General features: G+C 40.4%; 4 protein-coding genes across 6 annotated transcripts; 1 reads left to right on the top strand and 3 right to left on the bottom strand.

Moving 5' to 3' along the window:
• Nucleotides 1-4,747: 4,747 nt before the first annotated feature.
• pola1 (polymerase (DNA directed), alpha 1) lies at nt 4,748-63,230 on the bottom strand. Its single transcript, XM_044339921.1, has 37 exons — nt 63,079-63,230; nt 62,382-62,509; nt 61,640-61,736; nt 61,486-61,563; nt 61,249-61,364; nt 61,022-61,084; nt 60,544-60,645; nt 60,272-60,425; nt 60,002-60,164; nt 59,583-59,752; nt 59,363-59,475; nt 58,824-58,937; nt 58,652-58,726; nt 58,407-58,545; nt 57,924-58,078; nt 57,752-57,836; nt 57,426-57,487; nt 56,969-57,058; nt 56,260-56,376; nt 56,001-56,176; nt 55,677-55,806; nt 54,914-55,033; nt 54,717-54,807; nt 54,497-54,621; nt 54,187-54,336; nt 53,386-53,508; nt 38,667-38,699; nt 38,448-38,540; nt 37,960-38,165; nt 37,658-37,790; nt 37,322-37,453; nt 37,004-37,178; nt 36,583-36,764; nt 32,001-32,132; nt 24,052-24,168; nt 17,125-17,221; nt 4,748-5,862 (listed from the first exon to the last, which is right to left on the bottom strand). Exons 1-37 carry the CDS (start codon nt 63,116-63,118, stop codon nt 5,726-5,728), a joined length of 4,413 nt encoding a protein of 1,470 aa, XP_044195856.1. The 5' UTR covers nt 63,119-63,230; the 3' UTR covers nt 4,748-5,725.
• A 1,351-nt stretch (nt 63,231-64,581) lies between these two features.
• On the top strand, nt 64,582-77,923 carry LOC122972409 (choline-phosphate cytidylyltransferase B-like). Of its 2 annotated transcripts, none has more exons than XM_044339493.1 (8): nt 64,582-65,153; nt 70,127-70,226; nt 71,494-71,610; nt 71,744-71,895; nt 72,146-72,224; nt 72,338-72,480; nt 73,263-73,451; nt 73,735-77,923. In XM_044339493.1, the coding sequence occupies exons 1-8, from the start codon at nt 65,073-65,075 to the stop codon at nt 73,957-73,959; spliced, it is 1,086 nt and encodes a 361-aa protein (XP_044195428.1). In that variant the 5' UTR covers nt 64,582-65,072; the 3' UTR covers nt 73,960-77,923. The 2 variants fall into 2 exon arrangements, with proteins under 2 accessions (XP_044195428.1, XP_044195429.1); XM_044339494.1 differs by lacking the exon at nt 64,582-65,153 and adding an exon at nt 66,836-66,971.
• pdk3a (pyruvate dehydrogenase kinase, isozyme 3a) lies at nt 75,841-88,360 on the bottom strand. Of its 2 annotated transcripts, none has more exons than XM_044339490.1 (12): nt 87,988-88,360; nt 83,710-83,851; nt 83,517-83,588; nt 82,317-82,501; nt 82,127-82,216; nt 81,644-81,721; nt 81,326-81,402; nt 81,091-81,192; nt 79,261-79,368; nt 79,014-79,127; nt 78,607-78,727; nt 75,841-76,478 (listed from the first exon to the last, which is right to left on the bottom strand). In XM_044339490.1, the coding sequence occupies exons 1-12, from the start codon at nt 88,091-88,093 to the stop codon at nt 76,432-76,434; spliced, it is 1,242 nt and encodes a 413-aa protein (XP_044195425.1). In that variant the 5' UTR covers nt 88,094-88,360; the 3' UTR covers nt 75,841-76,431. The 2 variants fall into 2 exon arrangements, with proteins under 2 accessions (XP_044195425.1, XP_044195426.1); XM_044339491.1 differs by having other exon boundaries at nt 76,404-76,478; nt 78,541-78,727; nt 87,988-88,343.
• A 2,675-nt stretch (nt 88,361-91,035) lies between these two features.
• On the bottom strand, nt 91,036-100,148 carry slc51a (solute carrier family 51 subunit alpha). The gene is made up of 8 exons (XM_044340473.1): nt 99,885-100,148; nt 96,070-96,221; nt 95,844-95,917; nt 95,385-95,543; nt 93,724-93,835; nt 92,301-92,447; nt 91,960-92,065; nt 91,036-91,768 (listed from the first exon to the last, which is right to left on the bottom strand). Exons 1-8 carry the CDS (start codon nt 99,955-99,957, stop codon nt 91,620-91,622), a joined length of 972 nt encoding a protein of 323 aa, XP_044196408.1. The 5' UTR covers nt 99,958-100,148; the 3' UTR covers nt 91,036-91,619.
• Nucleotides 100,149-101,054: the final 906 nt, after the last annotated feature.

The following is a 101,054-nucleotide window of genomic DNA, read 5'->3' as shown; positions in this document are numbered from 1 at the left end:
GGAGGAGGTCCCCACCCCCCCCCCACCCCCCTCCCCTCCCAGAACCAAAGGAAAACTGTCCATAGACCTTCCATAGCCTTCTCTACAAGCCTGACTCCTCTCCACCGCTCACCTGTCCTCCAGTCACACTCTGCCAAACCACTGTATGAATATATATTATTTTAAAACCTCCTAATTAAACCAGAGTCATTTGAGGTCATTTCCATCCATGTCAACCGCGCAGATCTCTGTAAACACCTCCCTCCCTCCCTCTCTTTTATCATCACAGCAGTGGTTTTCCGAGTCTGACTGCAGGACATGCGAGCAAAAGCTGAGATCTGACATGTGTCTCTAATGACCTGACTGTGTGAAAGAAAACTGTACATATTGTGTAAAGAGAAAAAAAAAGATGATTCAACAAGAAAAAAAAAGGATGATTTTCAAAACAAGGTCGTGTATATTTCAAGAGGCCGTGTTTTGATAATTTGCACTCGGTGTAGTGTGTAATGAATGTCGCCCTGTGTAGAATTTCACCTGTGTTTATGAATTATTAGATTTTTAGATAATTATTTATGTCAAAACATTTTTTTTCCCTGAGTAACTGAGTGAAGGACAGTTTTTTTTCTTATTAAGTGATTGTAAGTTTCCTGGTTTAAAATGCTAATTTGAATAAATTACATTGTTAAAATGAGTTATCTTTTATTATTTCAAATTCCTTTAGGACTGACATATAGGCCAAAACCAGGAAAAAATAAACAATGTGAAATAGAATATTATAGAACTATTAATAAAAGGTGTTATGAAGAGATTTTGCTTTCTGTCTTACATTGAAGAATAATCTTGCTTTTTTTTTTACGCACAAAATGTAAGAAAACGTCTCCATTTCTGGGACTGCTTTTAAATTTATCATTAAAAAAAGTATTGCCTAGTCTACTGGAATGTGAAATAAATAGTTATCCAACTTCAGTAACAAGTTGTTTCTTGTTCAAAGTGTCGTGCAGGCCAGCTGAGAGGGATGAAAACTGTTTTTTTTTTCCAGAGAGGAATGTGTCGCTGCAGAGGGCAGAGATGGAGGCGCACTGCTCCACCTTGAATAAGAGAAAATGTATTAGGTGCGTAATTCGGCGCGCTGCGTGCGTCTCTCCTCTTCGGCGGAGTTGACAAAATACTGGCCATATATTCATGAGCTTAATCCCCCAACATGTGAAACGTGCGACAAAGGCGAGGGGTTTTCAATTAGATCGCCCACTTTATCTTGGGAGGGGTGGGGGGGAAGGAGGGGGCTAGTCACAAAACTTCCTTTAAAACGCTTTAAAGGCGCTAAATTGGTCTTAACATCTGTAATGCCGTGTCGATGGAAGCGAGTTCCCCTTTGTCATTAATGAAGTAACAAACCACTTCATCAAACGGCTTTCACACACACACACACACACACACACACACACCTCGTAGAGTTAATACCCCCTAAATCCCCCCTCCATTGGATCTCACTACTGATGCGGGACTATTACAGCAATCAATGGTTATTCTCCTCCGTTTGACCCATCTATGGTGTCCGACCAAATCGCGTGAAATTACCCCGCGGATTAATTTAGTCCCTTCTTTTTTTATTGTCTACTTCAGTGAAAACCCCTCTCCTTATTCCCTCAGCGGTCTTGTTTTACAGGTCTGCAGGTCCTACACCTGTTAATCACTCAATTTACTCCAAACAAGCAAGAATTAGATCCGATCAGAGTCTGGTGGAGAGAGAGAGAGAGGGAGACAGAGAGAGAGAGGATGTGATGAAGAGGAGATAACATAGGCTTAGATGTGCATAGTTGTCTTTACATAAGCTTCAGAAACACACATGATTCATACAAAGTCATCCAGCTGCTCCTTGGAGAATAATGCAAAAAAAAAAAGGAAAGAGGAGGGGAAAAAAAGGGAAAAGATAAAAACCAATTTTCTCCTGTGCGCTCAAACCACCACCATCCACGATGTGTGAGCTCCATGTTTTTTTTTTTGGTTTTTTTTAAAATTCCATATTCTTTTGCTCAAGCCCAGTGGAGCGTGTGTGTTTCCCCCCCCCCCCCCCCCCCCCCCCTCTATAGGGTTTTGATGAGATTGTCCGGGGAGTTTTAATCTTATTGTGAATATAACTAATGAATGGCAAACCAATTTGTCCCTAATATCTGGGGGAATGCCGGGAGGCGGGTGACCTGCTGGGAGCGAGGATTTAAACTTTCTTTGCAGCGCAAAGAGGCGAGAAAATTGAAATGCTGTCGCAGGGGCAATGGGGCTCTGGATTTATAAAGTCACACTTGTTGGATGTGTGCTCTTTCATACAAACAAGGCCTGCGCATGGGATAAACCCACGAGGCTTTTTATTGCCTTATTGCATGAATGATCATCATAATGAATGTTTGTATATATATATATATATATATATATATAAAAATGAAGCATACAGTCCAATCATGCGGTATTTTCCTGCATTTTGGCTGTAAAAAAAGAAGACATGATTTGGTGGTGGATTGTGTCAGTGCACTAATGCTCCTGGCCGCCTCTCACAGGTTAATCCAGGTGTCCACTCCCACTGGCTCCGGCGCTCATTTTCATCACCCGGCTCTCTCTCCTTTTTCCCCCAGCTGTTGGATTTGATTTGGCCCGTGATTTGGATTCTCCCGGGCCTCGTTTCTCCCGCCACGTCCCTTTCCTGAGAGAATAGGCCCAATCACTCCAGAGCCTCAGCCGGATCAGTCCTCACTCAGTCCCCGGGAGAGGAGCTCTGAAAGGCGCTTTGATGAACACCATCAGCCCCCCCCCCCCCCCCACCACCACACCACACCCCCCCACACCCCACCTCCCTTCCTCCTCCTCCTCCTCCTCCCCCCAGGCGGAGACCGGCCCCGATGAAAGACCTGAATAGCAGGGCCATGGCACTCCGCTCCCCTCTCGGTTCGCCCCTTAATTCCCCGTCTCTCTTGCTCTCATCCAATTAGCTCAGTGTATTAAGCGGTTTATCGTCTCATAACCGCCCTTTCAGCTCCAACAAGGGAGACACTTTGCAATAGGACCAGCTCTCCCTTTGACACCCTCTCTGGTGCTTGTATGTTCCACCGCGCTATGAATAACAGGGACAGAATAGAGGACTAATTCCCTCATCAAAGCCTACCTTGTCCATCGCTGGTCAAAACGACAAGCAATAAAGCTTAACACGACAATACAAAGAGACTTGTTCGACCTTATTAGCTTAGCAGGGTCGAATTAATGCAGGGACTCAATTTGACTGGGTTTACTCCAAACTAGGAGGACAAAACGGGGCCCTCACTTAAAAACCTGCACCACACATCCTGGGACTGGGAATAGCCGGCCTGTGCACCTCTACTGTGAGATGTAGTTGATTAAATCCAAAGGGGGAGGAAGAAAAAAAAAAGACAGCAAAAACAGGCTAAGCAGCTGGGGGAGACATAGTGGAGCTGATATGATTTAATAAATATGTAAAGTTATGAGCAATAGGCTGAAAATGCAGCCAGACACTTTTCTCTCACACACAGCATGTCTATCCATTGCATAGTGAATCATGGTTTAAGTGTTCAGCCCACTTAAGGTTGCCTTCACAAGTCACAGTGGTTTGAAGTGATTTTTGAGGCGTGCAGTGTTTATGGAAATGCACACGGCAGGATGGAGTAAAAAATCCCTCGACTGTATTAACACAATGGAGAATTCTTGGGAGGAAAACGGTGAAACACTTCATGTACGGAGTTGCGCTGAACTTTGATTACAGCAGGGAAATACATACAGTACTTAGAAAATACCATGATGATACAATTTGTGCTGTGAAATGAGAATATATGATTATAACAAAGAGTTAATGTTTGTATGAGGACTTCTCAATGGTATTACATAATTTTGGCATAAATGTAAAGAAGCACCTTGAGTTTATTTCACAGGAGTAGCCAAAAGAAGACATTCCTGCCTAGAGCTAATTTATTCATAAGTATTTCTCCAGAAAAAGTAATATAGATACTGCGAAAACAATGAAATTCACCTTTTACAGAGGATTTCATCTGTATCACCCACTCCAGCTTAGAAATAACTGGAATCCGGAAGTGATCAAGAGCCGTCGATTAACCTGAAATGAAATTTTAAAAAGCAAAATCCAACAGATAAATTCAAAGGAAACACCTGGTGATATTCTACATTTCTGTTATTGTCAACAAATCAAAAGAAAAGAAGCAACAAAGTGTTAGTCCATTTTACAATACTTTGACTTCCCCAACTTGTCTCTGGCACATTCACCCCTTCTGAAGATGTATAATTCTTAAAAACAGATGAAAAAAAATGCTTTTTTATTTTCTTACAAAAGACTAAATGATTGCTTAAAGGTGCTGGACATTGTAGTTTTTTTACAAACCATGCTGACAGCGGAGGAGATCGTGGTTTGTTGGGGACTATTTTCAGCTGCAGATCAGAGCATTAGTGAGTATTTATAGCACGTTCATGTTCATCATAATGAAAGAAACCGGCTCATTCATGTTTTTAATAGTTTTGGGAAAACAATGTTGGTCTACTAGCTATAAGGTTGAGGCTACAGAGGTAATACTTGTTAGCAGGAGCAATTTATCAATGTTTTTTACGTTAAAGATAAGGAAAATACAGATTTTGATTTTAATAAAGTGCACTTGCATGATTTGTAGTGTTACAGTGTGCAGCACAAGCAGGAAACATGGAGACACTACAGGATATCCCCCCCCCCATTGCAAAATAACACAAGATTAACATCTTATCCATTTAGCTTTTTATTGAGGTTTCAGTATCAAAAAGGTTCTCATCAACATCAAAATGACCAATACGAAATATTCTAGTTATTACAGAAAAAAAAAAAAAAAAACATTACATAAACCCTCCTGAGCAATACAAGTCGAATACATAGAAAATTACAAGCATTAAAACACAATACCACCAGAGGAGGGAGGAGGGAAAAAAAAAAAAAAAAAAAAAAAAAAAGGAGTGAAAGGGATGAAATGACATCAGTTAAACAGAGGCAGTGGAGGAGAAGGAGATCAGCTGTTCGATACGGAGACAAAAGAGCGAGGGAGCAGCGCGTGTGGCCTCCCTCACCCCGTCACTCCCTGCATCCTCCTTACTCCTTTCTTTCATCCTCCGTTCTGACACACACACACACACACACACACACACACACACACACACACACACACACCCTCGGGATGAATGGTGGTAATCAGAACAAGTGTCCGATCGCTGCAGGCATCCAGTGGTCTTAGTGGCCGAGGTCACTATCATTGGCTAATTAGCAGCTTTTGGAGAATACTGGCTGCTCTGCGGATAAGTCATTTTTTGCACACACACACATACACACACACATACACACACACACACACACACACACACACACACACACACACACACACACACACACACAATAGACTATCATTTAGGTATGATTGCTACTCCCCTTTTACCATACAGAGTCAGGATGATGGGGTCAAGACATGAGTGTGTGTGCGTATGTGAAGGAACTGACGGAGGGGGAGAACTGTGATTGGGTTTGAAGCCGTATAACGGGCCCATTATGTACAGAGATATAGAAGTTAGGAGGTCAAAGCTTAAAATCACCAACTTTGCGATATTCATAAACCAAAAACAGATGTCAAATGTACAAATTGTATACAGACGCCCTGGACCGGAGTCGGATGTTGGAGCCTCTCAGTGGGTTTTTCTTTACAGATGTGTGTGTGTTGTTTTACTTGAGGGAGGAGAAGGCCTGGAAGAGTTTGGCCAGGTTAATTTCCGAGTAGCCACTGGCGGCCAGGGCTTTGTCTGGCACTTCTTTCAGCCTCCGATACGCATCCTTTTCATTTCTCATCCGGGAAACTAGAGCTGGAGAACAAGGAGGGCAAGAAAAAGAAGAGGAGTTATCATTGGCAGTGCTCAATAGAAGATCATTCAGTTCCTAAACTGCATCAAAGTCGATACTACAGGCTACTGTGACTTGATATTACAGTGTGCATTTCAAACTAGTGAGAGATTCACTCCTGGATGACTCTCACTCCCCCTCCCAAACCCCCACCCCCCCCACCCCTATGATTAGGTTCTGCAGAGTCCCACTGTAAGAGGAGCTGAGCACGCACGCCGGCTGTGTCTCGTTACTAATAAACACCGAGGAGCGTTTCACCCTTAACTGGAGAGCTAACAGATCCAATGCTATCACTTCGAGGGCTGGGGAGGAGGGGGGGGGGGGGGATCACAGAATTGGACTGATGGGTCGATGGCAGCGCGTGCACACACACACAAGATCATAAGATCGATAGAAAAGCCCAACGAGAGCGTGAAGTCATTATCTTGTCTCTGTTATCCCTTCAGGTGGGCTGCAATGACGCCAGAGAGAAGACTGATACTATCTCGGGCAGGGTGGCCACCGAAACCAAATCTTTACGATATTATACTGAGCATCAAATGTAGACCAAGTATCATGAAACCAAGTAATAACACACTATCAGACCAAGGAGTCGGGAATGACTGCAGCAGTCGCCGGCGAAGAAGGAATGGAAATGAGGAGGAGAAAGTTTTGTTTGGTCCAACACTGATCTGATTACAGTATTATGATTCAGTCTTGTTCATATCAAACATAAACTGGGTTGCACAAGTTGGTGTGGGAATCACATATTGTTCTACCTTTTTACTTCAAATTAAAAATATGTATATTTCTTTAAACGATTAAAAAACTGAGATTACAGCTCTTTTTTTTTTTTTTTTTTTTTTTAAACAAATGCATGAAAAGACAAGTTACATCCAAAAATGACTGGAAGCACAGCATTTATATAGCACTGTTATCTATGGAGATGGCAACAGGCTACTATCTGAGATGCTGCCTGAAACATCGGTAGCAATCAGGGTTCAGCGTCTTGCTCAAGGACACTTTGACATGTGGACGGGAGAAGCCGGGGATCAAACAGCAATGGAGGTAATCAGAATCAAAGCTTGGATGGCAACTGATGACTACTGTCATTATTTATCTATTAACCTGTTGATTATTTTTTCAAGTAATTCATTAACGCTTTAATTCAGTGCTTTCCAAACTTTTTACCCTATCAGAGCCGCTCTGGTGCTCCTTCATCGACACCACTTGTCATGCTCCGAATGTATTCACTTTAAATGGGATGTTATTAATTAGACACAAGTGGATATTGTCAAGTTTGCATTTGCACTTTTACCATTTGGACGAGCAAAAGCTGAACATTTCAAAACATTTATCAATAAGTTTCTTTGCTCGATTGCTGACTAGATTTTAATGGACTCTCGCTTGCAGAATGTGGTGTTCAGGAGTGTAACGTAGCTGGTAGTTTATTAGCTAATGTGATATATACAACTAAAGATCAGCTTCACACAAATATGTGAACCTATGGGTCTTAATTTTCCCCCTAAACTAATATGTGTTTTAACCAACTCATAATATCAGTTACTTTTAAAGTTAGCTGAGGTACTTCATAATCTTTCCATGTACCCTGTGGCAACTGGAGAACTACCTCTAGTTGGAAATCCCAGGTTTAGTCTGTATTATGTGCTATATGTTAAAAAATGTCTATCACAAGTTCCCAGAGCCCCCAGTCCAAAACTCAATGATATTAAACCAGTAGAGAAAGCAGCAAATCAACAGATTTCAGAAGCTTGAACCAATGGATGTATCAACATGTTATTCATTTTTGATTATCAGTTAACCAACTAATAGTTTTTTGGCATTACTCCCAATCCTGACCAAAACACTTCTAGCAAACAGTTTTTAAAAAAAATATTGACTCATTTTTGTGTGGGTTTGTGTTAACTATCTAGATCTCTCTCTCTCTCTCTCACACACACACACACACACACACACAGTCATCCATATGGTCGGTTGTCATGTCCTCGCCATCTCCACAGCCCTATCTCCTGTCTTGTCCTTCCTGCCTGCTACATTAGTGGCTGCTGGATAAATACCAGCCCACTGACTGACCAAGGGAACAAAGGTTAGATACACAGAGATCAACAGTGAGACACACACACACACACACACACACACACTCTCATACACACTGAAAGAACATACACACAGACGATTGATGGTAGTTAAACACTTAAAAAGCACACTAACTCACAGTCATGGTGACTAAAAAAACATCCATGTGACAAACAGCAATCACACACGCACACACACACTGAAGATGGTGTGGTTGACTTAAAAGCAACTATTACCAGATAATCCACATGTTAGCAAAGACAGGGATGGAGGGAGAAAGGGGAGAAGAGAGGCAGGGAGAGACAAACTAGTCTATTTATCCGCGGAATAGAAGGGGGGGGTGATGATGCATGATCAAGCGAAAGCAATCATGTCATCATTTCTGAAAGGTAGGAAAAAATAATTCTCCCCCCACCCTCCTCCTCTCCTCTCTTCTCCTCTCTTCTTCCCTTCCTCACTCCTTTCTCTTTTCCGCCTCAATCACTGTGTGGCGAACAGATAAAAGAATGATTTAAGAGTCACAGAGAGGAAAAGAAAGAGGGGGAGACCTTGCAGCAAGTCGGAGCACAGTGGGGAGCGTAGTTCAAATAAATAGCCTCCCTTAAAGAGCGAGAGTGAAGCGGAAGGAGAGGAGAGACGGCGTTGTTGGGAAGGCCGAGGCGAAAAAGGGAAAAAAGGAGAGAAGGAAATAACAAGAAAGACAGATGAAATGGAAAAAAAAGGGAAAATGACGTATGGATAGAAAGCATAAAGCAGAAACGAATGTAGCTTTAGATCGGCAAAACTTTGCCTAATTAATCGCACGGGACAGAAATTTGTCAACCCAGACGCCGTCCCCCCTCTCTCTTCCTCACATACACGTTCATGCGAACAGTGAGTGTATCAGGGGTTATCTTTGCTCTAACTAGGTGTTGTCACACACTCGCGCACACTCTGGCGGTGCTGGGCACGAGTAGATCGGGGCTCTGCACGCTCTAACTAGGTGTAAATACAATAACAAGCCTGTAATTAAGTGAGCATGATGAAGTTAATGGAGATCGGCCATTCCGTCGGCCGCCTCCATGAATATTCTATTAGGCTGGTGGCGACGGGCAGCTGGAATAGCAGTTAATTTAATCACCACTCGGAGCACAGGGAAACTTCTTTGTGTGAGTGTAATTGCACAGAATGAATAATTGATTTGACAATCGCACCCGCGGATTTTGCCACCCCGCTTTGTATTGCCGGAGAAAGGGAGGGGAGCGTGGAAGATGAAGAGAGAGAGAGACAGAGAGAGAGAGAGAGAGAAGGAGAGGGGGAAGAAAATGGAGAGGGAAGAGAGGGAGAGGAGGGAAAGGAGGAGAAGAGAAAGAAGATAAAGAGGGGAAGAGGAGTGGGAGGGTAGAAGAGGACCAAATGCAGAGCGCTGAGAGGTGGCAGGGAAGCTGCCGGTAAATGGATCATTAGAAAAGCGCAGCTCAAGGACAATTTATATTTTATCAATGCGGCAAAATTACATTATTGCTCACACACGCAATCATACTGCCCACACTCAAGATTGAGACCTGGAGGGGGGGGTGGGAGGGGGGGTGATGGAAGGAAGAGAAAAGCAACAGATAGACTGAGGAAGGGAGGGGGGGAGATAAAAAAAGGGAGAGCAGGGGAGACGGAGAGAAGAAAACTGACATGAAATGATTTGAAAGTCATTGATACGGGATGTTCCCAGCTAAGGAATGGACAGCATGTTTTTTCATAGTGTGTGTGTGCCTGCGCCTGTGTGTGTGTATAATCTATTAGAGATCTCCTGCAGCGGATGAAATTACCTCCATGTTTTACTCAGTCGCAGCAATCAGGCACAAAAATGCAATGTACATGTAGATAAGACAGGCGTACGCTTACACACACACAGACACACACACACAGACACACACACACACAGCAACACTGCAGTGTACACACATCTGAGCTGATCAAATTACATTTAGCGTTGACTCAGAGGTCTTTTATGTAAAGCCATTTTACTTTAATGTGCTTTATTGTGTATGTTCAGTACACATGTAAACACAGACATTCAAGTTTCTCTGAATGCCTCAGCAAACCATAAATACCCAGATACCATCTAAACTATATGGCAGTACAGTTACTGCAGTATACTATGATACAGTTTAGTAAACAGATAACACAAACATACATGTATTGTATGGCAATATTCTAAAGTTTTGTTATTGTCAATAAAACCAATGGAAAGACCAACAAAATGTTTGTCTGTCTCTCATCTTTTCCATTATCCTCTGCCTGTGAGGCCCATTCATTCCAACTGAAGACACAAATCTTTAAAAATATAGTAAAAAAATAAGTAAAAGTAATATACACTTGATTTTTTTAAAAAAAAGCAAAATAATTCCCTAAAACACAACTCACTACACTTACTCAAGCAGGAGTAAGTTGTACGTTGACTATGTTAAGAGACTATTTTCAGTCATAGTTTTGATGGGTTAGCAAGTATTTCCAACACCAGGGTAGTGTATGTGGGATCTTATCAAAAGTGCCCATGTTAATTGTAGAAACAAGTCAAACCCTTAAACATTGTGCCTCACTCAGTACATTTACATATAATTCAGTAACAGTGGTGCAGTCGGTGTTCTCTAGTACGTGGATTTCTTTAACACCATGTAAAAGAAACACGTTTTCTGTTAGCTGGTTAGATTTCTCGTGTACAGGTAACTGGGTTTCTAATCAGGTTTTTACTAGTACGCATGTGCATGACAAAGACTTCAGACAGAAAAAGTAACAGCGTAGCAGATGAATGAAAGGCGAGACCATTACATACATACATATATACACACGATGCAGTCTCATATCATCCAACTAAAACTTACACAAAGTAGTCTGTAGAAGTAAAAATAAGTTTTGTTTCTCCCGCTGAAAATATGACCGTAAAAGACAATTTGTGTTGCGAGTCAAGACCAACGCAGCGTCTTCAAGCACTAAGACGCCCGTGTTTCCTAAATAAATATGTATATTTGCAGATTTACAGTATCTAAGATGAGCTGCATAACCTGGTTTTTCTGAGTAACCTGGTACTCAGATAACCAGGCACCGATCGATGCGTCTGTAATTGTTTTTGGACAACAATGGAGCTCTATGACACAAAGAAATACATTATATCAGGCTTTGGCTACACAGGCAATACAGGTTAGTAGGATAAATTCATTGCTGATTTTGGTATTTTCATAAAATTTGTTGACAATAAGAAAAACACAGATCATCATGTTGTTATTTGTTTTTGGAAAACTTAGTTTATACACCGGTATTTTCTATTCTTGTATCAAAAGGCATATACCAAGACCACTGTCAACATGAATTAACCATTTGTGATCTCAAACAGAGGAATAAAAGCAAAGCTAAGTTGCATTTAAAAATTCAATCCGCCGGCACAAAAATAGAAGCTGAAGTTTAGAATACTACCACCGCCGCACAGACATACAATATAACAATATTAAATTTAGATACACAAACAGTGCTCATAAATCTGTATAGATATATGCACACACTCCCACCACATACACACACAACAGAGTAGAGTAGCGTGTATAGGATTGTATGTCTCCTCCCTGTAATCTGAGCAGTGTGGCCCCTGGGTGTGTAATGCAGTAATATGGGGTATTACTGCCCCATGACTGAAGGATAACACCTTAAACCTATATTTTATAGCAGCATGAGTGTGTCTATACATGCATCTTACTGTGTGTGTGTTGGATATTAATCATTTGGCGAAGACACAGGTTTGTCAGTGTTGCCCGACAGCATTACTGATACAGTCAGGGTGTGAAATTAAGACCCACCAAGCGCCAAATGCAGGTAGATTTTCCGTTTGGCGAGTAAATATCAGAAGGCTATCCACCACACTGGCGAGTAAATGTAACAAGATAGTCGTGCAATAAAATGTCTGGCATTTTTGTCCCTATACAGTGTAGACATGTGCACCATGTGTTTTTTTAACGCGCGTCTAAATAGTGCTGCACAACTGTAGGAGCGCTAAAGACAGTCTGAGGAGGAGCGCCAGCCAGACAGTTTCGAGTGCTCCTAGTATTGCCAAAGAGAAAATCTACCTGCATTTGGCACATAGCAATACTTTATTATCCCAACTGGTGCAGTGCCTGTTAAGTACTTAGTAATAGTGAATCTTTTCTCATTTCAAGAATAATGAGGGCTGCATTTAAAAATAAAACACATTGAAAAAATATGCATCTTAAAATAAAGTGGATCAATCATGTTGGGCTCTTAGATCATTTATTTTCTGTGGCTTCAGTTTGGATTATTTGAGTGAGTATGTTTGCTCAAAAGATTTGTGCTCATATTAGATAAACTGGTTTTGAACTGTGCATGGGAAGTAGCTAATAGTCTGTCCATTCTTGATTAAAAGCTGTGTTTTCGCTGTCTATTATTCTCTTTTTAGAGCACACCAGGTGCAAAAACTTTTCTCTGCCTCACTGTACAGCTCTGATCACCAGCTGTTCTCATACTTACAGTTTTATTATTATGGAGTACAAAAATATCAGAAACAAATATATTTTGGTGAAAGCAACTCATGCAGAGACTTGATATTTTCGGTCGTTATTTGACTATTACGCACCTCAGTTAGCCATTTCCAGTTAGGCCCTATGCAATTTCCAAATCATCAAATTTTATCCCGAGTAAGAATATCCAATCACGAATCCAAATTCATTTCCAGATTCAGAGAAATGCTCCACTCCCGCAGCGGAAAACGGTCACCACTTCAACACCTTGCTCGTTTATTCAAAGTTTAACAATAAACATGTCCATATTACTCCAAATTCGACAGTGCACTTCCTTGGGTCCTAAGCAATACACCCGGCAAGTGTGAAGTTGATCGGATGAACGGTGCTCAAGATATGCAAAGGACATACATACATACATACATACATACATACATACATACATACATACATACATACATACATACATACAGAGTCCTTCCTTTATAGTTAGATTAAATGTACTGAAACAAATGTTTATGTGACACATAAAGGAAATTTATCATGTTGGCTGGTAAAAATATGCTTGGCCGGTGGATTTTGTGAAGAAATTTTCCATATTATCCAGCTGGCCTCTCTTAGGTCAAGCTGTACCTTTCTTCCTTTCTTCTTGGTGTTATGTTTTGTCTAGCTGTCTGGGAAGCAAATCCTTATCTGAAGTATAACCATGCATGCTGACAGTTTTCCGGAGTAGCGCTCACTGTGTCAGGAATACACTTTGACTGGACCCATGTCTCCTTAATTTTCTTGCATAAGACATCTAAGGCCCCTGATATTTCTGAATTGACGAGCTCAAGATTTCCATAACAGATTTTTTCATCTACCAGTCAGTGGTCACATTAGACTTTCTCATTGTCCGTCATTTTGACAGACAGGGTCATAAAAATTCCGTCATCATCTATTATTACCTGTCATTTTAATTTTTCTATGATAATAACACATAGGCCTATTTAATAGCTTTTGTTTTCATTCATTCATTTTCATTTTTAATCATTAATTTATAGAACAAGCTTATACAGTATGCATTTATTTATTTATGGAGAGCAAAGATGAACAGACACTGACGTGCGGTCACTTCTCATGTCAACACAACATTTTTTCCCGCAGTGACAGCGAGGCCGCTAAAAACATTGTGGCCATTGAGCTTTAACAGGCAAATACGAACAATGCACATTTACAACATTAGAAAACTGCTATTAAAATATGACTTAAACTAAATTGACCTGCTGTAGACTAGACTGAGCTCAAACCTTCCTCCTGATCCACATGGATTTAAACTGGGTGCTCGCTCGTGCGTAATCAAACACATCAAGGGACACATCGCTGCAGAGGCGATTGTCATTAGATTTTGCGTCTTTGCTGCGACACTGGAGACTGGAATTACCAGCGCCGCTTCAGCCAAATTTTTAATTTCTCCCAGGGAAGTGATCAGAAGTTGGCAAGACTCTATGAATGTGGGACTTCCAGATCCTGCTAGCACTCGCTTCACCGGGAGGAAACCCTGCAGCATGCGCTTTTTGTGCACCAGTGGCGCAGCTGCACCTCTTTGTGACCCGTAGTGGTCACAGACGCGCTCCAAAGCATCCAGTCTTTAGCTCTCTAACACGCTGTCAGCACCCGGATAGCGAGAAGCGTTGAGTATGGTGTCGGGGTCAGCGGTGATGCCCAGATGCTCTGAAGGGAATCTTTTTTTGATCGATTTAGTTACCTCCGCGATGTACTCTGTGCGCAAAATTGAAAGGGTCTGCACGCCTGCCTGTGTGAGTGTGATGCCACAGAATCTGCCGTCTTGTAAGGCCTGTCTGTCTCTTAAACAGTTTTTGGGGGATGATGCATGGAAAGTCGAGGACTAGTGTTTAGAAACTAAACAAGGAAGTGCGGGAACAAAGCGCCGGAAGGAAGTTGTTGCTTCTCGACTGACGGAGCCAGTAACAAGTAAACACAGTGGTGTCTGGATGTAGTGGTTAAGACCCCCAGCTGGTGGATGATCCAACCCCTCGAAAACCTTTTTATCCTTCATTTCCCCTGATCTGTGACTTTCTACTGTTTACTGAGATACACTTCTTAACATTGCAAGAAGAAACTCATGCTGAACCACAAGCTGATGGTCAGTACACCTTCCTCTGCCATCTACTGTGGCTTAAACACAGATGTACACAGAACACATAAGTCTAAACATGGAAAGAAACCAAAGACTATTAAAAAAAAAAAAAAAAAAATGGACGTAGCCACCGTGACGTCACCCATGGTTTTGTGGACTGTTTTTGAAGGCTCGAGTTTGCATTTTGACCATCGCCATCTTGGATTTGTGGAGCCAGAAGTGACTATATTTGGACAAGAGGGTGGAACTGACCCTAACGCTAGCTGCTAGCCTGTTTAGCACAAGGTATTTACAGTCTATGGTTAACTGTGATAATACTAATGCTAATGCTAATTTTCACTTGCAAAAAACAGGCTTAAAACCATTAAAACAAAATGTCCTTACTGGAAAAACTGAACATCCGACTACTTAGAGGGTCTTTTGGTACAAGGAAACACTGAACAAAACTTTTTTAGGCGACCAAATGTTACAATGAACTAAAATACACTGAAATAGCGATGGCTATGGCTACGCCTACACTCTGTGAATCTGGAGTTATGCTTTGGTCATGTTACCTAACTAATACTGTCGTTGTGGCAGTGACTTGTCAATCACAACGTAGACACGCTGTAAGACATACCCTGCTTTATTGTCTATTTTACTCTAAATTGGACCATAATTTACAAAATGAATATCATGCTGTGTTGAAGAAGACTTGAAACTAGCAATTGAGACCATAAACTCATTATGAAAGTGTTTACTGAGGTAATAAATCAAATGAGAAGTAGGGTCATTTCCTCATAGACTTCCACACAATCGGACTTCTTTTGGGAGCCACTGGAGTCGCCCCCTAATGGCAATTAGAGAGAATGCAGGTTTCAGTCCTTTCCGCATTGGCTTCACTTTTCAGAGCTACCCACTTGAAAGAAACAAATAGTAATGATAAACCTGCTTTCTAATGTTTGTCAAATGTCCATACTGTTTATAAGGTCCTGTACTGAGATGCTGAGTTCCCAACATGCTAATTGTTTCAAACTTCTCTTTGTTTTATTCTTGTGAAATACAGTTTTTACCTCCGTAGGCCTCAAACAATTACTCAAATCAAACAAAGAAGCTAAAATGACTCTTTTAGTTGAACTGCTCACAGCATTTTAAGGGCTCATGAGCGAAAAAGATTGCGAATCACTGATCTACAGCAATAACTGAAATGTTATTGCGCTTGGCTGTATTGTGTTGTACAAAATAAGACAGAAACTCAGGAAGAGAAAGCCCGGAGCAGATCAAAAACACTGCAAAGAGCAGGAACATAAAGAAAAGAGGAGAGTCAAGAATTGATTGGCGATGATTTCTTGCATCTGGGCAAAGACAGAAATAAAAGAAAGCAAAAATGGAGGCTATAATCATGTTAGTACCCCCCCACCCCCTCCCTCTTCTACACTGGTCCAATCCCTCTATTTCAGCTCCCTCCATCTTCTGAGTGGTCATCTGTTGATTACACGTTATATTTACCTCTGCTGTCTCACTCTTTCGCTGCCTCACTTGGGTCCTGGCTGGCACACACACTCGCAGCATTCAGGCATACATACATAAATAACATACATACATAAATATTTAATCAAATAAATAAATCACTCGGCCCAGCGGCCCTTTCTAATCAAGTGACATCAATCAGGGAGAACTATGGGTAAAGAGGCCTTGTGGCTGACGCCTACTGAGCGCGCCCAGAGCGCTGGAGTAGCGTCTATTTGAGTCCAAGGGGGGAAATATACGCTCCATGTCCCATTATAGGAGAAGGGCTATCCTTTCGTCAGCGCTCCCATTACTCCCCCTATCATTTCCCCAAATCTAAAACCTGTTTTCAATCAACACAGCCAAACGAGTGCCTGTCCAAGAGAGGGAGAGAGAGAGAGAGAGAGAGAAAGGAGAGAGAGAGCAAAGGAGAGAAAGCGATAGAGATGGACAGTGAGGGTAGGGGGAGAGCGATGGAGGGCTCTTTCCTTCTTTCTTCCAGTGATTGGAGCGTTTTGCATTCTGTATGTGTGTGTGATTGAATCCGTCTCCTAAATTAGGGCTGTCGACTCGAAGAGCTGAATGTCCTTAACCCCCCTCCCCATATCCAATGCCCATACTCCCCTACTTATGTGTGTGTGTGTGTGTGTGTGTGTGTCACATCATTGGTGAATATTGTAAGTGCAGCCTGGGTAAAAGGTTTACGTTGAGGCATTGATTGCTAATGCTATGTTGTTTGTGTATTTGTGAAGAAGCATTGTTAGGGCATCAAAATTCAAACTTCAATAGCAGTTCTAGTAACTTGATTTCACTTCCAAAAGGCGGTACGGCAGAATAATAACAAAAACCGGGAGGGAAAAAAATGAATAAAATATGATAAAAAATTTAAAAGCAAGCCTGTTTTTGCAACCAACACTGCAAAAACTTTAGAGTGAAATCCTGTAGCAAGGAGTGAGGCTTTTGAAATTTGGGTAAAAGTCCTAACAGAGCAGCAACATGCATGTGTGTGTGCATAATCTTACTTCTCTCATCACTCGGTAGTACTTTGGCAACTGCGTAGTCCCAGTCAAAGATGAACCTGTAGAAGCACAGCTGGTTGTACAGGGCCTTCTCAGAGTACTGCAGAGAGAACAAACACAGACAAACACAGATTAAACCTTCAGTACTACAACAAAAAAACACAAAACCTGCCGCACACTCTGATGAAAATTATGTTAAAAGCTTCACTGAGGTCATGTCAAGATTTTGTGTGTCCCTCATATCATGTAAAACAGCAAACCTGTACCCACTTTCTTACAGTCCCACCTTCCTATCATCTCCATTTTTTTCCTCTACTAACGTCATGTTGTACAGACCATAAATATGAGCGGCTGAGTGGGAGAAAAAGTTCACATCAGCCTCCTAGTTGTGCTAATGACTCGGATGTGCCAACGAACCAGTGCCTGCAAGGAAACCATTGTTGGCTAAAAATCTAAATAAAAACTGCTATTAAAACGATTACAATCTATTTAGGTGATCAAAAACAAGTGATAGACTTGTTGGTTTCTGATTTCACAGAAAAAAGCTCATTCAGGCTTCATTTCTATGTCTCTGGTGTGACTACCATACTCACAAAGTGGGTGACTGTCTTTGAATTGTGTGTGTAGAGCTGAAATGATTAGCTGATTGACAGAAAATTAATTGTTAGAGTCATTTTAAAAAGCAAAAAATGCCTCACTTTTGCTGGTTCCAGCTTCTGAAATGTCGTAATTTGCTTCTTTTCTTTGTCTTATTTGATAAACTGAATATCATTGGCTTTCAGGCACTTGGTCCAAGACCTTTCTGACCTTTTGACAAAAATGATGAAACAGTTGAGAAAATAATCAGATTGATAATAAAATGATCTACTTGCAGCTCTAAATGCATGAAAACTCCTAAGTTAAGATAATAGTCAGGTTCCTGTTCTGATACAGAAACACATACAGTATGTCACCACTTGTTGGATACAGTAACTCACCAACATGGCTAATTTGTTATTCCCTGTTTGCATTAGTAAGTTATTAATGTCCATATTTTAGTCTAATGAGGCTGGAGAGTCAACATCATAACAAGACAAAAAAAAACCAAACACCCAAAACAGATTAATAAACCCGGTTTACCAGTTTGTGAAACAGGTAGATCGAATGTGACTCTACAAATGTGCACCCCGCTCGTGCGACTATCCCTCCCTGAAAACATCTCCCTTCCTCTGTGTGACACAGTAGAGCAAGAAAACAAATTTGCTTGCTTTGTTAATCTCCACTGCAATTAACTGGAGCAACACGACAGCCTGCCAGAGCGAGAGAGAGAAGGAGAGGATGAGCAAGACAGAGAGGTGGGAGGGAAAAATAAAAAAAGAGAGAGAAAAGGGTAAAGATACAGAAAGAAGTGAGAGATGGGGAGAATCAGAGACAGTGAGGAAGAGAGAGAGAGAGAGAGAGAGAGAGAGAGAGAAAGAAAAGAGGGGATCAGGCCTGAAATACCCTCCCTCATAATAGTTTGTTGTGATAAGCCATTGTGAGAGAGGCATGCGAACAGCCGAGGCTGTCAATTTGATTAGCCATTATACTGCATGTTTAATTGCAGTTATTGGCTCGTCATTTCCCTGCTACGCTGGAGAGGGCACGCTAAGCCCCGACCCCACACTGCCATCAGGTGTGCGCCGAGTGCTTTATTATTACCACCAGGAAGAATCCCCTGACAATTTCTGTGTGTCAGTATTTGAGTGTGTGTGTGTGTGTGTGTGTGTGTTTGAGTGAAGCGAGCTTGTGTGTGCCCATTATACCTGCCAATCGGCAATGTGCGTAATTTTAATTTCAGTTTTTACTGCTGTGGCATAATCAAGTGGCAAGAGTATCTAATGCAACTAAATGCAAACTATGTGACGTGTGAATGTGAGCGTGTGTGTGTGTGTGTGTGTGTGTGTGTTTAATGGCTCTCTATGGCTGCCCACATGGCACGCACAGCTGTTGACCGCTGATGCACTGCCTAGTCAACAACCAAACCATGCACAACCCATAATGGAGCCTCGGTTACGGTTGCCAAGGTTGAACAAGCTCGGTCGGCACAAACACCGCACACCACTTCTTCCTCTTGAAAATAAAACACACACACACACACACACACACACACACACGCGCACACACACATGCACACACACACACACACACACACACACACACACACACACACACACACACACACGCAAGCACACATCACTCACATTCAAACAATATAACGCTGATTGTGGGCGGGCCAGTCGCTGCTTATTGATTGACTGACAGGTGTCAGAAAGGCGTGGCTAAAATGTTACAGGGTTGTTATTGAATTTAGAGCCCCTCAACCCCACCTCACTCTCTCCCTCGAACGTACACACTGCAATACACACACACACACACATACACACACACACACACACACACACACACACACGCCTACCTCGTCATTCAGCTCGGCGCTTTGTTCCTGCACTGACACCATTTCAATTTGCTCCACAAATCTGCAGCATTTTCAGCCTGACTGCCTAAGGAGCAAACCAGCTGTGAAATTGCCTCTCTCCCGGGAGCGTAGGACCCCCCCCCCCACCCCCCACCTCGTACCCCTTGCTCCTTTGCCTCCCTCTTCCCCAACTGACTCCTCTCCCCTCCTCCTCCTCCCCCTCCCACCCCCCCCCCCCCCGCACAGACACACATATACACATCCCAGCACATGTACACATGCACAAACACAGTTAAGCCAAAAGGAAATGGGGAAAGTGTATATGTGTGTGTAAGGGAAGAGAGAGAGAGAGAGAGATAATGGAGACAGGATGTATAGAATAAAGAAAAATCTAAACCATAGAAGTTGATCCAAATCACAGAGCAACAGTCTAAAATGGCTCACACAATAAAACGAGCACTCAAGACTTCCTCTGAGTCTAAAAACACCTGTCTCTATCTTTTAGGGAGACACACACATGCACAAAAACACAAAGACACACACACGCATCCGACCTCCAAAGAACTTTTGCGCACTATACTGTCGCTCAAGTACACCACTGAAGCAGGTAATGAAAAGGTAGTCAGTCAGACGATATGTCTCCGTGTGTATGTGAGGAGAGAGAGAGAGAGAGAGAGAGAGACAGTACGGTAGGCCAAACAAAAACAAAAACATGCTGGGTTTATAGTGGATGGAAAGTACGCAGGCAACTATTCAATGCCTTGACATGGATATAGCGGATGAAAATATCGCAGCGCCAGACACAAACAAGGCCCCGGCGTTGCACACTTTTCTCCTGTAACTCCTCTACGGCTTAGCTACAAACATGCGTTGTAAATACCAAACCTACAATATCCAACCCTCGCAAAACCGCAGCTGCAGAAAGAGAGAGGGAGTGAGAAAGGGAGGGAGACCAAGAGAAACAAACATACATTTTTCCTCAGCTGTGAGGCCACGAGGCTTTAAAACTCTTGAGCTTTTTAGATGCGATGAGCGTTATTGCCGGTTGTGGTAGTCACGCCGATCAGCTTCACAAGACACCATAATGAGTCAATATATGTAAATCTTTACTAGGCAAACACGGCAGGAAACAAAGGCATTTAACTGGTGCTCTCGCCCGCAAGCCTCGAACGATTCAGCACCGGTAATTTCTCCCCATTGAAAGGCATAATTGCCTGCTATTTGAAGATATTCATGCTCAATTTTTGAAATTAATTTCAATTGGGGGGAAATGTAGAAATGTCAGCTCCAGTGAAAGGGATTTGATTTCAATTATTCTCGCTCAAAGGACTGTGATTTCCAAATACACTTAAGCAAAATTATGACAAGAATTTTTGTTCGGCAAAATTCAGTGTTTAAAGAGCGATTAGGCGATAATGGGGCAGCTTTGAGCCGGCAGTGAATGCAGCCGTCTCCCTCTGAAAGGCACTCAATTATCTCTGATTGCTCCCGCTATAATGTATCAAATAGAGATACCTGCTATTGCCGTAATTTGTGTGAAAATTAACATGCTGCAATTTCCACTAGAGGGAAAAAGGGAGCTCTAATGGGCGCCTGAGCGTACATCAATAAAGCGAGGGGAGAAAAAGAGAGAGACAGAAAAGGAGGGTGAGAGGGGGAGAGAAAGAGCAAGCCAGGAGAAGAGAGAATGGGTGCGAGAGCTAAGGAGGGAGGGGAGGGAGAGAGAAAATGAAAAGAAAGGAGCAAGGGGAAGAAAGCAGTGAATAAAAAGGGGAAAGAAAAGGAAAGTCAGGACAGAGATTTCAGACAGGGTGAGAAAAAAAAAAAAATAGCCTATTTGAGTTAAGCGCTGTGGAGGGAGGGAGAGGAGAGAGAGAGGGAGAGATGAAGAGCGAGGGAGAGAGGAAGAGAAAGAAATTTAATTTAGTGAAAATATTACAAATTGCACCTGTGCATAACTCCCCCAAATTACCAACCAATCAAGGCAGAGTGCCTATTACTCTCCCATTACATGGAGATCAGATCACGCTCTGAATCTGTGTCCAGAGAGAGAGAGAGAGAGAGAGAGAGGGGAGGGAGAGAGAGGAGGGAGGGAGAAAAAAAAAAGGAAGAGGCAGAGTGAGAGAGATGGATGGAGGGAGGAGAAGAGAGCAGAGGCAGCACCCACAGAGATGGTAAATGTACCATGATGCAAGAGAGAAAAAGGGAACAGAGAGTCACAAACAAGACGCTCCTTTACAGAAGCTCTGGCACAAACAAGTGTTTTTCAGCAGGGCAGGAAAAAAAAACGAAACATTTTTAAATTTCTAGTGCGGCGTGCATAAGAAAGAAAGAAAAAAAAACACCCTGATTGTCTTTGGCTCAGTCATGAATCATATTAGCTTGATTATCTACACTGATATTGGCAGATGATATTGAAAGAGGACGTAGCCAAAGTGATCATGTGCAGAAATGAACCAAAACTTTAAAACAAAGACGACCTCTCAGTGGGGACTGGCGGCTGCCTCGTCTTCTCCTCTACTTGCTCGAGCGCAGTCTATCTACCGCCGGCTCAAAACAGCCATGAATGGCCTCTTGAGTACTTTGCATAATTGGCAGCAATTTAATATGCGAGCCGCTGGGCTATTAATCTCCATGTACTGGCTTGATTTACACAACACTGTTACCTAATACTGAAAAGTCAATGTTAGCCTCATGTGATTCATGTAATATTTAACCCGTGGAAGGAAAATCTCTGTTCATCTTTCTCCTCCCAGAGAGAGATCAGAGGTCAGTATTGGTGTTTAAATGTCTTGCTTCAGGACTCTGCAGCAGGGCAGATGCTTGCTGTATTGCTAGGTTTCAGCCCTTTCAACTAAATATATATGACTAAATATTAAAGACTGGCTCAGTTTTTACTTAATAAATACATAAAATCAATGAAAATCTGTTCTATAGAAATAATTAAATATTTTAAAAAGGCATTTAAATTTTACTTTTATTTCTTTGTCCTGTCCATTATTTCATATTTCAGTTGTCTACATATACTTGGCATTAAAGCAAAACTTTCCTGTAGATTACTCTGCAGTAAATGAAAGAAGAAAACCCTCTTTTACAACAATAGCAAGTTGAGGTTGTGGTTTAAGTTGTTCACACAAACACTCGCATCTTGTTGAGTCTGTTCCCACATGACATGAGCACGTACTGTATATGAAGCATTTTTGTCAGCTCCCCCTTTAGGTGCAGCACTGCAAAAGAATCAGGAAACCACACAAGTACTGTGTTCTGAATTCTCATCCAAGCAGCCTAAATGATGGATTTCAATTCATTCATTTCAATTTTTACTCTGTTATGGGCAACACTGCGTACAATTTAAATTCTTCCACCAGTTCAGCTTGTTCCTCTCCTTTATGAACCTCTTTAACCTTTGAGGTTACTGCAGTGAACATATCATCCTAGCCACCTGCTGGTGGATACTAGTGGATAATGACACCTCTGATTTGAGAGAAGCAAAGTATTTTCTTTTATATTTCTTACGTATTGTATTGTTCTCACATATTCATTTAAACTACTTTCTGTTATTTTATTTACTCTATTTTACATCTTCACGTAAAGCAACTTGTTAACTTTGCAGATAAAGTCTGCTGCTGTCATCGTTATCATCAGTCTTCCATAGATGTATGTAAAAATGACAGAGGAGTGAGCAGGTAAAATGAAGAAAGGCTACAGATTTTAGGGCAGAGAAAGGGTGCACGAGTGAGCACAGAGAGTTAAATGTTTTATTCAGCCCGCAGTTTAAAGTGCCACGGCCTTCAGACGCAGCAATGGCCTCCTAAGTGGCCACAGTGACAGCAGAAATAGGGCTTCTGGTTTACAACCTGTCGCCACAGAACCAGACACAGCAAAGCATCTCGGTGAAGGAGGTGGTGGTGGTGGGTGGGGGGGTGGGGGCAGATAGGAGCAGAGGACACAAGATAAAAAAAATTGACAAGGGAGAGTTAAGGCGAGGGTTGAGACAGGAATAGTAAGAATGGGGACAGAGAGAGAGAGAGAGAAAAAAAAAGAGGACAAAAAATTGATTGAGCCGTCACGCTCAAATTGAAAGGGAGAGTGTTTCTTTTAAATCCAGTGGTCAAGCTAACAAAGTGTTCATAATGCGGCTACCAGCACCTGACAGACAGATGCTTTTAATGGCTAAACTACCATCCAGCTCTTAGTGCCTTACAAACACATGAAGGCAGGCGTTTGTGTGCACTGTCTCACACACACACACACACACAAACACACACACAGAGAAGCTGGAAGGCAAAAAGAGAAGATGATCTATATCTATGCATGATGAAATGTGATACTAATGAGTAGAGATGTACAGTACATATGAGAGCGGAGACTTCAGCTCCATAGCACCATCACCTGGACAAAACATACAGAATTCATAAAATGTGCGTTGGTGTGTAGTTTCATCTCAACTTTAGCTCAGAGTGTGCGAGACGTTGCAGTTTTGTGTGCGTTACCTCGGGTCTGAGGGTCGCCCTGGTGCAGGCGGGGCAGATGGGTCCGTGGCGGGAGAAGGCGATGGGCAGACGTCTGGTCCTGTTCTGACAGGCCTGGTCCTCACACACCAACCAGCCCTGTAAGTGACACACATCGGATTCCAATTTTACCTCCAGCAGCTGTGAAGTTTGATCAAACTTTATGTCATTAAATAACAAAATATCTGCCCTTTGCGAGACTTTTGATGAGTTGGAACACATCTGTGACATCAAAAAGCTTCTCCTCAGTTTAAAGCTGTGACGTGAAGAAACAAAACACTGCAAAACCACCATTTCAAACTATAAGGTGAAAGATCAAACATCCAAGTGAAGTGAAAATAAGCAAAACATCTTTTTCTTTTTTTAAATGGAGAAGAACATTAAAAACACACAAAAGCAAGGCATATTTCAATCAGATGAATTATAGACTCCCTGAACATAGAAAAAAAAAACAATGTGTCAGAAAACATTCTTAGCAGCCTTTACTAGCCTGTGTGTGATTACCTATTTATAAACTGTGTTCAATTCGCCATTTACTTTGTCGATAGAGGTGTTCTTAAAAAATTGACAAACCCCCCCAAAAAACGTTTGTTGCCTCTACACACTTTAAAAATTGTTTTCTGGTAATGAAGAAATTTTGCTGAAAATTGTTGCTTCCATTTAGCCGCTCTAATTCTGCACAACAAAACTGAAAAGAAAAGTACTCAGAGAAAGAAATGGAGGTGTTTGTAAAATAGAAACAACTGCCAGAGACGGGCAGAAAGAGGTTTACATGTGACACCCTCCTATCTCTCTCTCTCTCTCTCTCTTTACATTTGAATGTATCTTCAGCTGCTGTGTGTCGGGGTCCTGCTCCGTAAGTACTCGTCAGACAGGCAGAGCGGTGGACAGCCAAAACATCAGTAGTTAGGACCCCCTGGGATGAGTTAGTGACCCTAGGCAGGTGCTGTGGTCTAACCCTCTCAATCTCCCCCGTATTCTTCCAGACCCCTCCACCCTCTCTGCTTCTTATGCCCTGTCATTACTAAGGGGGGTTTAAAGGGGAGGGGGTTAATGCCCAACTAATGACAGAGCATAAGACCCACCGCCATCAACGCCTTTGCTTCTTTTCCTCCATCTATCCATCCTTCCTTCCTTCCATTCACTCAAAATGAACCCCCTTAAAACCACTGCACCTGTCTTTCTATGCCCCTCTCACACATACAGGCATGTCGTGTTTCTCTGATTGATTTTCGGTTGTCTTTATCTAATCTCCTGATCAGTTGTGAGCAGCAGCAAAAAAAAATAAACAGGTGACTATGCCGTTACAAAAAAAAAAGCATTTTTCACTGCACAGGAACCAACCATGTACATGTATCCACTGCAGTTTACAAAGAGAAACATAGAAACACACACAAGCACAAAAATGAACTTAGCAATGTTGCTGAAGCTTATATGTTGTGCATTAAAAGTGCAAACGAAAAAGAGAAAAACGGTAAAACAAATCTAAACATGCTCATGTATAGTTATTTGAATATTTATAGTGTTAATCAAAACAAAAAAAAATCCTTTTCACATGAACTTATTCATGTTTTAAAACTTTAATTCAGATTGTATGTAATTAAGCTTTGGCACTGACCAACAGAAACAGACTTGATGTCAAAGTGAAGCAAAGCTCTACAAATGGATTGAAATTAACTATATTATAAAACTGAATGACCGTTTTAATCATTGCAATTATTCATCCTGTTAATGTCAATATTTATCAAAGGCACCTTTGGCAGCAATTACACCCTTGAGTCTTTGTGGATGGGTTTGTATCACCTTAACACACCTTAACATTAACATTTCCCCTAATTGTTCTGTGCAAAACTGTTCAAAGTCTGTCAACTTGCAATAGTGAGTGAACAACAGTGTTTTTTAATTCCTGCCACTAATTATTGACTAGACTGAGGTCTGGACTCTTACTTGGGCAGTCAAGAACATTATACTTGTTTGTTTTTTTTTTAATATTTCTTATTTTGTTGCATTAACGCTACCCTACCCAGTGATTAAACCCCCTCCCCCCCAAAAAAATTACTTACACCCACATCTAGAAGGTCTGACTTCTGGTATTTAACCTAAAATCACTTGTCACACCTGATTACACACAGATGACTCTCATTCAATGTTCTGTGTGACTTCTAAGAAAAAGTGGCTGCACCGGTGACAATCGATACGCGTCATGCCAAAGGGGGTGAATATCTTTATTTTGTGCAATCAATTACTTTACCTTTTTATATTTGTACTTATCAGCTGATTCACTTTATAGGTACAACGATGACAACAGATACTGAACCACCCTGTGTCAACAGCCCCAAGACAAGCTGTGACACATGGCACTGTACAGCTGGAAAAGCATAATATTACTACTTTGTTATTGTTGATTGTATTCCTTGTCCGTATATTTGAATAATAATCACTTTTCCAAAGCTTATCAGACTTTTTTTGTGAAATCAACAACCCAATCTGCAATTTTCAAGTTTTTTTCTGTAATTCCAAACTTTTTCCGCAATCCTTTAAGGTTTAACAACTAATAATGATCCAATTTATAACCGTACATGACTGATTTATTGTGTACAATATGTAAACCTGACACATATGTGATTTTAGAACAAACTGTGTGTGTTACTGTATATACTTTTACGACTTTTCTTCATTTTTCACGCAACTAAGACAGGAGATTTAGGCGTAGACAGGAAGGGGAGTGCTTCATTTAATCTACACACAGACACACACACACACAGACACAGACACAGACACACACACACCAAGCCAATCTTCTCTAAATGAAAACCAAACACACACGTTCACACAAACACACACACATATGTCCCAAATCAATTAGAAAGTCCCAGAGTTCACAGCTTTACCCACAAACCCCAGCTCCAGGACTAATTATCTAAACACCTCAGCTGCTCTTGTGCAAAGAGCTGAGCATCATGGGAAATGAGACTGCTCCACCACTGTCTCTGATAAAAACACGTGCGGGACAATGGCTCACACTGGAGCGAGATAGTGAGTATGAGAGTGTGTTTTTCCAATGGGAGACTGTTTGATCTACATCTTTTGTTTGTGTGTATTTCTTATGACACAAGCCTCGGCATACAGTGCTGTTCCCATGGGACACACACACACACACACACACACATTCAGTGCTAGCACAAACATATTAATCTTTTCCCCCATTCACGTGTATTAAAATGAATTAATACGACACACATTAAAGACTCAAATGCCTGAGACACAAACATCTGAGAAAGTTGAAAGGAGGGGGGAAAAAACTACCCACAATGCCCTTCTGCTCTGCTGCTGTGACCCAGAATCCACGCACCAAAAAAAAAATAAATAAATAAATAAATAATTAAATTGAGATTAAGTGAAGCAGACCTATGTGAGCTTCATAGAAACTAAGAAAGGACTAAAAACAAGGAGCGAGGTAGGGGGAGGGAAAAAGAAAAAAAAAAAAAAAATCTAATTGAGGCATTTCGCCGGAGCGAGGGTGGCGGGTGGGGGTGTACAGTCTGACGTGAGAGAATAAAGACTCATAATTGCATAATTATAGCAGTGGATACCTGACACACTGAATGCAGACGTCAAATGAGTTCCACATAATTTAACCAAACAGAGGCAAGACCAGGCCACGACAGGGCCCACAACGAAATATACCCTCTCTCTCCTTCTTCTTTGTCTGTGCATTTTTTTTTTTAGACGCTGTCCTCTCCTCTAAGACCTCTCTAATCTGCTACAGTCTTCCGGTTTGGGGTCAGATACTTTACCATCCTCTTATTTCTGTTCTTTATGATTGAACGGTGATCATTCTGAATTATTCGTTGGTTTGGGTGCTGACACTTTCGACCTTGGAACTCCTTACTTTTTTTGCAACCGTTTCGCAGAAATCAGTCTGAACTAGTGCTGAAACGATTAGCTGATTAATCAATTATGACATTCTGATCAACAATTACATGTTGAAGTCATTCGTCAAGCAAAACACTTCTTCTGGACCGTTGGTCAAACAGAACAAGTAATCTGAAGACGTCAGCTTTGACTCCGGGGGGATATTGCGATGAGCATTTTTCACCATTTCTTGATAAGTTAATGATTAAACGATTCATTGATCAATAACTGACAGGTCATTAGTCAGAGCCCTAGTCTGAACCTTCATACCTCCATTAATCCTTCTATCTTTGATTGCTATTTTTTTTTTTTACTTATTATTACATATTGTTAATTAGGGCTGAAACTAGCGATTATTTTCTTAACTAATAATTTTGCCAATTATTTTCTCAATTCTTCTTCTTCAATTCTTCAATTATTTTTAATTAATTGATTAATTGTTTGGTCTACAAAGTGTCAAGAAACTCCCTAAACTCAAAGTGACGTGTTCAAATTGCTTGTTTTGTGCGACCAAAATCTTCACTTTACTTTCATAATGAGACAATAAAAACCCGCAAATATTCACATCTGAGAAGTGAATTTTGGGCGTTTTTGCTTAAAAATGAGAAATAATTAACTGATTATTAAAACAGTTGCTGATTAATGTTCCTTGATCAACTAATTGACAAATTGTTTCAGCTCCATTGTTAATGTCGACACAGCGGAGAAGCATCTCTGACACGACTCCTGTACCAGTGGAATCTACCTGACGCACACACGGAAGAGCTCTTACTGGTTTTTTGTGCTTCAGCAGTCAACACTTCCAGCTCTAAAGTGAAAAGACCTAAAATCGGTCTACTTCACAAACACTCACACACACACACACACACACACACACACTTGTGCACACACACACAGTGAATAGAGCTCAAATGGTTCCACTTTGTACCTCCTCCGCTTAATCAAAGCTTCTCTATTCAACAATTTGACCTTTTGTTCAAAACAGGATTATCACCTTCTCTGGTCTTCATTCACCCTTTCTCTCTCTCCCTCCCCCTTTCTTCTCTTGCCCCTCAGCCCGTTTCCAGGGGCGACCTGCATGACGAGGGTAATTGCAATAATTTGTTAAATGCCATGGCAACGGTGGATAGATGGGAGGGGTTAAAAAAAAAGAAAGAAAGAAAGAAAGAAAGAAAAAAGAATTGGGTGGTTCGGGAAACTAGCGAATCTCTCATTTTGCCAAAGACAACGGGACGAGAGGAGGAAAGGATGACAACAGTGTGTGTGTTTATGAGTGAGAGAGAGAGAGAGAGAGAGAGAGAGAGAGAGAGAGAGAGAGAGAGAGAGAGAGAGAGAGAGAGAGAGAGAGAGAGAGAGAGAGAGAGAGAGAGAGAGAGAGAGAGAGAGAGAGAGAGGAGTGAACAAGTGTTTGCCCATTCTCAGGGTGCTGGTTTATTGATAAAGGGGGGTGGGGGGGGCAGAGGGGTGTAGGAAGGTAATTTCACTAATGATTAATGTCTCTGTGGTCCTGGCTCAGGACGCCAACACACATGTACGTGTATTCGTGTACACACACGCGGAGGTGCAGAGCTTTCACTCTATCTGGCCGGACAAACAGCTCTATTTGAACTCTCCCTCGGCCTGAAAGGAATCCTTAATTACACAATATTACCCCTCTTCATTGCCCCGCTGTGTGTGTGCTGTGTCCACTGCTGTTCAGCCTCCAGTGGTGTGTGTGTGTGTGTGTGTGAGTTGCTGTGTGAGGTGTAAGTATTCAGTGGTAGCAGCTGTTTCACACACCATGACAAAGGGGTTGAGGGGGACTCGCTCCCCACACATTCACCATACTAATTGATTTCTGTTCAGCACTGTGGGAGAGTAACCCCCACATACACACACACTTTTACAGACAGTGCATTCCACTCGCCCGAGACCAAGGTGTTAGAAGCTACCAGTGATTCGAGAGAGAGAGAGAGAGACAGAGAGAGAGAGCACCCTCTACAAAGACAACACAGGCATCCAGTTTAATTCACTCTCAGGCTGCTTGTCAAGCACTCAAAACACTGACAACTTGCCCTCTAAACTTCTGCACCAGAAAGAAATGTATCAGTCTAACGTCAGTCACTGTACTAACATTAATCAGGCCACCTTTTTTAAGGCAATAGAGATGTAAAACAAACTCTTTTCAATTAGCATTATATAATAGTTTTCCAATACTTGTATAAACCATAACAGTATACCTGTATATCAAATGTATGAAATAACAAGTTTCCAACCACCTGTTTTATTCACATTTTCAATTTGCACATAAAAAAACCTCCTTAAGTTGAAATACCCTCAAAGAATATGAGAAAAAAATACCAAAATATCACAAAAACATCTTTACGCTTGGCTGAGGTGAAAAAGTTGGTGTATCAATAAAAGCGAAATGCGACAAAGTGCAAACGAAACAGATTTCATGATCATGAGTTTCATGAATCATGTGACTTAATCGTCGACTAAAGACATAAAAAATAGCAGCGAAAATCCGATCTGTGTGGAGCAACGAGGACTGTAATGTTTATTAAATTAATACGTGACACAAATATAAATGCCATATTTCCATTACTTTTAATTATGTCATCTTGTTGTGCCCATTTCCTTCTGCAATGGCTCTCGACTTTTATCTCGATGTCCCAACTTCAAAACACTCATTAATAAGAATTTTCTTTGACCATTTATGGGGAAAATTTGGAAAATATTTGCTGTGGGGTAGAGTGAAAGAATATTTTTTTCTGTTACAATATGTCACAACAGGGTGCAGTGGTTGTCTAAAATGCTTTGTAGAGCGTTGTACGGGGCAGATGCATGATGGGTAACTCTGTGCAGTGCTGACCGTCCCATCAGCTTCAGGAACACAGTGATAATTTTTATTAAATAATGTTAATTAATTACTGCTGACATGATGAGTCAACATTAATAACTGATACTAACTAATAATAACTGATAATAACTGGTTTTGGTAATTTGTCAAAATTTTAAAAGCTAAAAAAACATTAAGAGATCAACAATGAAAACGATCCTTCAATAATTTCATTTCAAGCCAGCAGTCGTTCTGTATTGTTGAGACGAATCTGCTGGATTTTTGAAGCCAAACATGTTTGATTTGTTGTATTTTTGTTTCTTCTGATTCTCCGATGACTCAGTTTCTCCAGATGTGTCATTTAAATTTCACCTTGTCAGCCAAAAAAACAGACAGAGTGCATGTTAAACTTGCTTTTCAAAGCAAGAACGGGCCATTTAATTATTTTCATGGATTATTCTCCAACAAATCTCTCTGGTGCTCTTTTCATTTTCCAAGAATAATGTGCTCTTTGGTTGAAAATGTCAGCGCAGTGCCCTGCTGAGGTTTCCTTCATCTTTTGTCCAACATATTTTTGATGGCGTCTCTTACCATTACTGCATCTGTTGCATCCCCCATTGTGTTAAATACAGTCCAACTCTTTCACAGACACTTTCTAGAAGGTCAGTTTTCACAAGTTTTGACTATTTCATTACATCTAACTCGCTTTCTCTGACCACTTGAAGCTTGTATTTTGTCAGCTGATGCATTCATTTAATTTATTTAGGAATGTGTTGATAGATAGTGGTGCACAAACAACAGTGCATACATGTAAATGTAGCTTTTTCAGAGCAAACATATCCTGCTCTTAAATTTAGTCTATCTTTTTATCAATTGAGGCACATGTTGTGAAAAATCTGTGTTGGTGAACTAACTGCAAATTCAACTAAACTGCACCTTTGGTGAAAAAAAAAAGGAATAAACAGGAGAGGAGCTGGCCAGCTGCGGTGTTCTAGTCTAACAAGTTGCAGCATTAGACACCGAATGAAAACTAAACTAACTAGGGCCATCCATTTGTGGCCCTGCAGGTGGTAAAGAACTACATGCGTGAATGTTTGTGTGCTTGTGTTTTTGAGTGGATGTGTAAAGCGGAGGTTTATCAGGAGTATTAATCAAACGTAATCACGTGTACAGGCATACAAACAGAAATACTCACAGAGTAGTATTTTTTGATGTGCCGACGGATGTCAAGGAGCAGTTTGTTGCTGATGTTGACGGTGTAGTCGATGGGGCGGCTACTGCAGGGGATGTGACAGCATCGCATCAAGCTGGGCTCCAACTTTGATCCCTGGAATGAGAATATGCATCAAAATCAATCAATATACGTGTACGATATCATTGACTGTAGCCATCAATCATTTTTATTTCAGTTCAATTTAAGAAACATGAATAAAAAACAGGCATCAGCAAGTATATAATTTGTTTGGGTGGCTTACCCAAATACTATAGATAGTTTCATAAGTCTACACCAAAATGTGGTTTTAAGTGCTGACTTTGGTCTGCAGAATGCTGCCTTCATGTGCAGCTGAATAACTGGAAGAGGAAAAGAGATTTCCTTATTGGAAACTTGCGAGTATAACGACTACCACAAAGTCAGGAGACACTGAATCATAATATATGTATGTAATGTATACATATAATATATAATGTATTATCTTACATAACCAAACTGAGAATCAGAGTGCTGGGTATTAAACCTCAATAGTTTTTCAGCACCGACCAAATTGCATCCGTAGCATTGACTATCAAAAATAGTCAAATGTGGAAAATTGGCTTTGAATTTACTATTACACACTATTATTGGACAGTGATGCACAATTTGGGATAATAAATAAAAATCAAGTTCATATTCCACAAACTGAGGTACTGAAAAAAAGCTCAATTTAGGTAATCGTTCTAAAACTCAGGTACAGAGCTGCAGTATATTCTCAATGTTTCTCATCATAAAAAACCTCCTGAAACTCCTGAAACATTTAACAATCCTAAATGTTTGGATAATGGATGTTTAAACTCTGTTTCTAAGAAATCACATATTTTCTCATCAGTTTGGCAGGGCAGATGGGTCTCAATACAATACCCATGAGCCTTAGCCACCGTTGCTATGGAGAAAAACGCCTATCAGAGTGGTAACAAATTTCAAATGTTTCAACATTGCAGATATGAACAAAAACATTACCATAGTTGCAGAATTAACCCAACATTGACCCAGAATTCGAAACTGAATTCAATGAAGTTGTTTTCTCAGCAGTGTAATCTCTAACTTCCATCCATCGTTAGCGACACACGCAACTGAAAGCTGTGACTAAATGTTTCTTACTGAAATGCATATTGAGAGTCATAGTTAACATCTCATGTTGTGTTTTTATGTTTGTACCTTTGACTTTTCATTAAAGAACCAGATATAAAGCAGTTGTCAATCTTTTCTACCGATAATTCAACCGGAACAGTTTCATGACGATCAAAGCTGTGGAAATGTTCCAACTGTGAAACACGTAACGTTGTCTATGGAGAAAACGACCAGGTTATTTATTTCTATAAACAAGGACTCCCTCCTCTCTATTGTATTGTCACAAATATCAAACATTTTCAAATTATACCCAGCCAATACTCTCCTTGGCTTAGACCAGGAGAATTGCGCTTAATCCCATATTCTGCTCAATCTAATGTACATAAATGAAAGGCCTTTCAACACTGTGGAGTCTGTTGTGTTGGGTTTGTAGGTAAAACGGCTGTTTGAGGGGGCCATTTACTCCAATCTTACCACAATAACTGCAGCCTCACCCTCACAGTGCCTTGTGCATAAATATATGTGCACAAGGATTCATCAGAGATGCATTTTTAACCCTGTAATAAAAAAAAAAGCAGTTATGCAACATAGCACCTTGGCCATTACTGTAAAACCTTCACAAAGAACATGTCAAGCATGGAAGGTGTGAGGGCTTAAAGTACCGCTGGGTACAGTAAATTTTAACATCACTGCAGCCTGGGAAAAAAAAAACAAAAAAACTGGTCAACGTGACCCCATACCCCCAAATTGTCCACTTGACAGAAAGGCTTATAGTTAAGGCAATGAAAAAAGTAGCTACAGTACATAACAATTACATTAAATATAACAGCTTTAAACACTCGCTCCTTTAAACCCGAACTCCATTTAACTGTCGCATTGACAGCAGCAAAAAAGCTTTCTGCGGGGAAGTCAATGACAGAAGTATGCATGTGACACCCCCCCACCCAGTCGCACATTTTTTTGTTTTGTTTGCCTACATCATTCCTTTTTGGAAAAAAAATACAGTTTTTTTCTGCCAGTTAAAGTCAATCAACTCATTTGACTCCACTAATATGCAGCTACATGCATTAATCCTCTCCATCTCTCCTCCTCTTCATGTTTCTCTGGATGAAAGCAGCCTCCCTCTTCATGATCGCCTCCCCTGCTACTCTTTTATCTTACTCGTTTCATTCCGAACTTTATTTCGATAACAGAAGTCTCCCTCCCAAACAAGTTGTATCTACACAAATCACGCACCACTTACTTGCCAGTTATTTCATGACTGAGTAATTAAATGAAAACACCCAAAGTTCTGAGTGAAGCTTACGGAGACGTTCCAATAAATAACTTGTCATCCAAGGATTGTATCTTAACACTCATCCCTCCTCCGAGTGTTGCCTACAATCCAACCAACTGTCATCTTTACCACCTCACGTTAACACCCTAAATATCCCTCTGCAAAACTGTAAAGCCGTTTTGAAAGGTTTTACGATGTCAACTGTCTTGCAGGACTGTTTTCATCCGTGTCCCGGTTTGATAACGTGCAGCTTTCACAGTGTGTTGATCTAACTACCCGATGTGGGATACCTAACGCTCAATTAAAACTGAACTCAGGGAAATCCCTGTAGCTCTATCCAGCTTTTTTATCTCCCACACTTAATCTTTTCATCCCCCTCTCCCCTGCTACCCCCATCAAACAACTTTCCTCCTATGTCTGTCCTCCATCATCCATCACCGCCTCCTCCTACCATCTCTGGCTCTGTGTCAGTGGTGGAGTCAAGGCCCCATCTGTCCTCCCCTCTCACTGAGCTGTTAGACCATGTTCGCCACCCTAATTAACTTACTGTCTTATCAGTTTCTCAGTGTATGTGTGTGCATACCGGCATCTAAGACATGGTGGAAAAACAAAACGAGTAATCAGATAGTTAAGTCTATAAATTTTGGAAATGTTCTGACGATGATATACTTTCTTACAGATAACCAACCGTCACTTTAAGACTGTTTTCTACTGTTCAAAACATCAAAGTATGAAGTAGGTTGTTTCCTTGTGTGTGTGTGTGTGTGTGTGTGTGTGTGTGTGTGTGTGTGTGTGTGTGTGTGTGTGTCTGTGTTCATCTCACAAAGACCTACCAGTGCATCTGCTGTGCAAGTAATGATATCATCCTTTTTTTATAGAGTGTGTGTGTAATAATACTCCTTTTTTTAATTTAATGCAAGTTCTCTACGCCAGCAGAAGACAGGGGTTTGTCAGTTTTATTAGTGTCTTTCAGACAAGAAGAAGCTGTGTGCCCTACTCCTCATTAGAAACTGATAACGCACACACACACGCACACACACACACACGCACACACACAGATCTCCTACCATTTGTCAGACCAAGGTCGTGTGTGTGTGTGTGTGTGTGTGTGTGTGTGTGTGTGTGTACGTGTCCATAGAGCAGCAGGGGTTAAGGAACGGCTTTTCAAGTTGTGGAGTCCAAACTATGCCAATGAAAACAGAGTCCGTATTGGAGCCAGGCAGCTGTCTAAAAATACAGACACAATATAGAGGATGACTAAAGCATGAATCCTTCACAGGAAGTTTGACTGAAATGCCTTCGGAAGCACCATTCTTCCACGCTCATACTCTATATCTGTGGCTCTAGTGATTAATCCATTACACCAGTGAAACACACCATTACTGATAAAAAATCAATCTTCTCTTTTTTTTTCATTTCCATCTCTTCTCAATATCTCTGTATGGTTCTTTGTGTGTGTGTGCTGACTCCACCACTTATTCTTCTGCTGCAGCCTAAGCTACGGCTACACAGGTTCAAGTATATTTCAAGTGCAACTCTCAGATCCAAACAAGATTTTAATAGGGTTGAGCTTTTAGAAAGATGATCGTCTGATGATATTTTGGCAACATTTCCTTTGGGATGGTGTAAACTCTGGTATTAGATTGCACATATTTTTCATTCCTCTTGGAGAAAAAGTTTAGTTGTCTTTCCAGCTACCAGTATATCCTTGTACTGGTCTGGGCCTTCAGCGTTAGAGACAAATGAATGACTAAAATGATTCAAATCTTTTGAAGAACAACAATGGTTAAGCTGTAACTGAATCAACTGTAGAATCAACAGTGCTTTGGCACTTTTGGCAAATAGAAGTATTCGACTGTTCTGTGAGTAATTCATGACAGAAATGAGATGTTTCAATGATTAAGTCTTAGCTTTGACTCCCCTATCAAAACACCATCTTATGTTGGTTGGAAATGATGTTAATGTGGTTGAAATGTGTCATGAGAAAACTTCACTGAGTGGAAAAAGGGCATAATATTTCTGGTTTTGCAGAATGGTACTACTTTACCATAACTTTCTGAAGGCTAAAAACCATAATTAATGTTGCCATATTTTCTCTGTGATCAGGTGAATCCTTTAATACACAGCAGAATATTAATGGGAGACTTGTTTGCCTGCAGGCAGACGTCTACTCACAGCTCCTTCGAAGACATTGTCATAGATGTTGTCAGTGCCGCACTGAGGGCAGGTGAAAGTAAACCTCTCGCAGTCTTTGTAGCGCTCCTCGTCAGTCAGCTGGACTGGAGCTCCCAGCATGCCATCGGCCTCCTCCTCTCTCTGGTACTGCTGCTGAGTGCGGAACTGACTTGGGTCCAGACCTTGGAAGGAAGACAGGCCATTCTGGTTGATACTACTAATGGTTTGTCCTCTCTCTTGTTCACATTCATCAACAATAAGTAGAAGCAATTCTTACACATAGACGGGGATGAGCAGGGAAAATGCTTGTCACATGCTAGTTGATGACGATAACATACATTTAAAACTCTTCACCCATTTCATTTCATTACTCTCCAAGTTTTACACTCAGTGATCTACCATAACATAGTCATTAGCTTACCCAGCCACGTGGCTATGAGTACGCTGTCGATACCCTCGATGGGGTCGCAGATGCGGGACACCACAGGATGGACCTGCTGGGCCAGGTAGTACTGGGTGTCCAGACCGAGACCCTCCTGCTTCTGGAGCTGCTCTAGACTGTAGGCTCTCTGACTGGCTGCCAGTGTGGAGCCGTCCTGGGGGAAGAAAGGAGACATAATGTAGTGTGAGTGGTAAGTGGTACATTTTAAATCTTTCCTTGGATATCATTATATTAGTGTATGTAATCAATCGGTGATGTTCATGCATTTCTGGAGTTAGTATTTGAACATGCACACACCTTGCAGATAATGTAAGAGACTGTATCTCCGGCTTTGACTCGGCGTCCGCCCTGGGAGTTGATCCACAGAGCCACATGGACATGAGGGAGGCTCTTCTTATCCGGATAATCTTGAGGATCTTTAGTCAGTGCCTGGCGAAGAGGAGTAGGAGGTGAATACAGGAAAGTGACGATGAAGGTGAAAAATGTGTCGCTTTGTCACTGCATGTGTGTTTTAAGTACAGGTTCTTATGTTTTGCTACTCTTGTTCATCAGCTTTACTTTGTGCACACTAGACATGAGGGTTGAAGCTGTAGGGGGATTCACAGACTCATATGACTCAGCCTACTTACTCACCTTGTGTATCTCATACTGGTTGAGTGGTATGTCTCCGCTTGCTACCTTCTCTCCCACCTCCACCAGGTGTTTCTGGATGTTCTCCACAATGACATCACGACTCTGGTCCGACAAGATCTGACCGATGACATAGCTGCAAGAACAGATGAAAGAAGAGGGATTTTATCAGATATACTGTTCATTAAAGATCAGTGAATACCTGTAAAACCACTCGCAACCAACATTATAATTGGTCACCAACTGGGGAAGAAAAACCCAAACAGAGCTTTCAGTCACAGCTCTATTTGGTTTATCTGACGTACTTGCCGCATTCCTTGGCGAGGTCACACCAATCTCTGCGGACAATGTCCAAGCCTTTGAGCTCCTGCTTGACGCTGTAGCGGCCTTCGCCATGCTGCTCCACCACCAGGGCTGCGTATTTCTTCTTCTTCAGCAGTAAAAGTGACTTAAACACGCCGTCAATGTCGATCTCCAGTAGTTTGTACAGCTTGTTTACTTCTGCCTTCACCTGCAAATTAAAAAAAAAGCGTATAGGGTATGCAAAATATCAAATATCAATATAACAACTTTTCTACTGCTGCATGCATTGTATATATGATGAGAGAACACAAAGAAATACACAATTGACAAACACATTAGGGCTGCAATTGATCTAATATAATAATATCTTCAATTGGTTTGTTTTGTCTGACTAACACCAAAACCTTAAGATATTCAATTTATTGTCATATAGGAGAAAGAAAATCAGCAAATTGTCACATTTGAGAAGCAATCTAATATCTAAACACACCTTATTGCCCAGCTTGAAGACTTCTTCCAGGGACTTGCTGTTGGTATTGATCATAATGGAGTCAGTATCTCCATAAATGACTTCCAGATTCATCTGAGTCCAAAAAAAATACAATTTATCAGCTTCAAATCGGGGATAGACACGATTACTTGAATTACAAGATTTATATTTTATATTAAATTAAGGACCAGAATAATAAAAAGCTTGTTAATGACCCACCTTCTGGACCATGTCTTTTGTGTGCATGAGAATCTGAAGGAGAGAGCGGACAGAAAGCATTACAGCGCAGTAAACAAACACATCACTCAGGAACAAACAATGATTAAATATTAAGTTTCTATGTTATTTATTCTGTTGTGTGTGGTGTGTGTGAATGCATTTGTGTGGACATGAGAGCAGAGCAGGTGACTTGCTTTTAAATGGGGGATAATTGGCTAAGAGGGCAATTATGAGAGCGTGCTGTGACAGGCGTCTTTTCAACCCACACACACACACACATCCTAGCTGGGCGACACACACACACACACACACACACACACAAGCGCACACACACACACCTTAATGACTCGTAATGGCCTTTATCACCCGCAGAGTGAGTGACGGACAAATAAGAGAATTCTGTTAACGCAGGTTGTTCACTGTGTGTGTGTGTGTGTGTGTGTGTGTGTGTGTGTGTGTGTAAGAGAGGGAGATCTGAGCAGCAGAGGGATCCTAACAGGTGGGGGCCCAGAGGAGGGGAGGGCTCGATGGTAGGGGAGGGGGGGGCTCCGGGTCGTTAATCTGGGGGGTCGGAGGGACGGAACGCGGTGTGACCTGTCACCAGCAATCTGCTCCTCAATCAACCGCGGCCGCATATATACAGACCCCGACTCACACTGTGCTGCGTGTGGGGACAAGGACGTGGCTATTTCAGAGTGTGAAAGGGGCGGGGTCGGGCTGCGGCGGGATGGGGAGGGGCGTTCCACTCCCTGAAACCAGAGTGGGACTTAAGCATGCTTTATGGGCTGCTACATACCACTGTAGAGCGGGGGGAGTTTGAGTCACTCACAGAACAGCCTCCTCCATTAGGGACTGCAGTCAAGGTCAAGGTCTCGCCACAAACACACACAATCACACACACACACACACACACACACACACACACACACACACACACACACACACACATCTTGGCCTAAGCACGCACACACTAAATTGTGCTGCCAAGCTTTTATGCACACAAAATGACTAGCCTGTCTCCTGCTAGTTTAGGAGAAAGGGAAGTAAACAGGAAGATAGAATAAGTCTCAGGTTGAGTATACAGGTAAAGAAACCTTCAGAGCCAAACTAACTCTACTGTCATGATCTTTCACTACAAATATAATCATTTCTGAGCCATTTTCCATACCTCTAAAATCAGAGAATTATGCCATATTTATGGCCTTAAAGTCATGAATGAAAATACTTGTTTCTTCTGAGTTAAAATGGGAAACACAGTGGCTTTTTGTCAGTGTACAGCACAAACAAAAAAAGCTGTGGAAACAGTCATTGTGATGAGATACAAATTAAAGCGTAAGAACTGAGCCAAAAGCAGATGTTCATTTAATCTGCATCACATCAAAATTCCATGTTTTAAAACATGTTTGACAATGAAAAATGGAAGCTGTTGTCCTTCTATTGTATCAATTATTACATCTAAGAATGACTATAGACGCAGGCTGCGAACATAAAGGTCACAAATATGCAGTAAATGTCATGGTGGGAAAATGTGGGCACAGATAGTGAACAGGATGTTCCTCTGTCTCTAAACAACTGCTGTTTGGATTAGTTGATCGACAGGAAAATACTATTTTGGTAATAAATTAATCGTTTGAGTCATTTGTCCAAGCATAAAAACTTCTGTGGACTCAAGTCTCACAAATGTAATTTGCTGCTTTTCTTGGTTTTCTGACATTCAACAAAAAAAACCAAAACAAAAAAACAAAAACGCAACTTTTGCCTCCCCAATGCAATACGACACTGTGTTGGCCAATCAAATACATACATTCCTGTAAGATTACCTCATAACATGCAAAAGATAATTCTACAAGCAATCGTTGCAACAGAAGATAAAATCATTGTCATAACTTTTGAAAGTTGCACTACAGAACTGCTGTGCAGTGTTTTGGCATCTGATGAGCATCCAAGCCCGTAGATTTATTATTCAAACGGCCTTTCTGGATCGTATTTCAACCTCTCACTGGTACCCTAAGCAACATGTGGACACCAGTGTAGCCCTTTACACTTCATGAAGTGCTGTTTTCAATCTGATCACTACCAAGATACACTGCAGCTCCTGTGACTCAAGCTATGGATTGATGCATATGCATACGACAGGTCATTGGTGGCACAATTAGATCACAAACCTCCCTCCCTAGCTCAGTTTTGTTAAGTTGTTCCCAGTCGACTTGACAAAGAAAACTTTAAAGTCTAGTCTGTATATAAGCTCAACGTCACTGTCCTGTAACACTGTTTGCCGTGATAAAAGAGCAAAAGAGAAGCGCCGTAAGAGGACAGAGACAGAAGTGAAGGCTGGAATGAGCAGAGAATAGCCGGTAGGAAAGGGCAGAGAAGTGATGAATAGAGAGATGTGGGAAAGACAGAGATGGAGAGAGAAAGCAAAGTGAGGCGAGGGGAGGAGGCGAGCGAGGTGAGAATGCGTTGATGTAATTGATGTGTGGACTCATTTAGACAGGTTTTCCATATGCTGTCAGTTCCAGCAGGACAGACTGCTTTAAGGAATGAACTGTGTGAAAGACAAGTCGTTTGACCATGACGCTGGAATGTGTGCAACTGATGGTGTGTGTGTGTGTGTGCGTGCGCATACCGACACACACACACTATATAGACCAATGCAAACACATAGCCCCGGGGGGTACAAGAGGGTGTGTATGTCTTCTCTCTGATGACTACACTAGTCACCACCGTGCATGCCACTCATACAGGCAGAGGCAAACAACTGAAAAAGCTCAACAGAGGACTCATGTTACCTAATCTTATTCCTATAGTGTGTAATTCTCATGATAGTCCCATAAAGTGTGTAAACTGTGATGTGAATGGTTACAGGTGCGGACAGTTTAAAGGACTGTTGTGATTCCAGGTATCTCCAGACTCAAGGCGGCTAGCTGGATCTCAGAGTTATCTGTGCATCTATGAGAGGGGAGAAAAAAAGAAAGACTGCACACTGAACTCAGCTCTTGGTTTGTATTTGTTCATGAGGAACTATCTCTTGTCACCACGGCCGTCGACGGAGAAGAGTGCGGATTCTGCTTTATCCAGTCAGTCCCCGCCATGTAGCCAGTGCTACTGCTAGCTAGCCAGCGATTTGCCGATATTAGACTGAAGTCTTGTTGAAAACACAAACATAAGGAGCAGATTAATTAGTGTGTGGACTTCTCTGCTCTATGAAAATGATTTTTAAGATTATTAAGGTGCTGTAATGTTCGTGCTCTAATTAGTTGAAGCATCTCGCTTGGGGGCGGAATCTAGATTTGATTTTTTTTTGGTCATATTGCCCAGCCCAAAGTCAATTCTCCATTTTCATCTTCCCTGCTCGTCTTACTTTTTTCTACTCTGTAAATGTATACCATCTGTTAAAATGAAAAACTGAAAATGACTATTTTTCCCATTTTTCTCAGACTGGAAACCATCACCCAATTTTCTTATGTTCCTGCCTCTTTCACTTCTCTGCTCCTCTGTGTTAATACAGTGTAATTAGACTGGACAGTAATTGAGTAGCTCACTGACAAGTGCTCCCGCAGACTAAAGGATCAGGACGGGAGCTTTGTGAATAGAAAACTCTGAATTTTTCACATCATAATCCCCATCCTAACTCATCCTTCACTTTCAGGCCAAAATATAGGTGAGAGTTCAGGTGTCGGTTTGCATTCTTTCAGCTGTGAGAGGTCAAGGGAGTTCAAATGTCAAATAAGAAGGCATGCCTTGTCATATGCATGTATGCATAAAGCAGAATTTACTCTACTGTATGCACACACACACACACATTCACTGCCACCAACTACTGCTACTATCTTTAAAGCTTTAACACCATCTTTAAACTTAGACAATGTGCATATTAATACACCTGAATTTGGGAGTCTCTGCACCTACTTAAAGCCATGAGTGGCAAGTTTGAATGAAAACAGAAGGATGTTTGCTCTGATTGCTCATCCTCCAACCACACACTACTAAACTCTTGAGTTACTATGACTGGGTACAGACACTGACCAATTCTGACCAAATCAACTTTAGGTTTAACTTTAATACTTTAAATCGGCACAGAATTAGATGCAAACTGTACAGGATGTCCTCTAAATCATATAACATTAACACTTGCTGCTAAAACTGCAGTTTAAAGTTTAAAAAGTGCTGACCGCATTTTTTAAAATAAAAACTGCAATTTGTAGATGTCAATTTCTATGAAACTGCAGTCAGAAGCTGCACTTGTTCCAGACAGTTTTGGACCTGATAAAAGTAAAAGCGAGTGCTGTGGAGTACTAAAGTATTTCAAATCAGTCTTACACAGCATACAGGTGACAGTTTCCTGTTCTATTTTCTGTTTTTAAAAAAAATAAAATGAGCCTGACAACCTGCCTTGAGACCTGAGGACGCTGGCTTCAGAGCACCTGCCCCTTCCGACGTTAGCAAAAGATGTAGTTTTGTTAAAGTGGTGCTAGTGGAGTCTGTAACACTAAAGCCTGCTGTGAAGTGACTCAGGAGGACTAAAGAATCCAACCATGATGAATAACAACTAGTTCAGTTGACCACAGATTAATAAAAAACACCCAAAAATTAAACATTGATCAAAATCTTCAGAATAGATGTTAATTGGGGAAAAAGTTCAGCACATTTACAAAGCCGTTTAACATAATACCATCTACACATTTTAATACTCAGTTCTAATTTTCCACTGTAAAATCAGCACTTGTCTGACTTGACTTTTCACAGCTTGCAATTCCCTTTAATTTCATGCCTTTAAAAATGTCTTATTTTTTTTGCACGTGCACCTGTGTGCCTGCGCATGAGCTGTACCCATTAGCTGTGCGTTATTGCACCCTGTCATGCTAATTGATGAGTGGCTCAGCCTTGTTGTGATATCCGCCTTCTCCCAGCTGTTCAGTTATTTGTTGGCCCCATCTATTAGAGATTTGTGTGACTTGTTGTCATGTTGCTCTCATGTATTCTTTATTTCAATCCACTCCCCCAGCCGCTTCTCCAAAACATCTTTTGTCTTTTGCCAGGTTGTCATTTTAAATAAGAATATTGGTCTTAATTGACCTGCTTGGTTGAGTGATGAATGGATAATAGATTCAAAGGACCCCTCAATCTCCTGTTTTGAACCCCTCTACACACACACACACACACACACACACACACACACACACACACACAGAGCATACACCACTCTGCTGATCAGCAGATCAGAGGCGGCACGTTAAACCTCAGAGGGCCCTTGTAAAAAGAGCCTGGGGCACCAGTGACGATTGTTTTGAAAAGCACTCAGCTGAAAAGCATTTTGGGATGACAGTCGGCCGACTGAAATAGCACCTGTGGAGGAACACACCACTGTCAAAGCTGGGGGGTGTTGAACGTACAACACATACACAAATCGCATGTGTATGCGTGCACATAGGCGCACAAACACAAAAGACCCCCTCTTTCACTAACACAATCTCACACACAAAGATGCATAAAAGATTTATAGTCTCTCTTCAGTGTGAGCTTTCATATACACACAACTCTACACACACCCACTGAGAATGAAAATCCTTCTTTCACTAAAATGATTTCACTTGCATGCAAGAATGCATGCGCGCACACACACACACACACACACACACACACACACACACACACACACACACACACACACACACACACACACACACACACACACACACACACACACACCTGTCCTGGCAGATGCCATAGCTGTGTTCTCATGTCTGCTGCTGGGAGGGTCAATCTGTTGTAAAGCTGTGTCTGATTTAATACAACCGGCTGAGACCACAAACGCCGGCGTTCATCGAAAATAACTCGACAATGACAACAATCCTCCCGCTGTTCAGTCAATTAAAAATGAGGTACTTTAATAGCTGGAAAGGACACATCCCGGTGTGTCAGTGAATTACCTCTGGCGCGGTCAAAGTAGACACCAATGAATCTTTGAAATGTTGTCAGGCAAATAAGCAATGTTTCATGTGTGGATCATCAGTGTGGCTCGTTAAGATGTGGCATTTAACATAACAGACGTCTCATGGTTCGTAAAGATGAAATGACCTTTGTCATCAAACATCAGCTTTAGAGCTGCAACCAACAATTATTTTCATTATCAATTCATTTGTCGATTATTTTCTCAATTAATCTATTTGTTGTTTGGTCTATAGTGTCAGAAAACGGTGAAAAAATGTTGATCACTGTTTCCCAAAGCCCAAGATGACGGCCTCAAATGTTGTTTTGTCCCTACGAACTGTCCACAACCCAAAGATATTCAACTTATATTTGCTAGAAGACTAAACCAGAAAATATTTGTATTTAAGAATCTGGAATCAGACAATTTTGGCATTTTTTCTTAAAGAATGACTCAAAACAATCAATTGCCAAAATAGTTGATATAGGCGATTCATCCCTCAAGTAATCGACAAATAGTTGCAGCTTTAATCTGCACACAATCATTTACATGATTATATTTTACGCCACCTACAGTCTATTCTATTTCATTAACGGTCAATTCATTCAAGTTATGTTGTTTACAACTTTCTAACTATCCTAAAGTCAATATAGCACTTAACCAGTTGCAAAATTATTGAGAAACTGGTATGTAAAAGTACATTACATGTCATTTTGCTGATGTTTTACCATCCCAACAATGCAGTAAAGAAGATTGGAAGATTAAGTTTATTAGGTCATAAATCAAGAAAGTTTCTAAATAAAAAAGTTTTAATGGAACTGAACATATGTATCATTACTTGCCAAACCAGTTAAAACCATTTACTAATTATCCTCTCATTTACAACTCCATCAGTGACCCTGATAAAGACACCAGATGTCCGATCAATCCATTATCAATTCTAATCCCTGCCATTAACCCGGTCTCACATGGCCTCATTAGTAGATGTTACTAAAGTCACAGTTTGGATTCTGAAATCGTGTCCTGTCCACCGTCAGCCCTCACAGACGAGCTAATGCAGCCAAAATAGCAGCGCAGCTCCCATGTGACTATTTGTTAATTCCACTTCTATCAGGAGTAAAGCCAGCTCTTTAAGGGGACAAGAGGACCATGGAAACATACGGCCCTTGTTTCCCTAGACACAAGCATGCATACATGCATGTGCGGACACACACAGTCACTCACACCAGTGCAGGCAGGCTTATGTATTCTTACATCTAATTCGGGGAAATGTAAAAACGACCCCTGTGATTCCGAGACAGCAGCAGTGATTGAGACCCTGAATGAAAGAAATGGGGGCAGCAGTATTTACTCACACACCATCACAGCACATAGTCTGACAGACGCACATACAGACGAGACATGATGGGAAGGTTTAGGTATTCCTGTGTCTAATTCGGGGAAATGATTTGTGATTCTTGAGACGAGAGGAATGATACAGAACCTGAACGAGGGACACCGGGGGCAACAATATTTACTTAGACTTCATTACAAACACACACACCCTCACACACGTACATACAGAGGTTTAACCTAAACCAAACTCTGACCTCTCCACACCCTCGGCTCTGTTACCCAAGCTTGCTTCTATCCTTCGCTCCGCATGCCATCCAATAATGTCAACTACGAGCTCCTGTCAGGCTGTTTTTAAACACAAGGACAGAGACTCAATTACAGCAGAATGGCTTTCAGGAGTCATCCTCCATCCAGAGACACACACACCTGCTAATGGTTGTCAGATTTGCTGGCAAGAGGGTCAAAGGTCGAACCAATCTGCGTTCCGCAACAATCAGCGGCTTCCAACAGTCTGTGTTGTTAACATCACTCGATTAAGGAGGACATAGACATGCAAACACACACACATATTCAGTTTGTGCTCAGAGACAAGACAAGTTTTATGTGTTTCTTTTAAAAAAACCAGTGACCAAAAGTCTAAGAAACTAATGAACCAAAAGAAAACAACTGCTTACTTACATTTAAAGACACCACAGATAAAGATGAACCTCGCTCGACACAAAGCAGCTTTTGTGCCCTTGACTGTTCAGACACTTCTCTATCGGCAATGACCAGTAACATAAACACCACGATAGGAAATTAACACCAGCAACCAGCCAAATGCTGGAGAGTTTTTCCTGTAAGTGATCTCTTTATTTCTCTTTGTTTTTCAGGTAAAACTGTCAGATGAAGTCAGGGATCTACCAGCCACTGGCTGGTAGACAATAAAAGTCTTCCTGGCATGACAAATCCATTTATCGTTCTATTATAACAACATGCTGTTGTCTACATGTTGTCAATGTCTGTTTCATATATCGGTTTCTCTGCACCCAACTGTTCTCTGGCGAACATACAAAAGAACCCAAAATAACGCTGAGGGGTTGAGGGGGACATCAATCTGTGGTGGACCCTCGGCTGTGTAATCCTAAACCTTCACCTTCCTCTTAATACCCATCACCCCCCACCCCCTTAATACCCACACATACCAGGACAGAGTAGGGCCACAACAAATGGTCCCCCGACAAAGGGCAGAGTTCGGCCAGTAGCACTTGTGCACACACAGATGGGTATTAACACGCACACATACAGACACATGACGTGAACGCATACATGCAGATAGATATAAGACTCAAGACACTGACACACAAGAGTCAGGAGGGGAGCTAAGTGGGGGCTTTCCCCTCTTAACTTGGCAAATCTGATCAGAAGAGCCACAGCCAAGGGTCTGTCATCCCCTTCTAAGCCCCCCTCATCTGAACCCTCCCTGGGCTGAGAAACCACTGTGGCCCCCGGCCTGACCCGTCCTGCCGCGGGGAGGGGGGGGGGGGGGGGGGGGTTAGGCCTCAATTTAAAACGAGAGTGAGAGAAAGATGAGAGCTAAGCCAATCAATAAATACACAGAACACATGCACATTCACCCGGACACTCATCCAAACAGATGAAGGGAACGCGCCGAGGGGCGGGTGAGCGGATTTACACTGCGGACAGAGTAGTGGTCGGTGTACATGTTACAATTATAAAAATAAAAAGCCTCCTAAATCATGATATGAAAGTAGAGTGCAAATGTGACGATTAAAATGGGGGCGGGGGCGCAATCGGCAATACCCACAAATACACTAGAAACCCTTCTATAAATGCCAGCTGGCCTTTCTGGCTCACTGCAGTCGGAAACTACCAAGAACTACTTGGCTTACGGTCATTTAACTTTAGGGCTCCATACAAATTCAATAATACCGCTTCATTTTGTTCCTGAAACAAATTTCCCTCCGCTGCTTTGCCCGGGCCAGTGTGATGGCTCATACACGGGGAGCGCTGCCTGTGGTTTTATATTAACTGGCTTTACTTTGGTTTTGTCAGTCCAGCTAATCACAAAATGAGCTCAGAGCTGCGTGTAACTGCAGAACGGGGTTTGATTCTCGGTACGATCATAAGCTGTTACAGCCCTTTCACATTTAAATTTGCTGGAATGACCTATCATGTCTAAATACTGCTTTAAATAGTAGTGCGTAACTGATTTTGTTGGGTAAAAGACTAGTTTGACCAACTGGGCTACAAATATTTAGATATATTAGATAATTAACTTGATGTTTATTTAAAAATTTGAACAGTTTTTTTAACAAATGGGAGATTAAAGATTTTAGAGACCATGAAATTATCCTCAACATGTCATGTTTACGATGGGACTCCCTTGCGACGATGCCATGCTCTCCCCAACCTACAGTATAAATAGATGTGCGTCTAGGATCATAGATACAAAGTAAACAAAACACTAACATCGTGCGAAGTGGGATCTCCTGCTACCTCAGCGAGTTTGGGTCCATGCTATGTACTCAGCACGCTGCGGGATCAGATCTGACTGATGACCTTTTGATGTACGTCTCTTCAATCTGTCATATCGCTCTGCGCTGTATGCAATGTACTAATGCAGTAAAGTCCCAATAAAACACAATCCAATTTATTTACTGTCCAACCAGCACATTGGGTAACTTAAGAAGGCTGAGAAAAGCAGGAGGAGGCAAAGCACGCCTTCAGCAGGCTTCAAGAATAGCTTTATGAGAATATACGTCAACAAAATAATTGATATTTTGATAAGTACACATTTGTATATACAAACTGCAACGTTTATAATTGACTGTCCATAAAAAGAGGAATGAATTCTCCAAAGAGTCAAGGCACACTGATTCATCAAGGTCCAAAAGCTAAAAATTAAATAATAAAAACATATACAGTGGGGTCCAAAAGTCTGAAAATCTCTAATATTCTAATGTAAACCTGGAAATAATCAGAAAGTTTGATAATTCAGAAACATTTTAAAAGAACAAGAAGTTATGACATGTAAAATAAATAAGAAATATTTAATATTCTGCACTATTTTTAGGTCAGCAATAAAATTTAAGCAAATTTGTGGCATTGACCAACTTAAGTCCTTTGTAAAAAAAAGGTCAGATTTCCTTGAGTTATATCACTTCCATTGAAGTGTTCAGATGACGCTCAGGTAGGTTTGATCTATTCATCAGAGGCTTGTTGAAGTAACTCTACTTGCAGCCAGTGTTCACCTGTTATAAATCTGGCTGTGCCTCAAGTTTCCAGCAGATCATTGCTTACTAAGAAGCATTTTGATAGTGGGAAACCTGGCATCGGAACTAAGTGAAAGTGTCAGAAGCCATATTGTTATTCTAAGAAAAGAGGGGCTTTCTAAGCATCAATGGCTAGACTAAAGGTTTCTACGAGGGCAGTGCATGGAACTCTTAGAACGCTTTGCAGAAACTGGATCAGTTTTATCCAAAGCACGATCAGGCAGACCAAAAGTGACCACACCACTAGAAGATCAATGCATCAAGCTTAGTTTCCTGAGAGATAGCAAAGCAACTTCATCACAGACATAGAATTTGCTTAATAAAAGAACACAAGACTCCAATCACCACAAGTACTGTCAAAAGAAGGCTGTCTTGTAGTGGTCTCAAAGGACGTGTAGCAGTGTCTAAACCACTTTTCAGGAGGGGAAACAAGGCCAAACACTTGGGGTGGGCTGAGAAATACCAGCATTTCACAGTGGATCACTGGGAAAAATTCCTATTTACTGATGAATCCAACTTTTCAACAAGATTTATGGCAGTAACAGAAGGGTGTATGTAAGAGGACGAACAGGAGAAAGAATGATACTGCAGTGAGTCAAACCCACAGTGAAACATGGTGGTGGGAATATTCCAGTCTGGGGGTGTTTTGCCTACTCTGGAGTTGAACACCTGCACCCAACTGACTAGACCCTGATCAAGGAGAAGTACCACTCCATTGTTCAGAGACATGCTATACCCTCTGGTTTGTATGTTTGTGGAGAAGGATTAATACTGCGACAGGATAATGACCCCAAAAACATCTCAAAGCTTTGCAAGAACTACTTGAAGACCAAAGAAGACCAAGGAGTCCTGACTGTCATAGACTTCCCTCCACAGTCACTTGACCTCAACCCCACTGAACATTTATGGGGGCACTTTCTGTGAGTATTCTGTGACATCACCAGAAGCTTTTTGGAACATTGTAAAATCCTGCTGGGATAACGCGGGTCATCAGGTTTTGCACAAACTTGTGGAGTCCATGCCATTTCAATTGCATGCTGTCATTAACGCAAAAGGGGTACATACCAAATACTGTATGATATTACTATAGAAAATACTATATAGATATTCTGAAATTCATGTACATTTTTCAAAAATTAAACTTTTCATTTAAATTGTTAAGCTGATATTATCATTTGTAGAGATGGGTATCGATTCGGTAAATCCAAACCGATTTGATTCCAGTTCACAGGTCCTGATTTGATATTTATTTGGTTGGGGATATTTTGTTACAATACCACTTTTGCTTGGATATGAAAGAGATTCTCAGAGAACTAATGCTGTAAATTGTACAAGGAACCCTCAACCTGTTGCATTATTAAAAATAATAATGTTTACATTAAGAATTGATCCTGCAGCAGTTACATTAATGTGCTTTTTATTTAACATGAACATATGACAGTTGGCAACACAATATAGTGCAACTCTATGAACTCCACAGTCAGTGAGTATTGAATGACCAGATAAGTTCTTTCTTTAGTGCAGTGTATAAACAACAGCTTTAGATTTTAAAATCGAACCACAAGGCAGCCAGTGTAAATAAAGTGGCTTAAAAATATCTACTGTAATGTAAACAGCGCAACAAGATCTCATGGCAGGAGCCGCTCCACTGAAGGCACCGCCAAGCCTACAGGCAGATGTCTGGATTCATTTCAGATTTACAATTCACAGGAAAACGTATATATCAAAAGATCGATCTGGAATTTTATGAATCTATATTGTAAAATTTACATTAAGATCGATTTGAATTACAAATCAATTTTTAAAACTCAGCCTTAATCATGTGTAATGAAAAAAATAGTATTACATTAGAATACAAATCAAAATACAAATATCTTGACTAATGGTCTCAGACTTTTGGAGGATAATAAAGAAATAACTATAAATATGATATTTTTTAGTACATATTTTTTGTTACATTTATTCATTTGTTTGTTTACTTTTTTGGGGTGGATGGTATATCTGGTATTTACCATTTGTTCACTACTTTTATCTATGACACAGTCTTAATTCGTGTATTTTCTTCACTATGATCTGCGACACAGTGTTAATTTATTGAGTACAGGTGTAATGAGGAAGCCGGATGTGACTCACGTGTGTTAATAAAGCTTGATGATTGTTGCTATACATTGGTCTAGTTTTTATCATGTAGACACAAAAATAAAGGCTTTTTCACTTTTGTACCTTGATGAAGCAGTGTGCCTTGATTTTTTGGACACTGACTACTCACCCAGGCATCAGGAGCATCTTTTTTGTCAGATCCAAGATGCACTTCATTCATTTGTTTCATCATTTGTTTTTTTATCATTTGTAATTAATTGTTTTACATTTTACTACATGCAACAGTGTATACATATCAATCTTTATGTGACTGATTCAAGCTGAAGGGTCATACGGCGTAATCCTATTAGAGGCCAAACAACTGCAAATACAAAAGGGAAAAAAAAACATTTTATAGTCCCCTTGCTTTCCCTCACTGATGATGCTCTGTGTGCACCCTGCAGCAGAGTACTTTGCTTAACAGTGTATAATGTAAACAGTGCTGTCAGTTAGGGAAATAATGAGGCAAAGCTACAGTGTGATAATATGGCAACTAACATTTTGATTATGCTGCAAGGAGATATCCGAGACATTTTGTTTTTTATTTTTTTGTTGAAGCTTTAAAAAGACAGTTTCATTAAATTTGTTTTCTGAGGGAATGCTGCGAGGGCAGTTACTCACTTCCTATATGTTCGGTGATTCGTCAGATATACGGGGATTTTTGATTGACGCAGGGATGAAAAGACGTACACAGTGTGCGTAGGTGGACAGTTGTTAATGGTTTACAAAAAACAGAAAAACGTAATAAGAATTTTTTTTACAACTCTACCTACATGTGAAATCAGTGAACAGATGTTGACTAAACTTTTTAAAATTTAGTGGTGATTATTTAAAGCTCTTAAAAGTAGGAATAAAGACTTGAATTTCCCATTTTAAATATTCAGCTTAACACACCTGCACAACAAATGTAACAATGTCAAAATATCACAACGCAAATGTAGCCTACTTCTTGGCTTCCTGTATTGAATAAAGCAAGTAGGTAAAATGTAATTAACCCATCCGCCTCCGGCTGCTGACAAAGATACAAGCAGCGAGTCTGGAGGGAGAGAAACACCCACCTGTACCAGCGAATCAAATGTGCACTTTTTACAATGTAGCTCTGTCAGCTGAACAACGAGCATGACTGGAGGCACAAACGGCCTGACAAAATAACAAACACGCACACTGAGTTACTGCCCTGCCCTCTATTAGGGAACACAATGCGTGTGTAAGGGGATCTTAATGAAGGACTCCCCTGAGGCAAAGCCCGACGTCTCTGCTGAGGATGTGTACTGTTAGAGCTCATTAAATGAACATGAGTACTACCACTGACATGGTGGGAGAGAGTCTGTGTGTGGTGTTTGGTTACAATACCAGATTTAGCCGTTTATGTCACGCAGCACACATGCCTCTCTGCACCAATTTATTGAGCGTGCATGCCCATGTTGTTCCATTTGTGTGTGTTGAAAGAAGTCATTACACAATCACACTTGACATGAGGAGAGTGTGAGTTTCATGTGTGCGCCTTTGGCATTTTGTTACTAGGAAATACTTACACAAGGCTATTGATATCACAGACGCTAAAACGGCACGGTTATTCGGACAAAATGAACTTGAAGGGATAATCGTATGTATGAGAGGGTACAGGGCGAGAGAGAAAGAAATTTACAAAAAGAAAGAGTGACAAATGTGGGACATGAGATGAAGAAAAAGTGAGAAAGAAAAGAGGATAGAGGAAGGAGTGGTGTGACATGTGGAATTTGATGTAGCAGTGGCCTCTTGTGGATGAAAATGGAAGCATTTGTATTTGTACTGTACGTCTGTCAGCACAGGTAGGACAAATTAATCACAAAAGGACTGTGAGGGGAAAAACTGTTTTACTTCCGTCTTTGTATGCCTTACCTACCTGCTCTGTGTGCGTCTTTACAGATTTAGCCTTCCGACAATAAGCGCTTTTTAGTTCAGTATATTGGGATCAAAAAGTGTGACAGCTAATCCGTCTGATATCCATAAAAGCTTCAGAGTCATTAATATGTGTGTACAGTATGTGGACTGGACTCACCTCTCTACCCTTGTGTGTGACGAGGGCAGCCAGCGGTTTGGCGTAGAAGCGGCTGAAGCTGAATCCCAGGCAGCCGTACATACTGTTAGCAGTCAGCTTCAGAGCCTTCTGACGGATATCATACTGAGGAACAAACAGACTCAAATAAGGCCAAACAGATAAAAGCTTTTTATCAGTCTCAGAGTTTAAATTCCCCCTAATAAGCCAGGGTCAGGTAGATCTGATAAATCACGTATAGTCTCTGACAGATGAAAATGTTTCTGTAAGACTGCACCGATGCACCTGCTGAACAGCTTTTTGCATGATTTTATCTCTTAGCTAAGAGCAGAGGGGCAAAATAATAAACTTTCTGATGCCTAATTGCTGTCGATCTGATATGCTCATGTTCCATATAGGGCCATATTTATTGATTAATCTGTGAATGTTTAGATATTTATTTGCACAGTGAAAACCTGTCATCACTGGAATCCATTCTGACTAAAATTATGTGAGACTGACCGCAGTCACATGAGCAAGCTACCAACATTTCACAGCCTCCTTTCAAGTCTACAGGGGTGAGTGTTTGATACTCAAAAGATTTGGGGTGAAGCATCACTTATAGCTGCCTCATCATTAATAGACTCAATGTTATGATGCATTTTTGGGATCAAGGAGGAAAAAGTGAGAGATAACCATTCAATACAAACTAAAAGGCAAGTGTATACTAACTAAAATATTTTTTAAAAAACACTTGTACAGCATGTGTCACAATGTGGCTGTGGATATATGTGTGTTTCTGTATCAGCGAGTGTGTTTGCGTACCTGCAGGTAGAGGTCCGGGTTGATGTCTTGCTGTTTCATCAGCTGTTTGACTTGTCTACGTCTCTCCACCAGCTTCCTGATTTCCTTGGGCAGGATCCCCATATCCAGGTCGGAATCTGGAATCTCGGGAATCTCTTCTGACTCATCATCCTGTTACCATGGAAACAAGAGTTGGAACTTTTTTTTATGGAAACAAAAAGTCCACTTGGGTTTACGTCACACCTCTGTACCTGGGTACCAGGAGAGTGAGTGTTACCCAATAAATGTTCTATTAAAGAATCATTTTGTTGTAAACATATGCACCACACACCTCATTCTTCTTTCGTGCGTTGTGAGCCTCTCTCTGCACGGTGGTGAAGCAGATGTTGAACTCTTGGATGATAGACGGATACAGGCTGTTGAAGTCGAGCAGCAGCACGAACTTGTCGTAGAAACCTGCGGAGAGATGGAGGGAGGTTATAGAAACATGAACACATGTGAAAGAAGATAAAGATACACAGAGAAAACCTCAGACTCACAACACAACTTACCAACTTTAGGATCCAGCACCAGACCTCCAGCATAGGCTGCCTTTTTCTTACGCTTGCCTTTCCCTGCATCCAAATCTTCTTCTCCCTCAACCTGGGACAAAGCAACAAAGAGAAAGAGCAGGAGACATTTGTGACATGACTGCACATTACAAAAAAAAAAAAAGAAGAAAAAAAGAGGAAGCCGTGTGTGTGTTTACCGTCTCCAGTTGGGTCTTTTTGAAGGAGGGTTTGTCAGGGACAATGTAGTTCTTGTCATGGAAGGCGTGAAGCAACAGGAACTCATTCCTCTCAGAGCGACCGCCCATTAGAGTACGAGACTGCAGAGAAGCAGCAGAAAGACATCAGTGATGGAAGCAGAAGAGAAATAACGTTACCAAAAAGGAAACCATCATGAACCATAGGATTTAAAGAAGGCCCAGGGGTGACAGGATTTTTATGTTCTAATCCAACTAAAGTGCAAAATGTCATCTTCATCTTTTAGTTTGTACTTTGTGCTCTAAGCCTTGATAAAGACTTTTAAGATTTAAAGCTTCAAGTCTCTTCCCACTTTATTTTTCTCTTCATTCACCAGAGAACAAAGTCTTGCTTTTGTCTGCAAACTGTTTTGTTTCTGGCTTCAATTTTCAGTGAACAACAAGTGAGAAAAGGTAAAAGGCTGGAATTTAAAAACCTCAACGATTTTCCATCCCTGTGCGCTTTTGTCATGTGTTTTTGAAATAGTCTGTAGTTTTCCAAGTAATATTAGTAGTGCAAAAAAAATGTGATTTTCAGAGTCAGCTTCTCCGGAGCCCATTCCCGAATCAGTTCAGGTAGATGCATTTCAAACAATTATAATTTCAATTATTACTTGCATTTATATTTGCAGCTCAGCAACATGAGTGACGATGCTTGTGCTGTAACATTTAACGTGTATTTTTGTTGCTGTGATGGATTAATCAGTGTAAAGGTGTAGTGAGTTACCATGACATTGCCAGCGATGTTGGTGATCTGCAGGGCCAGCGGCAGCACGTTGAGCTCACACATCATCTGGAGGATAAGCTTGGCGTCTGTCCATGTCAACTCCAACAGGTAGAGCAGGTGAGGAGAGTCGCTGACACACAAACATTCAAATATTTTTTAGGATACATATACATTTATTTTCCACACTGATGTATGTAAGAGAGGAAAAAACCCCACAAAAACTCTGTGTGTATGCATAAACACACGTCTCTTTCCAGAAACACTATCGTGATTACACAATAATCTGCAGACCACATATTAAAAAAATTAAAGACATACACACACCTGTATAGATTCTTGATATTTTCTTGAGGGATGGTGACTCTTTCCGTCTTCAACACCTGTGCAGTCAGTTCAGTCAGGTGGTAACTTTTGCAGCGAATCAGCTCCTTGGCTGAGATCTCGACATCACACACCAGACGGCCACAGGTGGCGCTCTTCTCCGCAAAGGCACTACGACCCTACAAACATATGATCTTTAGTGATGAGCACTACTGTACAGCAAAACCAGAACTTCTCTTAAGGAGATTTTTGTTCTTCTTACCCCTAATTTGGGCATGTTGGACCTCCTGAGACGTCCCATCTTAGACCAGTGGGGAACTTTGCACACATTGATGCGCTGGAGAAGCACTTCCAGGTCAAAACCAAAGATGTCGTGACCCTTAAGGAACAGACAAGGACAAAGGGGTTTATTTAATGGTTTTTATCCTGATTAAACATAAATGACTTATAAGCTCATATTTTGAGCATCGAGACAGTCTATTAAGCTGGGAGAAAATCAGGCAACTTATAAGTAATATTTAAAATAGAGCTGCAACAATTAGTTGATTGATCATCTAGTTGAGCAACAGAAAATTGATTGGCAAATATTTTGATAATTGGATAATCATTTTAGTCTTTTTTTTTAAGCAAAAAACACCAAACCTCAAATGTGAGGATTGGAAGCTTTTCCGTGTCATACATGATAGTAAACTAAATATCTTTAGATTTTTGACAGTTGATCAGATAAAACAAAACACTTGAACATGTCACCATGAGCTTCAAGAAATTATAACTGTCAATTTTCACTATTTTCACAATGATTAGTCAACGAATTTATCTGACAATCAATAATCATCAGATAATAAAAATAATCATTTGTTGCAGCTCTAATTAAAAATGCACCACCATCAATGGAGAGAAAAAAAAGTCTACTAGCTTTATTTCAATATGTGAAAAGTTATGAAATAATTCTCCAAAATACTCAAACTCACCACAAGCACATCAGGATCAATCTTGTGCATCTTGGCCAAGAAGAAGCCGAGCAAAGTCCGCTCTGTAGAAGCTATCTCCACTCTTCCATTCTAACAGAGGGAAGGAGTCACATCATCAATGTTTTGGTCACATACACTGAAGAAAAGTCATGTTACAGAAATATACTCGGCATCAATACTAATAAAATCTACTATTTGTATAAATAATCCCAAACTACCAATCTGTAAAGTACTGTTGAATAAAATAAATGAAAATGTATCATTATACATGTATCATAGTCATTTGCTTTCCCTGGCTGACAGTTTCTTATCACTTCAACATTTGTCAAAATTCTGTAAATATCTAAATTACTGATCTCTCTGAAAATATCAAAACAAATGTTGATGACATGCTTCTGTGAAAAAAACAACAACAAAAGAACACACAATAAGTAGAAACAAGCTGAGGCCTACTCACTTTCTTCTTCACGACATCTTTGAAGTCGTACGGGAAGATACAGTCAGTAGGTTTACTGACCACTGAAAAAACAAAAAGAAAATAAATATTCCTACACATTTGTCATTTTTACAGTCTTTAATATTCTGTCTATTTTTCTGGTGTTAGTAGGTGTTGAGAAATATGACTAATATCCAGCCAAACCGCAATATGGCTGAAGGTTATTCAATGTTAAACTGAGGTCCTTTACATATTGATGTGTGTGAATAGAATATATTCTCATATATTTACATCCTATTTGTAGTGAATGTATGCAAAATGCGACGACATATACAGAAATAACTCACCGCAGAAATGGCTCTGGTAGGGAGGTTGAGGTGGAGCTTTATCCATATGAAACTGATAGTGGACAAGTGCAGCCAGGGAAACAATCTGCAGAGGAAAATCAAAGATTCGCTTACACACTTAAAAATGTCAAGTAGTACATTTGGTCACTTGTGCAGCTCTCAGTGTTCTGACCTCGTTTTGATGCGTCTTAGGGTTCTGGACAGTCTTGAGGCTGATGGACATGACGGTGATGGGTGGAGGTGACAAGTCTTTGACCACGGTGACCAGATCACTCCTCAGGGCCATAGCCTCCACCTTACACCAGCTGACTGGCTGGTTGATCAGCTCTAATACACACACACACACACACACACACACACACACACACACACACACACACACACACACACACACACACACACACACACACACACACACACACACACACACACACACACACACGCAGTGGGTACATTAGGTCAGGAATCTTCTCCAATATCTCAAACATGAGTTACATTTTTTATTTTTTAATTCAGAGAAAATGTTTTTCAGTATGGCAGCCTGAAATAATCTGTTCTGCTTATAAGCAGAATTGCTCCTATGAAAATATAGTAAAAGTAAATGCAGAATTATACAAACATAGCTTAAAAAAAAAAATCTAGATATCCGCCTTACGTGGTGTCTTGATGTCCAGCCAGCATGGCCCTTTAATCTTCCTGCTGAGGAGAAAGTGCTCCAGACTGGAGGTGTTGGTTCCAAAAATGTGGGAAAAGGTCGCCCCCTTAAGGTCAGAAGGCAGCGCAGGGAACTCAGCCTGCAAAAATATTATTTACCAAAGAGATGTTTTCATCAAAAAAAGAACTATAATTTCATAATTTCTTCCAGCCATCTGGAAAGGGTGTATGTGCGCGTTCACTCACAGAATATCTGACTTCCAGGTACTCGCATTGACTAGGCACATCAGGTATTTCAAAGGCATAGTTCCTCTCCACTTTCTGCAGTGAGAAGAGCAAACCAGTCACAAACTTATAAGATTTTCCACTTCCCAGAAAATTACAATGATGCTTTACGATTCATAATTAGGGTCGGTACCTTGGACTTGAACTTCATGATCTTGAACTTCTCAGAGAGCTCATTGAACTCCTGGTACACATCCATCATTCCCACAGGAGTGTCCGACACCTCCCCAGTCTTGGGGTTCACTTTCTGTTAATCGAAACACAGCAAAACACTTAAAAAGGATTTCTCAATCACGTAGAGGAGACAGGTAAAATGACTTGTAGAAATGTGGTGCCACATCTAGTCTAAGCAGATTAAAGCTGTCCTAAAGTTTATTATCAATAGATTTATATAGATAAGGCTGGGGGAATGTACTGTGTACTGTAACTTAAATGGTAATGCATGGACTTACACAAATGAATCACAATCTTACTCTTTAGATTCCAGCAAATATAAAACTGTTAAGATTTTACGTTGGAAACTTGATGATAACTGACCAAGAACCTTAATTGAGGCTGAAGTAGGCGAGTGTTCCTACACAATTAGACATGCTCATAATAGAAAGTCTGCACTAAATATAGAAACTCAATCTCTAATGCTTAAAGTGGCATATGAAGGAGCAGGGAACTTACATATTCACGAGGCAGGAAGTACATGGTCCGCTCAATGTTCTTGACGGAAACACAGCAGCTGACGTGAGACTCGGCTGACTCGATCCACACCTTTCCAAACAGGTACACCACACCTAGACCGAAGTTAGGTTAAAGCTTCAGGGAGTGCTCTACGAATCTGAACAGGTTATGACATCAAATAAAGAATATATTTCCCACTCCAGGTGTGAATCTGCCTTACCTGGTTGGTTATACGGGTCTTCAAATGCATCCAACCAATAAAATCTGAAAACCTGCTCCCCGTCAGGCCCTTCCACCAGCGGAAGTTTGCTGGAGTCGACCTGTACATCTGCTGGAGCCTCACTGACTTCGCTCTCATCTTGTCCCCAAGAGCTTCCGATCCTGCTGGATCTGGAAAAGGACAGAGACATAAAGTAACGCTAAATGTTCTCAAATCACAAAAAGAGTGTGAAGCTATAACACAAGAGCACAACTGGTTTATATTCAATAACTAATTAAGAGAAATGCTGCTTCAAACACAAGTACTTCTCTGAGGGAAAAGACAATGTAAACATAACAGTCACTCTGCTACTCCTATATAGAGCATGTAAAATTTTAGCCAAAAGTAGCATAAAACACTTGAGCAGATGAAAGACTCACAAGAGGACAGGGTCCTGAGGCTCCAATTTGGGCTCCATTTTAACTGCAGCCACTGATGCTGCTTTAACTTCAGCATCTTCTCTAACTGCAGGCTTCTCCTCCTCAAGCCCGACCTCCATCGGCTCGTCGAAGTCCACCTCATCAAACGCCAGATTATCGTTCACTGAGCAACACATTATCACAAAAGTTAAAATAAAAGTTGTGTGTTTCTAGAAGGGAGAATAGAGCAACGGGTGGCACAGATTTCAGAATTGTTTATGTCTTTATTACCTTCCTCTTCATCTATCTCCTCTGCTTTTGTTCTCTCCTTCTCCACAGGAAGAGCTGGTGTAGAGGGAGGAGGGCGGGCTGATGGCCTAGGGGTCGGGTCAGGAGGCGGCGGCCGGATCACTTTAGCCTTTAACCCCGTAGCTGAGGGTGTCTCCTGGTATGCCAGAAGTGAAGGACAGTATTTAAATAATTTATTTCAAAATGCTTAAATTGGCCCCATTTAATTGAACAATTATTCAAGACTATGGTAGGAAACTGTGATGACAAGTTACCTTTGGCATCTGAGGTTTGATGGAGAACGGATTCATGGGTGATCCAAGAGACTTCTTTTTCTTTAGAGTGACAACTGGTGGAGGAGTCAGAAGACTCGGTTTCTGGGAGGACAGAGCGAGACGCATTTCAAAAGCAAATATGATAATATATCGGATAAGGATAAAGAGAGGAGAAACAAGAAAGGACAGATCTCTATCAGAGTAAGAAATCAGCCAAAACTATCATAGAATGTGACATAACTGGATGTTCACAGGTTTAATTATTGAATCAACACTTTGTCCTTTTCTGCTCGCTCATTACACATCAGCTAAAAGCCTCAATGTAAATGTCAATGTGCAGGAACCATTTGGTTAATTGTGGGAAACAGCTAGCTCAATACTGTTATTATTGTGGCTCTACAGAGAAAGTCAAATGCATTAGTTGACACTAAATTGTCTTCAATTATGTTCTGCGTTGCCTTGATGGTATGGTACCAACCTCAGAGTGCAGGTCCTGTAAGATATCTCCTAATAGGTCGTCTTTGGACAGGTCCACGTCTTTCTGCAAGAGACAAAATTATATTTTTGGTCAATGCACAAGCAAAAAAGGAGCAAGAGTGAGAAAAAGTGTTAAGCATCTGTTGTTTCAAGTTCTGCTTTGATTTCTGTTTCCCACTTGGTGAAATGTGCAATATAAGCAGGTCAATGATGCAAACAAAAACACACCTCAGCAGGCTTCTTGACGTTACTGTTCATGAACAGGCTCTTAATGCTGTTGGGCTTTGCTACGACAGCTTTTTTCACATTTTTCTTCGAGTCATTTCCCTTAGCTCCCGCTTTTCCTGCAAACACAAATTAAAACTATTGACACAGCAGTTCAATCCTTGCAAAAAAACAAAACAAAACAAAACAAAACATTTACTGTACATCGTCCCACACTCACAATACTGCATTGGTGTTTACCTTTGTTTTTTTCTACTACATCATCATCCAAATCATCGTCAAAGATTTCTCTTCCATCCTCCACGTATCCTGTTCCATCTGAAAAAACAAAAGACATTAGGACCTCCCCGTTACACACACACTGCTACGGTGGACACATGAGACTGAAACTCACCATCATCGATAATCCAGTCATCCTCTTGTCTGTCACGCACCATCTTCGAGTACTGCTCCTCATCCACCTCCTCATAAACACTGGTAAACTCCTCCACCTGGAAAGCATGAAACATTGATTGAATATCGCCTATGAAGAGCTGGACGATATGATTAAAATGAATAACAAAATTAATTAATAAGAATATTATTTTTCAATATTGATCAATGAAGTGTGCTCCACTGTAACCTGTTACACATAAGACAAAACTCACCACACATGTAACAATTTCTTTTTTTCATTTTCAAATACTATTTACTTGGACTCAAAACCATAACACAATATCATATCATCACAACATAACATCTATAAATGATAATATTTAATTATTATTCAGCTCTACACTGCTGGATAATTATCAGACCTTTACGCACTATTACCTGCTGAGAACATCTCATAAAAGTTCAACTTGTCCTTCTTACTGGAAAACATTTGAGATGTCCAGTTGTTCAATGAAGTCTGACATAATTGTAATATACACTACTCATGTTATTGCAACAACTTTCTTCCAAGCACAGTGGCAATTAAAGAACATTTTATTGAGTAGAGCAGTTGCTTTGTGGTTCCAAAGTCCCAAATTTGCAGGTGGATACTAACAGATCACGTTATGATGCTCTGAGAGGTATAGTACGGTTATCTGTATTGTCAAGCAAGGCAAAATGTAGACATACATACACAGAAGTGACATTTAAGTCTATCTTACCTCATATTTTATCTTCTCCCCCTTCTTGGCTTTCTTGAGCTGCTCCAGAGCAGACTTCCTCCCCACCTTCTCTCTCTTCTCCCGTCTGGAGCGAGACTTGGCCAGACCACAGGCATCCCCTCCATCATCTGAGAGAGAGAGACAGACACACACATATACATCCACATGACGACGCAGTAGCAGGTGTGGGACGTGACAGCTGTTTGTCTCAGCAAACATCCACTGATGTCACATTTGCACTGACTTGTGAGGAGCGCAGGCGCAGTGCGTTGCTACTTTTCCTCTCACCTGCTACTTCTGTATTTGAACATGAAGACGTTTTTAACTAGTTTGAGATGTTTTGTTACTTATTATTTCTGATAGATACGGAGATTAGTTCATAAATATATCTTATACGGGGAAAGAAAGAAAGTTGGAGAGTTACGAAATCAAATGAGAAAAACACAGCAATAGAAGCGCAGTTTAAGTTGCTCTTAACGTGTTTTTCTCTCCCATGCTTTAAAGCTAGACTCATGAAAAACTGTTAGCTAGTAGACGCACTTACAGACACATATGATGGCTTAAAACTGCTCTCAGTTGTAGTATTATAGTGCACGCTAGCTAACGTTACTCTGTTAGCTAGCTTTCACTTATCGCTTTACTTTTGCTCTTCGGCTAAAGTCAGCTACCAAATGACACGACTCAAATACAAACTCACCGCCGTCCATGTCTTTGTCTGGGTTTGATACCGGAGCCATAACTTTTAACTTTCTGTCTTTATCGTTTGTTCCCTGACAGAAACACAACAACAGGACAGTCCGCGCCAAATCACCTTCCCGGGGAAAGTCATATGCAGGAAGTGATGTCACAAGTCTGAAAGCCAATGAAATGACGCGCTGTTTCCCGATCTGTCCGCACGTCGGCAGCGTTGTTCAACGTAACCTCTGTTTACTCTGAGGTACTTTACATATACAGTGGTGGAAAGTAACTTAGTGCATTAACTCAAGTACTAACTTCTTGTACTTTAGTGGAGTATTTCCATTTTATGCTACTTTGTACTTCTGCTCTACATTTCAGAGGGAAATATTGTACTTTTATAATTTTATAGTTACTTTTCAGGTGAAGATTTTACATAAAAATAATATTTTTCTAATATTCTAACTGTTGTTTAAATTGTTTAATTTGTTATGCACTTTGAGCTGCATTGATGTGTGAAAGATGCTATATAAATAAAATGTATTATTATTATTATTATTATTATTATCATTATAAAAACATATGGTATGCTAATATAATGCAGTAAACTGGTTCCACATTGATGAACTACAGCATTAAAAATGCTCTTGCATGTATTTTTTAGCGAAAAAAACAAACAATATCATATACTATAATAATACCCTAAAAGAAGCCAGTCTGCATAATGAGTACTTTTACTTTTAATACTTAAAGTACATTTTGCTAATAATACTTCTGTACTTTTACTTAAGTAGCATTTTGAATTCATTGTTTTTACTTGTAATGGAGTATAATGGAGTAACAGTATTTCTACTTTTACTTAAGTAAAGGATCTGAATACTTCTTCAACCACTGTGTGTGTATATATACAAATATATATATATATATATATATATATATATATATATATATATACACACACACACACACACACACACACACATATATATACATATATATGTATATATATATGTATATATATATATGTCTTACATACAGTACAGTACAATACAGTATACATCTCTTACATATAGTAAGAGATGTGCCAAATACAATAAAATTTTGAAAAAAAAAAATTAAATCTAATATGGACTAGTGTTGTATGAGCTTCCAAATTGTGACTTCATGGTGTCTGTACTTTGTTATAATCTAGGAGGAATAACATACAACCATAACCTCAAATTAGGATCCTCAGATTATAGGATTAGGCCAGTAGTCTGCCTCTTTTTCAAAGTATGCCTGTGTATCCCGATGAAACTGGTTTCCATAGCGACCAGGCGGGATTTTGGAGGGCACAATAGATCCTGTCCCAGATTGGGGCCACAGAGACACTACAGTGCATCCAATAATGAAAACACAAAGGACGTTTTGTCCTTCAACCCCACAGCCCACTTTGGCTTTTTATACCCTAAATCAGGGTGATAATTTATTATATATTTATCCTATATTGGGTTCAGCCACCATCTTGGTGACTTTAATAGCAATTTTATGCGCTTGCTGACAATAATCTAGCTAATATAGACTATTTTGTTGTAAATGAATAGACCTATTTGTTGTTGTTCTTCTAAACTGTATGTTCTATCATTCTTGTTTGGTGAGAGACACATTATTTATTAAGTTTTCTTTTTAAGATTAGACAACAATGTAGCAGATTACATCTCTGAATCAAGATATCCACAATTGCATAATAGGAGGGGTGTATATGAATGTACGGCCTAATAGCCGTCTGGTCTACTGTAAGGTCTACTATACTGTGGCCCACACTTGTCGCAGCTCATCAGCTGTGAGCAGCTGATCTGTCCTTTGCACAGACTGGACGGACAGGCGGGCAGTCATCGCACTGCTGCACTTGGCCGCTGCGCTGGAGCACAGACAGAAACTCCTGCCTGTTAGACTCAGCAGCAAGCAGAAAACCGGACAGAGAAGAAAGGGCCAAAACCGATATCCACATATTTATCCGGTGTGGTTTTGTGCGCCATGGTGAAACAGCGACGCACCAGAGCGCGTTCCTGTTGCGCAGATGTTGCTCGCCTATGTTGCAGAAAAGGACCATTGAAGGTAAGTCTGCTCACTTAAAACATTTTAGTTTCGGGGTGTCTATTCTGTCTTGTTATTCTAGTCGAGTCGGTGCGTTTCAGTGAGAGGGAAGTTTGCCAAGTAGGCTAAGATGGACAGTCTCAAAAAAGAAGGAGAAAAGTTGTGTTTATATCAATGTTTGAGTTTTAGACTATGCTCTACTCTATGCAGCTAACATATTTTATTGTGCTGAATATGTAAAATAGCCTATAATCTAATCTGTATGACGCTGCGGCTTAGTTTTACTCAAAAATACGCCAACATCTTGTCGGATACACCAAAACATGGCAAATAAAGCGCACTCACCCGTAATGGATCGATTTTTATTGTAAACTCTGAAATTAATTGTTTATAAACAGAATATTATTTCCTGATAAGGTTTCACAGAATTTTAAAGCTCCAAGAGGAAACATTGTCTATAATTATTCATGCTAAGACGCTTTTATGTCATGTTAAATCTAAACTAAAGTGTTTCCTAGTCAGTGAACAAGCAGTGATAGTCGGTGCCATCTCACTAATGGTGCTATAGTCGCCTCCACCAATCCTCGTCGTTTATACTGCTCGACTGCTGTAGCTGCTCTCTGATTGGTCCTTTCTTGGAGCTCTCTCCTCTTTTCTGTCGCCATGGCAAGCAAAGATCGTATATTATAGCGATAACTCACTCACAGCTCACAAGTCTGACGGGATAATCTTATGCAGTTAAAGGACAGGTTCACAGTTTTTCATGTTTGTCTTAAAACAACAGTCAGGTGTCCATATGAACAGTGAAAGAGGTTTCCCTCACTGCAATCATTCCTCCTGTTCATACTGGCTATTAAAAGATCCCCTTCAAATGTGCTTTCAATGTAAGTGATGGGGGCCAAAATCCACAGTGTGTCCACTCAGTCATTCTGTGTAAAAATGCAATTAAAAGTTTATCTGAAGCTTATAGTAGGTTTCAACAGTCTGAGTTAGTCATATAAAGTGGATATCTGCCACATTTACAGTCTTTTTAGCATCAAATTCCCTCTTTGTGTTTCCTTAGACAGTGTTTCCCTGTTGGGCTGTGGTAGTATAGTAACAGAAGTATAGTAACAAAAAGAGGGACTTTGGCACTAAAAAGACTGTAACATTGAAAGAGATCTACTTGATTTGACTCATTTAGACAACTGAAGCTTCATATTAGCTTCAGATAAACTTTTAAATACATTTTTGCACAGAAGGAGGCTTGTGGATTTTGGCCTCCATCACTTACATTGTAAGTACATTATGAAAGGATCTTCTAATGGTCAGTATTAAAAGGAGGAATGATTACAGCAAGAAAAACCTATTTCAAAGTACATTTGGGCACCTGAAAAAAAAAGGTGAAGTCGTCCTTTAAATAATTTCATTTCTCATGTGGCTTATTTCTGCATTGTTTTTCATAGAAAAGTGATCTTTTTCCTAAAGTTGCATGTAACTGATTGATGACTGACTCGGCCTGGTCACTTCCACTTGAAGCCCAATGTCTGGGGTGCCAAGAAACAAGTGCGGAGTGAGAGCTCTTTGCAGCCTCTTCCTCTCTGCAGCAAGGGATCAGAGTGGAGGAGGAGGAGGAGGAGGAGAGGGGAGGACAGACAGAGAGGCAGAGCAGTGAGTGGGTGGGGGAGGGGGGGAGGTGGAGGGGGGGGTGGGCAGAGGAAGGAGAAAGAGGCAGAGTGGTGAAGAGAGAGGCATCGTCTCACTGATGCTGAGTCACATAACAGAGGGACCACAGCCGCATCCCATGAGTCTTTGGGAATAATGGAGGAGCTCGAACACACCTGCCCACATCCTCGGACGGTAGGGCTTCTGTGGATGTGTGTTTTTCTTGTGCGTACATGTCTTGCGGTATGTGTGACAGGCAGAGAAAGGAAGACAAAGGGTCCTGCTTTCTCCCCTGTTACGAAACACATCCCCCTATAGCATGTGCCTGTGGGAGATGCTCAGAATGCTGAGTGGACAGTGTGTGTGTGTGTGTGTGTGTGTTCGCTCTAGTGTGTGCCAAAGGAGGAGGGGAAGACAGAAAAAAGAGGTGTTTCAATCATCCTGTGTTTGTCTCTCGTCTCTCCTTCTCTTTGCTCCTGTAGCGTGGTTCCTTCTCTTGTGCCTTCATGTTTGTCTCCATATTTGCTTTCTCCTCTCCCCTGTCTTCACTCCGGCCTCTCTCCGTTCGTGAGAGACAGTCCCCGTCTCTGGTGCCATTGTTTTGTCGTGCCCTGTGTGTCCCCGTGTTTCTGTTTTTTCAGCTTTAATCCTCCTTATGCCAGATGTTCTTTGCTTGTGCCAGAGTAGGCTTTACTGAGCGCGCTCATGCTGCTCGTCCTGATAGGCCCCTGTGTTCCTGGACAGTCAGGTTTAAGCTTTACCATCTGCTCTGCGTTAAACGTTTGTAAGCTACCTCTTAGTTCTCACTATGCCCAAGAAATAATAGGTGATGAGGATGCTCCCTCAGCCCCATCCTCCCTGCTTCTCTTCTGCTGCAGCTCCTGTTGGATTCTGACACTTCTTGGATGTAAATAGACAGGTCAGCACATGAGAGGTTGAATTGTTTAACTGTGCAAGGATGTGATGCACAAATAAGGGAAGGTAGACAAAATAAAGGTAGTCTCACATCCATGGCAGTGTTAAAAATTAATCTAACTGCACTGTACTCTGCATTTGTGTTGGCTGAGGTCATATGCTGTTACTTTTGACAGATAGTCGCATGCATGACCTTTGAAATCCACTCCTTCACTTCTAATATAGTCTTGTTCCAGACCTCTGAGTCCCTGTCTACACTGTGATTTTGTCAGAAGTGAAAACAAAATGGCAACTACAGCTAACCAAAGGGCATGCTGTGACTTAGGAATGCTTTATGTATTTTGTGTGCATATAAGTGCAACGTCGCAGCTCCTCAAAGATTTATTGAGTGATTTATAAGGAAAGTGCAAGATTGCAAACAGCCAGTCCTGACATCCAATTAAATAAAAACACAATAAGGCTAAAACCTTATTTCCATTCATTCAAAATGAAGATCTGACATAATGAGCTACTGGTTTCTCTGGCTGCAGTATCATCTGCATTGGTTACAGGATTGCATGCATGGACAACAATAATACTCAGTTTCACACTGGAGTTCTGGGATTTTATCGCTTTGGTGCCAAAATGTTCAATGACGTTCTCATTTTGGCCTTAGTGTACAAAATGAATCCTAGTCCGTTAACACTTTCTGGCCCTAAATGAAGTCACTTGTTCATGATTTTGCTGTTGTCTGACAAAAGAAACAGAGGGCAGGTACATGTTGCCAGAATTTGCGGAGAAATATGGATTATACAAGAAACTTTCCTCAATGTGGCAGGTTTCTTTCAGGGATCCCATATGCTGAAATGGTTCTGATACTGACCCTAATAAGAGGATTAGGTATCTGCCATCATGTGATTTGTCAGTGTCATTATAAAATTCAGCGTTTTATTCATGCAGTGACTACGGGCCACCAACTAAGTTTTTAGTGGCCCCATGTTTCCTTACAACTCCAGATCCAATTGCAGCGATGTATACAAATTTTGGAAAAGGAGAGCACAGGTATTGGGTTAGAGGTAAGATATCAGGGGGAAAAAAGTTGGATTGGTGCATCCCTGTTTTCTTTCTCCATGAAAAAAATTATATTATACCAATAATTTCTGAAGGATCTAGAATAAAATTTACCTCCATTATATTGTCGTAGAGGCCTAAATCTTGATGAAATCTTGAGACGAATAAAATATCTTTAAAAAAATAATGGTAAACTATCTAAATGGCTACATGCAGCTTTGGGTGATGTGAAGTTGAACATGTTTAGAATACAGATACAGCCAATACAGCCAAATCTGCTTCCCTTAACTCATTGTTGGAACTTAATTTTCATAAACAAATTACACAAATTCACCTGTAATTCAAATTCCATTTGTATTCCTTGGTCCGCCCCTCTCTTTGTTCATGGAACATGTTGTCATGCCAGACTGTGGTTTTGATGCAGTTCCTGGAGGATATGTTGACGTCAGTCGCCCATGTTGTCCATAGAGACTGAATCTGTTTCCATCTTTTTTTTTATCCTCCTCTCACACTCCCACAGCTTTCTGCTCTGCACTGACTCGGATTCTCTTTGACTGGTGTGAATGAGATTCAGTGAATATTCCCTGCAGTCAACAGATGGCACACAAAGACAATTTTTGTCAGGGAGGCTCACACTGCAACACTTTAACCTTGATGTAGTTTTAACGCCTACAAACAAGTATCACCCATTACTTGACTTGCCCTTCTTTCTTACTCTCTCTTGTCCTTTTCCCGCTGTCTTTTATTCATTCTGTCACTATCACTGTCAACCTTTTCCTTCACTTTTTTCTATCTTCTTCTCCCCCTCTCATTTAATATTTGCCATCATCTTTCCCTCCCTTCTTCTTTTGCATCAATAAGACAAAGAGGACAACCAAACCTACTGGCTCAGCAGACTTTAATTTACATTTAATTGTCTGACAAAAAATAATTGTTTTCTCCATGTCCAGTTTATGACAGAAGTCATCTGCATCTTGACCTCTTCTGTCTAATTCGTCCCTTCGTTCTTTAGTTCATTCCTGCAAGACCTTCACCAACAGATCAATAGCTCTGCCCTTGTTTTCTGCCACATAAAAATACACACATACAGTATGCTACACAAAGAAGTAAATGTTAGCTCACACGCAGAGTGATCAATAACACTGAGTGCAGCGCTGTCTGTCTCTCAATCCATTGTCCCGATATGGAGCAGGCATCAGCTGTGGTCAATAATGTAATGGAGGTTACTGTAAGTGGAATGAGCTTGGAAAGGGAGACATATTATGCACCATTGAGGGAATGTGTGGATGTTTTCCTGCGTACATTTTTTCCTCTCCCAGACTAAGATGTCTGTGCTGAATTTTACCCCTCTCTCGCTAACCCGCTGTCTTTTTTGCCTCTCTCAGACTCTGACAGAGCCTGCCATCTTTGCCAGGGAGACCAGTTGTGATTGTCGCGCCCCTCATGAGAAACTCACCATCGCCCAGGCCCGCAGAGGCACCCCAGGTAGACCTCCTCCTGCTTTTCCTCCTTCCAGCTTCATGTTCATCTTTAGTCACCTTCATCTGTTCTGTTTACAGTCTTCTACACATGCAAACATCACATTTACTACTTTTTTTTTTAACTATATCTGCTACTTATACTACTACTATTACAGCTTTTTCTAGTACAACTGGTACACTTTTACTACTACGACTACAACAACTGTTAGTGCAGCTGTTACTCCTTCAGCTATTTCTAGTGCTATACCACTTGATACCACCTGATACTCCTCTGATGATGTTACTACTGTGGCTACCACTGCTATTACTTCTTTTACTACATGTATTACTATGACTGGAGTTACTGCTACATCTACCTCTACTCATAGCCTACTGCTAATTCTGCTATATTTACCACAGCTTTTTCCTATATTACTGTGCTTCTGTGCTGCTACATTAATCATTATAATAGCAGTATTATCATTTCTACTACTAATACCAATGCACTTGCTCAGATGGTAGTATTATGTTTTTGGCAAAGTATGTGTTATAGAAGTTACACAACATGTGTTGGCCAATAGTGAAACTATCTGCTACTACTACTTCTAGTAATATCATTATGTCATCATAATGACTATGCAATACTACAGTAACTAATGAGCATTAAGTCTGGATTACCGATGGGGCAAAGTGGCTACAGCACTCTGGGTACCAAAGCTCCAGTCTTACTCCATGTTAATTAGTTTTTGCAAGTTTAATTGAACATTTGTTCAGGAATATGCACCACTAAAGCACAATAAATGGCATAATAAGGGCCTGAAGGTTCTTTCCTGCTTTATTACCTAATCTTGGCAGGACCCTCACTGCGTTGAAATCTAGTTTTAAGACTTTATTGTTCCATTTTTTTTACTTGTTTATTGCTTATTGCTATTTGAATGTGTGAAATGATATTGCGACACAACAAATCCGGGTTCAGGTAGTATTCTAGCATAAAAAACTGTACACATTGCAAAGAGAGTGGAAGGTTAGTAAGGGCCCAGCTGCTCATTTTCGTTGTAGAGCCCCCTTGCAGGTTAATATGACCATGCCTAAAAATAAATAACATGCTGTCAAAGAAAGAATGTTAATGATACATTTATTTTCATAAATATCAATGACACTGTAAAGGAGATTTTGATATTTTTATTTAAGCAAAAAACATGTGTAATGTCGCACATTACTCTCACTATAGTGCCCCTGCAGGTAGTTCTGATTATTTACGACTGTTTTGGTGTGTTTCTGTGTGTTTTCAGTGGATCGGCCAGTCAGAGTGTATGCAGATGGCATATTTGATCTGTTCCACTCCGGCCACGCTCGCGCCCTCATGCAGGCCAAGAACCTCTTCCCCAACACCTACCTCATAGTGGGAGGTAGGACAGACCAACTGATATGCACACACACCCTTGAATTCCTTCACTTAATACAGCCTATACATTCCTCTAACTGATAAGCATAATACAATCATATGTTTTGTGTGTGTGCCCTGCCATGTGCTTGCAACAGTGTGCAGTGATGAGCTAACCCATAAGTACAAGGGTTTCACGGTCATGACAGAGATCGAACGTTACGAAGCCCTGAGACACTGCCGCTATGTTGATGAGGTTTTGAGAGACGCACCTTGGACGCTCACACCTGAATTTCTTGAGAAACACAAGGTGCGTGTGTGTGTTTACAGATTGAGTGTTAAACTGTGCATGAAGCATCCAAGGCTTTTTTTTATATAAATGTGTGGAATACAACCCTTGTCATGCACTTCTTGGAGCCTGCACAACTTGTAAATCCCTATCTTGCAACCTACTTTATGTTCATGTGAGTTTTTTGTTTTGTTTTTTGTTTTAACTATGTGTGTGTCTACCAGTGCAGTGTTTTCTGCCATACAGTATGTGTCCTTTGATTGTTTCTCAGATCGATTTTGTGGCTCATGATGATATCCCATACTCCTCAGCAGGAAGTGAGGACGTGTATAAACACATCAAGGAGGCAGGTCAGTGTGTGATGCTCTAAGAAGATAAGCACATAATTATATATTTCTTATTTTATAAAAAGTATACGTGGGGGGGCTGATGTCAAAAACTGTGTTTTGTGTGCGTGTACCAGGAATGTTTGTGCCTACACAGCGGACAGAGGGAATCTCAACCTCAGACTTAATTACTAGAATTGTCAGAGACTATGACGTCTATGCCCGACGCAACCTCCAACGCGGCTACACGGCCAAGGAGCTCAACGTCAGCTACATCAATGTGAGTCCATGATCAGTTCTCCATGTTACCATAATGGTGTAATGCTGGCTGCTGTGTTGAAAATAGTGTACTAGTATTATTACAATATGGTATTTTAAAGTATGATAACTTCTCTTTTTAAATAAAATCAAATCTAATCAAGTTTATTGTCATTTTACCATACATCTCTGTGTAAGGCAGAATGAGAGAGCTGGGATCAATAATTACACTCATTTATAAACAATAACTCGTATTTTTTGAAGGATTCAGCAGTTATACACACTGTTTAATAGTTTATTTTGGCATTTGGCCAGTTAAATAAAGTCACAGATACACAAATATGTAATGCAGAATATATAGGATATGAAAGTTTGTCATGTCAAGATCATGTTAGCAGTAATTCTTAAGATACCTGAGTATCTCCATATTCAAGGAAACATTTTTTCTTCCACAACATTGACAGAAAATAGGCAGTGAGAGTCATCCAACAAGGGTCCATAGCTAAATTCATACACTGGGCATCATGTTTACTGTACATGGTATATGGCTTAATTTGTAATAGTGTAATATTTGTAGTATTTGTAATGTAACTATGGGAAACACTGTGAAAGTTGAAGTGAAAAAACATGCTCCAGTGTGGAAAATGTGTCTTTGAGGGTCACTTTTTGTTTAGTTAGGTATGACTAATTAATGAAATGCAATTTATTGTGTCTTAAAAGTGTGTCAGGGTGCAGTGACAAAATATTTGATTGAGGTTTTGATTCTTCAGCTTATTTTCTTTCTTCAACATTTGATCCCCTCAGGAGAAGAAGTACCGGCTGCAGAACCAAGTGGACCGAATGAAGGAAAGGGTTCGCACGGTCGAGGAGAAGAGCAAACATTTTGTTTACCGTGTGGAGGAGAAGAGTCACGACCTCATTCAGAAATGGGAAGAGAAATCCAGAGAGTTTATCGGCAACTTTCTAGAACTTTTCGGACCTGATGGGACTTGGGTAAGTAACTCTTTGATGATGGTAACATTGTCACTATATTTCTTTAGTGCCTTGTTGGTCTATTGTAGCTTTGTTCCTGGAAAAAAGTCAGATACTGATTGGTATTTTAAAAAAAAAAACTTTTTAAAGTGAATTTTAACTACATTTTGGCCAATTTTACACATTTTTTATAGTGTTCTTGGTGTTAAGGTGTTTAGCTTTCTTAAAATGTGATGTAGCTTATTGATACATGATCTGTTAGTACTAACATTAACTCTTTCTCTTCCTCTCTGTCCCTGAACAGAAACAGGTATTTCAAGAGCGCAGTGGACGAATGCTATCCTACGCTCTGTCTCCCAGGGAGTCTCCCTGCAACAGCCCTCCCCGCGAACTGTCTCCCCTGCGCTCTCCCTCTCCCCCGTCTCCCCCCGCTCGCTGGCACAACGCACGGCCTTCACCCCCAACCTCCCCTAAAGGAGCATCCGCCTCTATAAGCAGCATGAGTGAAGGTGATGAGGATGAGAAGTAGATGGACTGTGGAACACACACTTACAGCACACACACATACACACACACACACGCACACGCACACACACACACACACACACACACACACACATCACTCACAATACACTGCCTGGGAACTGCTCACATGTGCGCAAACACACACACACACACACACACACACACACACACACACACATATATATATATTCTCCTACAAACACTGGCTGGATACTGAAACCTCAAGGAAAGCTGCAAATATGCAAGGCAGACGGTCATCATGGGAAATGTAGTCCTGTGCTGCTGAGCTATGAAGCCATCACTGTCTCTGTTGTCTGGGCAACCAAGCAGGCAGAAAAGAGAAGAGGATGCAGGTTCATGCACACAGTGTCACACATCGTATGAAGGTCAAGAATCCTTTGCGGCATCTTTTCGAGAGGGTTTGCTCTGGATCGTCCAGTGCTGATAAGGACTGCTCATTACACCAACTCATTGTTTTTTTTGTCCTATTCTGTTTAGTTTAACATTTTCTCTTCAAGATGCCAAGATTTCTTGTATCTACTGTGACCGCTAGATGTGAACAGGCACAAAGTTACAGAAGATTGTGTGTGGAATTCAGTACTTCAGCTGTGAACTGACGGCAACTGGATTCATTCATCACTGTGTGAGGTTTGTGCTTGTTAAACTGACAGTTAGGAATTAAAGGAGAGACACTGGAAACCCTAGAGTAGTAGAGGCTATCCTGTGGACAACCTCTTGGCACTCACACACATAGTCAGTGCTAGTTTGCACCTTTTTAGCATAATTAATCGGCAAGGAACATAAGATTCAGTGATTCACAATCCTTGATTTACATGTTCCCATGCTACAGTAATGACCACCTTCAAAGACAGATTAAAACTAATCCCTAAAATGTAATGTTATTCCTAAAATGTATTTGAAACTGAGACGATCGGTGCAAAAAAAAAAAGGTGAGATCAAGCATCAGAGCTCTTGTATGAAAATTAATGTGAAATAAAATGTTTTGACATGATAGTGACTCTAAAAGGAGCCCCTAAAGATCTAATTCTTCTGCACCTTATCTATAAAATGCCTGTTAGATAATCCCGCAAACTTGATTGTGATGAGACAGAAAAAAATAGCCTTCATTTATTAGCTTCTTGAATGTAAATGTGAGTCTTTGAGACCGCACACACCTAGAGAGTAAATGTAATCACTCTAATTTGTAGTCACATGATATAAAAACACGCAGATCCCTCGTCACCAGTCATTTAGGACACACAATTATCATGCATTATGGTAACCTAATAGTAGAAAATTTTCACCAGAAAAAGCCATGCATTTTTTTTTTTTGAGATTTCCACGTTTTATCAGTCCATGTTTAGCAGACATTTTCGCTCTTTGGAAAATGATGTCAGCTGTCAATCAAACCTGGCAAACATGGAGACGCAGCCTTTCTCCAGGACTCTGATGATACTTGAACTATACCACTGTAATACTACTGTAATTGAAGCCCTCCAGGGGAACTGTCAGGTCCTCAAAAGCCGGAGCATCACCCTAACGTTTTCTTTGCTTTTATTGGAAATGTATGTAACAACTCTTTTGCTCAGGTCTGATCACCAGTGACCCATCCCAGGCCGGAGCACCACCCCCCTGACAATACAATACCCTAATGCAATGTAGAGACCTTAATGTCCTGTACGCACTACATGTTAATCTGCACTATATGTACAAACTTTGGGAATGTGTGTCTTTTTTTATTTTTTAAATTTTAATGTTCAAACGGCTTGATATGTAAATAAAACAAAAACGTATAACTGAATGTGAATTAAATATCAATACGTGTTCATTTCAACATTTTATCAGATCACAGAACACAAAAAAAAAACCAAACCAAACATTCAAGACAGATCACACACACGACAGCGATTTTCTTTATTGTCAGGTTTGACAATAGGTACTGTAAGTTGATCTCATGCTGAATCACATCATTGGACTGCTCTAGCACTCTTTTGGTGCGTGTTGATGTTGCATTAATTGCATATCTTTGCACGACTGCCTCCACAGTGAGGAGTTCATGCATACAAATACGTTTTTTTTTTTTTAAGCTGGAGGTACACTAGGATGGATAACAGAGCGATCACTCCACACTGGCTGCATACAGTATACAGCAAATACATTATTCATAGTTATATACACAGCATTTTTTTAAAAATACCATAGGTACAGAGACAGTCTTTAACAGTAGAGGTTGACAACAACTGAAGGTGGAAGATCCTCGGGCCTCTAAATCACATACAATGAATCGGGGCTTTTAAATGAGGAGGACTGTTGTCTCTAGCCTACAACACAGCACTTCCTTAACAGCAGGGTTGCCACTGAGAGTCGCTCAGTTAGACTGGCAGGTTACGAAGGCATTGGCAGTGATGAAATCTTACAGTGTGGCTAAAAGCTGAGGACCTACAGGATGAGAATTCTTTCCATACTGAAGCGTCTCTCAAACGTCTTCATTTACGCTCCTCTTTCTTTTCACATCAGGTGGCGCTGAAGGAGACGAGAAAAGGAAGTCACTTCATCTGAAATTCCCCCGTCATCTAGCCGATGCGGAACAAAGCTCTAACCTCTGGTCCAGGTTTGGGCAATGTTTCATTAAGATTTGGTCTATTTCACTCATTTCAAACACTCAATCTGTCAATCTTCTATTAATACAGAAATTCTTCATAGAGGTCTATAAACTGTTATTTGAAGGAAAAATATATGTGTACGGTTAGTAAAGTGCACTAATTTACTTCCTGAATATGATTAATGTGACAAAAATCGGATGATTTGACGAAATGTTTAAGTACCGAGACCACGTTTTCCCCTGCTGGCTTCTCCAAACACTCAACTTTTTGTATGTTGCTTGATTTCCTATCGTTTAAAGAAAGAAAAATGAAGTGGCCTGTCCACACACTTTTAAAAGTAATCAGAGAAAAATTATCAAAAGATCATATAAAGTAATCTGTTCCAAAGTCAAAAATAAACAGTAAAAGAAAACAGTACACAATGCTGAAAAAGTAGTTCATTAATGGCGCCTTTGTTTCTGGATAAAATAAATTACAATGTGTCCGCTATCAATTTCTTCTGGATTTTAGCTGTATCCTCTAATTCTGTTGTTTCAACTCATGATTATAAAACAAAAGCACATTGTTAAAATACACAAGCATTGTTCAAACTCATTCAGAAGACTGTTAGGATTAATAATACTATAAGCAAGACGCACGGCTGACTGGAAACGGCATTGTTAGGAGTCCAAGCGACATGTGAGCATGCTCTGTGTCCACCGTGGCTGGTCTACACTTGTTTGCAGGATGACGTATGGAACGACGAAAGTGTGATGATGTAAATCCTGCTTTCATTGTCCTCGTTAGATGCAACAGGTCCGTACCCCTCTTTGAGAGCTTGTACAATACATGATGCTGGTGTGGTAGATGCTACATGCCAAAGCTGGCATGGTGGCGTTACATAAGCATCCTGAAGACGCTACTTTGGTCTTTAGTGTTTGCTAAATTACGTTGCAGAGCTGGGTTAATGTGTGAGCCGAGTTGTGGCTTGCAAGCGGAACTGTCTGATGTGGGTTAGAATCGCTGAAGGTGGAAGGTTGCATAACCAAAAATGAACAAAAACCCTTCCTTTTTAACGTTTTCCCTTTATAAATGATCCTAATGTTCCAGAGGAGCCTTCAAGGCAGACTTTTTAAAACATAATGTCATAAGTATCCAGAAGTAAGGCTTTCTCTCACTGACATAAAATTTAAATCCTGACTTCCTCTCTTTAAAAATAAGGTTACTTCTGATGCATTGCTTTCTGTTATTTTCCCAACAAAGCTATAATTTTCTCTCCTTTACATTGCAGCACACTAGATGATCACTCCGTTCCCCCCCCCCCAGGCTTAAATAGAGTGCAACAAAAACAAGTCTTTACTATGCCAATGACACACTGGCCTACTTGTGCGTTCAGTCAAAAGTGTCTCCCAAAGGAAGGAAATGAAACCTCCTCCTCTCCCCAGTCACACTGAAACTCAAACCCCTCTGACTCTGCTTGTGTGTGAGAGTGAGAAACAGAATACAAGCCTTCACTGGTGATGAGAAAGACACTCAATCAGCAGTGCAAGGCTTATTCAGCCACAGGGAGCCGCAGAAGACTCAGCAAAGCCAAGACAGGCTAAACTGTGCGTGAGACGGAGGAAGAGATAACTGTGATGAAATGAATTTAGCTTGAAATAATGGATATATAGAGGAGAAAATGGAGTTCACATTAGTAATGATTCATGGGAGTCAACTGGCTAAATGGCCAGATACTGAATGGGTTTAGGCAAAGGGGATCTATAATTTGGAAGAGGTTCATTTTAAACTGTCTTGGGAGAACCAGTGGTAATGCCACGACAATGAAAGCTAGCATGATGAAGGTCATTGCCATTGGGTACAGATATAAGTCAAGGTCATCCATTTTTCCAAAGGTTCAACCACTGGAATGTAAAAGCTAGTCTGATCCTAAACCAAGAGTTTTTACCCAAGGGCAACATTTCATCGAACATGCTCCAGGCAGAGTGCGGACATTTAGGCACCCAGACTAGGGCCAGGCTAGCAGGCCAGGCTAGCGAGTTATCTGTTGGCTTTGTATTTGGACTTGCTGGCATCACGCGGCTCTTTGCTGGGGTTGCTCCAATCGTCTGCCTCGGGACTGGTCTTGTAATGCCGCCACGCTGACTTGTTGAAGACAGGCAGGCGTTCGAAGGACTCGCTGGACAGGGCCTTTAAATAGAGGAAGAAAAACACAGGAGCCAATGAAAAATCAAGGTGATTAGTAGGAATAGTTCAACATTTGGGTAGCACATTTATTCACTTTCAGGCTGAGAGTTAGATGAGAAGATTAATACCATTTTCATATCTGTGCGTCGAGTACAATGTATTGTATGTAATGTAATGTACTGATCTTCTTATCTAAAACTGGGCAATAGTTCCCTAATGTTGAACTATTCCTTTAAACTCTGAGCAAGTATCATAATAACATGCTTCATATTTAGCTAGATCACTTTACCTTCAGATAGATGACAGCATCCGTGCCCACGCCCTCCATAGAGTAGAGCTTCAGATCCCCCTGGAAGTATCGGGCATAGAGCCTAGAAATTGGTAAACCGTAGCCAAAACCAGCCTGGATGCAGGAGGGGAGGGGGAGAATTTAATAACCAAGATGCAATGCCTTATATATCAAATACACGGGCTAAAATGATCACCAAGGTCAATACTGATTTGATTTTCATGTGTGTGTGTGTGTGTGTGTGTACCAGTGGGACAGCGCCTGGCTCCAGGCTTGGTGTAGGAGCGGTGGAGTACATGTAGTTAAACAGACGGTCTATCTTCCTCAGAGGAACTCCTCCTCCTCTGTCACTGATCTGGAGGAAGGGCATGGGAAAGATGAAGAGAAAGAGTCAGGCAGACGGACAAAGAAAAAGTTCAAACACCACAAAATATTAGTATAAGATTGAGATGTGTTTGTGCAGGGTGCGATCTGTGACAAAATCAGAGGGGGGGGGGCGTTGTTTTTGAAAAGTTCTTATTCAGGAAAATAAATCAGAACTACAGAGGGCCAATAGAGAGTATGCAGCCTATTAGTCTATTTCTTGCAGCTGTTACAGTAACATTTATAAAATAATTATGTACTTTAATAAAACAATTACAGAACTTGAACTGGACCACTGCATTTGTGGACACATAGGAGATGTGATCATATATAACAAAATAAAAGGTTACATACTAATTTAACATGCCAGAATAAATCCCCAAACACTCCTTTTAGTGCTGTGGATGGCGCAACTCAGCCAGACATGCCAATATACTTAATGTCATTCTTGCAAGTCACTGTTTAATTCAGCTCTACTGTTATGACCTTGAGAACGTCAGAGCATTTCCTGATGTATTTATTGTATGTACTTTAATTCTCTGCATGCACTGTGGATCTCTCTCTCCCTGTCTCTGGTGATCCTGCATCGGTGCCTGTGCGTGAAGGGCTGCAGGTGAGCTCGGCTAATCGAGTGATTGTGACTGTGTGAGTGTGTAGGTTGTTTCAGGGAACGGAGTGGTTCCAGCCTTTGAGCTTGCAGTTTTAAATGTGCATTGTGTAGAATTTAGTGGCATCTAGCGGAACAGACTTGGAAATGGAATATAGTATTCATAGGTATGTTTGATTAGTGTATAATCACCTAAAACTAAGAATTGTTGTGTTTTTGTTACCTTAGAATGAGCCCTTTATATCTACATAGGGAGCAGGTCTATATTGTACATAGATTTGCCAGATTGATAACCTAGGTTCAGTAGGGGTTTAATCCTTTTTTCTCCTGTCTTTATTAAGTTAGGAGTTAGGTTAACGACTTGTCTTTTTGTTCCTTTTTGTTCAAGTAGGTAATTTTAGGTTGCTCAGCTTGAGTTCCCTTTGGTTTATTGTTTTGCTGTCAGCCCACCCTGAAGCTAAAAGATTTGAAAATAAAACTTTAAAGAGCTGCAAATCCTTGCTGTTGCTGGTGGTTCTTGGGAGCTGGGAAGAGGGGAGTCTCGTCTTTAATGTTGCGCCAGGGTCTCCCCTAGGCCAGGTTGTAACACTATACGCAGCGCACAGCAAACTTCACTATTGAATAGTCTGCTTTGATGATGGACTTCTGTCTTCTTTTTATGCCTTTCCTGTGGAGGGGTCATCTGCGGAGTGTTGACCCTCTTTTACCCACATCTCTGCAAATCTCCGAGCAGAGAAGGAGGCTGATCCATTTACTGTGTCCTCACATAGCCTGGACGCAGTGTCATCTCTATTATCAGACAAGCATGAGTGCTGACAGTGAAAGTCCGTTTCTGATGTTATTTTTGTTTGCACTAATGACTGTTCTCACATTGCAGCCCTTCACTTAGATTTTTTTTTTTAATAGCCCATTTTTATTGAGATATTTTATATGGTCTATGGGCGAGGCAGCATAAGAAGCATCACTATGAGGGGGATACATTTTTGTCCCCATCGCAGATAAAAATAACTGAGCAGGGGTGGGGATATATAGACCAGAGAGGGGGGGGAATCCCAACCACCCCCCACCCCCCCGGTCTATCACACCCTGTGTGTGTGTCAGATTTACCTTTACGGAGAGATCCTCTTTACCCAGAGTGACTTTAGCTTTCACCGGTGGTAATCCCTCCTTACTGTTCTCATGAAGCTCCACGGTGGCTCTCATTGAATTCTACAAACACCCGCAGAGGTAATTAACTCAGCTCAGCACGAGCCCTTATAGAATTATGGTCGTATTACAGTTTAATTACATTTGGAGAGAGCTGGACAAGTAAGATAACAGCGATAGATGTTGCAATGCTCACCTTGAAGAGCTCAAACAACATGTGGAACAGATGAGAGGGCACATACACTGCCTGGATGGGCTTTTTAGGGGCCTTCACTGGAGGACAAATAAACAGAGGGTGTGAGAAGATGATATACACACACACTACACACACATACAAAGCTGGTTCTTTTGAAGTTAATGAGCTGGTAGACATTATAATCATTGTAGGACTAAATTTGGACTCCCATGCTGCACTCTAAAGTTAGTAAGTACACTGTTTCACCACAGCTGTGCGACAGAGATTACAGAGAGAAACAGTTAAATGCATGGACGGATGGAATATTGCAATTCTTACTGTTGAACTCTTCAATCTTGAGCTCAGGAGCAGCCAAATAGTACTTCTCACACAGCATCTTGGCCGTGTCATACGCATCTGATGGAAGTAAGCACAGAAAAAACAAGTCAGAGTAGAAAAATCTGAATAAATTGGTTGTTTATTCTGGATTCCTGCTACTGCTGATGACTGATGTTGCTTCTATTCCTCGCTAGGTCACTGAGAGTGCAGCTTTGTATCTGCGCTCCAGGAATTCCTTAAAAACTGTGATTAAGTAAATATGCATGGCTGAACTTGGTTTTGTTTGATTTGTGTCACTGCTGAGAGTGGCTGGTGTGATGTAGAACATAGTTGACTCAATTTTGCATAAGAACTGTGCAAATATTTGCAGCAATGTAAAAAAAAATCTAACCCATAGATAATAAAATACTCCCAACAGACAAAATATACACATACTGGCTGCTGCTCAGACTCAGATACAGATTATAGCCTCCTTTAACTCACCACTGACAACTTCAGCCACACTGCAGGTAGGATCAATACTGCCGATGTGTTTTGGATGAGCTGGATTGGTGTCATTACCAAACAGGAGTGCTGGGTAGAAACACATGTAAATAAAAGTTAGTCTTTCACAAAAAAATCAATCAGCCACTAGGATAGATACTTGTGATCCAAACAGATTATTGAGACTCACTGTGCTGATTGATGAGCATGCGGAACGAGATGCGGTTGGTGTAGAAGCGGTCGAGGAAATACTGGATGTTACTGCTGATGAAGGGGTCAAAGCCAAACCTCTCCTTGTACTCTATGACTCCCTGAGCCATGGTGGGAACCACATCGTTGTGACGGTTGCGGATCTCAATCAAGAGTTCAAGGAAGCTGATACAAAACGGTAACAACAAATTAAAATCAATTGACTTGCTAAAGGATAAAGCTGGTAATATTCTGCATTTTTCTAATTGTCAACAAATCCCATTACAGGACCAAAACAAACAATGAATTGATCCTACTAACAAGTATTAACTGTGTATGCCCGTTGCTGTGAATACTCACTTGAGCACCAAATGTGTATCAATCAGCAACTGAAAATAGTTCCCAACAAATGCACAATTTACTCCTGTTTGAGTAGCGTTTGCTAAAAACTACAGTGCCCAGCTGTTTTAGGAAATGACTGACTCGTTTTAAAAAATGAAATTATATCATACATTTGCCAGTCATTTTTTTAGATTTATTTCTGCAGTTGGAAGCAAAGAGCTTGCGGGTAAGAGACACAGGATAAAGAAGTCAGAGAGTAGAGAGACGGAGGAACACATGGATGATATAAGTCTTTTAATGGGATTTGTTGACAGTAAGACAGATATAGAATAACACCAGACTTATCCTTTAAAAAACATTTTGAAGTGGTCAATGGCGTTAGTAATACTGTAATTCATCAGAAATACAGTCTTTTTTTTTGGCTCCAACTCTTTAATTCGTTGTCTTCTTCATGAAGGTTTTTTTTATTTAATTTGAAGACCAACACAATTCACATTCAGGACGAGTACAAGCTTATCTTTACCGTTTCTTTCCTTTTCATTTCAAATGAACTGAACAATTCTTGGTGACAGGTACTCTAAACACACTCCCTTATCAAAATTCCTGCTTGTGTTTATCAGCCATGCGTGGTTGTTTATCTCACGGGCATTGTTATAGTATAAATACATATCATTAGCTGTACAGTCAGCAGAGATCTACTGTATGTGCACTAAGGGGATTAGCTGCAGTGGAGGAAGAACTCTAGACATAAAGACATAGGGCCGGTGCACAATAACTGGGTGTTTGATAAAGCTGTATTTACTGTACATTCTAGTTGCAATTATGAATCATTAACAGTATTCGGTGACTCATCACTCACTCATTCAGAGCGTGTGGGTCCTCTGGCTTTCTGTTCTCATAATCCAGCAGCTCCACAAAGCTCTGCATGTACCTAATAAAACAAACAGAGGTCAAAAGGCAACTTTTACACACTCTTCATAACACTACTATTACTGTAAACCTTATCGTCTGGCAGCGATATATACAGTTTATTTATGGCTGAAGTGTCTCACCATTTCTGGACCAGTCGGACAGAGGGCTGGCTGAGCAGGTTATCGGGTAGCAGGTTGACCTCTCTCATGGTGTTGGCAAGCCGCACCGGCAGCTCCTTACGCAGGAACATGAACGATGTTTTCTCACACGCATTGTCCCTGCCTGAAAGTGTAAAAATGATTAGTATTTGTGAAAGATACACCATTCTAAGTGATTGGAAATATCTGTAGCTTGGTATACACTTTCCAGTTGGGGGAATGAACTTTTGCCTCTTCAGAAATATTTGATCTTGCTGCTACAAGTCATATTGGTACACGGATTACATAATTCATGAGTTCAAAAGCTTGTTTTGTGTTTCTGTTATCATGTGAAAACCACGGCAACATTTATGAAAACCGCTAGGCCTCCTGGGCATGTGAAATGCTTCCAAAACTGATAAATCACCTGAAATACAAGCAGCAGTTGTCCAATCCTCAGAAGTTACATTTTTTCCACATACTAACAATTATTTGCCAAGTAAAACAACCTTTAATATAATAAGTTACCTACTAAAGAGGCTGGCAGAGAAGGTAAACTGATCAGCCACAGCTAAGTATGTGATTGGGAGCTGTAGCCTTTAATATGATACCTAAAACACTATTAGCTACTTGGCTGGAACTGTATTTACTGTCGGCCAACATTAGTTTGAACAGTCTATGCTGAACTGTACAAGGAAATTATAAATCTTGTTACCCGGTTGAGCAGGGAAGTCATGGAAAGGTTAGTGGGATTTATGTTTTTTTTGGTCTGAACAGGAAAAGCTGAATCTCTCCAAAAAGGATTACGTGTAAACATCCTTGAATTCTTAACCAAAATGTAATGTACACAGCCTCCTCTTATGATGTGTGCATGCAGCATGGAAGCATACGAACGCTGTTAAAGCTCAGTAGAGAAAACCTATTCACACAGTGAAAATGCTTTCTGGTTCTCCCAGCTATTAAAAAAAAAAAGGAAGAATGGTCAATCAAACAGAACAGAAACGTTTTGCAGCTTGTGTTACGGGAAACCTGTTGAAAGCAGGAATTAGTGCAGATACTGTGTTTCCCTCCTGTGCAGAAGAGAAGATGTGCTGTTATATTAGTATCTTAAAAACATCAACGATTTGGTAGAATAAAAAGGAAGTGTCCCATCATCTCAGCCAGGCTTCCCCTGATTCAGCAGTATACAGGGAAGGCTGGGGCTCGTAAAATTGCAGAACGAGGCAGTGGAACCACCGAACACTGATTCAGCCCTGGTATGACACACACATTCTGCTAATTTGTCAGCCGCTGACGATCCTTGGATGATGCCTCACTTGTTCCCTTTTCGAAACATCCTAATACCCTTCGCACTGCTAGTCTCTCTCAAGTGAATAGCATTACTGCTGACAATCTCCTCCATGCTAACAAGTGTGTGTACGACACACATCCAAGCCACAGCTGTGAGAACAAATTACGTAACGGAGATGACTGTGTTTAATCAGAGATGGATTAAGAAAAGCTTTGAGTGCAGCCAGAAAACACACAATTAATAACTGTCATCTTGCCTTTCAAGTCTCATGCCAGAGTCTAGCACACTTATTGACACCACAATGCACAAAAGGTTCCATTTTAAGCATTTGTTTACCTCAAAAGACCCATCATATTACTTTCATTTGTGTAATACTACACTAGAATGATGCACAATCTAAATTACCTCATAAAGACTGCAATAAAACCACAAAGATAAGTAAACCTTGTTAAGAAATAAGAAAAACACAGGGTTAACTCAAGTGGGTGGAGGTGTTTCATCGTCCGATGCAGACAGTGAGGGGGGGGGGGGGGGGGGGGTGGATACATATATGCAATAAAGCAGACTGTCCCATGTTGACATGGTAAACAAAGCTATCATGCAAAGCCATCAGATTGCACCACTTGTTCAGTTACGGGGTGTGTCACTGAACACCAAATTCAAATGTCACATCTGATCATAACAAAGTATAACGTTTCATGACAGCTTGTAGCAGACTTCTACTATTAATAAACTTGTGGAAGCTACTTTCCTGTCTATAATTGATTATGGTGACTTACTGTATATGAATGCAGCCTCCTCCATCTTATGGGGCCTTCATTCAGTGTATCATACATCTCTATGTTTCATAACAAATGCAATGTCCCTTAGTCACCATTGCATTCTTAATGATTTGGTGGGGTTGGACATCATTGACCCCTCACGGACAACAGCACTGGTATATTTTTATCTATAAAGCGATACTGGGTAAAACTTCCAGCTTACGTCTGTACCCTTCTCTGTTTCAGCTCTGCTACCAGCTACGCTCCTCCAAGTGGTTGTTTTTTTAATGTACCCGGGTTTTGATAGATCTGGGGAAAACTGCATTTTCTTACTATGTACTTTGGGTATGGAATAATCTGCAAAAAAATCTAAAATTAGAAACTTTTATATCCATTGATGAATTAAGTCCATCATAAAGAATGTGGTGATGGAGGCATGTGGTTGTTTTTCTTGAGAGGTCACTGTGTTTGAATAGCTGTTCTTCTGTTTCATTGTGAATTTTTATAGGCTATATCATGTTGTTGCATTTTAATATGTTGTTATTTTATATGGCTGCTACCTTGGCCAGGTCTCTCTTGTAAAGGAGATTTTTTTTTTTTATCTCAGTGGGACTTCCTGGTAAGATAAAGGTAAAATAAATAAAATAAAAATAACAACCCAGAGTTAACCTGTGACACCATCAAATACATAAAAACAATAACAAAATACAAGGTAATAAGCAAGTCATTCCTTAAAAGGGTCATTCAATGGAAACTGTTCAGATTGGGAATTGGAATTTTAAGATTTTTGATCATAGCTAAACGTAGAATTTTATGTTTCATAGCATGAAGAATACCTGCAATAAAACATATTTTGCAAGCTAAGGCACTATTTTCTTAAATTTAATTTTGAACTAAAGCCTGTGATGGGGTGGAAAGATTCAAAGTAATATGGCTGAAATTCTCTCTGTGGTCAAAGCTAACGGTAAATGCTAGACTGGATGGGCTGGAGGGACAAACTCTCGCAAGTGCAGTTAGAATTAGGATTAGGCTTAAAGTTAGGGTTCAGGTTAAGATAAGGGTTAGGGTTAGGGTTCAGGTTCAGGTTAAGTTTACGGTTAAGATTAAGGTTAAGGTTAAGGTTCAGGTTCAAGTTCAGGTTCAGGTTAAGTTTAAGGTTAAGGTTAGTGTTAGCTTAAGGTTAAGGTTAGCGTACAAATCTCGCGAGAGTTTCACAAATCGTCACATGCAGTCTAAACGCTTCTCTTGTAGAGACTGAGGACAATCTCCCAGGTTTTGTTGTTAAAACTGGGTGGAAACAATTAGAGAGTTTAAAAAAGAACCCTGCACTCCAGAACCAATCCAAAGTCCTTGGGGGTCTTTAGGAAATGCAGTTCACTATGGAGGAGAATGGGGTGGAGAGCATCATTTCTGGTAAGGCGTGTCCTTGACAAAACATAAGACGGCGTAGGTTTGTTAGCGGCTGCTCTTGCCACCATTCAAGCAACTACTTTGCATTTAGAAATCCCCAGACTTCAGTAGATGGAGATCTAAGATTGCCTGGTATTGCAAGACTAATCTAGCACTGACCAAAGCTAACACTACACTTAGCATGCAGCTAAATTAAAAAAAATTATGTTCATAGAAATACATTTTGAAAATTTCATTAAATAATTGTTTTCCCCATGTTTTTTTGAGTGATGGGGTGAATATGTTATGCTTGACAGAGAAGGTTTTAAAGAAAAAATGTACCAAAAAAAAAAGAGAAACTCAAAACTCTTCAAACTCTGATGATGTAATTTCCTTTTAGTGATGTCACTTAAATGAACAGTACATATTTTGGCGCAGGTGTGATGGGGTGGAAAATTAACTATATGGACACACATAAATCATGCTATTTTAACCAAAATGTTTTTTTTCTTAATTTGATTAACACATTTCCCATGAAGAGGGAAGCACCGATGCTCCTAAACACAACAAAGTCTGAGATTGATGCAATATTTATTGAGTTTTACTTCACACGAATGTGAGAAAAGGTCAGAACAGACATGAGAACATGACTATAGTTTAACAGAAAACAGTTAAAAATATAAAAACTGTTATTATTATTTTACTCCATGCTAGTAAACACACTTGAATGAGTGTGTTCAGCCACTGAAAACAATATTGACAGTTTATACTGCCTCGTTTGGGGGCCCCAAACTGAACAGGTTTCATGGACCCACTTAAGAGATGACAGCCAAAACTCACCAAAATCCAAAAACTGCTTGATGGAGAGCGGGGACGGTGAAAACCTGGAGTAATACTCGATTTTGGGGTTGGTGTTTTTCAGCAGAGACGAAATGAAAATCCTCATTTTGAAAGTTTAATGGTGAAGCCTGGCTCTGACCGTGAGAATGAGACTCTGAGGAAACAACACGACCATCTCATCGGCCGCAGTGTTGACAGCAGCACACATGTGTCCCAGCAGCAAAACGAAGCGATCAATTAATGTCCATAAGGATACATGATAGGGACACACAGACAATATGCTCTCCAGAGGGCTTCCTGGATCTACATTGTTGCTAATTCAGAGCAGCTCGGCACATCAAGCTTGTCAGAGTCAAAGATGACTTCCGCTTACATCTTTCTAAATAAATCTACAGTAGGGTGACAATTTCAAGTGCTTGAAAGAAACTGTGGTATAATGGCTTTATTAATTAATAATAATATACTGATTATTTATTGACTGAGCCGTTATTAGGAACATCTCTTGGGTTTGGTAACACTGTCTTTTTTATTATTTATTCTTTCAAACTTTTATTTACAAATTTACAGTAGGTTATTCATGTTAGAAATATATTTGAAAAAATAAACCAACTAACAGTAAAAATAGTAAAATAAACCAATAAAAATGAACCAATAAAAAATAAACTTATTAACCTTACAATAATTTAGAAAAACAGATTTAGGCCTATAAACTGGACCAGTCCATTTATTAACAATTTATCAGTATTTACAACTGCAAACTTGGTTGATTAATATAAGAATCCTTTATTGATGACTCATTAACATTTATATTTGCAGATGACTTACTCATTTTTGCTGATTGCTCATTAAAAGTGAAAAATCTTCAGCCATTTATTAATGAGTTAATTCACATTTGAAACTGCAAACTTCATCTTCTATTTTAGAACATGTCCTAATAAATCCATATAAGGGTGCCTTACTAAGAAGTGACGGCATATGTTTAATGGAAAATGTATAGGAGGTCTTTGCTTGATGAGAGTTAGGCTTACTGATGATTTATATGTATTATCTGAATACCATTCTTTTTTAGGATCACTCTCATAGACTATGACAGTATTATTTAGATTACCCACTTTTGTACTTTTTATTTTTTGTACATTTTCAGATACATAATTGAAGAATTAGACTATAAAGACTTTTGCTTTTAGATATTTATTACAGAAAGTGTATGAAACCCATGACAAAAAATAGTCACACATTCTGTCATTGTGTTACTTATGGATGGAATTATAGTTAAAATAAATGATTCCCCTTTTTGCTCGGAATTCCCTGGAAACCCCTCAAGAACCCTATGGGTCCCCGGACCCCACTTTGAGAACCACTGACATCAATGTCTCACAATTTCTATACCCCCATGCGATAGGTTTTATTTTGAAGGTTTAATTCAATAGCTTCCGTCCTATTTGAGCTGGTTGACGTCTTGACGTACGGACAGCACGTACTGTACAGTGGAAAGTCTCGAGACAACCGGACTTGGCACGGGTTTGTTGATGCACTGCAGCGATTGGCCTAAAACGGGGAAGTGAGAAACAGCAACAACCCGATTGGACGAAGGCATGTCAGTCAAACTCGTTTATCTTGTTTATCCGCAGCCTCTGACATCAATGTGGCATTCAGGTACTATCGGAATAATCTGAAAAATTAGTTCTCGACTGGGAAAATGCACGTGAACGCCCCCTCATGTCGGAACAACTCGGAAAGTCGGCGAAGATGTTGGTACACACTCGCCGAAAGTTGACAAAAGTAAGCCTTTGGTTGACGGCAAGATTTGTTTTTACTAATTCATGTATCGCATATCAGTTTTTTGCGCTCATGTAATTTGTAATATGGTAGAAAAGTGATTTATTAGCATTGACCCTGATAAGTCAGGTAAGGCAATTATTTCAGTGGTTTTAGGGAATGTACTGGTGCAGCAACAAGTGTGGGAAAACACATCTTTGTAGCGTCCATGTTGTTTCCACATTACGACTTAAAGGCACACGAACACACCGAAGTCGAAAAAAGAGACCATCCGAGGAGCACGTAAATGCAGCATAATAACAGACTTTATATTGGGCCTACACATTAACTGTATGGGCTCACACTGTCAGGGTGGTAGAGTTTTGGGGATTTACTGCCACCTAGCGACACATGGGAACATTGAAAATACTGTAACAAATGACACCACAGAGAGTCATAGTGTGTATGAAATTTCATCTGAGGATATTTAAAAAGCTTGTACAGGATAAAAGTGACAGTACACATCCAGTGGCTATAACGCAGACAGCAAGTGGGAGATAAAAATATAGTTTTATCAGCATTTATGCAATAATGCCTCACAAGAGGACAAGGAATATAAATAAGCAGTGACAATTTATTTGAAAGGTCCCATAGTTTTTTGTAATTTCCAAGAAAGAAAACTGAAATGAAACTATTAATTCATAGGAAAGTTGTGGGAAAAGACTGTGTCTTTTTGGTATTAATTACAAGGAAAATTAACTTATAGTTATTTATTCCAGTTAATTGTAAGCTAACCCAGACAGTTTTTTAGTCAGTTCACAGCAAGTCAGCTGGACATGCAAACAAAAATGTGTCGACCAGAAAGCCCACAAAATCAACATACAGTACTGTGCAAAAGTTTTAGGCACTTTCGATATCTCAGCACCATGAGAAAGGCATTTGATCTGTTCTAAATTTATTCTCCAGCACTTAAACAACGCCAAACATACAGCCGGAAGTCATTAATAACTATCAGAGGCCTCATCTCAACATCATTCACTCAGTTTGGAATTACATGAAGAGAAAGAAGCAACTGAGACGGTCCAAATCCACAGAGGAACTGTGGAAAGTTCTCCAAGATGCCTGGAACAACTGACCTGCCAAGTAGCTTGATAAAGTGTGTGTAGGTGTACAAGGAGAGCTGGTGCTGTTTTGAAGACAAAGCATGCTCACAGAAAATATGGTTTGATTTAATTTTTTTCTGTTTACTAACCTTTAAAGTTAATTGATAAATAACTTTAAAGGGCATTATTTTTTTAAAGCATTCTCACTTTACTTTTAGCGCCTAAAACCTTTGCACAGTACTGTATATGTAAAATAACAATAAATTAATAATGATAGTTGCTGGGATTTCAAATGAATTCCTCCATAAATCAGCAACTCAACACTAAACCTCAAATATCATCAGAATTTTCTTTTTCTCTGTACTTAGTACCAAACTACATTATTCTTTCCGTGACACTTCCTTGGAAATTAAAGGGGGAATATGGACCTGTAAAATAAAGTGTTACCAAATAAGCCTCTTACATAAATTTGCATGGTTTCTTTTTTTTGGTAATTGAGAAGAAACAAAGTGGGAAAAAGTCAGTTATTACTGCTTGATCTGGCTGTCCTGTAACAGTTATGGAGAGCTTGCAAATCTGTGGCCCTCAATGAACATCCACAAGATTAATTTACATGTAATTCATATATATATATATATATATTTATTTGCTCATATAGTCTCTTAATCAAATCATTGCAGGGAAATAAAAACAACCCACACACACACACACACACACACACACACACACACACACACACACACACACACACACACACACACAGAGTCAGTCTCATGCAGACTCCGGCAACGCGACCATCTTGGTGTTTTCGTTGTCGTCATGTTCTTCTTCAGGTAAAGGCTCATACTGTCGACGATATAGCAGACGTGTTACCAGCGTGATGATGAACATTTCCAGGATCAGAAGCTGCTGACTCATCACTGTGGAGACGCAAAGAGGCAGAGAGTGAAAGTAGTGGACATGGAAAGCATGTGTCTGCCAAAAACAATCTTTCAAGGGATCATTCCTGGTTTTGTTTCTAAACAAATAAAGGGATGGGTTGAGTCATTGCAGATGGAGCAGATAAACAAACAGACAGAAAAACTGATTGTATGGATGGATGTTGACTCACTGTATCCTCTGGCTGCAGCAGAAAAAGGTGGTGCACAGGCGATAGTTCCTTTAAGAGCCAAGATGTTGATGATAGCGGACTGCAGCTGGCTCAAGATCAGGACCAGCTACAAACACACACACACGTAAAGACACTGTTTATCCAGTCAAACTGGAAAATCCTGTAAAAAAAACAACTTCATAACGACATGTTTTAAGAATTGGGTGTTTGCTTTCCCTGACTCACATAGAGCAGTGCTGGTTACGGTACATCATGAGGTGCGTTAACTGCTGTTTGCATGTATATACTGTGTGTACAAATGTACAGTTTAATGTATGTTTGAAGCTTCTCCTGTGTCTTACCTGGTACATGGCGTACTTGGGGATGATCTTTAGTGTCCGCAAGGTAACCCTCAGGTGCATGAACGTGATCGCCACGGGCCACAGGGCGATGATTGTCAGGATGCCCACAAATGGGTTGATCCATATAGCAGCTCCGGTAATATTCATCTGAAAAGACAAAAGAGAGCATATGTCTGGGAGAGAGTTTGTACAGAACAAAAAAAGACTAATGAAACACTGCAAAAGAGATATATATTTTTAAAATATGCTAACTATGCCTCTATTGGTTATTGAACTATAAACAAGACACAGTGCTGATGAAAGATAAATAAAGTCACGTATTCTGTACACAGGTTACTTGCTGTCGATTCTAACAGGAGGCTAATCTGACCATCTGCAAGAAGCACAGGATGTCTCCACCTAACCTTGGTTACCATAGGAGACAGCCAGCTTTATCAAGCTTTATCCCTGTCAGCCAAAGTAGACTGAAAACTGTTCTGAAACAGACAGGTGACACATGACCTACTACCTCAGTGATAGAAAATGACCATAGAATGACTCATGAAACACACATATTTCCCCCACATAAGTAACACCAATCATAATAATAAGGCAACAAAGCTCATGTGTAGTGCATACTAATGCACGAGTCATGATGAGTTAGTGCATGAATTAATGCAGGATGTATCATGAATTTCTGTTGCTCACTATTAAGAAAGTCATTATGACTTTAAGTGTTTAGCTGGAATCTGGTTAATTACATAGAAAAGGGCCTTTAAGATTCATGTATTTACATTCTCATATAAAACTGAAGCTGAACAAGCGTCTTTTGTTGTTGGTGAAAGACGTGGAACACAGCACGCAGATCAAAACTGAGTATTACTGTTGTGTCAGGAATCTGTTAACTGTTGGGTCATGCAGCAGCATGTAGATGTTTGCATCAGACTATCAGCTTGTTAAAAAAAAAGTTTTATTTCTCTCTGATAAAAAGGTACCGTTGTGCTTTTAGAGAGGCAGATCACATGCATGGGTCTGAACTATAATCACCTAAACTCAGGGTCTTCATACATCCTGCATTCATTCATTCATTAAAATCAGAACTGGGCGTCATCATGTGAGAGAAAGAGAGAGACAAAGAGATAATTGTGTTTTTAAAATGTGAAAAAATAAAGAGTGGCCGATAATGTGGGAAAAGTATCACAGCAAGATTACAACTGTGATTTTCTTTTGCTCACCCAGAGGAAGTGCAACAAATCAAGTTTTCATTTTCAGATTACATGGAAAGAATAGTAAACATTGGGAGCCAGGGTGGTAGCGGCTCACTAACATGTTTTTCCGAATCGTCATTTAGCAACAGAAGGCTAGGTAAACAAACAGCACAAATAAATCAGGGAGACAATAGCGCCTTGAGATGCTGTTTAGCATTTCCACGTTATCAACTCACATCAGCCAGGTCAAACTTCCCGTTGGTCCACAGGACAATGGAAAGGATGGTGAAGACAAGCTTTAGGAGAGCAAACTGGAAAGAGCCAAGTTTGAGCAGGAAGAGTGTGCCCCTGCAGTTGGAACAGAGGAAATTTTTTAATGGTGGCTGCTAAAGAAACAAAATGGTTTAGCCATTTAACATTTTTTAAAAACTATTAACAATCCGTTGCGGAATTCCCCATTGCTCCTAATTTATCACTGCAGGATGTTCTGAACAATTCAGAGTGTTCTTGATTGTATCTCTGTTGGCTAGATGCATGTCTAGATCTGAAGGTTCTTACGTGTGCAATAATAACATTGATCCTCTGAGGTGCTTTATACGTTTCTGATTCCTGGCAAACAGAAGCCTTTCTCAAGAGAGAAGAGATGATCTTGAAGTTGTTGTTGGGAAACCGGGCAGTGGACCAAAGAAAAAAAAAGCTGAGCTTGTCACAGCTTGATTATCATCATCATCATTTTTACTGTGTACAGCAGGCAAGTTTACACAAAAGGATTTTTGGTGTTACAGAGAGTGAATACGCTTTTAAGACATGTATAGCATTAGAAATAAACACATCTGTTAGTCGTTGCTTCACACCAGCATGATTTTGATCATTGCATGTAGCCTAAACAGACTGTATCTGCTTCTGACAGACATACACAACAACCTATGTGTGAAACAAGAGAGTATGGCTGGGAACTTAACTTAAACTGGATAAGTAAACAGTAAATGTGGAGTCAGTGTTCTTTACTCAGCTAGAAGGGGGCATGATGGGCACAATCTGGTACGATACACACTGGGCCCCACCCTGTAAGAGTTGAACGGCCGGGAGTGTGTTTAACCTGCCTTCTGCGAAGCATACTTCTGGCGTGAGCACGATGTCATATTTCCAGAGGATCCCTGAGTTTATGTAATCTTCAAACAGACCAAAAACTACATCAAAGTTCCCCCGTGTGCTTGCCTGGCCCTTCCAACTACATGTGGTAGTAGTAACCGTCATGGAAGCTGTGCAGGATCTGTACTTCATTAGTATTACAGGATGTTTCAATCACTGCCTCAGTAATAAAGGGATTGCTCAATATTAAAGACAACAGAGCATCAAATGTAGGATACAAAACATCCCTTCAGATCCTTTGGGAATCATCTCTGCTCATTGCTGCTTTTAAATAAGAACAGTTGATGCATTGACAACACTTTTTTTTTTTAAGCACAGCTGAGGTGTGAGAATCATTTCTTCTTATTTGCTGTTTAATTGAATTGAATTCAAATAAAAAACAAACAAAATTTCAGTCAGCAGCAAAAGAAAAAAGACATGTTTGTTTCTTAGTATTTACACCACACTACTGTGTAGGATGTGTGTGTTGTTCTAGTTTTATAGCCTCAATGCCCTTGAGACAACAGACTTTTCCTTTTAATCTGATGAAAAAAAACCCTCTTGCCAAAGATAACAGGAGAATCTAAATCCGCATGCCAGAAATACTTGCTGCTGTTATAAAACTAATAAAAAAAAGCTCCTACTGTGTATTCTCTAGAGACTGTTCACAATGTGCTAATTTCAGCACTCCAGGCAGTAAAAAAAGAAATTATAAAAGTTTATGAGACAATGATATCAACTGACTATACTTTACTAAAGTGTTTACCGTGTGATGGTCACGTGTGGTAGACAGAGGCAGCAGCAGCAGCACGGCCCAGTGCTGATCTTCAGTTTGTGTTTCGCCGCTCGCCGCAGGAATGCCTCGTCGCCCCCCACCTCCTCCAGCATCATGATCAAGAACTTGAATACCACGACGGCAAAGTAGCTACAGAGACATGGAAATAAGAAGTGAATGTAAGGGATGCAGGAGGAATGAAAGAAGTATTAAGACAGGAAATCAGCACACGGAGGAGAACACAAAGGAATTAAAAGACATGAGTGATAAAGAAAATGAAATAACTTCCACACGCACATTACACAACAGCATCACTGTTTTCTGTAAAACTCTCAGGGGGTTATGGAGTTCAAATTTCCTCTCAGTGATTTTGCGCTGAGGGGCTGTGTGAGTGAATAAACACAAAGCATGCTAAGAGATGGAAGGTGAGTCAGAGAAAGAGAAACTCACCAGGCTGAGGTCATATCAGTAAACATGGTGGCTCTGGGGATCCACATCCCCAGACACGACATGGTGCCAATCACCTGAAAAAGAGAGGAGAAAGAACCATGTAGAACATTCCTCTCTGTGCATTTTGCTGTGAAATGGCAGAACAATATCAATCTTTCTGCGTAATGTTCACCTTTTTTCTTCAAATGCTCTTTAAAAATCCCTCCCAGAAGCGTGTTAATCTTACCGGCGCAGCTCCATTCACCCAGATGATGACACTCTTCTTATTGGACGGCACTTTCCTATAGATGTAGATACATTCCTCGATGAAGACCAGCATGGACACGGCCGCCATGAAGGTGAGCACTGAGTACAGGATGATGCCAAAGATGTCCAACTCTGGAGGGAGAAGTGGAATTACAGCAAATTAACTATCTCCAAATTTGGGCTGGAACTTAGAGCCCAGCAATGATTTTCTAGAGTGAATCTTGATATGATCTTTGATTGCGCTACTTTGAGTGTAATGGGTATTTATGTCATTAGAGCCTTTATCAAGCACTGGATGCATAAAATACAGCTAGAAAATAACTAGTAACCTCTAACCAAAGTATAGATTATACCTTAAAAATATATTTAGAATCACAAAGAAAAATTAGACTTGCAAGCAGGTATAACAGGAAAATGTGTAGGAAACACTGGAAAACAGCATGTAATGGCAAGACTATACAACCTCCAAAAATGATTTGATGAAAGGATTCAAGACCCAAAAGTTGTTCTCGAGAAAATGAAGCTCCATCTTTTATTTCTACTTCCTTACAATACGGTACAGTGTTGATGCAGTTTCGCTTTTCATCACTTTGTTTACATAGCTTTTTTTCGACATGACCAAATAAACATGAGTGTGGTTGCCAGTGCCCGCTTCACATTTTCTCCAGGACATGTCTGAGCTGGTCTGGCTCCACTTTGTTATTAGTGAAGTTCAAAAGTATCTTGTTATAACTTTCCATTTGAACTCACTCCAAGTGTTCGAAGTGTTCCTTAATATGATCTTCAATTGTACTATTAATTTCTCCAATTTCTTTCCAAAATGTATCTGGTATGAGGCTTCCATAGCCTGAGTTAAGTGGATATCTCCGAAGGTCACTGTCTTTTTAGTGCCAAACCATTTTCTGCAGCTGCTCAAGGAAACACTGGGGAAACAAAGAGGGAACTTTCACTTTGGAAGAGATCGACTTGATTTGATTAACTCAGGAGGCTGAAGCCTTATAGCTGATAAACTCTGGAATGCATTTTTGCACAAACTGAGTTCTGTGTGGATTTTGTCCCCCATCACTTATGTATATCGTAAGCGCATTATGAAGGGATCTCTTAATGGTCAGTATGAACAGGAGGAGTGATTACAGCAAGCGGACTCAGTTTAAATGTTTAGACGAGCACCTGACTGTTGCTTTAAGATATACGAGTGCTCAATTTTGAGGATTAATAAAATCCAGATGCAGACCTGAGTGTAAGTTCTGTTGATCGCCTTAATTGGGTTTCTTCGGGGTAAACAGTGTTAGCAATAAAAAAAAGTGTATTTTGAAGCAAAATAAGTGAAAACAGCAACACAGGAAACCAAATACAGACTGCTGCTGCTGACATGTGCATGCTGAGAAAATTAAACAGACCGTACAGCTACAGCTAGATGATAGATTGGCTTGAGATTTTCTAGCTTAAGTGTTTGTTGGACTGTGGAGTATTTTGTATTTTGATTTTGGCATCATCAGCATAATCTATTTACCAAGTCAGCCTTCACAACAAACAGAATTGACTGTCTATACAGTACCAATTAAAAGTTTAGACACACTTTCTCATTCAAGAGAATGGGAAACTTTGACTGGTACTGTATATATAAATTATGAATGTGCATGTGGGTGGGACTAGAAAGTAGCAGGCAGGCTGTTGTATCCAGGAATGACGCTTGAGGCATCAGCAGTCACATATGGTCACTAGTGAATCATTACAACAGATGTTTCAGACAAAGGAAAAGAGGTGATGAAAGCTGCAGCTACATTTGAAATTGAAAAGAGTGCAAGGAAATAAACATTTTCTAAAGGTTGCCTGTAATTATGAGTCATTGCATTCTGCATCATTTCTTCGCTGGAATACAAAGTCATTAACAGTTATCAGTATACAACACAGACAAACAAACAATCCTATTGGAGGACTTCTTTCTGTAGGTGGTCACTATGCCTTCTTGTTGCCTTTGTTTAAATACTGTTTTTCATTTTGTGTTGGTAAAGAGCTTGTGATTGCAATTGATAATTAACACAGAAGACTTTTTTGAAAAGTTTCCCAAATTCTGAAAACAATGTTTTATTATTGTTCTTTCATCTGCTTGAACTATTTCTTTCCTCTTGTGTTCTGCTAGTTGATGTTTTGTGCAACCACACATGTGCACAACATACTCAGCTTTTGCAGTAAAGTGGAGACTGAAGATTTTAACTATTCCTTTCTGCTGGCAAAACAGATCCAGATGTCAACTGAGAGACCTCAAAGGTTTCACCATCACAAGTATTGCCCGACCAGTACTGGATTTTTTTCTACATATTGATATTTTAGAGTTCAAGAAATCCAATAAAAGTTCATTACAAATACAATATACATTTTTGTTAACCTACAACTTAACATTTTCGATAAGAAAACCTTAAAAGTGTCTTTGAAAGAACTGAGTGTGATATTTAACAGTTGAAATATAAACTTTGTTAGAGATCTCCAGAGAACAAACTATGTAAAAGTAACAGCAACAGTATTTTACAATATCTAAACATATCTTTGCCATTTCTGGTCTGCAGTTTCTTGATATTTATCGGCCAACATAAAGACCAATACCAATAAATCTGCAATAAGCTAATATTGGCCTTGCTGATTTATTGGTCAAGCTCTAATCAGAAGGGGATACCATATATTGTAAATATATATTCAGCAAACTATGATCAGTTTGAATTAAAATCAAGGAAAACTGAAAGGATTTCTTCTTAAAAATGCAAGCGCTTTTAAACTGTCACTTGGTGGTTTTACATAAGGTTAAAAAAAACAACTTTGTTTTAAAGGGCACATTTAAAAAAGGTTTAAAAAGACAAAATAATAATAATAATAATTTAAAGTGCAGTAACGAAAAAACAAAAACAATGCCACTATGGCAAGCTCACACATCACCAATATCAACAAAAGATTCATTGCCGCACTTTCACACGAACACATGATGACGTCTGCAGTGTTTTATTAAATTAGGATCCATGTAATAAAGAAAGATGGCTTAACTGACTTAAAGTGGATTTTCTCTCTACATCCCTGCAGATTTTGAACTGCACACCCTCTGAGGAGTGTTATGACAAGTGAAAAGCAAAATGAGATGGATAATCCAACATTAGCCAGAGCCCTAAATGTGAAATTACAGTACCAACACCCCAGTGAAATGGATTAATGGATTAATTGTTTTCAACCCAGAAGTGAGCTGAGTCTGAACATGCAACTTTTCTGTAATTTGACTGTGGTTTTATGAGTATAATAGACTGAATCTTGCGTAATATTTACTCTATATGTCAGTGCTTTTAAAACTGGGGTCATTGGTCCCAGGAAAGCCCTTGAGGAGGATCCTATGAGGGTCAATGACCAACGGTTCCCAGGAGGAAAAGGGAATATTTTACATGTATTTACAGAAAGTCTGGAAATTGTGCTCTAATGTAGTATTGTATGTTCCTGAGGATGTAAAGGGGTCATAACTATGCCCAAGAAGCAGGAGGACCACTGGATGGTGCGCACGGGAGACCACCATCCTACATCTTCCCAGCAGCTCACAAAGTGGAGCCCAGGGACTTCTAGGAATGCATCAAAACCCAACGAGGACAAAAGCTCTACAGTTCAGCAGCCAAGTGCATAATATTACACCTACTAATATTTTCTAGTGCATAAACTTCCATCAGACCATAACAGTCGTGTAATCTCGTCAGTTAAGGGTGTTTGGGGGGAAGCGTCCTGTCCTGTAAACTTCTCCCTGGTACCAAAGCGGTCTATACTCACTGAGGATGATGTCGATGGCGAGAGGAGGTTTGTCACTGCAGCTCGGATCAATGGTTCGGTTGGATTCATTCATGTTGGCTGCTGTCGGCGGATTTTTCACGAGTACAACTTTCAGTAGTCTCTCAGTCCTGCTTTCATCCGCAGACGCTCCGTGCGTAAAGCCTGGATTGTCTCCTCTCCAAAGAGCGTCCTTAAACTCTTCACAGAGAGAAATCTGCCTCCGGGACACCCCAAAACACTTGTTGTAATCTTTGGACCCGCCTTCTCCTCTCTGTCATAGGACGCACGGTCCTCTGTGCCAAATCACAGCGTCCCGAGTAATTGACGCAAAAACGTGGTTTGTGGGCAGACCTGGCATTTTTTTTTTTAATTGAAAGAAATGTTTTAAACAATGACAATTTCACAACTTTTGGTAATATATCATGCAGTTAAAATAAATCACTCAGCTTGTTTTGCAACTTGGTTTTGAAGTTATTTTGGGGTATATTATGGTATGGTATCTGTGGTGTGGCTTTCCGCTAGTTTGGAGAATGTGCAGTGGTTTTTGTGATTTATACCACAACGTGGAGCCAAACCATGGAAATTGCAGGATTAACTTCTTTGGAATCAGCCCACTCATGTTCTTATTGAACATACAGTGTATATTTCATCATCTCTGTGTCAGCTTGACACTCGAGTTTCTCGTAAAAAATGCTAAGCCTTTCTGGGTGGAATCAGAGGTGACTGAGTCAAATGGGTTCTTCTGATCACAGCAGAGATACACAACTCTCTCTTCTCAGATGACTAACTAGGATTAATTTTTGAAAGTTACTGGAAATACTCCAGTAACATTGAGAATAGGATTCTGGATGGAAGAGGGGTAACAAACAGGGGTATGTGTGTGTGTGTGTGTGTGTGTGTGTGGGATGGAAGGGGGATTTCTTATAGGACTGCTGCAGTCTGAAGCCAGTGGACAACACAGGAGGCGCTCACATGCCACCCTGTTTCCATAGAAACATGTGCATGTCATGTGAGGCATTTGCTGCAAATCTTTTTGCGCCCTTGGCTCCATTTGAATAATTTTCCACAACACTGAGAGAAGCCTGAATAGGGATCCAAAACATCACTGAAGTAAAGGTAGTGATATACAGAAAAGCAATGGTGCCCACAGTGCCGTTCACTAGGCCTTTT

Source organism: Thunnus albacares, chromosome 21, assembly GCF_914725855.1.
Source record: "Thunnus albacares chromosome 21, fThuAlb1.1, whole genome shotgun sequence".
Lineage (NCBI taxonomy): Eukaryota > Metazoa > Chordata > Actinopteri > Scombriformes > Scombridae > Thunnus > Thunnus albacares.
The sequence above is the reverse complement of the archived record's forward strand: the minus strand, read 5'-3'. Positions and strand labels throughout refer to the sequence as shown.

Coding starts and splice junctions, on each gene's coding strand:
- pola1 (XM_044339921.1), bottom strand. CDS start 63,118: ATGGCTCCGGTATCAAACCCAGACAAAGACATGGACGGCG. Junction 38,166..38,447: donor TCTTCAAGCTGGGCAATAAG/GTGTGTTTAGAT, acceptor TTTAATTTGCAG/GTGAAGGCAGAAGTAAACAA. Junction 37,179..37,321: donor TCTCTTACATTATCTGCAAG/GTGTGTGCATGT, acceptor TTCTTCCCCCAG/GACGGCTCCACACTGGCAGC.
- LOC122972409 (XM_044339493.1), top strand. CDS start 65,073: ATGGTGAAACAGCGACGCACCAGAGCGCGTTCCTGTTGCGCAGATGTT. Junction 65,154..70,126: donor GCAGAAAAGGACCATTGAAG/GTAAGTCTGCTC, acceptor TGCCTCTCTCAG/ACTCTGACAGAGCCTGCCAT. Junction 72,481..73,262: donor TCAACGTCAGCTACATCAAT/GTGAGTCCATGA, acceptor TGATCCCCTCAG/GAGAAGAAGTACCGGCTGCA.
- pdk3a (XM_044339490.1), bottom strand. CDS start 88,093: ATGAGGATTTTCATTTCGTCTCTGCTGAAAAACACCAACCCCAAAATC. Junction 83,589..83,709: donor GTCCGACTGGTCCAGAAATG/GTGAGACACTTC, acceptor TTGTTTTATTAG/GTACATGCAGAGCTTTGTGG. Junction 79,369..81,090: donor AAGAGGATCTCTCCGTAAAG/GTAAATCTGACA, acceptor CCCTTCCTCCAG/ATCAGTGACAGAGGAGGAGG.
- slc51a (XM_044340473.1), bottom strand. CDS start 99,957: ATGAATGAATCCAACCGAACCATTGATCCGAGCTGCAGTGACAAACCT. Junction 95,544..95,843: donor ACTGATATGACCTCAGCCTG/GTGAGTTTCTCT, acceptor ATGTCTCTGTAG/CTACTTTGCCGTCGTGGTAT. Junction 92,066..92,300: donor CCAAGTACGCCATGTACCAG/GTAAGACACAGG, acceptor GTGTGTTTGTAG/CTGGTCCTGATCTTGAGCCA.